Source organism: Pelodiscus sinensis, unplaced genomic scaffold (genome assembly GCF_049634645.1).
Source record: "Pelodiscus sinensis isolate JC-2024 unplaced genomic scaffold, ASM4963464v1 ctg36, whole genome shotgun sequence".
NCBI classification, from domain to species: domain Eukaryota; kingdom Metazoa; phylum Chordata; order Testudines; family Trionychidae; genus Pelodiscus; species Pelodiscus sinensis.
In genome coordinates this window covers 1,199,450-1,343,628 of record NW_027465931.1, presented here as the reverse complement: position 1 = coordinate 1,343,628, position 144,179 = coordinate 1,199,450, and positions in this window count along the sequence as shown.

Below are 144,179 nucleotides of genomic sequence, written 5' to 3'. Positions count from 1 at the left end.
GGCTGCAGCTTTTTTCGGCACGGAGCTTTGCCGGAGAAAAGCGCCAGTCTAGATGCTGATCTTGCGGAAAATTAAGCCTTTTCCGAAAGATCCCTTATCCCTCCGAAAAAGGGATGTAGTCTAGACGTAGCCCCTATGTCTGAAAGTTAACGGTAATGGCATGTGATTCATTGTGATTCATACAGGATTAAACAGGCACTGTATTCTGTGTGGAGCATCTTTCTCTGTATATCTGGTTTCAGTAACCACTCTGCTCTCAGTATTTAAATCTAATCTCATAGTCAAGCACAACTCATGTAGATTGATCTGAGGTTCTGATTTGGAGGAGAATCCCTCCGCTGAACTCTCATTGTAAAAGAGATGGGGCTGACCAAAAGCTTAGGTAGGAAACCCAGGCTCTTCGCTCACTTCTAAATCATGAACTGTCTCTTTAAGGGAAAGCTGTCCTGCTCTGTCATCTCCCTCTCCCCACCCCACTCTGCAGAGCGGGGGCATATGGGCATATGGCAGGGGAGAGAGTGTGTGTGAGACAATGTGTGTGTGTGAGAGAGAGAGAGAGAGAGAGAGAGAGAGAGAGAGAGGGACATGCTGGCTGCCAGAGAAATCTTAGAAACAGTGCCTCTTTAGATAGGCACTCCGTTACTCACCATACTTCAGACTGGAGCAGCACTATTGTATGTGTCCCTCTCCCCAAACTCTGCTCTGCAGAGATGATGACAGGGGCAAAAGGGTCACCCTGATTTCTGCATGTCTCCCTGCTCACCTCCCCTCCACACACCACTAGCAGCAGATAGGATGGAGCAAGGTCGGAGAGGGGCAGCTGAACACATGCTGCTGGCATGCTTGCTAATCAGCTGAGCGCTCCAGACAGAAATTCTGGGGAGAAGGGCAGATCTGGCCTGTGTGCTATATTTTGTCCACCCTCTAATATTTGCAGATTATTTATTATTTGTGCAGTTCTCTTCCAGCAATGTACTTACAAGGCCCCAATCGTTCTGTTATATAAGTGTCGCTAACAAGACAGAAAGAATTACAGATGGAAAAAATGGTCATTACAACAATGAAAGAAAGTGAAGAGTTACTTACACCTGCTCATGGTCTCCTCACCTTGTATATTGAGAAGACAGTTGATACAGTCAACCACCCACTGACGCGATGTCGTAAGTGAAGCACAGGTATATGGTGCTAACAGCCCAATCAGCGATCCAAACTGATCAAAAGTTTCCTGAGGCTAATTTTAAAAGAATGAAGAATGAAAGTTCTCCGGCTATACTGGACATTATTTGCCTTCCTTATTGTGAACTCCATTACTGTACCTGGGTACGGCACATTGGAAAACATAATCCTTGTTGTACATGCAAATTGATGGGGTCTAACTTAGCTGTAGCACTCAAGAAAAATCTCAGAGTCATTGTGGATAGTCCTCTAAAAACATCTGTTCAACATGCAGCTGCAGTTAAAAATGCTAATGGTATGTTAGGAACCACTAGGAAAAGGGATGAATAATAATATGATAAATATCATCATGCCACTGTTTCAAATCCATGGTACACCCACACCTTGAATATTGCAAGCAATTGTAGTCCTCCAACTTAAATAAAGTTAGGTTATAATTGGAAAAAGTTCAGAGAAAAGCAACAAAAATGATATGGGATATGGGACAAGTCATACAAGGAGAAGTTAAAAGGACTGGGACCATTCATCTTAGAAAAGAGATGCTTACAGGGGGGTTTGATAGAGCCATATAAGATGATCAGAGATGCATGATATGGGTGTCCCTATATCTCTGACTGCCTGGGGCTGGGACTGGACAACAGGGGAGAGATCACTCAACAATTGCCTTGTTCTGTTTGTTCCCTCTGATGCATATAACACCCACCACTGTCAGAAGACAGGCTACATGAACCATTTGTCTGGGGGATCCAGAATGGCCATTCATGTTTTATGTTCTTATCCGATTAAATAGAAATAGAAATTCAACTTTAACAGCGATAGAAATGTAGCTGTGTTAGTCTGGAGTAGCTGAAGCAAATGCAGGACAATGTAGCACTTTAAAGACTAACAAGATTTATTTATTTATTTATTTATTTTTTAAGATGGTTTAGTAGATGATGAGCTTTCGTGGGCCAGACCCACGTCCTCAGATCAGGAAGTGGGTCTGGCCCACGAAAGCTCATCATCTAATAAACCATCTTGTTAGTCTTTAAAGTGCTACATTGTCCTGCATTTTGCTTCAACTTTAACAGCCTGAGAGTATAGGAATGCATCTATGACACTGACACAGCCAACCTATGTGTGACCACAATAACTTAACAAGCGGCACTGCAATTGTATCAAGACAAGTCACTTCTATGTTATTTCAAAGGGTGTGTCTAGACTACTGAGTTTTGTCGACAAAAGTGGACTTTTGTCGACAAAACTATACCTGCGTCTACACTACCGCTGAGTTCTGTCAACATAACGTCGACAGAAGTCAGCAGTTTTGTCGATGCTGGTAAACCTCATTTTACGAGGCATAACACCTTCTGTCGACAGAGTTCTGTCGACAGAAGGTGTTATTGCATGTAGGGTTGTGTCTAGACTACAGGGTTTTGTCGACAAAGCAGCTTGTTTAGTCGACAGAACTGAATGTGTCTAGACGCTCTTTGTCGACAGAAGTTTTGTCGACAGATACTGTCGACAAAACTTCTGTCGACAAAACCCTGTAGTCTAGACGTACCCAAAGAAAAGTCCTAGACTAGCGATCACCAACATTATGCATTTTGGTAATAGATATGAAAGGTAGATGTTATGTATTATTGTCTGTATTTATATCTTGCTAGAAGTTTAATATAACCAAATTAGCTTGTAGATTCCAATTCCTTTTCATGTCTTAATTGCCTTAATTATATGCAACTGTCTTCAGTTAACCTTAAGATCAAAGATAGAAGATAGTACAATAAAATAGTTTGTACTTCAGCTTAACTATCTGTGTTGTAATGGAAGACTACGATCGGCTAATTACTTTATGTGAATGACTATCACCCATTTACCAGTGTATGCGTAGGAAATAGAAAATTAACTTCAAAACAAAGTACGACAGGAGATCTGCATGACCTATTCTTTCTCAGGGAGAGATCCTGCTTCGACAATTTCTGTGAGGAGGCTTGCCAACCGGCTAGAATAGCTATAAAAGACAAGTTATGGGACTGATCTTCTCTCTCCAGTCTGCTTAAACTTTGAACAGGGGACGTGTAAGCCATAGGACATAGATCTTCCAAATAATTATTTGGAATAGTCTGGGAAATGCATGGAAAAACTAACAGCCTTTGCATCTAAACTGGCTTTGGATGTTGACCGGTTAGCATGATTCCAGAGAGACTTTTACAAGCCAGCCGTTTATTCCACATGGTTGTGATCCTGAACTATGAAAAGTGAAAGTCATTTGAACAACTATCTATCACTTAACCATTTGTAACTCTCTTCTTTTTCCTTTTAACAACAAATCTGATATTCCGTTATTAAGGATTGGCTGATATTTAGGGAAGACCTGTGATTCATATTAACCTAAGGATAAGTGTCTAGTCCTTTGTGATTGGTGATTATATTAGACTTAGTTGTCTAGATGGGAACCAAGGTCTGGAATGCCTAAAGGGTACTATTGTTTGGTATTTTGTTAACCAGAGTAGAAGCTCTTTTCTTACTGGTTTGGTGAATCTAATTATAAAATCACTAGTCTGGGGAACTGCCTGCCCTGTTTCTTACAGTCTGGCCTGAGTGCTGTCACAGCACTATTATGGAAACCTTTCTCTTATGGAAGCAGAGGGATCTTACTCACTTTGAGGCCCCAGCTGCAGGCCTAGTAGAATTTCTCATGCATTCACGTTGAATGTCAGATTTGATAGAAGTGGGGAAGTCAGCTCAAGGAAGAGTAGAACTATACTCACTGTGCTATTAACTATCTCCTGATAGGCAGTTAGCAGCCAGACACTGGCCTGCAAGGCCCTTTCTCTCTCCCACTCCTGCCCTGAACTGAGCCAGGTCTCTAGTAGCTGTTGGCAAAGCAGGAGAATGGACAAAGTTAGTACCAGAAAATCCCTCCCAAACGTTTCTTTTAAATAGGTTTGATTGTCACTAAAATCCCTCTCCAAAGCATTTAACTTCCATATAGCAAAAGATTTATATGTCTCCAAAAAGAGACCCTTGTCTATACAAGTCCCAGGGACCAGATTCACCTCTGGTGTACGTAACTCCATCAAAGCCAAAGGAGTTACATGAGAGATGAGTCTGGCTCTGTGTATGTGAGGGCTTCTGTAGACTGTCTGATGGCAGCTGTCTAGCACATTGCATGCAGTTTGGGGTCCGGTGCTGTGTTCTCTTTCCTGGACAGCTTCTCCCATGCTGAGTGGCAAATGACAGAGAGGAGCATTTCTTTTTATTTAGAGCAGAGAAGTCTCCCCAGCCCAGCTCCTTTTATAACTTTATTTTCATACCAACGTTGCACCTAACTCCCCTCCCCTCAGCTCTTCAAACTATTCTGTTTATGTCTGAAGAGCAGGAAGTCTTTGGTGAATGAGTTTCCATACACAGAGCTTAACTCAATACTAATTCATTCCTTTTACGAGAGGTGATCAGTTCTCACTGGTCCTCTTGAATTTGGTTACTGCGCTGATGATTTTCTTTCCTGTCCATGTAGTGTTAACTATACTGGAAAAACTAGATCTCAGTCCACCACTGGCATAAAATGTCCCCTGCTATGAGATAGATACATAGCATTTACTAGCTAGTGGGAAAACACTGGCTGTAGAATCGGTGTCTATTTCTTACAAAGCCTTTCTGAATATTGACCTAGGAGAGCTTTTCCATTGCATTAGGAGTGCACAAATCATAAAATCATGGATTAAGGATGGAAGGGACCTCAGGAGGTCATATAGTCCAACCCCCTGCTCAAAGCAGGGCCAGCCCCAACTAAATTATTCCAGCCATGGCTTTGCCAAGCCTGGCATTAAAAACCTCGAATGATGGAGATTCTTAAGGGAAGAGAATAACAGAAACACCTAACTGGTGGGTCAGAACCCAGGCTTAGGAAAACCCCAGCACAAGGGGACACAAAGAAGATGGAGAGAGGCTGTTCTCAGTAGTGACAGATGACAGAACAAGAAGCAGTGGTCTCAAGTTGTGTGTGTGGGGGGGTGGATCTTAGGAAAAACGATTTCACGAGGAGGGTGGTGAAGCACTGGAATGGGTTACTGAGGGAGGTGGTGAGATCTCCATCCCTAGAGGTTTTTCAGTCCCAGCTTGACAAAGCCCTGGCTGAGATGATTTAGTTGGAATTGGTTCTGCTTTTAGCAGGGGGTTGGACTCGATGACTTCCTGAATTCTCTTCAAGCCCTATCATTCTATGATTCTATAAAAGAGTTCCCTGAACTCTTTTCAAAAAAATTTTCAAAAAAGAACATTTCTTCTTTTTATCTCTGAGGAGAGCCACTCAGACTCTGCCCAGTGGAAATAAATATGCAGAACCTAGAGGGAGCCATTCTGTTTGTTCTGATGCCCCAAGCAGCTTGATCATTCTGTGCATAGTGAATGTGAGTCTATCTATAGGCTAAATTCTGTTCTTCCTTACACCAAACTAAATATTGATCAGCTCTACTGATTTCAGTTTAAATAAGAGCAAATGTGGCCTGATGAGAAAGAGTTGCCTCCTACTTTCTTTGAGATGGGTAGGATGAAAAAGAGGCAGTTGGTGAGTACTGCCATAAGCTCCCACTTGGTAGCTAAAGGGCCAGGCAGAGCTAAGATCCTCAACAACTTACTGTAAAGTTAATGTATATCATGGATCCCATCATGGAACTCTGTGTCTGGAGTCCATGACTCTGCCCATAGCTGGAAATACCCATTGAAAAGATTTTGAACTAGTACACATAGAACAGAGAATGAAGTGTGCAGCAAACTTTTCCAGGTTCTAGACATCTTGATGTAGGCTGCATAACTTCAGTGTTTTGCTAATAGTTTATGTGTGCTTCAGCAGCCACAGGATTGGGCACCATTGTGTTCTTTGGAGAGTCTATTTATAAAAAAGATGTGCTTCCTTATACAAGAGCATTTCACTGAAAGATTGTGTTGTCAGAATTTTCACTGACTTGCCCGAGGTCTAAGTAATGTAGGTCGCACTGTCAGATATAAATATCCAGAATCAGATTCTGGTCTCTGTTACACTTGTGTAAATCCAAAATAATGCCACTGAAGTCAGGGGCATTACCCTGGTTTTACACGAATATCACTGATCAGATTCTAGCTCTAATCCTTCAGTCCAGCTGCATCCTTGAGCATCCAAAGCTCCCACTGAAGTCAAGGGGAACAATCAGCATGCCAGAATGGCAGAACTGAGTCCTAAGTGTTAAGAACTCTCCTTACCAGATTTCTGGTGGACACATCGAACTCTCCGAATACATAGGCGACCATATCCCCTGCTGCACAATTCTCCACACTTCCTGAACTGAGCAGCTTCAGGACAAAATGGAGAGCTGCCATCCTCACCTGCAAGGGTAGAGATTATGCACGAGTTATTATTATCTCTTCTGCATGCAATATGAGACAGGATATGAGAGTCCTTTTGCTTTTTCTTTTATCTCTTTGGAATAGTGGCTGAAGTACAAATGATTAACACATCTGTTATGTAAATTCCTTGCAACACTGGCTACAGAAGTACCATGCAAATGCCAGTTTTCACTTTCAGGTGACACTGTAATTAGGAAAAAGGCAGCATTTTCTCCTATAAATGGAAACAAACTTGTTTGTCTTAGTGTCTGGCTGAACAAGAAGTAGGTCTGAATGGACTTGTAGACTCTAAAGTTTTACATTGTTTCGTTACAGTTAACAAAAAATATCTACATTTGTAAGTTGCATTTTCACGCTAAAGAGATTGCTCTACATCACTTCTATGAGCTGAATTGAAAAATATTATTTCTTTTGTCATTTTTACAATGCAAATGTTTGTTATAAAAATAATATAAAGTGCATAGTACACACTTGTCATTGTGTTGTAATTGAAATCAATATATTTGAAAATGTAAAAAACCACAAAAATATGTAATAAATTTCAATTTTTAATCGCATTAATTTTTAGTTAACTGTGATTAATTGAAACCCTATTAATAATCTCAGCCTAAAAATGTGTCTCATTGCCAGACTCTCCACTGAGTGAAATACTTCCCAGATATTAACAGCAATACCACTATTCCACACACAATCTTACCTTAGCACTCTGATCACTGAGAGCAGATTTCACTGCCTTCACAATCAGAAACTTTCTAACTCTTGTCTCAGGCACTGAAAGATAAGGAGAAGTGTGCAATATAGTATATCTTTGTTCCAAACACTCATGCTCCACATTAGAATGTGTCCTGTGCCCTATTTAAGAGTACTACCAAGCTTCACTCATATACAGAGAATCAGCGGGGAAAATATAGGACCAGACTCTGATCTCAGTTACACCAGTCTAAGTCTGAAGTATTTCCACTTCTGTAAATAGCACCATCATACTATCCTGATGGAAATATTGTGAGAGAGTTAGACAAATGGAGGTCAGTGAAGTTAGTCTGTGTTTACCACCAGTATAGCAGAATTCGGGATCTATTCTAGAGTGTCTAATACTTATTCAGTCAGGAGTACTATTTTGTTTTTATCTCATTATTATTAACATGCATCCGCCACAAGATTACATTTGTATTTGTACCTTGAAAATATTTTAGGCTACATTCAGCACTTAATTAACCCTGTTGATTTCTGTGTGACCACATGGGAGTAACTTAGAGCAGCACTGGGTCCCTTTAGTGAATTTCCAACCCTCTGGTGAGCATGCATCTAAAAGGGTGTCGCAAGGAGAAGGGAGAAAAATTGTTCTCTTTGGCCTCTGATGATAGGACAAGAAACAATGGGCTTAAATTGCAGCAAGGGAGGTTTAGGTTGGACATTAGGAAAAACGTCCCAACTGTTAGGTTGGTTAAACACTGTGAAAAATTGCCCAGGGAAGTTGTGGAATCTCCACCACTGGAGATATTTAAGAGCAGATTGGATAGACACCTATCAGGGGTGATCTAGACAGTGCTTGGTCCTGCCATGAGGGCAGGGGACTGGACTTGATGACCTCTCAAGGTCCCTTCCAGTTCTAATAATCTATGACTATATGACTCTATGTGTTGCAGCAGGGGCAGATGACCGTTTTGCGGGGCCCCGGGCAGCATAATTCCGCGGGGCCCCCCCTTTGCCACGGCGCATGCACAGTGACGCCATGCTCATGCGCGGTGGCACCACGGCGCGTGCGCGGGGCTTTTTGAAGCGCGGGACCCGGGGCGGCCACCCCGCTCGCCCTGCCCTATATCCGCCCCTGTGTTACAGATCCTCTGTGCCCCATTTGCAGAGATGATGACTATGTTATAGCCCTACCATGCCTGCAAAGCCTTGGTTCTTTAGATCAACCTATAGCAGCTCATGCTTTTAGCTCTGGATGTCCCCAACTCAACCCCCAGCACGATGGCGATGATCGCAGCAGTCACAGTTACTCCTGTGTTACTTACAGTCAGCACCAATAATAGCTGTGAGCAGATTCAGGGTTGCCACACGAACAGTCTCATTCTCAATCTTCAGCTGCGAGTGCAGAAATGCTATGAGGTCATCAGGAGAAGAACGGGCTGCAAAGGAAGAAATCACATCCTCACTAACAACTGAAAGCTCATTCTTACCACACCTACAAAAGAAGGAAGTTACAAGGAAACTACTGTGTAATTTGGAGTCTCTTCCCCTACCTAGCAGTAGGATACAATAGCACAGCTCCATTTGATTTTCCATGATGAGCTGCTGAGTTGGAGAACAGATCTGTGGGAAGAAGAGAAGTGATCAAAGGAAAACTAATCAGAACAAGCAACTGAAAAGAAGAGGCTCAATTAATTTCTAAGCACTCACTTCCTACCTTTCCAAATAGAGCTCTGAAGCCAAAAGAAATGGTACTGACTGCACAACAAGAATCAGAAACAATGACCGATACACTGGATAACAGAAGTTCCTGCTTTCAAAGTGTTTTTAGCAGCAGAGCTAATTGAATCAAGACTTGACCCTTGGTAACTGGTTCAAATGGTTAATTATTCCACCATAAAAATGTAGGCCTTATTTGCAGTCTGAATTTGTCCAGCTTCATTTTCTAGTTATTGGCTCACGTTATGCCTTTCTCTGCTAGATTATTACATATGTTTCCCCACATAGATATTATAGACTGCAATTAAGTCACCCTGTCACAGGATAGGTCCTCCCCATTTGGATGGGATCAGTTTTTACTATCTAACTCTAACTCCCTCTAATAACTGGCTTATGCTAAAATTGCTTTACAAACTGAGCTGGATTTTAGCTAATAAAATGAGACCACTATCTGCTTATTCTTAAGCCAGCAGAAACCAATAAGGCATGAGAAGGTCTCCGGGCTCTTCACTAGCATTCAAAAGATGTTTATTCTTAATATGCTTCAGATCTGCTGTGCTTAAGCTCAAGTGATACAAGAACAAGTTCCCCTCACCCGGTCGTGCAGAGCACTGCAGATGGCTTGAAATTTCCCTTCAGGTAGAAGGATCTTATATTCACCAGCGACTTCCAAGAGCTGCCTCAGACTCTACAACAGAGGGTGAAAGTTAGAAGGTGGGCATACAAAGGAGCAATATGCAATGACTGAAGCAGGTTCATGGAATTCATAGATTCCAAGGCCAAAAGGGATGATTGTCATCAACTAGTCAGGCCTTCTGTATGACACAGGCCTTAGAAATTGCCAAAATAATTCCTAAAGCAGAACTTTCAGAAAAAAATCCAATCTTGATTTTAAAATGATCACCTTGACTCTTGGTAAATGGTTTGAATGGCTAATATCCCACCACTGAAAAGGTAGACCTTATTTCCCATCTGAATGTCTCCTGTTTCAGTTTGTAGCCACTGGATCATGTCATGCCTTTCTCTGCTAGGTCATTACCTATATTTCCCCATGCAGATATTATAGACTGTAAGTAAGTCACCTGTCACAGGGTAGGTCCACCCTGTTTGGATGGTATCAGGTTGTGGAGGAGTTAAAGAACTAAGGCAGCCCAAGTGACCTAGTCTCCCCAACCACCATAGCAGGCCTGGTTCTTAGAGCAGCATTGCCTAATAGACAGGGTCAGTGCAGCAGCCCTTTAATGAGGCTCTTCAGCTCAATGACCCAAGCCCTTCTAGGTACGACTGTGCAACCTAGTGCTCAACCACCCTTTGGGGCAAACCAGTGTTGCCTAGTGGCCAGCCCTTCTCCACCAGGCTCTACCTACTCCACAGGGTCCCAGCCCAGGGCCTTGTCTTGCAGCTCAATGGGGTTTCTTCCAAAACATGCAGAGTCAAAGACTAATACCTCAACTCAATAATGCTTAGTTCACATAGATTACTTCCCACCATTCTTCTGCAGCAGGTCATCTCAGTAACTCCGTGGTCTCTCCTCCATCTGTGGCATTGGATGGTTGTGGGGGGGTCAACTGGAACCACAGGCTGGCTGGTTTCTGCATCCTAGGGCACTGGCAGTCCCTCCACAAAAGCCTGCAAAGCACCTCTGCTCCCTTCAGCTGTCAGCCTAGACAGAACTGAGCTGCTCCCTTTTATATCCTGGTTCCAGTTGGAGCATTCCCAGCAAGTATGAAGGGGCATAGCCCACAGATCATGATTAGCCCCCGCTGAACCATGCATGGGGGGTATCCTCTGTCACAAACACTCCCCCTTAAGAGGGTGTCCATTGGTGGACCTTCCTCTTCATCGTCTCCTTCCACTTGGGAGAAGTCTGTGTTTGCATGAGCCTTCCCTGGCCCAGCGTAACGTACAGAAGTCATAGGGTTGGAGCGGGAAGTACTACCTCATGATTCAGGCACTGGTGTCCTTCATGTTATTAATCCATCTGAGGGGTGCATGGTTGGTGACCAGTTGAAAGGGCTTCCCCAGTACAGGATATCCCAGGGTATGTCTACACTACAGCGCTAATTCGAACTAACTTAGTTCGAATTAGTTAATTCGAACTAAGCTAATTCGAACTAATGCATCCAGACTAAAAAAACTAGTTCGAATTAGCGTTTTGCTAATTCGAACTAGCATGTCCACATTAAGTGGACCCTGAACCGGGGTTAAGGATAGCCGGAAGCAGTGCCGGCAGGGCATCACATGAGGACTTAGAGCGTGGAGCTGCTGCCTCAGGCTAGCCGAGGGCTGTGCTTAAAGGGACCCCACCCCCACCCCAGACAGACAGTTCTCAGGGGTGCCCCTCTTGCAAAGCAGTCCTGGCTTGGAGTGCTCTGAGTGCCCACACTGGGCACATCACAGCACTCGGCCATCAGCCTGGCTGTACTTGCCGCAGGCTGCCATCTGGGGAGAAGGAGCAATTGGGGGGCTGCAGGAGAGCTTCCACCCCCAGAAGCACGCAGAGCCAGCCCAGTCCTCCCCATCGGGGGCTCGTACCCCATTCCTCCGTCACCTCCTTCCACTTACCCTTCCCTAGCCCCCCTTCCTGATGTACAAAATAAAGAAAACGTGTGGTCAAAAATAGAATCTCTCTTTATTGAACAAAACTCGGGGAGACTGGGAAAAGGAGGTGGGAGAGGGGAAGAGAGAGGGTGGGAGAGGGGAGGGCAACTACAATGATCAGATGTTTGGAACAGGTCCCATATAAAGAGAGGCTAAAGAGACTGGGACTTCTCAGCTTAGAAAAGAGGACACTAAGGGGGGATAGGATAGAAGTCCATAAAAGCATGAGTGGGGTGGAGAGGATGCATTAAGAAAAGTTCTCCATTAGTCCCCATAATAGAAGGACTAGAGGACACCAAAGGAAAAGAATGGGTAGCAGGCTTCAAACTACTAACAGAAAGTTGCTCTTCACAAAGCAAAGATTCAACCTGTGGAACTCCTTGCTGCAGGAGGTTGTGACGGCTAGAACTTAGAACAGAGTTTAAAGAGAAGTGAGATAAAGTGATGGAGGTTGGGTCCATGGAGTGCTATTAGCCAGGGGGTAGGAGTGGTGTCCCTGCCCAAAGTTTGTGGAAGGCTGGAGAGGGATGGCACGAGACAAATGGCTTGATCACTGTCTTCGGTCCATCCCCTCCAGGGTCTCTAGGGTTGGCCACTGTCGGCAGACAGGCTACTGGGCTAGATGGACCTTTGGTATGACCCAATACGCCCATTGTAAGCTCAGGGCTCAGGGTTGGGGGTCTCAGTGGACCACCTTCATTTTCATGCACACCTGCTCCTAGGTGGCCAGGCTGGCAGCTCTCCTGCCCTAGACGGCCACTTTCCTGTGCCTAGTGCGGAGGTCGTGGACGAGGTCCATGATGTCCGCACTAAACCAGGCGGGTGCGGTCCTGGGCAGGCTCCCGAGAGCCGCCAGCCTGGTCCCGGGAAGAGGGGGATGGCTGGGTGGCAGCGGGTGGCTGGCTCGAGCCGTGCCAGGTGCAGGGTCTGCTAGCTGGGTGCTGGCCAGCCTGTGCCCCTTTAAGAGGTCCGGGGCCGGAAGGGGGGCAGACTAGTTTCCCTGGTGTTGGCCAGAGTGGCCACCAGGGAAAGCTGGGGAGGGCTAGCCTCCCACTAGTTTGAATTAAGGGGCTACACACCCCTTAATTCGAACTAGTAAGTTCGAACTAGGCTTAGTCCTCGTTCAATGAGGTTTACCTAGTTCGAACTAAGCACACCGCTAGTTCGAATTAAGTTCGAACTAGCGGAGCGCTAGTGTAGCGCCTATCAAAGTTAATTCGAACTAACATCCGTTAGTTCGAATTAACTTTGTAGTGTAGACATACCCCCAGGGTGTAGATCACCCACTTCATGGCCAGGGCCTCCCTTGCTATAGTAGGGCGGCAGGTCTCTCAGGAGAACAGCTTGCAGCTGAGATAAAGGATCTGGTGCTCCTTCCCACCTATTTCTTGAGATAGTACCACTCCTGGTCCTACCTCCGAGACCTCCATTTGAAGGATAGAAGGCTTTGTGAAGTTGGATGGGATAGGACCAGCTCTTGGTTCAGCTGTTTTCACAGGGCCTGGAAGGCTTCCTCACAGTCTTCTGATTACTGGACTTTCTGTGATTGGGTGTTCTTCATCAGGTCCAATAATAGGGTGCCCAGTGTGATGAAGTTGAGTACTAATCAGCCACTGTGTCTGAAGTATTGTGGCACCTGTTTCTTTGTCAGGGAGGTGGGGCAGTCACACAAGCCTTAGACCTTATTTATCAAGGAGCTATAGTTTTCCCCTTCCTACTGTGTTCACTAAGATGGCACTTGGCTGGATTCACAGTGAGTCCTGCATCTATTGGGGCTTACAATACCTTGCTAAGATGTCAGAGGTGTTTCCCCCAGCTGGTGCTGTGGATGACAATATTCTTAATGCACACGGCTGTATATTGCATATATGTTTGCAATATTTGGTTCATGAGCTGCTGAAAAGTGGCTGAGGCTCTGTGCAGCCCAAATGGCATCCTGCTGAATTGCTATAAGCCAAGCAGGGTGTGAAAGGCACTCTTCTCACAGGAAGCCGGTATCAGGGGTATCTACCAATATCTGTTGGTCAGTTCTAGTGTGGAAATGAACTTTGCATTTCCCACTGTATTCCTCCTTGAGATTTCCCCATGTATGCATCCCAGTATCACTTCAGCTTTTTTGGCCACAGCATCACATTTGTAGGTCATGTTCAGCTGAGTATTCACCAAGTTTCCCAAAATATTTTTCAGAGTTACTGTTTCTCAGGAAGCATCCCTCAACATGTATGTATCACCAAATTGTTTTGTTCCTAGATGCATCTATTTACATTCAGCCATATTTAAATGCACATTTATTGTTAGCACCCAGTTTACCAAATGATCTATATCACTCTGAATCAGTGAGTTGTCCTTTCCATTATTTACCACTCCCCAATGTTTATTTCATCTGCCAATTTTATCAATGATGATTTTATGTTCTCTTCCAGGCTATTGATAATGAGATGACAGTCTAACTCCTTCCTGTACCTACACACTTTTCTTCTTTGCTGCTTGAAGCTTCCAGGATATCTCTGATGAAATCTACATATTTTACTACATTTAGGCTCTTGTGTAGTCCTTTGATACTTTTAGTCAAGTCCATGAGACATTGATTCCCTCAAAGTCACGGGCATTCCAATCCCAAAAGCAACCACATATTCTGGACCAGAAAGCCAACATAGATTGGGAGTAAACCATGGAGGAAGTGGGGAGGGGGGAAGGGCAGCAGGGTTGTGGCCCTGGATTTGCTGCTTGGCTTGTACTGAGCCAGCTCACATAGACTGAGCATGCTCAATCATACTACTGAAGCCAACTGCCCTCACTCCATCCTCTCACTATCAGCAGACAAGAGTTACCTTGGTCATGTGATACTGAGGGTAGATGAAATAAGAGAGACAAGGTGGGTGAAATAATATCTTTAATTATATTATCTCACCCACCTTGTCTCTCTAATATCCTTGAACCAACACAGCTACAACAGCCCTGTACACAACAGTAGATGAAATAGACAGTGATTTTATATCTATCTAGTTATATAATCTAAAGCAATGCACTTCAGGCCTTCTTAGTATTAATTTTCAGCTACTGGCAGTTTACTTAATACTGCCCAGAGACAACACACAGCAGCCCCTGCTCTGAGGAGTTTATTTATAATCTAAAAGAGAGACACAGAGTTGATAGGATGTACCAGTAAATCACAAGGAGGGAGTATCTTATGGGGCGGGGGGGGGGGGGGGGGGAGGGAAAAGGTGTTTTGTTTCTTACCTCCTTATCATCTCCAGAAACAGAAGATACTTTTCATGAGAGGCTTTTACCTACAAAACTTGTCACCTGGGTCACCATGTCTATAAAATCAAGACTTGTGTGTTTATCTATTATCTAACAAGTCACTATGTAGACCAGGAAACGCCACTGGTAGCAGCTAGTGCAGTTCACCTATGCGCACACATTGATAGTTATTTTAATAAGTATCTTACCTTGGTGACATGAAAAACATTAACATCCTCTTTATATTGCTCAAGAAGCCATGGGATCTGTTCAAACACCTTATCTTGATGCTCTTCTTTATGCAGGAGGAGGCTCATCATAGTACCAAGGGCTTTGATAATGGCCTGCTTGAGCTACATAGAGACACAGAATTTATGTTCCTACAAATTCATTCAATATCATGCAATGGGCCCATCTTTTCTACTGCTGACGAGTGCAATTTCCCTTTTCCACTGTTGAAACAGCCCTATCTCAATATTTCCTGGTAAAGAGTTAAGACTCATGCATGGCTTCGTCTACACTGGCATGATTTTCCGAAAATGCTTTTAACGGAAAAGTTTTCCGTTAAAAGCATTTTCGGAAAAGCACGTCTAGATTGGCAGGATGCTTTTCCGCAAAAGCACTTTTTGCGGAAAAGCGTCCGTGGCCAATCTAGACACGCTTTTCCGCAAAAAAGCCCCAATTGCCATTTTCGCGATCGGGGCTTTTTTGCAGAAAACACTACGGTGCTGTCTACACTGGCCCTTTTGCGCAAAAGTCTTTCGGAAAAGGACTTTTGCCTGAACGGGAGCAGCATAGTATTTCCGGAAAAGCAGTGACGATCTTACATGAGATCATCAGTGCTTTTCCGGAAATTCAAGCAGCCAGTGTAGACAGCTGGCAAGTTTTTCCAGTCTAGACACAGCTATGGTGTTGGTTTCAGAATTATATTCTACTGCACCTCACAACTTTCCCAAGTGGGATATTTCCCCAGATTAGTATGCACACTAAACCAACTCATTCCTGCTGTAACTCTACTGGAACTGAATAGACATCTGCCAGGAATGAATTTAGCCCATTCTCCTATATTCATCTGCATGTCAGGTGACAAAACTGGAATCTATGTACACTATGTACAGACAGAATTTCCATGAGATTGTGACATTATAATCTTTTTTAAATGTTTTACATCATACTCCATTCTATCCCAAAGAACCTGCCATTGAACTCCATCATCAAAGAGTGCCATACACAGAGAATTTAACAATACAATTTCACATAAAGGTTTAGAAAGCCTACAATTCTCACCTCCAAATCTTCACATGTGGTCCATTTGCTTGTCACATGACGATAGAGAGGAAGAATTTCATCACAGAACTGAGATTTACCCATTTTGGGAAATGGCCACTTTTCCCAGTTACTAAAATATACATTTACTGCCCTTGACCATTTTTCCAGAACTGCATGGAAGGAAAAAAGACAGGCAATATGAAAAGGATGCACTAGTAATAAGGATACGTTGTTTTATCAGTGGACACACCCAGGCTTGTAGTTTATTACACTTCCATGCCCAATTCAGGAACAGCTGATGAAATCCAATAACAGTTTTGAATGATTTCTCTTCCCTCCTTTCCGTTTCTTGTTTCTCAAAAGGCTTTCTTCTCTTTTGTCTCTCTCCATCTCTTTTTAATTCCCATCATTTGAAAACATATTTTTTTCTCCCTTGTTACCTCTTAATTAGAGCTGATTGTAAAGGTAGTTGAAATTAAATTAAAAGTGTTTACTCTTGTTTTTTTCAAAATTTCAAATTACAAAGATCATTCACATGTTTCAAAAATCAACAAATTTCAGCCACCTTTTTAGCTGCACAAAAACACTGAACACATCCTGATTAAAACTGTCATTGACATTTTTTCAGTTTAATATTCCATCAACTTGGAAAAAAATATGAAAAATGTAATACAAAAACAAAATATTTTGACCAGCTGTTTTCTGAATGATTCATGTCCTCTGCAGTTATTGCTTATTTAGCCCTAAAACTGTATGATTTCCTGTTGGGTTACAGTTTGTCTGAAAGATGTTCAGTGCCCCTAACTCCTATTAGCTATACTGAGATTTGACAGCATTTTGCCCTAAAATTAGATGCACCCGCTGCCCTTGAAAGGAAAATTAAGGCTCAATCCTATGTTCTATGAAGCTGATGGCAAAATTCCCATTGATCTCAAAGGTGCAGGATTAATCCCTTAGGCCTGATCTACACTAAAGGGGAAAGTTGACTTAAGGTACGCAACTCCAGCTATGTTAATTATGTAGCTGGAGTTGACGTATCTTAAATCGTGTTTTCAGACTGTCCACACAGTGGAAGGTTGACAGGAGTGTTATTCCTCATGAGAAGCAGGACTACCGGTGCCAACGGGAGCACCCACTCAGTTCGAATTAGTGGGGCTTCACTAGACCTGCTAATTTGGACCCTGGTGATCAACTGCAGCAGCATTGATCTTCTGCATAGTGTAGACGTGGCCTTACTTGAGCATCAACTAAAAAGCAAAGGAAGAGAGAAGTGGAGAAGACCAGAGGACAGAGAAAGAGGGTGAAAGGAGATGATAATTAAGCAACTAAAGAGGAGGAATGGGTGGAGGGGTGGAAAACGGGAAATTTTTAAATGTAATTCAGTCTGTTGCCTGCACATTCTCCCCCAGGAGTTTCCTGGCACATGGGCAGCATCAGCTTTTGTTTATTTTTAAAATAGCCACAAGTCATAAAGGGCCTGAACTTACAAATGCTCAGCACCTCCAGCAAAGTAAGGAGTACTCTCAACTCCACTGAGTGCCACAGGAGCATGAGGACTCAGCCCCTGGTACAATCCAGTTCAGAGCCTGTTTGTAAACGATCAGTCACTTAACTCTGTACCAAGGCCCCTAAATATCCATTTTGGACATCTACAATAAGTGCTGGCACTTACCACCACAAAATTGTTGCATCAGCCTGCTCTCGTCGTCTAACATCCGCATGGAGCTCATGCCGTACAGGGTCATTCCCACAAAAGGAATGCACTTGAGTGCTGAAAAGAAGGACCAGAAGAAAAGGAAGACAGACAATTGACTGTTATCTGCCTTCTTACTATCGCATTTAGAAACACCGCTGGGTCGGATGCTATGGGCTCCTAGGTCATTTTGTGCTGCGTACACAAATGATAAGGCAGAAGTAAAAAATCAGTGGGGGATTTACCCTGAGGAGGAGCATTCTCCACCAATGTGCAGCTGTGCCAGATGCCCAATCCTCTCCCAGAGTAGGAGAGAGAGCACTGGGGAGGGATGAGAAATGGAATGGAGAAGAGCTCCACTAGACCTGATTTTCCTCAATCCTGTCCTTTAAGAACTTCAAATGGGGCATAAGAGCTTGCACCTTGGTGTGGATAGCTCATGGTCTAGCAACTGGAACCAGCCACAGCAGTTCATCTCATGCCCCCCAAATAGCACTCTGTGTAGCTGTACAGAGCGTGAACCTCTGTCCTTAAATGGAAGACAATAACTTTGAAACAAAAGATGGAAGTTGACATACGATAAGCTGATGATAGGTTGCCCAGCGTAATCAAAGTGAACACGTCAGACAGCTTCAGTGGATTCAGATGACATTGAAGCTCATACATCACCTCACTGAAATAGCAGCGTGCCAGAGCCACTAATGTGTTGCTCGCTGCCACTTTTAGTTCATTTGTTGCTTCCTTAAAAAATACAAAAAGAGAGAGACTGAAGTGATTAAAGCCAACTACACCAGCCAATGCTGCTCAAATGAATCAAGTTCTTATTTCTGTTTTCCACCCAACTTTCTGAGAACAGAATCATGAGTCATAAATAATCATTGAATCGTTTGGCTAAACACTTGTCAGCCTTTCAGTTGTTTGCAAGCTGCTTAGACTATTCGCTATTAGCTATTTGTGGTGGATGATTGGCTATCATAGTGACATGATATTTTTCCCTCAGAGGAGGTGGGCAGCTTCAAGATATTCAGAGAATTTTCCTGAATAAACTATACCCTAAATCCAAATACTGCTTCTTTTGGAAACAGCTCCGATTCTGTTTAAAGGTTTCATCCTGCTGCTTAACACCATAGTATCAGAGCACCTTCCACACAAAATCAGTATCAATAATGAAATCCCTAGGAGACTTCACAAAATACTTGCTTGTTAAGAAGCGGTAGGCCTCTCTGCATCTGATATATGTCACAATATCCTGACCTTACAAAGCACTTAAGCACATGTGTAACTTGAACAAGATGAAACTAGTCACATGCTGCTTAGGACCTGGGATTTCTGGAGGACGGTGTGGGGATCTGTGGGCCCCTAGCAGTCATTAATCCTGGAGTTTCAGTATATAGTTTACAAACAATGTTTTAATTAGTTTAAGCTTTCATTCCTGTCATTAGCATATAGGGAAAACTAACTTACCTGAGTATCAGAGGGGTAGCCGTGTTAGTCTGAATCTGCAAAAGCAGCGAAGTGGGTCTTTGACCACAAAAGCTTATGCTCCAACACTTCCCTTAATCTAACTTACCTGAGTCTCTCTCATGTGCTTTGAGGCAAGTGTTATTATTTTGCTCAGTAGCCTTCTCTTTAGGACCTGGGCATCCTGCTGTAATACTTTCTCCAGGATACAGTAAATGTCTACTCTGTTTTTCTGGGGACAAAACATAAAAGAACAATTGGGGAAAATGTTTCCTTGATGACAATATAGTAATGCTATAAGCTAATATAGTAACGCAATATACTAACACTTACGCTAATAAGCTTCTGCCCAAAAGAGTTTACAATCTAAACATGAAACAACTAGCCCAGGCTAAAAGAGCAGATCAATAGCCAGGAAAATAATTCAGGTCTTCTGATTCACTATCTGGAGTCCTCTCCACTAGACCACACTGATTCCACAGCCTGCATACTCACTCAAGTAACCCCTAGTCTTCATTTGTATAAAACTTGCTATGCCCTCCACAATCACCCCAGCTAGCAGCATTTCAGAAGAAGCTGAGCAATTTACACATTTTTTAATCAGAATAAGGGCCCTGCACTGCCCCCTTATCCAATTTTGTTTATTATTATTATTGTTGTTATTATTATTATTATTGTTATTGTTGTTATTGTTATTATTAGCATCATGCCTTTTTTTATCCACTCCAGACAGAATTTGTAAATACAATGATAAAATACCCAACTCCTGCAGTAAATCTTCTGCAGCTTTTAGGGAAAATTAGCTCAGGAGTTACCTCTACATTGACAGTAGCACACTTGAAGGTCTCTTTTATGGGGTCCATCAAAGTTCAAATTCACAGATGATACTAAATATGGAGGAGTTGAAGGTATGAGTTGTGACAGAGAAATAATAAAGAGGGGCACAGAGAAATTAGAAACCTGAGCAGAACAAGACTGATTTCAGAGAACTGCAAACTAGCGCACCTAGAGAGGGGGTCAATATAACTGACATAATGAGAGGGAGAAAAGTGGGAAACAACAAGTGACCTGGAGTGACAGTGAAAAAAAAAGTCAGCCATCTGGGTTGGGTTTGTTACATACAGGAATCTTGTCATAAAGCAGGAAGACAACAGTTTCTCATTGTTCATCTGAGGTGTGACTGCTTCTGGCTTATTTCACTTTTTTGGCACCACATTCCCCAGAAAAGATCAACAGCTTGGAAGTAATTCAGGAGAAAATTTTAAAAAGTGCAGGGAGGCCAGCAGAACTGACTTTTAAATAGAGACCTGCAACCTCTATGGGATCTGACCTCATGCATCAGGGTGAGGTTGGGTGGGTGTAGGGGAGCCTGCCTTGACAATAAATGGCCACGTCTCCCTTTAACACGTGCGGATCTCTAACAAGCAAAACCCAGGCCTGTCTCAAGTCTGGTGCACATAAGCATGCAGGCAAGGTCATGGGAGAAGCTGTGAGAGGAAGGAATGTTTTGCATAACAATGCAGATGAAGCATGGTACGTGAGACTATGTCAAGAACACATGGCAAGCAATCTTGTACAGGTACTTCTGTTTCTGATAACCACAAATTACAGATGCAGCCATACAACTGTCAACTATGCACATAGCAGCAACATCCTGAGTGACAGGATGTACTCCAGATAGGGTATTGGGCATGTTCCATATCCTACACAATACGTAATCAATTGGTAAATATTATTAGAACAACCAAGTCTCGCTTTGCTATAAAATGGGCTTAGTAAGAACAATCCGTGGGAGGGAATGAGCAGGATTGACCCACAGGTACTGCTCGATGTAACTAGAAGTAAATAGGCCCTTCACACCGGTGATCCAGTGCATGGTGTTCCAATGCATGGGAAGAAAAGGAACCCTGACCTCCTGCCTGCTACTGTAGGTAGCATACGGGTGAAGTGTAAGTGAACTAGTCTTTCTTATTGTATTATAGTAGCTCTTTTATTAATTGCTTTTGCATTGCTTTGCACTATATTCTTGCTTTAGAATGTATGGCATTTAAGGTTTAAATTGTGTAGTAATTGTTTTTAAGGCTTGTAAAACTTAAACAACTGTCATAACTGCTTAAAGCTTGCAATAAATAAGAAAGTGGTTAAGTATCCCTGGAGTGTCCTGGTTTCTCTTGGATCTAAAATGAATCGTATCACATCACAGTGGGAAAACAACTGGACTCCCCTGGGCTCAGATCAGGTCAGCTCTCCTCCACAGAGTCAGCACAACCGTGACTGCCTACTCCAGCCAGCCACCACCTCCTTGCTGCATAGCATGCACTGTGGAGTGAGGATGCTTAGGAGTCAGTGTTTCTTACCCTGCAGCACGTACATTGCACAGCAGGGGGCAGTATCAGAGACCTAAAATTTAGACTTTAACATCAGGAAAAATGCCCCAGCTATAAGACATCTATCAGGTTATTACATCGTCTTCATTGGAAAGTGGTGGAAACCCAGTCACTAGGAGCTTTTAAAATTGGTTTGGCCCCAAAAAATGAAAAAGGCACTGCTGGGAAATTGGATGATCCAACAAGCCTTTCACATCTGTCTCCTGTGAGTCTATAACTCTGAATTCAGGCAGCTGAAGGTGTGAACTGCCTGCTAAGGTCATAAAGCACTTTGGAATGTTCAAAGCCAATGGTTGGCTACACATTCCAGTGGTTGTGCTTTTAAAGGATGCTGCTGCAAACTGCTATTATTACTGCTCTAGTGGGGAGAGGCTCTGCCTCTTTCCATTCATTTTTAAATGTAAGGAGGATTTTTAATTGAAAATCATAATTGATAACTTATGAATACAAGCGCCCCACACTATTCAAGCGAGCCAGAAATGAACTGCTTGTCTTGGCTTCCTGCTTTGAGGTTTTTGGATGAAGATGCTAAAGGAGGACAAACTACTGCTATAAGAGATTATAGATACCCCTACAGTGCACTTTTATAATATACAGCCCATGTACTCCAGTGTGTACAAAAGGACAGTGCTCCTCTGAGTGTCTCTTTATTATATCATCCTGATCTGTAACAGAATTTTGCATGATGAGTTTTGCATGAAGACAGAAGGGTAAATACTGCTTACACTGAAGGTGGGCTGAGCCAAGTTCTGTATTGAATTACTTCCATGAAGTCAAACAGAATTTGGAGTGGAAACATGGAAAACAGATGTGATTTGATGAAACTGCCCTACCTCATCCTGCTGAAGTTTTTCTAGCAGAACAGTCACAACGACAGCCAGTTTGGTCTCAGCTATCTTGACAATCTGAAGGGCAATAGAGGCCTTATCTTGATCGTCCATATGGTCCAGGAGGAAAACAACCTCGCTGTAAACAGCTGAAATTAAAGGAAAGGATTCTGCTGGTTATCATTGATGTTGGGATTCAGTGCTTGTGTCTTTAATTCACTATCTAGTAAAGACTCTGTAGGAGACCAGACATGGTAATAAGTGGACCTGGGAATCATGCAAATCCTTTTCTTCCCTCATGGTGACCATGTCTGTTTGCAGAGCTATTGTGGGGGGACGGATTATAATAAGGAAAAGCTGCTCCTTTTAAATAAGATCCCCACATAAAATAATCTTTTCCACCTTTACTATTAATTTAGGCATTTTGATAGCACACAGAATAATTTAGAGCCAAGATTTTTAAAACTGGGTGCCTAAACTAAAACTCCTCAATCCATATTAACACGCCTACATCCTGATTCAACAAATTAATCACATGCCTAACTCAATGCCAACAAATAAATCTAAAGTTAAACACATGCTGAAGTGTTTTGCTTAGTCAGGGTGTCATTTCCAAAAGTGCTGAGCACCCAGAATTACCTATGGATGGTGCAAAGAACTTCTAGGGGTTCAGTATCTCTTGAAAATCAAGCCACTTTTTAAAGACCCCACTGTATGAATTTAGAAGTCAAACTTTATGCACTCTGTTTTGAAAAAAGGCTTCAGTTTTATTTTATGGTAATTTAAATACTTGCAGAGAAGACACATGGAATAGGTATTTGTCCAGTTGCCTCTAGAGACCCTAAAAGATTTTCCCCCAATGCACAACATAAGAATATAAGAACGGCCGTACTGGGTCAGACCAAAGGTCCATCTAGGCCAGTATCCTGTCTGCTGACAGTGGCCAGCACCAGGTGCCCCAGAGAGGGTGGACAGAAGACAATTATCAAGCAATTTATCTCCTGCCATCCCTCTCCAGCCTCTGACAAACACAGGCCAAGGACACCATTTTATCCCCTGGCTAATAGCCTTTTATGGACCTAACCTCCATGAAATTATCTAGCTAGGTGTTTTCCATGGGTAGGGTGATTGCCCCATACCTTTATGTGAAGCCTCAGAGATTAAGTCTTGGTAAGTCTTGCTCACATAGTCAGGATCAGTGTTACCCGTAAACTGAGCACTTGGGTGGCAGACATGTGTTTCTAATGGTTGTACACATCCATACAAGCCTCAATGCACATCAAATGTATTCTACACGTAGAATTGGAGAGAACATTGGTCAGGATGCAATTGATCTCCAGATTTGAGGGTGGGGAGGAATTTTCCCTGGGTCAGACTAGCAGGGATTATTGTTTGGGAGGTTGGGAATTTGTCTTCTTCGGGAGTATGGGGCACTGATCAACCACCAGGATCATCAGGGCATTTCTGACCTAATCATTTCTCTACCATTGCAAAGGCCTCAGGCATTGGCAGCATTTCAGTTTCTCCTATCCTCTGTCTGCAGCACACAGCATCTTAGTCTCCTAGGCCTTGGGCACATCTACACAGCAGGGCTAAAGCAGAAATAAGCTACACAACTTGAGCTCTCAATTGTGCAGCTTAAGTTGAAATAGTTTATTTCGGCTTTTGGCGCTGTCTACACAGCAGGAAGTCGGGGAAAGAGCACTCTTCCTCCTACTTCCCTTACTCCCCATAAAATGCGGGTTATAGGAGTCGGAGAAAGAAGTCCTCCAGCTTGACATTATTTGACATTATGTTGAAATAATGGCTTGCTGTGTAGATGCGGACCATGTTATTTTGCAATAACATCAGTTATTCCAAATTAACACTGCTGTGTTGACATACCCTTCAAGAGTGACAATTTTTAGTCCAAGACAAGTTTTGGTTTCAGCATAGGGTTGCTAGGTGAAACGTAATGGTTTGTGACATACAGAAGATTAAAGTACATGATCTAATGACCTACCAGCCTTAAACTCGATGAAACTGTGAAATAGTTGATGTATTAATAAAATCAGGATTTTATCTCCCATGTGTCTCTCAGCAGAAATTCTCCTGGAGACTTAATATTTAACAAGAAATCTGAAATGCCATATTTATCTGTCTCCATTGTAACAGCATTCCAAGGCATGGAGGAGGAATTGATCAGAATTTACCCTTCCCATGAAAGATTGCTCAAGATTAGGCGATTACCCATCCTTACCCTTCGATTCCAACACCCAGATGCAGATGGAATCAGAACTGTAACTTACATTGCCCATACAGTTGCAATAGTAATGGTGAAGGATTAAGAGCACTAGTGTTGCTAAGAAACGCTTTGTTATCCTCCATTTAATATGCTAGCTATCCACTTAATATCTTAAGTAGACAGCAGGTACATCTAGACTGCAGAGTTTTTCCAGGATACCAGAGATATCCCAGAAAAGCTCTGCCACGTCCAAGGAATGCGTCTGCTTTTCCAAAAATATATTGGAAAAGCAGACATGTTTTTTCAGCATCTCAGTAAACCTCGTTCTACGAGGAAGAAGGGATGTTCTGAAAGAGGCTTTTTTTCTGACATTTGGCCCAGTGTAGACGGGCCAACTGTCAGAAAAAAAGCCTCTTTCAAAAGAAAAGTGATAGAACTTTGTAGTCTAGACACAGTCAGCTAGAAGAGAAGTCCTTCTGTGTTTTCTCTTCTAATTTCTCCCATCTCTGATGCTTTGCACCACTAGATTTTGGCTCCAAGGATGCAGAAGTCATAAAATAAGGACCCATATTAACAACATAAAACAACTGGAGAAAGGAAAGAAGACCTTCCCCATAACATCCAATAGTGACACAGGTTGTCAGGAAAGTTTCCAGGTTCAGAGGCTGTAGGCCAGTCCTTCAACTCAAGTCAATTAAAAGGGAAGTCAGTAGAGGCTCACTGGATTTACAGCAGCTAATGATCTGGTCATATAAATGGAGAATATTACACGTTTCTATGCACCCATGCTCTTGAATGTGTATGTGTGGCTACAGGTTGGATATAAAAAATACAATAGTGACCCTTACCTCTATCAATTACCTCCTGTTCACTCACAAATGTATTCATGGTTTAGTCTTTCCTCAACACCTTCTCTCAATCCTTTCTCCAACTAGCTCCAGTACTGAGAGATAGATGGCCTCTCAGTCTGTCAACCAGAACTTCCAGTTAAACTTACACAAGCACTATTGTGACATCCTTGTGACCTAAGCAAATTCCATAAACTGTTGATGACCAGGTAGGCACACAGGGACTCTGTCACTTTGCTGGAGAGAACTATGGTTAAGATGACCTGTCACCTGTCTATGACTTTTACTAAAAATTGCCCTAAATAAATTTTAGGTGCTGGGGAAAGGCAGCACTCCAGCAGACTCCACTGCTCTGAGAGCAGGCTAGGGTGCCACTACTACTTCCACTCCAGGTGGGTGAACTGCCCAGGGTACCCTGACTGCTCTCCAACCAATGCTCCAGCACAGCATCTGGCCCCAGGGATGCCCTGAGATGTACCACGCCAACTACTGTGGAAGTCACAAAGGTCCCAGAAAGTCACAGAATCCATGATTTCTGTGATAGAAATGTAGCCGTGTTAGTCTCGTGTAGCTGAAACAAAAAACAGGACTATGTAGAACTTTAAAGACTAACAAGATGGTTTATTAGGTGATGAGCTTTCGTGGGCCAGACCCACTTCCTCAGATCAAATAGTGGAAGAAAATTGGCACAACCGTATATACCAAAGGATACAATCAAAAAAATGAACACATGAAATTTGATTTGTCCTTTTCATATGTGTTCATTTTTTTGATGGTATCCTTTGGTATATATGGTTGTGTCAATTTTCTTCCACTATTTGATCTGAGGAAGTGGGTCTGGCCCACGGAAGCTCATCACCTAATAAACCATCTTGTTAGTCTTTAAAGTGCTACATAGTCCTGTTTTTTGTTTCATGATTTCTGTGACCTCCATGAATGATTCACAGCCTTATTCATAATCACTTTCTCCCAAATAGGCCTCTACCTACAGGTTCACAACCATCTCCTCCCTGTTGGTCAGAATCAATTCTTAAATGCCTATGCCCTGGGTTACTTCCTTCAGTTTCTGAAACAAAGCATTGTCCCCATGACATTCCAAGAACTTATTGGATATTTTGTGTTTTATCATATTACTTTTCCCACTGATGTCTAGGTAGGTAAAGTCCCTCATTACTATAAGGGTCTGGATATTTGTTTTATTTGTTCTAGAAATGCCTCATCTCCCTCCTCCTCCTGGTTTGGATGTGTTTTCCCCACTTCGTCTTTACCCAGAGACTTTCAGCTGGTCTGCCTCGTGCCTCTTTCTGGAACTCAGAACAAGTGTACAATACAACACCACCTCCCTTTTATTCCTACATGCTCTTCCTGAACAAGATGTACCCCTCTATGCCAATACTGCAGTTATGAGATTTATCCCATCAAGTATCTGAGATGCCACTTAAGCTCAGTTATGACTTGTCTATTAGTACTCCCAATTCTGACTGCTTATTCCTGTTATTCCTTGAATTTGTGAGTAGACGTCTAAAGCAGTGACACTCAAAATGGTCCATGAAACCACTTTGAGAAAACTGCTAACTGGCTACACTGGTGTGTTTATTTACTGGTGCCGCAGCCACAAAGCCTCGTGGCTCCCATTGGATCCGATTTGCTGTTTGCAGCCAAAGGGAGCCATGGGAAGCAGCAGCCACAGCTCCTTTTGCTATGACTGGCTAACCAGAGCCAAAGGGACCTGCAAGGCTCCGTGACCTCAGTGCTGGTAAATTGTAGGGTAAACTGAGGCAGCCCTAAATGTGCTAGTAGGCCTCTAAACAGCATAACTCCATTCTAGGATTAAGGCCTGGGAACACCACAGTCAGGATAAGAACTGCAGACAGTAAAAGACCCTGGGCACCATAGCAACCACGTTCTAAAACACTCGAACTGGGTCTCAGTTGGTAACGTAACACATTTTGCTTGAGATAACATTCATAAAATTTGCTTAAACTGTCTTGCTTCACTCCTAGATAATAAGCCTGAGAACCAAGTGCTGCACCAACTCAAGGCCATACCCGCCTCCTATAGCAACATCATCATCTATGGAGACTAAAATGTTATTACTGTTTTGCTGACATGTTTTGGCATTTGAACAATAACCACCTGTATATTAATTAACGAGCTGTTACTTTGCAATGGGCGGAGATATTATGTAATCTTGAGTAGTTCTATTGGCTTATGTGCTCATTTCGTCTTGCTGCTAGACCTATCAAATCATTTTTCCTCCGTCCTCCTGCTGACTATATAATCTATTGTATTGTGTTAATTAAGCAGTGTTCACCAGGGTAACCCCTGCGTGTCACTCCATCAGCTGATGTATAATAAATCCTCTGCTTGTTTTCACCTGCATCCAGAGTGTCCTGGCTTATTTCCAACATAAATAAACACACCGGCGCGGCCAGTTAGCAACTTTCTCAAAGTGGTTTCACGGATCACTTTGAGAAACACTGATCTAAGGGATTGATCAAATTCCCCCCAGGGATTTCCCTCTTGTTGCTCCTGTAATTCTACTCTAATTTTCCATATCTGATTCTCCCCAAAGAACTAGTCCTCTATTAAAGATACCTTTTGAACCTAGTTGCCTTTTGTCACCTGCCCCTACTCAACTTAGTTTAAAGCCCTTCTAATAAGATTGGCGAGTCACTGCATTAAGATGTCCTTCCCTTTTGTGGTCAGATCGACCCCATCTCTTCCCAGCAAACCTCCTTCCTGCAACAGTATGCCATGACTAAGGAAGTCAAAACCTCCCATCCATCCATCTTCATCACACTATTATGTGGACATGCTTACCATTTAGTGTAAAAAGCAGAAAAAACACTCAGTGCAGGAAACAAGGGGACTGAAACTGAAGCTGTCAAGTTCACATGCTTCCATTTTCACTAACTGATACATCTGGATCTCTCAAGCTAGTGGGGATGTCCAAGGCAGAAAAATATTTCTGTAGATCAGCATGTGATTATTTGTATTGCGGTACTGCCTCATAGTCCCAGTCATAGGCCAGAATCTCATTGCCTTACGACCTGTACAAACTCAGAATAAGATGGTCCTTAACTGTCATTAAGTAATATTTATTCACAGCACAACAGAGAAGATAATTAAGCAAGAAGATAAGCCTACTTTGACCAGGTACCAACATGAAACTAGTGTAATAATACTACATATTTAGGAAACTTTCTCCCTGATTCAGGGTCTGTTGTAGCTAAGCCCCAGTTCCATACCATTGTGCAAACTGGGGTCTTATACAACTGCGCTAGATAGAAAGTGTACAGCAGTACAGTTCAAGAGTACTCCATATTTAATACATGCACAGGAGGTCACTTCCACAAGAAGCTAAGGGCATGGTCATCACAGAGAGACTTCCTGTCTCTGCTAGTTTTATGCATCCCTCACTGTCTACGCCTGCTCCATAAGTTCAGGCCTTTCAAAAACACAGCATCATGTACAGGTAACTGTAACAATGCTTGTTCGTTGTATCTGTTCACATGAGAGCAAGGCATCCAATATCAGTCCACTATGGGTGGATCAGCAATAGGAATAATGTTTGTGCATGTGACAAATAACCCCAGGACCACAGAACAGATTAAGGACACCAATGTGTGTAGCAAAGTCATCACAAACACCGTGCAGACGTCAGGGAACTCATAAGTTAGCATATAACCTTCATTCCGATCTTGGTGCAATAGTATATCCTCAAAAGGAAACTTTACTTATTACTTGGTTGTATTTTACTTATCAGTTGGTTGTATTTTACAAGATAAAAAGCTGAATCGTTGGTTGAATGTTAGTTTATTTGCCCCAGGGCCAGATTTTTACAAAAACAAGTCATGTGCACATACACAACTAAGAGTTCTGCAGCAACGCACACTGTCCTGCAGCAAGTAGTAGTGGGATCCTGCCCTTAGCAAGTCCTGGGCTTACAATTCACATGCTTATCTCACTAATAGGTATCAATTGATCAGCCTGTACTGAATATGGCTTGACAATTTGCCATCACTCAAAACACATTACAGTCAGAGAGGATGATAAATATACCATTTATTCACCATTATGTACAAAGTCCAACATGTCCAAGGAGGCAAGAAAACAAAACTGGTGAATACAGAAAAAACATTACAGCCTCTCTCCGACTTACAGACCAAACACTTGGCTGTAACTCGATCAGTTTGTAACTTGGACCCCATTGAGTTACACGTGACCACGCTGTTTGTAAGCGCGGGTCACATTCGTAACACGGGGACCGCCTTTACGACTGCTCCATGGGAGCTTTGGTCGTAAGTGCGAACGGTCGTAACTCGACCATTTGCAACTCGGGGAGCAGCTGTACTGCAAAAAATAGACTGATAGCAAGAAGCTTTTGTACAATGTGCAGTAAGATGCACACCTTAATCCCGCTCAGCGTTTGACTGACTCTAATTCAACCTAAGTTTTGTCAGAGTAGGGTATGAGGCCCAGATCTTCAAAGGTATTTAGACTAATTTCCATTGAAACCAATGGGAGCCAGGAATCTCAATACCTGGGAGGATCTGAGCAAGGATGGCAGAATTTGATGCAACAACAATATGCATTTCTAGAGAGATTTTCCTTTTTAAATAATTTTACTAACTCTCTGATTCAAATATAAGCCATTATTAGCAAATAATTATATTTTTTCTATCCCTATTAGAGCACAGACAAATAGGAGAGTGGAAATAACCTGATTTATTTAAAAGATTTTAACCAGGTTCTTTCATGGAAAAAAATTAAAGATCCAGCATTGTACAGATCACTCTGCTGAGATGTGAGCCAAATGACTTAAAGCAGAATTCCAATATTACTTCTCTTTTTTGAAAGTTTTCTCACAAACTCCTCAAAATATCTGCCTCCACCTAGTGGTGTGGGTTTGTTATTTATATTCCCTGTTGTAGAAATACATCAAATTATACTCCGCATGATTCTATGATTCTATCTGTAGGGACAGGGACAGGGATAATCCTGGGAAGAGGCTCTTTTTTCCTTCACTACTCTATAGAGGTTCTTATACTGCTTGTTGTCAGCAAGACATGAGAAGTCATTCTTCCACTCTACTCTGCGCTGGTTAGGCCTCAGTTGGAGTATTGTGTCCAGTTCTGGGCACCACATTTCAAGAAAGATGTGGAGAAACTGGAGAGGGTCCAGAGAAGAGCAACAAGAATGATTAAAGGTCTAGAGAACATGACCTATGAAGGAAAGCTGAAAGAATTGGGTTTGTTTAGTTTAGAAAAGAGAAGACTGAGGGGGAACATGATAGCTGTTTTCAGGTATCTAAAAGGGTGTCATAAGGAGGAGGGAGAAAACTTGTTCATCTTGGCCTCTGAGGATAGAACAAGAAGCAATGGGCTTAAACTGCAGCAAGGGAGATTTAGGTTGGACATTAGGAAAAAGTTCCTAACTATCAGGGTAGTCAAACACTAGGGCTGTGTCTAGAATGCATCCTTTTTCCGTAAAAGGGATGCAAATTAGACACATCGCAATTGCAAATGAGGTGGGGATTTAAATCCCCCCTGCTTCATTTGCATAAACATGGCTGCTGCTTTTTTCTAGACACAGCCTGGAAGAAATTGCCCAGAGAGGTTGTGGAATCCCCATCTCTGGAGATATTTAAGAGTAGGTTAAATGAATGTCTATCAGGGATGGTCTAGACAGTATTTGGTCTTTCCATGAGGGTAGGGGCCTGGATTCGATGACCTCTCGCGGTCCCTTCCAGTCCTAGTATTCTACGATTCTATGATTCTTTTCGTCCATAAACATTTTTACAGACAAAGGGAACGTGATGCAATTGACCTGGCCTTGGGATCCCCTCCTGGAGGCCCTATGGTCTGACCATACCCTAGAGACACAATAGAAAAGTCCTCCAGACAGACTGGAGTGGCTGTGGGAGAAGCAACCAATCAGGGCCAGGAAAGTCCTATAAAAGCAGCGGAAAGACCAGTATCAGTCAGTGTCTCTGGAGGCCACAAGGTATGCAGAACCAGGAGACAGGCTGCCTGAGAGAGTGGCAGCACTGCAGACAGCTCCTTGGCTATGTCTAGACTGCAGGCTTCTTTCGAAAGAGGCTCTTTCGAAAGAGCGCGTCTAGACTACAATACGCGGATCGAAAAATCGATCCGCTTTTTCGAAAAAGAGCATCCAGACTGCTGGACGCTCTTTCGAAATTGAAAGCCACCCGGAACTGCTTCTGCCAGGGCATGGGGGCAGCATTTCCTTCCGGGTGCTGCCTGCCTGCCCTTTGCAGAGACGCGTGGTGAGAGGGACACTCCTGAACACCCGTTGCTCTGCTCCTGCAGCTGCCTTTGCTGTCCCTCGAGGAAGTAAGCAAGGCATTGCAGTGCTGGTTTGGAGTGCTCAGCTTCCTGGGACACCCCAGCAGCTTTTTTCTTTTGAGGTTTTTCGCTTTGAGACCCTTTTTTTTGGCATGGAGCCAGAGCTGCCCCTGGGCAGGCGATGGCCCCACACCACCATACTGCAGCTGTTGCTGCATCTGCATGACACTGTCATGAGGCTACTTCCCGAGCTGGACCCAGACCAGAGGTACGAGGGGCTCCTCCGTCAAGCAGCCGCACTGCCCTTGCCTCCAAACTTTTTCGTGGACAGGCGTGTTTGGAGGTTTGACACCAGCTCTGACTGGTGGGACCGGCTCGTGATGGAGATCTGGGATGACCAAGACTGGCTACGCAACTTCCGGATGCGAAAGACCACTTTCCAGGAGCTGTGTACCTGGCTCGCCCCTGCTCTGCAACGGCAAGACACCCACCTGCGGCCCGCCATCCCCCTGGAAAAGAGGATCGCCATTGCCCTCTGGAAGCTGGCAACCCCCGACAGCTACCGCTCCGTGGGACACCAATTTGGCGTGGGCAGGTCTACCGTAGGATCCATCCTGATGGAGGTAAGTCATTGTCTGGGGACAGTCACAGTTTGGGGTGGGGGGAAGGGAGACTGTCAGGAAGGGCCAAGTGGAGTGGGAGTGGGAGGGAGCTCCTCCACTCACCCTGAATTGTTGGGGGGGGGGTTCTGAGGAGGGGATTCCCGGGGTGTTTGAGAGGGAAGGTGGGCGGTGGGTTCTCCTCCTAAGAGATAAGGCACCCCTTCTAACATTTTGTTGTCTGTCTCTTTCTGTAGGTGGTGAGGGCCATCAATTCAGAGCTGCTCAACAGGCTCATCTGTCTACCAGATCTGGACAGCGTCATGGCCGGCTTTGCTGCCCTCGGCTTCCCGAATTGCGGAGGAGCGCTCGATGGGACACACATTGCAATCCGTGCACCGCCCCATCGAGCAGCCCAATTCATCAACAGAAAGGGCTACTTTTCTATGGTCCTCCAGGCCCTGGTCGACCATCGTGGCCAGTTTTCAGACATTTCTGTTGGGTGGTCAGGGCGGGCACACGATGCCCGCATCTTCAGGAACTCGTACCTCTACCGGAGGCTTCAGGCAGGAACATTTTTCCCACATCGTGAGTTTGCGGTTGGGGATGTGCACATGCCGGTGTGCATAGTGGCTGATGCCGCCTATCCCCTGATGCCGTGGCTGATGAAGCCCTACACCGGCCACCTGGATGCGAGCAAGGAGCAGTTTAATGCTCACCTTAACCGGGTTCGCAACCAGGTGGAATGTGCGTTCGGACGTTTAAAAGGCAGATTCCGGTGCTTGCTCACACGCCTCGACATGGGGGAGAGCAACATCCCTGAGGTGGTGGCCGCGTGTTGCGTTCTCCATAACCTGGTGGAGAGGAAAGGGGATGCCTTCCTACCAGGGTGGGGTAGAGGTGCTGATGGCCAGGAGAGGCACTTTGCCCAGCCCCGGACAGCTGCCATCCGCCAGGCTCACCGGTCTGCTGTTGGCATCCGGGAGGCCCTCCGGGAGCAATTCTCCAGTGGAGGCCACTGACTCTACTTAGGGGCTTCTGCCTGGGGACTGGGCCCTGGCCCAATAGAAGCTTCCCTCCACAACCCATCTCCTGACCCTGTTTGGACACATCAGTAACACCAGGGTGTGTTGCAAAATAAAATGTTCTGTTTAATTTTTGTACATATTCTCAAACAATAGTATAAATGTAGCAAACATAACACATTTTTTTTCATTTTTGTTGTTGAAAACACTATTTACAATAAAGAAACATTTTGTTGAACCCTTTGTTTGTGCTTTAACTGGGGTGATGGGGGTGCTTGAAACCCGGAGGGGGGAAGGGGACTGGAAACCTGGAGGGGGGAAGGGGACTGGAAACCTGGAGGGGGGAAGGGGATCAGGTTGCACGGTGCTTGCCAGATTTCCCTCTCCTGCCTGGGCCTCGTGTTTGGGGTGCTCCACGGCTACGGGATCGGGTGGTGCACCTGTCGGTTGGCTGGCTGGGGTGCTCTTGGGACGTGGAAGCCTGGGGGAGAGGAGGGCCAGGGGGAGAGAGGGGCTGGGGAACTGGGGGGGCTGGGGGAGAGGGAGGTCCAAGGAGGGAAAGGGATGCTGTTGTGGAAGGGGGGTTTGGTGGGGTGGGGTCATGGGGTGCTGGAGGAGCAGGACCAGGCACAGGAGCAGGCAAGCCTCAGACCTCCCTGAGAGTGGCACACAGGGACGTGCGCTGCAGGACCAGCTCGTCCATGAGCCAGTCACACCAGCGATCCTCTGCCTCCGCCCTCTCTCTGAGGATGGAGTTCAGCTCCTGCACGGCCTCCACGTGCTGCCTGAGGATGTCCGCATAGACACGCCTGTGTCTGCGGCTCCCATGTCCCCGAGATGGAGATGGAGGTGGGGCTGGGGTGCTGCGGCCCTCTTCCATGGCTGGTCCGGCTGTGGAGGAAAAGAAGAACACACAATCAGTCCTAAAAACTGGACTCTGTAGCACTTAAAATACTAACAGGATGGTTTATTAGGGGATGAGCTTTCCTGGGCCAGACCCACTTCCTCAGATCAGAGTAACACGGCTACATTTCTATCACAATCAGTCATGTGTGCAACAGCTGTCCAAAAGGGCATGCCCTCTTCCTTGAGACAGGGGAATCAGACATTCTGAAGGTTACACTGTGTGTGTGTGACCTGGGCATCAGCCTGAGCATGACAGGTTTCCCTTGTGCATCACGCACTGTGCACCCACCTACCTCCCCCCCCCCCCCCCCGGCTGTTACACAACCTCACTGCACTCACCTGCTGCTTCCTCTCCTGCGCCAGAGGATGCCTGGGAGGCCTCTGGGGTCTGGGTGACTGGCTCCAGGGTGAGGGTCGCCGTCTCCTCACTGTCCTCCTCCTCTGGGACCATGTCCCCGTCTCCAGACTGCTCTGGGTCCTGCTCGGGAGCGTCCACCATGGGGTCTGCCAATCCAGACTGTACGAACCGCCGTGGTGTGCGTGCTTCTCCACTGCCACCCAGGATCTGGTTCAGCTCGGGGTAGTAGGGGCAGTAGTGGGGGGCTGCCCCAGAAAGGGAGCTCTCCTCCCTGGCTTTGACGTACCCCTGGCGCAGCTCTTTTACTTTGGAGCGCACCTGGTCCTGGGTACGGGGGTAGTGGCCCTTCTGGGCCAGGGCTTCAGCCATGCGGCCATAAATATCTGCGTTTCGCCGCCGGCTTTTGAGGGCCTGTAAGGCCTCCTCCTCTCCCCAGAGCTCCAGCAGGCTCTTGATCTCTGCGCCAGACCAGGATGGTGCCCGGCGTTTGGAGCCCTTGGCTGGGTCCTCAGAAGCCTCGGTGGAAGGGCCAGGACGCTCTTGGGGCTGGGACATGCTGCAGCAAAGTAGCCGTGTGCTCTGGCTCCTTCTCTGCAACAAGTGGCTGTGAGGGTCCCTGTCCCTTTAAGGAATGGCTGCAGCCAGGAACCACAGACATGCAACCCATGGCCCAGATTGTCCACCAGGGCTTCTTCCTGAAGGCCAATACTTTCGAAAAAAAGGGCTCCCCCCGTCCACACTCACTTACTTTCGACGGATCTCCCTCGAAAAAGGCGTTCTTCCTCGTAGAATTAGGTGTACCGCCGTCGAAAGAAAAGCCGCATTCTTTCGATTTACTTTCGAAAGAACGCGGCTTGAGTCTGGACGCAGGGGAAGTTCTTTCGAAAAAACCCCTGAGTCTGGACACAGCTCTTGTGAAGAGCTATTGGCGAGTGCTGGCCTGTGATGGGACTTTGAAATAAAGCCCTGAGGTAAGGGCAATAATGCTGTATTTTGGTGGGGTAGCTCTGGGGACACCACTCTCTTTGAGTGGGGAACAAACTGGAAAGGACATAAGAGAGCTAACCAAGATAGGCTCCGATTAGATGTGTACCCTGGAAGGGGTTTTGATGAGCACACACAATGAGTGAGACTCGGCCAGAGACTGTGTCACCGAAGTCAGACAAGAGAGTGCAGGCACATGTGCTTAGCCAGAAGGGGTACTCAAGAGAGGTGAATGCTGCTCTGTTACAGAGAGCAGTCCAATATTGTCATTAATTCCTGTTCATGGCTTGTTCCTTCATTAAAACCAGTTGCGTCTCTGCATATGATGTCCTTTGTGGACCCCGGGTGAGGTGAAGGGACATGGCTTCGCGCATAAGGGGTGTGGCACTTCCTCCCTCCGAGCTACCCAAAGTGTGTGGTGCTCCAGCAGCAATTGATAGGGTCTTGGGCTCTGGCTGCTGCTGCATTAGCAGCAGCCCTTACTGGAAAACTTGAGAGCCCCAAGCCCTCTCTATCCCTTCCCCCAAATCCCACTCCTGCTTCACCCCACTGGGTACTGAGACTAGGGCCAGGACACTCTGCTTCCCGGCCACCACCATAGTGAAGTAGAGCAACCCAGCTGGGAGATGGTGGAGCACAGTAGGCTGTTGGTTGTTCCAGGTCCCACCACTGTGGTGTGTGCTTGGGGGCATGACCCCCTCTGACTGCCCTGTGCTAGATTTTCCCAGATAATTACCTGGGCACCATGGGTCCCATCCATCTGATGGTTGAGGCATCCACTGTGGGGCCAGGACAGCTCGGAGAGGCCTATATAACCGTGTCTCTCATGGGCCAATACAAACTGCCTCCTGTGTTGCATCATTTAATGAAGCATCTCTTGTACACAGGCAAGACTAGGAAGAGCTGACAATTAGGCTTACCATTTTTCCCAACTGGATGGACTGGACGCCATTTACAGCAATGGTGTCCCATCCCTCTGGTCAGGAAAGATGATAACCCTAAGCTGACTCAATGCAATGGTAGCCACGGCAGGTGACAGAACAGTAGCACAAAAGAGTGGCAGGGGAAACTCAAAACAATATTTTTTTTTAAAAAAAGAGAAAATTGAAAGTTTCAGCAACAAGACAAAAAACAGGAGAAAATGACTCAAGTGGAGAATTAGGCGGGAGTGAGGGAGTGTCATGTCTTTCTTAGTATACCTGCGGGGCAGGAAACCCTATTCAGACCTAAAGGGCAGACACCAAGTCTAAGGGCCTTATGCCCAGAACCTCAGAGGTATTTCGGCTCTTAGGGTATGTCTACACTGCAGTGTTTTTCCATTATAACTGCCGTTAGTCCAGAAAAAAATACTTGCGTCCATACTGCTATTGCATTCTTTTGACAAAAAGTTGAAAGAACCAAGGGGTTCTTTCACGAGGAAGACGTCTTTGTCTGAAAGAGCAGAAGAGGGAGTTCTTTTGAAAGAAGAGGCCTCCAGGAAATAGCACAGGTGCCCTGGTGGCCACTCCGTCCAAACTAATCAGATCTCTATAGTCCCTGTCTCCGGCCAGCTCTTAAAGCTGCAGGCACCTGGGACAACACTTGTGGCAGGGGGCTGGCCCAGAGAGCTGCACCTCACTGCGTGGCTGTGACTGCCACACTAATTGGGACCCATGGCCCAGCCACAAGCCTCCTGAGACCTCTCTGGCCCTCACAGGGAGCATGACCAGGGCTCCCAGGACTCAGCCAGAGGCCCAAAGAGGTTTGTGCCATCGTGGTCCGGGGCAGAGATCCTGGCCTTCCTGTAGGTGTGGGGTGAGCAGGAGACCCTGCAGGATCTCGGCTCCCAGTGGCACAACGCCGACATATACGGTCGGATGGCCGAGGCTCGGGCCACAAGAGGCCACCACTTCCAGAACCTCATACAAGTATGGAGCAAAGTGAAGGAGCTCTGCCAGGGCTATGCGAGGGCAAGGGAGCACAGCTCTCTCTCTGGGGCAGGACCCCACTCCTAGCCCTACTACGCTGAGCTCCACCACATCCTGGGGGGTGGTTCAGCCCCTTCCTCCCCCCTGGTGGTGGACTTGGGGCTGGAGATGCTCATCTTTGCCAACCCAGGGCTCCCAGGCCAGGAGGAGGAAGAATCCGACGACGAGCTGGAGGAGGAGGAGGAGACAGCCAGCACAGTCACCCTCACCCTCAAGCCCGTACCCCAGGGCCTGGATGTCTTACACGCATTTTCTGAGGACGGGGAGGAATCATCAGGTGAGTGCTCTGTTTTTCACACACACAGGGCAGGGAAGGCGGGCGCAGAGGGGATGGGATGCAATCGTCGCTTGGTCATCTTGGCCTGGATATTGTGCTACACTCCGTGCACGTGGAACTACATGCAGTGCCAGTCTGCAACATGCAGCCCCAGGAGGCAGCCCCAAAGCACCTCCAGGCAGGGCCAGCCCGAGCCCTTTGGCACCCTGGGCCCAGGCATGCGGCGCCACCCCCAGGCCCTGCAGGGTGCATGCGTGGGCCTGCCCCCCAGGGCGCTCGGCGCATGCGCGAGCTGGTCACGGCCACTGGCGCGCAGCCCGGGGCCGCCCCCAGGGTGCACAGCACATGCGCTGCCCAGCCTGGTCCGGCCAGCGCTGCTGGCACGCACGCTGGGCCGTGCAGGGCCCCGCAGCCATGGGTGGAAGGGTGCTGTTGGCCAACGCCGCGGGGTCGGCGCTGAGGGATCCGGGCACGTGGCTCCTGATGGCAGCTGTAAGGGACGCCATGCACCCCTTACAGCTGCCATTAGGCGCCCCTCATCGGCTGGCGCCTTGGGCAGCTGCCCGGCTCACCCATGCCTCCATCCGGCCCTGTCCCCAGGGTCCTGTTCACGGGCTCTGGGGAGGCCACACACACATCTGACCCCTGTGGGAGATGCCCTCCCACCACTAACCACTGCTGGAAGCAGGCTGGGGACAAGGGCACACACATGGCTGCACACAGACTTAGGAGTGCCGCACACGACACACGGGAATGCCTGCACACTTGAGGCACCACCCACTTCCACGGACAGCGCTGGCAGGTGTGCGTGCAGCCCCCAAGGAAGAGCAGACTGCTCCAGGCCCCTCTCCTGCCCATGGCATCCCACTGTGGCCGACCACTTCCCTTGCCCTGCCTGTCTGTGGGATGAGGATGGGGGGGAGCAAGAAGCATGGTTCCCTGGGCACCTCAGGGCCTCTGTGAGGCAGGGCCGATGTCCAGGCCACACATAGCCTTGCTCCTGGAACATCCCTGCCCTCTAGCCTGAGGACTCTTGTTCTCAGCTCACAGAGGAGGGCACGGACTCAGGGACAGTGTCTGCATGGATGACTGACCGCCTCTTCCTCTTTATTCTCCACAGCCGGACTAGCATCACTAATGGGCGATCACCGCCAGCTGAGGCAGCCGCCTGACCCTGGGGGAGCTACAAGTGCAGGAGGGTCCAGGGGGACCTGATGAGACAGCACGTGGTCATCCTCCAAGGCATGCAACGGATCCTGGCCCAGAAGGACCAGGAGGACGCTCAGGGGCCGTGTCTACATTTGCGAGATTTTGCGCAAAAACTTGCCGCCTGTCTACACTGGCCGCGAGTTCTTGCGCAAGAACTATGATGCGCCCGCTCAGGAATAAGCCCTCTTGAAGAAGTGTTCTTGCGCAAGAGGCCAGTGTTCATCCCACAGGCAACATGAATTTCCTGTGCAAGAAATCTCGATGGCTAAAATGGCCATCGGAGCTTTCTTGCGCAAGAGAGCGTCTACACCGGCACGGATGCTTTTGCGCAAAAGCACATCTCTTGCACAAAAGTACATGCCAGTGTAGACGCTCTCTTGCACAAATACTTTAATGCAAAAACTCTTGCGTTAAAAGTATTTGTGCAAAATCTTGCCAATGTAGATGTAGCCAGGGTGTGTCTAGACTACAGGGTTTTTTCCAAAAAAGTGGCCTTTTTTTGAAAAAACTTCCCCTGCATCTAAACTGCTGCCATGTTCTTTTGAAAGTAAATCAAAAGACCATGGCTGGTTTTTTAACTATGGAAAACCTCGTTTTACGAGGAATAACGCCTTTTTTCAAAAGTGCTCTTTCAAAAAAAGGCACTATGTATTGCAAACTGTGCTTTTTCGAAAGCGAGCATCCAGACTGTCTCGGTGCTCTCTTTTGAAAAAGTGGCTTGCTTTTTCAAAAGTACCGGTTGTAGTCTAGATGCTCTTTCGAAAGAGGCTTGCAGTCTAGATGGGACCCAAATATGGGCTCAGATGGTGCAGCAGAGCCAAAACATGTGTGCTACCATATATGAAATGATGGCACACCCAGCTCCTGTCCCTGTCCCTGTCCCCGCTGCTCCCACTGCCCTCCCTGCTCCTGCTTCTCCTGTTGTCCCAGGCCCCACCCACCTCCCGAGGTTGCCGAGGTCCTGAGACCTGAGGTGGCACTTCCAGCTGCACCACGCACCATTCCCAGCCCTGAGTCCCCCTCCTCCTTGGCCCTATCCAGGGAAGAAAAGGAGGAGGAGTTGCACTATATGTAAGAGAGCACTATGACTGCTCTGAACTCCAGTATAAAGAGGGAGAAAAACCTGTTGAGAGTCTATGGGTTAAGTTTAGAGGAGCAAACAACAGCAGTGATGTTGTGGTTGGTGTCTGCTACAAGCCACCGAATCAGGTGGATGAGGTAGATGAGGCTTTCTTCGGACACCTGAGAGAAGCTTCCAGATCTCAGGCCCTGGTTCTTGTGGGGGACTTTAATCACCCTGACATCTGTTGGGAAACCAATATGGCAGTACACAGGCAATTCAGGAAGTTTTTGGACAATATTGAGGATAACTTCTTGACACAAGTGCTAAAGGATCCAACCAGGGGCCATGCGCAGCTTGACCGTCTGCTCACAAACAGGGAGGAACTAATAGGGGAAGTAGAGGTGGGTGACAACCTTGGAGGCAGTGATAATGAGATGGTAGATTTCAGGATCCTGACCAAAGGAAGAAAAGAGAGTAGTCAAATACACACCTTGGACTTCAAAAAAGCAGATTTTGACTCCCTCAGAGACCGGATGGGCAGAATCCCCTGGGATGCTAACATGAAGGGGAAAGGAGTCCAGGACAGCTGGCAGTATTTTAAAGAAGCCTTATTGAAGGCACAGAAAGTAACCATCCCGACATGTAGCAAGAGAGGCAAACATGGTAGGAGACCGGATTGGCTTACAGGGGAAATCCTTGGTAAACTTAAGCACAAAAAGGAAGCTTACAAAAAGTGGACACTTGGACAAATGACCAGGGAGAGCTATAAATGTATAGCTCAAGAATGCCGGGGGGTTATCAGGAAGGCGAAAGCGGAAATGGAATTGCGATTGGCTACGGATGTGAAGGATAACAAGAAAGGTTTCTACAGGCATGTTAATAATAAGAAAGTGATCAGACAGGGTGTGCGGCCCCTACTGGATGAAGGAGGTAACCTAGTGACAGATGATGTGGGGAAAGCTGAAGTACTCAATGCTTTCTTTGCCTCTGTATTCACGGACAAGGTGGGCTCCCGGACTAATGCGCTAAATGACACAAGATGGGATGAAGATGGACAGCCCTTGGTGGGTAAAGAACAGGTTAGGAACTATTTAGAAAAGCTAAACGTACACAAATCCATGGGTCCAGACTTAATGCATCCGAGGGTACCGAAGGAGTTGGCAAATGTCATTGAGGAGTCTTTGGCCATTATCTTTGAAAAGTCGTGGAGGTCGGGAGAAATCCCGGATGATTGGAAAAAGGCAAATGTAGTGCCCATCTTCAAAAAAGGGAAGAAGGACGATCCAGGGAACTATAGGCTGGTCAGTCTTACCTCGGTTCCTGGAAAAATCATGGAAGCGATCCTTAAGGAATCCATTTTGAGGTACTTGGAAGAGAGGAAACTGATTAGGAATAGTCAGCATGGATTCACAAAGGGCAAGTCATGCCTGACCAATCTGATTAGCTTCTGTGATGAGGTAACTGGCTCTGTGGACGTGGGAAAGTCAGTGGATGTGATATACTTGACTTTAGCAAGGCTTTTGATACCGTCTGCCACAATATTCTTGCCAGCAAGTTAAGGGAATGTGGATTGGATAAATGGACGGTAAGATGGATAGAAAGATGGCTAGAAGGCCTGGCCCAGCGGGTAGTGATCAATGGCTCGATGTCAGGATGGTGGTTGGTTTCTAGCGGAGTGCCCCAAGGTTTGGTTCTAGGACCGGTTTTGTTCAATATCTTTATTAATGACCTGGATGAGGGGATGGATTGCACCCTCAGCAAGTTTGCAGATGATACTAAGCTAGGGGGAGAAGTAGATACGCTTGAGGGCAGAGATAGCGTCCAGAGTGACTTAGACAAATTGGAGGATTGGGCCACAAGAAATCTGATGAGGTTCAACAAGACGGAAGAATCCAAAGCATAGTTACAAGCTGGGGACCAACCAGCTAAGTAGCAGTTCTGCAGAAAAGGACCTGGGGGTTACAGTGGATAAGAAGCTGGACATGAGTCAACAGTGTTCCCTTGTAGCCAAAAAGGCTAATGGCATATTAGGTTGCATTAAGAGGAGCATTGCCAGCAGATCCAGAGATGTCATTATTCCCCTTTATTCGGCTTTGGTGAGGCCACATCTGGAGTATTGTGTCCAATTCTGGGGCCCCCACTACAAAAAGGATGTGGACGCATTGGAGAGAGTCCAGCAGAGGGCAACCAAAATGATTAGGGGGCTGGAGCATATGACTTATGAGGAGAGGCTGAGGGAGTTGGGTCTGTTTAGTCTGCAGAAGATAGGAGTGAGGGGGGATTTGATAGCAGCCTTCAATTTCCTGAAGGGAGGTTCCAAAGAGGCTGGAGAGAGGCTGTTCTCAGTAGTGACAGATGGCAGAACAAGGAGCAATGGTCTCAAGTTGTGGTGGGAGAGGTCCAAGTTGGATATCAGGAAAAACTATTTCACTAGGAGGGCAGTGAAGCACTGGAATGGGTTATCTAGGGAAGTAGTGGAGTCTCCATCCCTAGAGGTGTTTAAGTCTTGGCTTGACAAAGCCCTGGCCGGGTTGATTTAGTTGGGATTGGTCCTGCCTAGAGCAGAGGGCTGGACTTGATGACCTCCTGAGGTCTTTTCCAGCTCTATGGTTCTATGATTCTATGATTCTAGGGTCTGAATCCTGCTCCTCCCTAGTTACTTTTATTATGGACAAAATACAAAGTTCTTGGTTTTCAACACAAAACTGGTATCTGTACTGATACCAAGGAAGGGGGGAAGGGAAAGATTGTTGTGGGAAAGGCAGAGAGGGGCAAGGCACAGGCCTCTAGTGGGGGGGGGGGGGGGTCATGGGGAGAGTTGGTGGGGTCTTTCAAAGAAACTCTCCCTCAGAGCTTCCCAGATGTGCACCCTCATTTGATGGGCCTGATGGATGGCAGCTGTGCACGGCGCATTCCACATGGATACAGGCCCTGTTTAGGTGGGTATTAAATTGGTCCCCGCTGAGGTCCAGGTGGCAGGTGTATAGCTTCATCAGCCATGGCATGAGGAGTAGGCCACATCCCCCATGATGCACAGTGGCATCTATGTTATACCAAATAAAAGCAAGCAGGATCTTATGAGGGGGATAAGGCAAAAAGCCACGTTTATTGTAAAGATAATAATAAAAAATAAAGAAAAGATAGAAGCAAACAATGTTGTTTAACTACTTAACCCTTATACATATAAACATTCATTCATCCATTTATTCAGGTTCTGTGTATTTGTTATAGTTACCAGCCTGGAAGTTGCTTGTGACAGAAAAATGGCCAGGTATTCTGTACACAAGTGATGGTAGTGGGGAGCGAAGTCCTGATCAGATGTGCATCTGAAGCTCCTGGTAGGCTGGCAGCAGAACCTTGGACTCTGATTCCATAGTTTTTTAGTCCAGTTCTTATAGGAATTTTTTCCTATGCCAGTCTATGGAAATTGCTGCATCATGCTGATGTCTCCAGGGTGGCTGCCAGGTGCTTGACAGTGATCTCATCGGGTGGACCTTCAGTATTTGACACCTTTTGGTTGCACTGGCACCTGACGCCTTTTTCAGCCCTTTGTTGCTGTATTCTCAGGCTGGCACCTCTCAGAACCATTCACTCATCATCCAAGCACTCTCTCTCTTACATACATTCCTTAATTAATGTTTCCCACACAATATTTTTGTATAATAATAACTTTACATAGCTCAGAGTTGTAGTTACAAAAAGTTTCTGGATGGTATTGCTTAAAACATTCTCTGAGTGCTGAATAAAGTTACAGTGTTTTAAAGAGAACAGGCGTTAAGTAAGTAACAATGCCCTTAGTCAATTACAGGGCTTGGCTCCCATAGCAGAGTTAGTGGATTGACAGTGCATTGTTACAATGTATCTCTGCAATGTCAATTTCAAGCAGCCCCTTGCACAAGCTTGAGCATGCCCTGGAGCACAGAGGGGGGGCTGTTTCTGGCTACATAGGATTATATTCTTAACAGTTCTAAATTACATAACCTAATACATTATATTCTAAAGGGGCAATAATAATGATAAATCTAAACATTTAACAATCTTAACAAATAAGAAGAAGAAGAAGAAGAAGAAGAAGAAGAAGAAGAAGAAGAAGAAGAAGAAGAAGAATTAATAATAAATCTAAACACTTTAAGTTGTGGGGAACAAATTATGGGGAGTCACTTTCATTTGGGGGAATCATTTTCAATATATTAATATGTTCTCCCTACATCTGCACATCCCCAACCTGACAGTCACGCTGGGGGAAGAATGTGCCAACCTCCAGCTAGTGGTAGAGGCTGGAATTCCTGAAAATGTGTGCATCGTGAGCTCTGCCCAACCACCCAACAAAAATGTCCATGAACTGTCCATGGTGGTAGACCAGGGCCTGCAGCACCATGCAGAAATAGCTCTTGCAGTTGATGTATTGGGTGGCTCGATGCTGTGGTGCATGCATGGGAATATGGGTTCCATCTATGGCCCCACCGCAGGTGGGGAAGCCCAGGGTGGCAAATCTGGCCATGATGGGGTCCAGGTCTCCCAAGCAGATGACCCTGTATAGCAGGATGGAGTTAGGCCTTCACCACCTGCAGAAGGAGACAAAGAAATACAGAAAACAGAGAATGAGAGGGGGTGCCTGAGCCCTTGGGAGGTTCCGGAGTCCCTCTTCCTCCTTTCCCCCTCAAACACCGCAGGAGCCACCCCCTATGAGTCGTCCCCCACCCCCTGCAGGGCTGTGTGAGGGCGGGATGGCACATCCCCCCCAGGGATGGGACTTTCCCTCCACTCCCAGCCCACCCCCCACAGCCTCGCACCCCTTTCCCTAGGGTCCCCTTTTCCAAGACTCCCCCCCCCCCCAGAGATTCTGAGAACACCTTACTTCCATGAGGAGGGCCCGGACAGTGGACTTTCCCATGCCAAACTACTTGCCCATAGACCACTAACTGTCTGGGGTGGCGAGCTTCCAGACAGCGATGGTGACCCACTTGTCCAGGGGGATGGCGGGTCGTATCTGGGTATCCCGTCAATGGAGGGCAGGGGCAAGCCAGGCACACAGCTCCATGAAGGTGGCCTTCCTCATACGAAAGTTATGGAGCCATTGCTGGTTGTCCCACCACTCCATGACCAGCTGGTCGCACCAGTCGGAACTGGTGTCCAGCCTCCAAAACCGTCTCTTCACTGTGGGATGCAGTTGCCAGGGCCTTGCTCCGCACACAGGGAGAGGGTCTCAATGATGAGCTCGGTGTCGAGCTCGTGCAGGGCCAGGAAGCAGCCTGCACAAACAGAAGCTGCAGCAGTGTGGGGCCATCGCATGCCCACAGGCAGCTTCGGCTCCATGGCAAAGAGTATGCTGTGGTGTCCAAAAGCCGGGCACCCAGAGCACACACTGCAAAAGCTTTGCTGTCCCTCGGAGAGGTAGGCAAGCAAGCAGCGGGGTCCCTTTAAGCACATGTCTCAGCTAGCCTTAGGCAACAGCACCCAGAAGCAACTACTGGTAAACCTCATTGCAGGAGGAATAACAGCTAATTCAACGTAGGGCTTTAATTTGGAATCCCGTTTCACTGCCGCGTGTAGACGCGGGCAGTTACTTCGGCCTAGTCAATTTCTAAAATGGCGACTGGACGGGAACATGCGAATGAAACGCGGGATATTTAAATCCTGCGCTTCATTTGCAATTTTGGTCACCCTCATTAGCCTCCCTAGATCGAACTAGGGGGCTAGTGTAGACATACCCTTCCAGAAAAGCTTATTCCAAAAGAAGCTTGCAGTCTAGACGTAGCCCTAAAGTCCATTGCTTTCAATGGATGTTAGAAGGCTAAATACCTTTATGGATCTGGGCCCTACTTCTACAAAATGATCCACACAGATAGATCTGTGTGTCTGCATTCATGTCAATGGTACTCTACACAGACACAATGAAAGATTAAGGAGTAAAGGATATTTATTTGGGATATATCTCTTCAGACACGCACATACATGCCTGCATACACAGTAGCCCAACAGTTAGTTTGTTCTTTTAAAGAAATGATGTGACACACATAAGGCTGACTCAAAGGCAGGGACTCATAAAAACGTGTAGTGATATATGCCTGTCAACTTGTACAACTATAATCATTAGGAAATACAACTTAAACCCGTTTTATTTCCTAACATGCAGAGCACATGTAGGCAGGGAATAGCAAGCACTTTGAAATGTATCCACACACTTGCTGAGCTGTATATGGAGAGCGACAGTCTACATCCATAAACTCCAAGGCTGGCATGTCGGATCCAAAGCAATGAGCAAAAGTCTTAGTGTCATCAACTTCCACAGATGTCAGTGGGAGCTACAGATACTGAGAGCTTCTCAGCACAGTATGATTAACTATGTGTGTGGCCAACTTTAGCAGGATTTTGTTTTGTTTAGTTTTGTTTTTCCTCCAAGCCCTAGCTCTTGGATTCATCATTATGTACAACTCAGTTTTTGCCTTCAAAAAGTAAGTTTCTATCCGTCATGATTACAGAGAAGTTTAAAATATGACATGAGTTCACCCAAATGACTCAGAATCCAGAAAACAGTCCAAAAATAATATTTTTTTAAAAAACCTCATGATTTTTAAGCCAAATGAATGACTTTTTTCAGGCCTGACCTGAGATATTTGTTATGCTTGGGTTTAGAAATATTAATAACATGTTAGAAGTAATTTATATGCTGGGCTCTTGCAGTGCATTAGAAAGCCTGATGAGTGCTATCCCACGAGAAGTACTGTTTTCCAACTGAACAGGGGAGAGGATCTGTGGGATCACGTGAGGATTATTTGTATTCCCTCCCTCTGGGGTATCTGGTGTTGGCCACTGTTGGCAGACAAGATACTGGGTTAGATGCACCTTTGGTCTGACCCAGTCTGGCCATTCCTTTATTCGTATCAAGCACCCATGCTGAGTGAGAATGTGAATGGAGCAGACAGGGTATGTCTACTAGGGATGTTAAAAGTTGATTAAATAGGTAACTACGTGACCACTGAAAATCTCATGGGCAACATGCTGCATGCTCTTAAATAAGCATTATATTGCTGAGCCCACAGCGATGCCTCCCTGAGAGCAGGCCTGTCAGCCCCTGCTGGCCTGGCTCCCAGGGAAGTGGTTTCCCTGCCACAGTGAAGCTACATCCCTGGGAACTGCCTACATCCCTAATGTCTTCACCAGTGGCCTCCAACCTTTTTATGCACAAGAACATTTTTTAAGTATTAGGGCAACTCCCACCCTACCCCTGAGGCTCCACAGACTTCATTCCCCGCTCTCTCCATCACTTGCTCTCCCCACACACACACTTTCATTAGGCCGGGACAGGGGGTGCAGGCTCCAGGCTGGAACCAAGAGTTCTGGGAGCAGGAGGGGGTAAGAGATGCAAGCTCTGGGAGGGAAACTGGGTGCAGGAAAGGGGCTCTAGGCTGGAGCACAGTGTTAGGGTGCAGGTGAGGTATAGAGTACTGAGCAAACACCCAGGCCAAGGAGAAAGTCTCTGAATGCTTATGGGAAGCAAGGCTTTGCATTTCCCCCCTCAGTGACCCCTAGCATGCAGGACAGCTGCCTCCCAGGCTGGAGGCCCAAGGAAAAAGCCTGTGTGGGTGGGCGCACAACAGGGCTTGGTGCAGTAATTTGCTTGACCACAAGCCCTCTCATGGGGTGGTCTCGGCTACTGCCTAACTCCATCTGCACTGCTAGCCAAGGCAGCACCTTCTCCTCAGTGCGCACAGGCTCCAGCCTCAACTCCCCTGGGCAGCTGGATAGCCAATCTGTTATAATCTCCACTCCCTCCCCATCCTATCATTCCAGACTCCCTGCTGAATGCACAGGGGCAATCCCATCCCCTGAGTCTGTGGGGGCCGTTCTCAGACAAACACCTTCCTGCTGGCCAGATCCACCATATGCCACAGCAGCTGGATCAGCTCTTATCAGATCCCAATCTAGACCCCCCCAGCATCAGCAGTCTTCCTGGACAAGATCACAGAGTAGTTAGGAAGGGAGGAGGGAGAAGCCTGTGGTAATAGCAGCAGCAGAAGGCAGCAAATTGATGGTGGAGACAGCTAAAAGTGGGAGAAAGCACCAGCAAATGGGTGAAAGGGCAGGAGCAGAGGTGGCAGCAGCAGGAAGGATGAACATTAGATGGGTCCCAAGAGAAGGGGGAGGAAAGAAATAGCAAAAGAGAGGGATAAATGGATGAGAGGCAGCAGGAGACAGAGGAGCCAATAGCATGGGCAAGGGCCAGCAGTACTTGGTAGGAGAAGGCACTTCTAGCAAATGGCAAAGTTGTTTATGAGATCAACATGTCTTCTAGTGCCCAAAGGAGCTCAGCTGAGACCTGGCCATCCAGGCTCTCGCTCTGCATGGTCATTGCAAATGGCCCTTCTCCCTGCTGGAGAAATGTGAACAGCTCTGACACCGCTGTGTGATCATTAAATACTGCCAATGCTGTTCTCTCCTGGGACTCTAGGGGTATGTCTACACTACCCTCCTAGTTCGAACTAGGAGGGTAACGTAGGCATACCGCACTTGCAAATGAAGCCCGGGCTTTGAATTTCCCGGGCTTCATTTGCATAAGCCGGGCACCGCCATTTTAAAATCCCGGCTCGTTCGAACCCCGTGCCGCGCGGCACGGACTAGGTAGTTCGGACTAGGCTTCCTAGTCCGAATTACCGTTACTCCTCGTGGCCACAACTTCCCCCACAGAGTGAGGGAAAGTGAAGGGGGAAACTGAGGTTCCAGGCTTCCCATAGACCAGACTTATTTTTCTGGAGTTCTGGAGTTAGTGGATTAGACTCTGGCGTAGGGATAAAAATGAGGCTTCAGAGGTAGGTACCTTATCCACTGTGACACTGAAGGAGCCCTCCAACCTCCCTACCTTCAGGGCCCCCTTTATCCTTCCTGTGTTCAAGGGTGCCAGGTTGGTTCTCTGTGACACTGGTGGTGGCTGTCCCCAAGGGGACAGTGTGTGAGACAAGACTCCCAGCAAGTAGAATAGGGACAGGGTGCAGGATCTGGGAGGTAGCTGGGGTGCAGAAGCAGGCTGGGAGTAGGGTTTCTGGCCAGTTGGAGGGAGCAAGAACGAGGGAGGGTGCAGTGTGTGGCCAGGAGAGAGGGTTAAAGAACAAAGGAGGGTGTCAGAGTAAGCTGGGGATGCTGGGTGTTGGTGGGGAGGTAAATGACAGGATTAGGGTGTAAGTGAGGGGGTCTGGACATGAGGGGGAACCTTACCTGGCTTCGTGCTCCCTTGCAGCAATGGCTGCAGCCACGCTGTCCTTGCTGCCCCAGAGGGAGGCCCTGCTTCTGCGGGCCACGTGGTTCCGAAGGCCGGAGACACTGCGGCTGTGGCCATGCGATCCAGGGCTGACCCCGAGGCACTGCAGCCACAGGCCACCCCAGAGGCTGGAGGTGCCACTGCCGCAGCCACGCGGCCGGACCCCAGGTACCACCTGCCACAGAGGCACCATGGCCTGGGGCTGGCCCAGGAGGTGCCACTGTCATGGCTACACAGCAGGCCCTACAGGCTGCCCCAGAGGCACTGCAGTCACATGGCCCGGGGCCAGCCCCAGAGGTGCCACTACTGCGGATACATGGCCTGGGGCTCGCCCTGGAGTCACTGCTACCACAATTATGTGACCCAGGGCTGGCCCTGAAGGTGCTGCTACTGTGTCTTAGGGCTGGCCTGGAGGCACCACTACTGCAGCCAGGCCGTCCGGGTCCAGCCCTGGAGGTGCCGTGGTATCAGCGTCTCCATCCTCCGGAGCCAACCCCAGACTGTGTGGCCGCAGAAGCAGTGTCTCCTGGGCTGGCCCCTGGCTGCCTGGCTGCGGTAGCAATGCTTCCAGGCTGGCCCTATAGAGGTGCTTGAGTCCTGGCGCTGCCTCCTCTCCAGTGGCAGTGTGGGGCATGTAGGGGCTCAGCTGAGCTCCTCCCCATCATGAGTCCTGTAATTAGGAGGAGGGGTCTGTAATTGCCTCGTGGGCCGGATCAAAGCCCAAAGCGAGCTGGATCCAGCCCGCTGAGAGACTTTTGTCCACCCCGATCTAAAGAATAGCCACATCTCCTCAATAGGAGTGAAACCCTTATGAATTTGTAGACAAAAGACATTTTCTGTGAAAAATCACTTTTTGTGAAAAATGTGATGTAATTGAGAGTCCAGCTTTCCATTAATGATTAGATTAGAGAGAAGTTTTTGACCTGCCCTAGTGAAAATGAAAAGCCATTCAACATTTGAGGGAACATGTAGGCTGTGTCTGCATTGGCACGATCTTGCGCCAAAGTGGCCGCTTTTGCGCAAAAACGTGCTGCCTGTCTACACTGGAGGGGAGTTCTTGCGCAAGAACACTGACGTTCTAATGTGTGAAATCAGTGCTTCTTGTGCAAGAACTGTGATGCTCCTGCTCAGGAATAAGCCCTCTTGCGCAACTGTTCTTGCGCAAGAGGCCAGTGTAGACAGGCAACATGAATTTCTTGCGCAAGAATGCCCGATGGCTAAAATGGCCATCGGAGCTTTCTTGCGCAAGAGAGCGTCTACACTGGCACGGATGCTCTTGTGCAAAGGCACATGCCAGTGTAGACGCTCTCTTGCGTAAATACTTTAACGCAAGAACTCTTGCGTTAAAGAGTATTTGCCCAAGATCATGCCAATGTAGACATAGCCGTACTTTTTTTGCAGTATTCCACCAACTCTGCTTATACACGGAAAACATGTAGGAGTCACTGTGCTAAATCAAACTAGTGATTCATGGAATCTAGTACATGGTCTCGTTTAAGGAATAAGTTGCACATAAATGAACTTCTTCCTAACCTCAGGCAGTTAGGGCACATCTCTACTTACCAGAAGATCAAGGCTCCGGAGGTCAATCTTCATAGAATCATGGAATCCTAGAGTTGGAAGAGAGCTCAGGAGGTCATCAAGTCCAATTCCCTGCTAAAAGCAGGACCAACCCCAACTAAATCATCCAAATCAGGGCTTTATCAGAGCAGGACTAAAAAATCTCTAGGGACGAAGTCTTCCACCACCTCCCTAGGTAACTGATTCCCATGCTTCACTGCCCTCCTAGGCCACGTGTAGACAGCGACATTATTTCGGGATACTGGAAGTATCCCAAAATAGTTATTCCGTGTCTTTAAATGTGCCTGTTATTTCAAAATGTACCCTTATTTTGAGGGTAGGGTGCAGTGTAAATGCACCTCTAGTGAAATAGTATTTTCTAATATCCAACCTAGACAGTCCCCACTGCAACTTGAGACCATTGCTCCTCATTCTGTCATCTGTCACCATTGAGAACGGACACATTCCATCCTCTTTCGAATCCTCCTGCAGGTATTTGAAGGCTGCTATCAAATTCCTCCCTACCCCCTCATTCTTCTGTAGACTAAATAAAGCCAGATTCCTCAGCCTCTCCTCCTAAGTCATAAGTCATTTTGTTGCCATTTGATGGACTTTATCAATTGCATGTAAATCCTGTCTGTAATGGTGGGCCCAGAATTGGACACAATACTCCAGATGTGGCCTCACCAGTGCTGAATAAAGGGGAAGAAACACTTCCCTAGATCTACTGGAAATGCTCCTCCTAATGCATCCCAATTATCCTGCTTGGCACCATGGGCACATTCTTGACTAGTATCAGCTTCTTATCCACTGTAATCCTAAGGTGTTTCCCTGCATAACTTCTGCTTAGCCAGTTGGTTTCCAATTTAGGGAATGTCTACATTGCATTCCTCTTTCGAGAGAGGAATGCAAATGCAGACTAATGAAATTGCAAATGAAGCACGTATTTGAATTTCCTGCACTTCATTTGCATAATCGTACCTGGCTGCTTTTTCAAAATACCCTATTTCAAAAAAAGAAATGCTGTCTAAACGTGGTTATTTTACAAGAAAACCCTTCTTTCGAAATAATCCTTACTCCTAAAAAAATGAGGTTTAACAGTTATTTTGAAAGAAGGGTTTTCTTTTGAAATAACCGTTTCTAGACAGCGTTTCTTTTTTTGAAATAGGGTATTTCGAAAAAGTGGCCAGATGCAATTATGCAAATGAAATGAGGGAAATTCAAATCCATGCTTCATTTGCAATTTTGTTCATCTGCATTTGCATTCCTCCGCCTTGCTCCAGCACCCTTCCCCTAGCCAGACACCTTCCCCCAGCTGGCTCCTGCACCCTCCCCTGCTACTGAACCCTCCTTCCTGGCCACACACTGCAACGTTCCTTGTTCTTGATCCCTCCCCCAGCCAGGCACCCTACTCTCAGCCTGCTCAGGCACCTCACCTCCCACCCAGACCTTGAACCACCATTCCTCTCACTGGAAGCCCTGTCCCACACACTGACTCCCCATTTTTGTCCTAAACCCAGGGGCTGAGGGGGGGGGGGGGATCACAAAATCCACTAACTCTGGAACCCCAAAGGAGTAAATCTGGGTTATGGGAAGCCCTGAACCTCAGTCCTCACTGTCCTCCTCCGCCCCCTCCCCGCGCATTGGGGCTGGAGCACCAAAGAAGTGAAGCCTCTCAGTTGGGGGCTGCATCAGTGGGGGTTTTTTTTGTTTATTTGGGGTTGTTTGGGGGTTTTTTGCTTTTCACTTGTATAGTTCCCAGTTGATTTTTCTGTGGGTCAGTGGACCCCAACCCAAAAAAAGGTTCCCCACCCCTGCCATAAATAAAGAAAACATGGGAATCTTTTGTGTTGGACATAAATGAATATGTTACTTTCTTTAAAATGAAGCTTGATAAACTAACTTAAGAAAATTGCAGTGCTTAATCAGTTTAATAATTGAAATGAATAGTTCCTTTTTACTCGTTAAATTACACTGTTCTCCCTTGCTGCAGCACTAGCAAAATGGCTTGGACATAATTATGTAATTAACAGCAAGTTTCCATTAGCAACTGGTGGCCCTTGGAAAGGTTTGTGTTGAGCCAGGTGGGTCACGGGCCAAGAGAATTTGGGAACCATTGTGTTAGAGAGATGGGAGAATGCAGGGTTGCAGTGGGGCAAGGCTAGTGGCAGGGCGGCAGGGCTAGGAGAACAGTGCCTCCACCTATGAGGTATGGCCCAGGCCCAGGTCCAGCCCCACTGGCTGGAAGCCCCACCCACATTTGCCAAGCAGATAGAGCAGCAACAGACAGAGGCAGCCGAGGGAGAAGGAGGGCCATGGTCTGCCATGATCCCAGAAGGTATAACAAAATCATTTTACCAATTACTGTTTCCACTCAAATTCTCCATTGCATGACTATTTTGAACTCCTTTATCATTTAAAAGAATTGTTGTCCACATGTCCAAAAAAAGTACCCCTCTAGAGAAATTCCTACATAACAGCCTGTAATGCACACAAGTGCAAGGGTACTTGGCATAACTTTGAAATAACTTTTTTAATAAAACTGCCAGGCAATAAATCTATTGTTGTTTCCTATGCAGATTTCCTCACCTAGCTTCTGTCACATTTGTTGCAGCGCAATGGTTCACGTGCAGAAAAGCACACTTATCCTTTAACACACAGACACTCAGTCCCCTCCGATCTTCTCTGAGATGACTTCCAAGTCTCTGTAATGTGGCCTCAATGTATGGGCATTCTCTAGAGCAGTGGTCTCAAACCTTTTTATGTCCAAGAATACTTTCTGCGTTTAAGGGCAACACAGAATCTACCCCTACCCCAAGACCCCATCCTTCCCCCAAAGCCCCACTGACTCCACCCCCTCCCTTGGTTGCTTTCCCACACACACTTTCATCTGTCTAGGACACAGGGTTGGGGTGCAGGAGGGAATGATGAGTGTCAGTTCTAGGAGCAAGTTTGGATGTAGGAGGGGGCTTCAGGCTGGGGCAGAGTGTTGGGTACAAGATGGGATGAAGAGTGTGGGCTGTGGGAGGGAGTTTGGATGGGCTCAGGGCTGGCACAGGGAGCAGGCGTGCAGGCTGTGGCTGGGAGGTACTTACCACAAGTGGCTCCCAATCAGCAGTACAGAAGGACTCAGGTAAGCTTAACTCTTTCTAGGCCATGGGCCACACAAGCATATGAGTTACACATATTTGCCATATCTGGACTGTATTTATGTTCTTAAAACAAAAACATCCGTAAAACATTTTTTTTCGAATAAGATTTCTCATCCCTGGGATTCACAGTCAAGAACAGTTTCTAGAGAGGAATTAGAAAGAAATGTCCTCTGATTTTAAAATTATCTTAATTAAAAAAACATTCACACACATAACAAGGAAAATTGCCAAGAAATAAGGGTATGTCTACACTACAAAGTTAGTTCGAACTAACCAACGTTAGTTCGAACTAACTTTCATAGGCGCTACACTAGCGCTCCGTTAGTTCGAATTTAAATCGAACTATCGGAGCGCTTAGTTCGAACAAGGAAACCCTCATTTTACGAGGATTAAGCTGAGTTCGAACTAGCTAGTTCGAATTAAGGGGTGTGTAGCCCCTTAATTCGAACTAATGGGAGGCTAGCCCTCCCCATGTTTCCCTGGTGGCCACTCTGGCCAACACCAGGGAAACTCGTCTGCCCCCCACCCAGCCCCGGAGCCCTTAAAGGGGCACGGGCTGGCTACGGTGCCCGTGCCAGGTGCAAGCCTGCCAGCACCCAGCCAGCAGACCCTGCACCTGGCACGGCTCGAGCCACCCACCCGATGTCCCCCAGCCCTCCGCCTCTTCCCGGGACCAGGCTGGCGGCTCCCGGGAGCTTGCCCGGGACCGCAAGAGGCGGGCACCCGCCTGCTCTAGTGCGGACATCATGAACCTTGTCCACGATCTCCGCACTAGGCACAGGAAAGTGGCCGCCTAGGGCAGGAGAGCTGCCAGCCTGGCCACCCAGGAGCAGGAGTGCATGAAAATCAAGGTGGTCCACTGAGACCCCTGACCCTGAGCCCTGAGCTTACAATGTCTGTACTGGGTCAGACCAAAGGTCCATCTAGCCCAATAGACTGTCTGCCGACAGTGGCCAACCCTAGGGACCCTGGAGGGGATGGACCGAAACAATGACCAAGCCATTTGTCCCCCACCCTATGTTACATCATGGAAAGTCCCAGGACTCTGGAGAGTAAGGCTGAGTCCTATTTGACTCCATTCAGGCCATTATTCAGTTTCTGTGGTTCACTAATTAAGTTAAATATTGTGGGGCTAATTCATGGTGGATGATCCAGTCACTTTGGTTAGGCAGAAGCGAAGTGGCCAGAGAGGAGAACTAAGATCCACCCAGGAATGGAGCATTGCCTGTTCCATTAGATTTTCACCATCTCCTCAGGCATGATGTGGTGGTGTTGGGGTCTCACATTAGGCCTTGAGGAAGGCAGATTTGTGCCCCTGAATGAGTCCCCAGGGATCGAATCTGGCTCTCTGGACCTGTTGCAGTAGATATTCCTATTGACTCCATAGGGAGGGGTCTGTAGAGAGAACTAGGCAGTTTTAGACTGCGATAGTCAGGGCAGCATGCTCAGCTGTATGCAAGCACGCTCCAAAACGCACATTCCTGAACCCCCTGGCAGGGGTCTCCCCAAAGAAACCAGTGCCCTGACTCATCTCACTCCATAAACAATGAAGAGGCCTGTGATACCTTACATCAGGGGTGGGGAACCTTTTTTGGGTCAGGGGCCACTGACCCATGGAAAAATCAGTTGGGGCTGCATACAAGTGAGAAGCAAAAAAAGAAAAACCAGCCCCGTACTGACGTGGCCCCTAACGGAGGAGAAAGACATTCCCCACAATCCCCTCACAAGCCAGAACCTAATGGGGTCCAGGCTAGTAGACTTTGTGTGCTCCAGTTCCACAGCAGGCATGAGCTTTCTAATACTCGGGATGGGGGAGCCCCCTTAGCCTTAGGGGCCAGATCCAGGCAAGCCAGGGGTCCGTATTCAGCCCAAAGGCCTGAGATTCCCCACCTCTACCTTAAAGAAATAATATAATATAATATAATATAATATAATATAATATAATATAATATAATATAATATAATATAATATAATATAATTAATATAATATAATATAATATAATATATTTTCTTACTATGTACTTTAGAAAGGTGTGTCTGTCTGTCTATTCTTCCGTCCATCAGTGAGTCTATGTGTTCAAGAACCTCTCCTAAACCGTAACAGCTAGGACCACCAAATTCGGTATGCTGCTTTCTCTTCTTAAAGCTAGGTCAGGGTTTGATTATCTCAGGACAAGGGGATAAGCCTGGAATTCGCTTGTTTCTCATAAAATGGAAAGGGAAAGGTTTAGCAGGAGGGAGTTATGCTGCGGATTGAGCCAGGGGACAAGGGTGGAGAAAGGGACAGCTATCCAATATATATTTCTCTGTCTGTGTGTCTGTTTGTCTGTGTGTCGGTCTGTCCCACACCCGGGGAACATGCACTGTTTTCCGGGTTGTGTGCTCACCGTAGCAGCAGCGACTATGGGTAGGCACTTCTTACCTCTCCCTCTCTTCCCCACCCAAGCTGCTGCAGTGAGAGGGGCTGGGGTTATTCTCTTCCCCTGGGGCAGCCTGCATACTGAACCCCCCACTTCCCAGATCCACCCCAGAACAATAATTTAAACAAAGAAAAATGCAATGCTCAGTCAAACTTCCAGTAATATATAATGTAATATAGAATATCTCCTTGCCTCTAATTTCTACTCCAACCTTTTTTACCCATGGAAGTTTATGCCCAATTACATCTGTTAGACTTTCTATCCCTGTGAGACTTGTCTCCACAAACAACAACATTCTCAACCCACTTTACAGGGGATTTGTTTGGGACCCTTTGTTCTCACTTCTTGTCCATTTTATCAAATCGGCACGAGTAGGTAAAAAGAGGAATTTTATTTATTCCTTCACATAACACATGAATTAGCGGGCACCCAATGAAATCAGCAGGTGGAAGGTTTAAAGCAAACGTAAGGAATACTTCTTCTCCACAGTCAACCTGTGGAACTCCTTGCCAGGGGATGTTGTGATGTTCAAAGTAGTAATAGGATTCAAAAAAGAAGTTAATGAAAGTCAAGCCCATCAATGGCTGTTAGCCAAGATGGTTAGGGATGCAACCTCATGCTCTGGGTGTCCTTAAACCTCCACCCATCAGAAGCTGGGACTGGATTACAGGGGATGGATTATTCCCTCTGAAGTTCCTGGCATTGGCGACTGTCGGAAGACCGTGTACAGGGTTAGAAGAACCATTGGTCATTCTGACGTAGCCCATTTGGATTTCTCTAATATTGGAGAATATTTGTATAATTAAGGCAAGTTTAGTGTCTTACCTGTCACATCTAGGTTCTGGGAGTCACTTAGAAGTGAATTCTTTTCCTGATTCTGATCATCCTTGTGCTGATACAGACAGGTAAATCTCCCTGTGTTGTTCACACTCACTCGATAGCTGTAGGCAAATTTGGTTTCCTGCATTGGCCAGCTTCCAAGATCCTTCCCATCTTTGCAGAAAATAACACGTGAAAAAGGAGAGAGGGCAGGTACTTTGCACTTCAGGACCAAGCTGACTCCTTCCTCAGAGGATGTCTTGTCTAGAAGTAGCTGAGGAGCAGAGAGGTTACCTGAGTAATAAAAACATTCAGCTAAAGACAAAGGGTCTATTTCCTTAATGATGGAACCTGCCAGTGCTCTAAGGACATTAGCAGAGATTTTGGCCCAATATATAAGGTCACCTGCCTGGTTTTGGGGCCTTTACAAAATCCCAATGGAAATGTTGCCCCAAAGAGCCCATAGAAGGAAAGGAAGTGGGGGGTCAGTCTGTTGCCTCTGTCTCTGTCTCTACACAACCAGTTATTTCAAAATAATGTTGAAATACTGTCAAGCTAGAGGAGTGTTTACTCCAAATCTTGTCACCTTCAGGCTGTGTCTAGACTGGCAAGTTTTTTCTGCAAAATCAGCTGTTTTTGCAGAAAAACTTGCCAGCTGTCTACACTGGTCACTTGAATTTCCACAAGAACACTGACGATCTCATGTAAGAAATCAGTGCTTCTTGCGGAAATACTATGCTGCTCCCGTTCGGTAAAAGTCCTTTTGCGCAAAAGGGCCAGTGTAGACAGCTCAGATTTGTTTTCCGCAAAAAAGCCTCGATCGCGAAAATGGCGATCGGGGCTTTTTTGTGCAAAAGCGCGTCTAGATTGGCACGGACGCTTTTCTGCTAAAAGTGCTTTTGCGGAAAAGCGTCCGTGCCTATCTAGACGCTCTTTTCCGCAAATGCTTTTAACGGAAAACTTTTCTGTTAAAATCATTTGCAGAAAATCATGGCAGTCTAGACGTAGCCTCATTGTATAAGGAGTCGGATGAGGAGAGCTCTATTTTGAAATAAGTGCTGTGTAGATGCTCCCAATTTTGAAATAAGCTGCGCAATTGATGTAGCTCAGTTTGCGTAGCTTATTTTGAGTTAAAAGCCCAGCTGTGTAGATGCACCCTCAGAGTTACTTATCCAACTGTAACAAATAGTCCCAATTTATCAGCGGCCACTAAAACCGGGTGCCTTGATTTTAATTGTGCACTAGTCACACCAATTCATAAAGTCAGAGACAGCCCAGAATTATAAATTCCTGGTTAGACAGACTATGGACAGTGTTCCATACTCCTTACAAGCCAGGTTCTTTCTCCCTAATTTTCCAAATGACACTGATCTATCCTTGCATCATGGGAAGTTTGGGGAGGACATTTTTTATATAGGCACCATCTAAGACAAGCAAAATAACATATCCGGGCCCTTGTGACTGCAGAAGCATGCAATAGGTTGGTTTGCTGACCCGGTGCATTATCCACTATTTCCAAATGGGGTTGAAAGGCTCTTATGAAAAAGTCTGCTATATCCCAGTTCCCTATATGGGTTGCCAGAGCCATCCAAGGGGTTCAGAGCAGGTGTGGAAAACAGGCTGGACTTGGATCCGGAAAAGAAGCCTGAGGCATTGGTTTAGGGAAAAAATTCCAGTGATTCATCTTTTTCATTATTATTATTTTTATTCCTGCATAGCCCAGGGTTTACCTTTTAGTTTTACTGCATCCTTTTTTGGTTGTTTATACTCAAGAGCATATGTTCATTAAGAGCAATTCACAAGCTAATACTGCTGATCAGCTTTCAATCACTGTGCTGTTTGGTCAATTACACCATTGCTATTAAATTAATTATCTGCCAAAGTATTTTGCACAGTGTTTTTCTAGATGTTCCTGTGGAATTTGGTAAATAAATTAATTTCCCTCAATATAGAGACCTTCATCTAATAAACAATTAATATTTTTAACCCAGTCTACATAACACCACCCAGCTCCTCACAGTTTCTGTCCCCGGAATTCATTGCTAGTCTTTCAGAAATTGCAGGCTTTTTCTGCAGTGTCAATTTATTTCTGTTCTAGGAATGTGGAGCAAATACTCACCCGGAAAGCTGCAGATTTCTTGATTTGTGAAATGAACCCCTTTAAAATAAACACACAATTTTAGTTTTGGGCACAGGCTCAAGCTTTGTTCTATGCTGCTACTGGGTAAATCCAGACTCACCTGTTGCTGGAATGGGTCAGGGCACATTCTGACCTCTGTTACCCAGAGATAAATAATACCTTTAGCTGCATATTATTTTCTCTTATGAGATATAAAGGAAATGAAATACAATGGTGGTTTATAGCCTATGATCCAGGGTCCCTTGTGGGTTTGCAGATTAAATCTAAGGCTTTGTCTATGTTGCCAATTAAACAACAAAACATTTGTCATTCACGGAGGCTTAACACCCCGTTCATTCGAAAGACAAATTTTTCAGTGGCAAATGGGTCATTTTCCGCAGGAGCGCTCTCCTGTTGACAATACAAATCCTTCTCATAGGTGGTGGAATGATTTTGTCAGGAAAAGGGCTCACAAACAGCAGCGTTTGCATTACTCGACTTTTATCGAAACAACTGTACTGACACAGCTGTGACAGTAAAAGCTGTGTAATATTATGGACAAATCCTAACATTTCCAAAGGGATCTGCAGCTGCATTTGAATTATTTTAGGGGTCCACAAATGAAAAAAAAAATGAAAATCGCTGTAATGCAGACATGATAGAGTGGTTGAGCAAAATGACACCTGGATATTTCAAATACAAAAAAAGAAAGGAAATGCATTCTGCCCCTTTAACATTTTCATCATATGACACATGATGTTGAGTAATATCACATACTAGCAGGTAAATGCAGAGATATAATAACATTATATAAAGGGGAACCAATTCTCTTCAAGCCTAGATTAAACTAAGATCTCAGTCCCAATTTAACTGACTTTACACTAGTGCAAAAATTTAACCCCCTGGGAGCTCCTTGCAATACTCTAGACAATGCATTCCCTATTAAACTCTAGAGGGGCGTCTGCACAGCAATGCTTTTTCGAAATAACTTAGTCCAATCTACATAGCCGGCAGTTATTTCAAAATAATGTCGAAATACTGTAAGCTGGAGGACATCTTACTCTGACTCCTGTAACCCTCATTGTAATCGGAATAAGGAAAGCCAGAGGAAGGGTGCTCTATTTCGGAATAAGTGCTGTGTAGATGCTCCCCATTTCGAAATAAGCTGTTTTGAAATAAGCTACGCAATTGACCTAGCTCACTTCTTCCATGTTGTCTGCTTTGAAAAAAATTGAGCCATTCTGAAATTGTTTCATATCAGACAAAGGCCAAGTTACCTGGAAAATTGCTGCTTCTAAAATTCCTTTATATATTAATTGTCCATGTGAAAATTAGTCGTATTTTGTTTTATTGCTTGGAAAGACATGCCTGTTTTTCTGCTGTCACGTAGATGATTAAAGAAATTTAAGGCAAACAATTGAAAATAAAAAAAAATTCCTTCTAGATTGTGACTAAGAAGAGATTTGAATTTGAAAAGGAGATTGTTTTAAGGAAATTCTGAGTATGTGAACAGAGGAAGATTTTTAAAATGTGAGACTGTTTTGAAATGAAGTCAGAACATATTCTCAACTACTGGAACTTTCACTACCATGAAAAATTCCCATTCTGCTCTCTCTTTAAACTCAGCAACTAAAGTCATGATGCTTGCCAACTAGACCACTGAAAGCATGTAAAAGGAAAAGAATGGTGCTTAAAATAATAAATACAGTGTAGGTACAACAATTATTTCCAATGATTTAAATAAATATTTGGCATGGTGTTTTTTCTTACTTGCCAAATAAAACTGATCATATTATTTATTATAAGAATTGGACTCCTTGTTTCTTAGATGACAAATAAATATATGTGGAATCCAGCCACCTCTAATCACTGTGGGTATTCATACACTGCAGAGCTTACCTCAAAATAAGCTACCCAAACTGAGCACTTGTACAATGAGGATTACAGGAGTTGGAGTAAGAAGTCTTCCAACTTGACAGTATTTAGATACTATTTAAAAAAAACAGACTGCTGTGTAGGTGCGGACTAAGTTATTTCAGAATAGCACTAGTTATTTTGAAATAGGGTTGCAGTGTAGACGTACCCTATGACTTCTTTTGAATTCCATTTTGGATTATTCAAGAAGATTTCACGCTCTTTATTCATGTTTGCATATTGTAGGTGTCCCAATGGAAAAGAAATTCTGGCATTTACAAAACATTAAATGATTATATCTTCAATGTATAGGTTATTAATCTTCCAAAATAAGTTCCATTCTATAGTGGTGGATCTTAAACAGAGATATCTTGATTAAACAAGTGATATTTCCTTACGGTCTCATTCTGCCCCAAATTTGCACAGTTCAAATCAAAAGTAAGTCAAGTGGAGTTACACTGAATTTGCAATGGTAGAATCTTAACCTTTATATGTGTGTCTCAGTATGTGTATAGAATTAAAGCTGAGATTTTAAGTGTGCCCTAAAAGATCTGGACTCCCAATTCCTGTTAAGGTGAATGAGAATTGTGTGTTGAAATCCCCTAGGTGACTTGGCAAACCTTACCCTTAAATTCAATTTTAGACCAGTTATTAAAATGTTGCCTTTTAATTAAGGGGACCAGGCTCAAATATTTTGTTCTCAGTCTCAACTAAAAATAAAAGGTGGAATATCCACACTACTCACAGCAAAGCCAGAGAAGCAGAAGTGGGATCATCAGGAGATTTGGTGAGGAGAGGCAACAAGGAGACCAGAATCTGTTCTGGGTTTCCTCTTGCCCACTGGGATTCACAGAAGATCAGACACAGACCCTCCCAACTGAGTTGCTTCTGGTAGCAGGTACAGGAAGCTGCTGCATTCACCTCTGCATCTCCTTTTGCTTCTCAGGGCTGTGACAATAGGCAGGTCGGTTTGTTATCTCCTGTGGACTGTGTTGCCGCTGTCTGTATGAAACGAGGGTTCACTACATTCTCCCTGCACCATCCCTCAGCCCCAGCTTCCTGTTTGAAACTGAAAAACCAAGGAGTTTCCTTTGATCTGAACCACAGACAATGACAATGGACTGTGGAGGCGTCAGTCCCATGTTCTGAATGGCCAAATAAACAGGAGAAGAGACATTTCAGCCAATTTTCACATTTAACAGCCCTTCCTTTCCGTGGGTGTGTAGGGGGTGTTTTAAAGTCACTTCTGCTATAAATTAAGAAAGCCTTTGGCTGTGCTTGAAGAAAACAACCTAAATTATTTCTCTGATACCAGTGTACCTAAAAGCAGCTCTACTGAAAAGTTTCTGAAAAACTTTTGCGCAAAAGGGCCAGTGTAGACAGCAGAGATTTGTTTTCTGCAAAAAAGCCCTGATCGCGAAAATGGTGATCGGGGCTTTTTTGTGGAAAAGCGCGTCTAGATTGGCCGTGGGCACTCTTCTGCAAAAAGTGCTTTTGTGGAAAAGCGTCCTGCCAATCTAGACGTGCTTTTCCAAAAATGCTTTTAACAGAAATCTTTTCCGTTAAAAGCATTTCCGGAAAATCATGCCAGTGTAGACGTAGTCTGAGTGTGTTGGTGTGTAAATACAGTTTGCTCCTGCTTTGCTTAGATTTGTTAGATAGTTTGCAGATTTGAGTGTTACTTTGTTTATTGTAATTAACTTAATTTGTGACTCTACCCCAGCTATTGTTTTATTAAATGCAGGGAGAGCTAAAATATGGTTACCAATGTTTGTAATTTTGTGGGAATACAGAAAAGCAGGATCTTGCTAAATTTGTTCCAAAGGGAAGGGCTCATAATTATCAAAAAGAACCTTGCTAAGCAGGGACCTGACTTTCAGAGCTCTATGGCTATGGCTACACTACAGAGTTTTTCTGGGATACCCTGAAAAAATTCTGCCACATCCAGGGAAAGCATCCGCTTTTTTTGGACCAATTTCCAAAAAAGCGGGCACATGCATTGGGCAGCCCTGTATTCCTCATTTTATGAGGAATAAGGGCTCTTCTGAAAGAGGAGGTTTTTCCCGCATTTCGCCCAATGTAAACAGGCCAAATGTTGGAAAAGTCTCTTCCGAAAAAAGAATCAGAAAAAGCCCCCCCTGCAGTGTAGACATAGCGTATGGGAAAAAAGGGGTGAGGGAAGGTTATTCTAATCTAAATCATATTTATGTTTTCTCCAGCCTGCATGGGTTAGATGTGTTCTCCCCCACTGTTCAAAGAGAAGAGCTAAATAGGCATCTTTAGGAATCTTTTTAGGTTAAATGTGTTTCTTCTGTCCTGCTTGCTAAGAGTTGAAATCACTTGAGACTGATGGGAAGAAAAGTCCCAGCCAAGAGGTAGATGGCAGCAGATGATGTCTGATACCCATCAAGGCATAGTGGACCAGTCAGAACGAGTAAGATGCCTCTTTACCTCCCTCCGAGCTCAGAGTGGGAGGTGAAGTCTGCAGATGGGTCTGCCCTGACCGAGGGAAGCAATGGAGAGAGGGGTTCAGAGAAGGGTTGAGCATATGAAGGGGACATTCTTGGTGAAGTAATGAAATAGCAGATTGATTCATAGTAACTACATATTCTGATCCAAGAAATATTGTCCAAGAAGTAAAAGTAGGCATTCAGAGAAGAGAACACATAGTGAGAATCAATAAGCTAATGTTCCCTGCATTCAGTAAAAGGGGTTCTCTTTGTTAAATCCCATTTAAATATTGGCTATAACAGGGATCCATTTGGCATATCTAGTTTATTGGACTTCTGCTCATAAAATGTATAAATCGACTCCCATTCATGCTTATGTAATTTGTGTTTTTGGTAACAATTTCATTTGGATTTAAAAAATCATTTTTTTCATTTCCTCAAGTCTGAATTTAATTTCATTTCCTCAAGTCTTTTTTTAAAACTTGTCATTGTTGAAAAATGTTGGTATTTTGACCCATTGGCTTGATTGGGGATGGAAGAAAATGTCAAAATAATGCCATTTTCCATAGGATGGAAATTCATTTTTCTAACCAGTTGCTGGGTAAAAGAGTCACTTTGGTGCTTTGACAGTTTTGTCCAATATGTAATACTGGTGACGAGATGAAAACTATGTACCCCAAATATCAACTACCCAGATGAGAATGTATATAGCTAATGAACCCTTTTAGGGTAGGAGCAGAAATGTATGTCTTCACTTCTAGGCTTCTGTATGAGAAAGCAGGACTAGCTCATCAGCTTCAGAAAAGTTGTCTGGAGCCTGTGATAATCAGAGTTTTGATGCCTCATGAACAGAATGGGAGGGGGAAATCCTGAACCTCAAAAATACATACCCAGTTTTATTGGGTATACAATAGAGCAGTGTTTCTCAAAGTGGTCCACGGACCCACTCTGCCTTTGAAGCTTAGCAATAGCCCTTCAAAGGTGAAAGTGCCGTGTGAAGCCCAGGATCAGCTGGGGACTCCTCCACTGACCCCAGGCTCCATACAGTGCTGACACTTTGAAACTCCACAGGGAGCCTGGAGTCAAGCTCCTTGCAGCATTTCAAAGTGGCACTGCTGTGTGGAGCCCAGGACTCCCCAGCTGATCCCTTCGGTGGTTCAAAGCGGGAGCGCTGCACGGTGCCCGGGGTCGGCAGGGTAGTCTCCCCCGCTGACTGCAGGTTCCATGCGGCACTTTCACCTTTCAAGTGTAGCATCAGCCCTAGGACTGTTGCTACACTTCAAAGGCAGAGGTGCCCTACCAAGTAATTGAATAGTCAATGCAAAACTCATTCACTATTCGATTAGTCAATTGGTCAATATTTAACATCCTTAATACTCACTTCATATGAAAATACAGATGTTAAAGGTGGGAGAAATTGGCTTTCTAATGCGCCAATCAGATAATGTTGTTGTTCAAGACTAAGGTACCAGTGTCAGATCTGTAGATGAATTCCAAGTTCTGCAGAGTGTCTCTGTAATTGGTTAGTGAAATTCCTTTGTCAAGGAATGGCTACTTTTAAATCCATGATTGAGTGACCAGGCAGGTTAAAAGGTTCCCCTGCAGGTGTCAGCCTGCATTTTCACAAGCATTACGAGGGTTTGTCCACTGAGTGAGGCTCAGTCAATTTAGCTACCGGGACTGGAAGCCAGGCCTTTTCTGAGGTCACCACCTGGCCACAGAGTTCATCAGGTCTTAGCTAAATGAGCAGAGCTCAGTCTGTGCAGACCAGGCAGAAAGGAACATGCTTGATTGCTTCAGCAGAGCCAGCAGGTTGGCTCCTTTCGCTCGTGCAACTAGCAGTAAACTGGTCAGAGCCCAATCTGGGCCTGGCTATGGTGTGACTCCTTTAGCAAGCATGAGTAGCTGCACCCAGAAAGGCCTGTCTTCTTGGGTGCCCATCACTGTGGAATGGCCAGCGCCGGCCTGCTGCAGCCTGTAAAGGCCCCATACAGATGTAGTGCCTATAAATAGATCTGAGCTGTACAGTGGTTTTGTAGAAGTGATGTAGAACCCTGTCTTTGACCTCACATTAACCCCGCTCAGAGACCCAGCCACAGGATATGGTGAGAGGAACACTAAAATAGACCGTGAAGAGACTTTGTCCAGCCATCTCCTGCCTCCAGCCACCCTCCCCCTCGTAGCATGTGTAGCTATAGGGCAGTATGTTCACGTACTGTACGGACTTGATGGTACATTCTGTGTTTCTTCCATTTGCTAGAGAAATCTGGTCTCTTTTTTCTTTAAAGTTGCTCCTTAACACACAAACTTTTCCAGGAGGCCTATGGAATGTCCACCCCATCTCAGGAGTTTTTAAACAAGAGTCAGTGGGAAATGTACATTTGAATTTACAATATCATGGATCAAGCTGAACTTCACAGTTGCATCACTCTGATCCTGTGAAAACCTTCATTGGGAAACAAAAGACAGGTCTATGCAGCGCTTTAAAGACTAACAAGATGGTTTATTAGGTGATTAAATGGGCAAAAATGGTTTACTGGGCAGCTTGAACCCACCCCTCCACCTTACCGTGGGTAGGCCCTTTATCCCTCCTGCCCCGGTGCCTCCCGACCCAACCCCGGTGGACCCAGGACTGTATGGGCTACATGGCCAATATGAGCACGACACACACAGAGAGAACACATACGCAGACAACAACTGACAGCAGTTTTATATTCTGGAATGCAACATTAAAACATTAGACAGAAAGCCACTTTAGGAGGGAAAATAGAGAGGTTCCCTTTCAATCTGATGGCAACAACACATTTACCTTTTTTTTTCATTACCCAGATGTTTGTCAAAATTGACAAGTTTCTTTGAGGTGTTTCAATTTTGATGAAACTGCATTTTCCAGTGGAAACACATTCCACTGGGAAAATTCCAGCCCTCTCTAGGAAATAGGTAATACACCAATAAATGGATCTCAGGAATATGTAGCATAGCTCAAGAGTGTACTAGAACGAATAAAACGGCCTTGTCATGCACTGCAAGAGGCTTTTTGTGTTCAGTTATTTCCTTTTTTTAAAAGCCCTTCACCCCAGACAGTTGCAGCTTCCATCCGTGCAGGACTCTGCTGGAGAACACACAGCACGCTGGCTGCCCAAGTTTATCGTCCACATGATGCCCCCTCTGGGAAAGGTGAGAAGGTTGCTCTGTGGTTGTTTGGTCCTCTGGTCTCAGCTCCTCACTGGTTCCCCTGCACAGACATCCCTCTCTGAAGAGCTACACAGCACTTGAGTTGCAACCTTTCCTGTCACTTCACATAGCACCATGATCTGATCTATGTTGATTTTCGTCTGGCTTTTGGCATTGTCCCTCATGGCATTCACACCGGAAGACTGGGGAAATGTGGTCTAGATGAAATTAGTATAAAGTGAGTGAACAACGGCTTCTACATTTTGTAGATTACTCCAAAGTGGGATGGGTTGCAAACACATTGTAGAATGGGATTACAATTCAAACAGATCTTGAGAAACTGGAGAATTGGGCTGGTATCCCGGATTCTGACTGCACCTTTATACAGCCACAGCCTCCTACCCCGGCACCAACATTGACAGCGGATGGTGATGGCTTCCCCCATGGCAACCACCCCGTCGGGGCTGATGGAGATGGAGGGTCCGGGCGCAGGGAGCTCTGCATTTACACACAGACAGGAGTGAGCTGGGGAGGCACAAACTCCTCCCCGTGTGTTAGCACCCACCCCCAGGGACAGCGCCGGGGCTCACAGACACCTCTCTGCACCCACAGGGGCCCTGCGGGCTGGGGACTGATCTCTGCCCCCCTTAGAACAATCTGGAGTCACCCCCGACTGCCCTGGGAGTAGGGCCTGGTTCAGATCTAAGGCCCCCAGTGTCGATCCGCAGTCACCCCCCAACTGCCCTGAGGACCCGTCCGGATTCTGATCTAAGCCCCCCAGTGTCAAAACAAGGAGGTGGAACTCAGCTTTGGGGTGAACATTCAGGTATCAACAGCTCTTCTCTGTCCCCACCTGTCCCAAAGAGAGATACTCATGTCCCAACACCCTGAATTGCTCCGCCAGCCAGCATCCTGGAGAGGAGACAGCTCATTAGGGACCAGAACTCAGAGCGATTGGATCCCACACCCTGGTCTCGGATCTCCCACACACACACCTGCCATAGGCACGTGCACCAGCTGTCTCTGATACTCACCGAGGAAGAGGACGGTGATAGCAGATGCCATGATGGGGCTGTGAGGGGCCCCTTAGCACCACCACCAACGCCCCGGTGCCCAGTTCTACCCAGTCCCATATAAGGAGCTCAGATGCTAGCTGCAGCTACAGGAAGATGTCGATGTCTTGTCACTTCCTGCGTCCGTCACACCTTGTCTCTGATCTTCAGGTGAAATCTAGTGCCGTCACAGTTAGCAGCAAAGGTCCCTGCACAAATCAGGAAACCCTGCAGCCAAGTGTCACGTAGCTCGCAGCTGGCCTGTTTGTTTTGGGGAGGGGGAAACTGGTCACCATCAAAGTACTCTGTGTCCTGGGCTAATGTGCATCTGAGCGAGATCTAGGAAGCCGCAGTCTCATCTTCCATCTTTAATCGACGACTATTTCCTGCAGATTACACACACCCCTTTTTTTACAAATGATCCAAAGGATGGCATCACAAGCCACGTGACTGAGGGGGCAGAGTTAAGGGCATTTGGGGGACAGTCACTGTGTCATTTCCAGTTGCTGGAAAGTTTGATTCTGCAGCCTCCCCTCCTAGCCTGCCCTGGTGCCATGCATGGAGAGGACGCAATGGGGGGCACCTGGGTTTGCTGCCTCTTATGCCATAGTTCAGCGGTGATGATGGCTTAATGCCTGGAGCTAAGCGTGTTTTCTCTGTGTGTGAATTAAATCAACCAAGTTCAAAAGGAAACGGAAACAAGATAAATTCGATCCTGTGCCCCCAGTAGGTTACCAATGAGGAGAGACCCAGGGACTTACTCATGCCCCACAGATACCCTGCCCCCAAGTGGCCAGTGGGTGAGTGGCCAGGTCCCTAGCAAGGGATGGGACACGGGCTGTGTTTGTGCTACCGCTGGCTAGAGAGCAGGAGAAAGCTGGGGGCCGGGAAGGTTTGATTCTGATCCTGGCTCTGGGAGGCGAGTGGGGACTAGTGGTTAGAGTCGAGGGCCTGGCAGGCAGGACTCCTGAGTGTTGCCAGCAGAGGTCGCTGTAGGGCAGAAGAGGGGGTTGAGAGAAATGGGACGGGAGCTGCAGGGCAATAAGGGTTGGGAGGGAGATGAGCCGAGGACAGTGCTGAGAGATGGGGGAAGGGGTTTGAGAGCAGACAGGATGGGGCAGAAAGGACGGAGATTTGAGGGGACATGGGAAGGGGCAGCAGGGCGGAGGTTTGGGGGGAGATGGAGGAAGGTCCAGCGGGGGCCCCAGACATTGTTGGAAGGGGGTGGCGAGAGGGGGGATGGGAACGGTTCCCCCCTCACCAAGTCAGGGTCAGCGGATGGGGTGTGGGGATTTGTTTTCCCTCCAAAACTCCAGCTGAGCTGGGGCAACTCTGTCCGGTGGGGAGGGGGGGAACAAGGGGCAGGCGACACCCCCCATGGCCATGGGGCAGATACACACTGACACACTCATGAATGGGGAACGCTGGTGGCTCCGGTGCTTTTCACTCTCTGTGTGGACAGCAAGGGCTGTGGCTGACCCTGCTCCCAGTGTAAGCGGGGGAAAGGCCCTCGTAACCCCAGCAAGGCGGGGCCAGGATCCCTGGAGGCGCGACCCCCCAGTCTTGTCCTGGGCACTTAGCACAGGGGCAGGGAGTCCCCAGCTTGGGGTGGTCTCTGTGCTCCGGATGCTTCCCGACCACAGCTCGTTACATAGAGCTCAGGGCAAACACAATTTATTAAACAGCAATTAATTAAAAAATAGAGGAAAGAGGGGGAGGTGAAAGGAAACAAGTGACCGTCCTGTGGGTACAGGGACACCACAAAGAGCCATCTCGGCAAGGGAAAGGAAGTTCACAATCTGTTTCTCACACGTGCCAGGCCCTGGCCGTGCTGCGCTGACACCCCACGGTGACCATCGTACCTCAGAGCAGCCCCCGGCAGCCCGTGTTCCCCACAGCGACAGAGCCGGGCTGGGCTGGGTACAAAGTGTTGTGCTAGCAGGGCCAGCTCGACCATACAGGCGAATTAGACGTTGCCTTGGGAGCCAGGCTTCCTGGGGCACCAAATTAAACAGAAGAGATTTTGTCTGTATTTAAAATATCTACACGTGTGTGATCTCCTCTGAACAAAGTGTCAAACATTGTACCTGTCAAACAGCGCCACGTGGCCATGTCAGAAGCTGAGTTGCTTATAGCACCTAGAGGAGCACAGTGGGGTACGTCAATCCAGTTAAAACGTGGCCGGGCACAGTTTGAAAAGAGCCACGCCGAGGTCTGCTGACTGGCAGCTCAGTTGGTTTCAGTAGCCCAGTGCTGGCCAGTCACACAGCTCGGTCCGTGTTGCTCGCTCCTTAGCGAAGGCCGGTCAGCCACCCGCAGCAGCTGTTTGCCGTGTGACGAGCCGTGATCCCGAAGGCGCTGTGCCCATGAGAATCGTGTCTTGTGCTGGACTTGAAACGTCTGGGAAGAGGTTTTATCCTGATTGTAAAAGGAGCATCACAAGTACTTGGAACATTTCTTGTCGACTACTGCAGTTAAAGTAGCAGTAAGGCCGGTTTCCTTGCTCTCTACGGCAATGAAATTCTGCCGTAGAAATTCTGCCCTTTTGTTTAATTGTTAAATAGTTTAAAAACAGTTCTCAATGAATGCTGATATGATAAAAGAAACGAGAACTTACCAGCTGTATGGCACTGAGGTGGCATCGCATGCACGGTAACATGCCCAGAAAGATGTCAGTAAAATAGAGAGCTACTCACTCAATTGTAAAGTCGTCACTTTTCTCTTGCCTTGTGTTATTTATTTCCTCCATATTCCATCATTCTTACTAATCCTTTTGTTGATAGCCCTGCCCAGAAACACTGGGTGCAACTCAAAATGGTTAGAACGCAAAGGTTTATGTTGAGCCAGGTGGTTTGGGGCCAAAAAGCTTGAGAGCCGCTGCTCTGGGATGTGCCCTGCAGCCTCAGGGGGAGGGGAGGTCAACTCCTCTGAAGCTGGGTGGGGGGAGAGGGAAGAGGTTTCTGCTGTAGGGCTCCCTAAATCTGCCGTGGCCTCTGTCACGTGGTGGTGGGGGGGGTTTCTCTGTGTTTCTGATGTGACTTGAGGTATTGCCCCTTCCTGACAGCACGTCCCTGCCCCCAAAAGTGGGAGCTGGAAAAAAAACTGTAAAGAGTCTCTGAGGAGCAGGGTTATGTGCGTGTGGGGGAGACCCCCAGACACCTGGGCACAGAAAGGGCAGCTCCCCTGGGCCCTGACTGGGCTCTCATCGCCCAGCCATCCTCACCACTGCCCTACTTCTGTCCTGCTCCTCATCCCCACCCTCCGCTGTTCCCATCCCCTGTTCTCCATCTCCTCCCCCTTCCCTTCTCCTTCCCCTCCCCATTTCTACCTGCCCAGCTCTCTGCCCATCCCCATCCTCTCCCTCCTACCCATCTGTCCCCCTCTTATGTGAGGGGCTTTGCTGGAAATGTCCCTTCCCCCCCCAGCCAGGGAGATCTCCCCTCCGGGAACAATTCACCCCCCCATCTCGCTCCCTCCCCTCCACATTGTTTCCTTCATTCCCCACAGTTGAAAATTGAGTTCCCCCGTCCCCTCAGGTGACAGTCGGGCTCCTCCTTCCCCTCAGGTGACAGTTGGGCTCCCCCATATGCAGCTGCCTAGGTAAGCGCCCCCCAGCCAGAGCCTGCCCCGGCACCCACATCCCCTCCCCCACTGCCTGTCCCAGGCGACCACCTGAACCTGCATCCCCCTTTCCCCAGGTCACAGCTCCCTCCCTGACCCTGCACCCCCCCGACACCCCTCCCCCAGGCCAGACTCCTCTCTGGCACCCTGTGACGGCACGTTGGGGTCCCCCGCCTCCTGCACCCCCGTAATGGCACGAACAGACTCCACCAGCCGGTAGAATAGAGGTGGTTTATTGCTTCTTCAGGATACAGCACAGCACAAGATGTCATCAGGCTGCAGGGCAGGTCTAGGATGCCTCAGCCCCCCTTGATATAGGGAAGGGGGTCTCGGCTTCTAAACCCCCCAGCCTGTAGCTGAGGCTGCTTCCTCCATGCTCCCAGACAGAAACTAACTAACTCTCCTCCAGCCCTGCCCCCCAGCCAGGGCAGACTTCCACCCCCTCCCTGCACCCAGGCTCCTACCCTAAACTCCCTTCTGCACCCAACCACCCCGTCCCAGACCCCAAACCCCTCGGTAGAAATGTGGCCCTTGATCAGTTACCAAAATGCCCCCCCCCCCCTTAAAAATTATTGACCAAGCCTGATACAAATGTTTTTTCAAATGTTGTTTAATCAGAGTTTAAATCCAGTTCTATACAATTAGGAGGGTTGGGGAGAGGGGGACGCAGCTGCTGGCTCCTCAGCTCCCTCACTGGCTGTCTTCCTGCTGCAAGGGAAGCAGAATCCGTCAGCGGTTCATCCCCCAAGGACTCAGGGGTACTGGGCCCCCCGGGATTTCCATCCCCCTCCCCTCTGCGCTGAGACTTGTTCTGCTCTCTGCTCACGCCTGTCAGGCCTGCAGCCCGTAGGGGGAGCTCCTGACCCCCCCAGGGCTCCTGACACCTCTGCCCCCTCCCGCCTCCTAGGACACGGTTTCTCCCCCAACCATGCGGGTAGGACATGGGGTGGGGGCAGCCTGAGGAAAGGGGTGGGGGGGACTCACTGAGGGGAAGAGAAGGAGACCCTGCCCCTGCCCCATTCTCCTGCATTTGCTCCGGCTGCTCACCATGTATTCCAGGAGCTGATGGGCCTGCCCCTGCAGGGCGTGGGCCAGGACCAGCCCGGCCTTGCTGTGGCGCCGCAGGGGGGAGCGGGCAGCGTGCAGAGCCGTCTCCAGAAAGGCATTCTCCTGCTCTGGTGTGAAGAGCTGCCCAAAGACCTGAAATCAAGAGCACAGGAGGTTTCAGCTGACGGCCCAGAGCCCGGCCCCAACTCCTGGGGCTAAAACAGCTTCCTCCTTCCCCAAACTCCCTTCCAGACCCTGCACCCAGACGCTCTCCTCACCCTGCACCCCAACCCCTGCCTCGGGTCACACCTTCCTCCTGCCCCCAAGACCTTCCCAGACCTCACCCCCCTCCGCAGAACAGAGCAGCCCTAGGCCACTGGCCAACATCTTGGAGCAGCCTCCATCAAAAAGTGTTGCCCTCCCCCCCCCGCTCTGGTTCCCTTCCTACGGGAGATCCGGGCTCCGTGCGTCACTGCCCCTAGGAAGCGCCGCCCCTTTGAAACACCGGGACAGCGTCACAAAGGGGCAGCGCCGCCCTGTCCACGGCTCGAATAGTCGAGGGAAAATGCATCGACCATTCGATCAGCGACTCACTCCCCGCTCCCCCCCCGCGTCCTACCCGCACGAGGGCCCCAGCCAGCCCCACCCCCGAGCCCTGCCCTGCCCTGGCAGCGCGTCCTTACCTCTCCCACCCTGACGGTGTTGCTGTGAGCCAGGACCCACCTCTCCTTGTACCAGTGCCTGCACCACAGGTCCTCTGCCTGGTGGATGTTGAGGCCTGGAAGAGACACAACAGGGTCATTCTGCTGGCAGGTCTGAGCCCTTCCCTCCCACGGGCCCCTGCAGGCATCCCTGGGCAAATGGAGGGGCACAGGGGGCAGAAGGGGAACACAGAGGGACGCATCCCCCCTTGGACCAGTCTGGGGAAAAGGGCTGGGTCCCCTCCCCCGCCACCGGCACCCTCAGGGTGATCCTGGGGCCCACTTCCCAGCTGGGTTACTTACCCCTGTGGTGCAGGACTAGTTGGAAGAGGCGGTGCACCCCCTCCCGGGCCAGCCGGCTGACGTCCTCGGAAGGGTCCGAAATGAAAAGGCCCAGCTGGGCCATGTGGTGACCCATCCTCGGCCAGTCAGCTGAGTTCTGAGGGGAGAGAGAAGAGGGGGGGTCCCTCAGCATCCTGGGGCTGCACGTCCCATGCAAACGGCCGCCGAGGACTCTGTGCGGGAGGGAAGGGACCAGGGTGACTCCAGTGGCCAGCAGGGGTCACGCGCCCCCCATGTCAGGGACCCAGGGCAGGTTGGGCCCCACACGCCCCTCGCAGGGACCCATCCCCCTTCCACCCTCACATCTGCCAACGCCCTCAGCAGAGCCCCCACCAGGAACAAGAGAGCCAAGCAGCAGCCCCCGCCCCCATCCATTGCCCTGGCTGCAGGGCAGACACTGGGGCTGCCCCTCCCCGCCCCCCCCGGGTACTGGGTGAGCCCCTGGGCCCAGCGTGTTCACGGCCCCTCACCTGGGTCTGAGCGGCTGCGGGAGGTAGCCCGGCTGCAGCTGGAGGCCCAGGCGCTGCTGCTGACGGACCTGGACCCACAGCTACAGGGGCTGGTGCGGGGAGCGACGGGCTGGGGGCTCCCGGAGACTGGCAGGTCCCCGGGGGCCGGGCAGGGCGATTCCCCCTGGTGGTAATGGGGGCTGGGCTCCCGGGGCAGATGTTTCTCTCCACAGAGGAGGAGGCCCCAGAGCCACTCTACCCGGCTGCCCCGCTGGGCTGGGTCCCGCCTTCCCAGCCGCCCCTGGAGCCAGGTCCGGGTGGGCCTGGCCGGTGGGCGAGTCGCCCCGAGCTGGTGGGATTCAGCTTCCCCGCCCGCGGGGACGGAGGAGCTGCTTCCCACCGGCCCTGGGGCCATCTTCAGGGTGTTCTTAAAGAATTGTCTGAAGCGTTTGGCCATTCTGCAAATGAGAGGAGCAAAGGGGAGCTTGGGGCGCAGCCTGAAGAGCGAAATCCAGGGGTTCCAACTCCCCAGAGCGACTGCCCCCAGCCCCCAAATGGCCCCTTGATTATCGCCTCGGTCTTGCACAGGCACTGCAAGGACCTGAGGGTATGTCTACACTACAATGTTAGTTCGAACTCACGGACGTCCCCCAGCCCACCCCCTCTTCCCGGGACCAGACTGGCGGCTCCCGGGAGCTTGCCCGGGACCGCAAGAGGCGGGCACCCAGCTGGGCTAGTGCGGATATCGTGGACCTCGTCCACGACCTCCGCACTAGGTCACAGGAAAGTGGCCGGCTAGGGCAGGAGAGCTGCCAGCCTGGCCACCCAGGAGCAGGTGTGCATGAAAATCAAGGGGGTCCACTGAGACCCCCGACCCTGAGACCTGAGCTTACAATGGCCGTCCTGGGTCAGACCAAAGGTCCATCTAGCCCAGTAGCCTGTCTGCCAACAGCGGCCAACCCTAGGGACCCTGGAGGGGATGGACCGAAGACAGTGACCAAGCCATTTGTCTCGTGCCATCCCTCTCCAGCCTTCCACAAACCTTGGGCAGGGACACCACTCCTACCCCCTGGCTAATAGCACTCCATGGACAAAACCTCCATGACTTGATCTCATTTCCCTTTAAACTGTGTTCCAGTTGTAGCCTTCACAGCCTCCTGCAGCAAGGAGTTCCACAGGTTAACTATTTGCCTTGGGAGATAGGCCGGCCCTTGCCCACACACAACCCGCCAACCTGAAGCAGATTCTCACCAGCAACTACACAACGCACCATAATCACTCCAACTCACGAACCAATCCTTGCAACAAACCTCGCTGCCAACTCTGCCCACATATATACACCAGCAACACCATCACAGGACCTAACCAGATCAGTCATACTGTCATTGGTACATTCTCCTGCACATCCACCAACGTAATATATGCCATCATGTGCCAACAATGACCCACTGCTATATACATCGGCCAAACAGGACAGTCCCTACGGAAAAGAATCAATGGACACAAATCTGATATTAGGAACGGCAACATACAAAAACCTGTAGGGGAACACTTCAATCTTCCTGGACACACAATTGCAGATCTAAAAGTAGCCATCCTGCAGCAAAAAAACTTCAGGACCAGACTTCAAAGAGAAACTGTGGAGCTACAGTTCATCTTTAAGTTTGACACAATCAACTCTGGATTAAACAAAGACTGTCAATGGCTTGCTAACTACAAAAACAGCTTCTGCTCTCTTGGAATTCACACCTCCAGATCAGCTGCTAGAAGTGGGCCTCATCCTCCTTGATTGGATCCACCTCCTCATCTCCAGCCTGATCCTGGCCTGCCTATTTATTCCTGCCTCTGGAAATTTACACTACATGCATCTGACGAAGTGGGTCTTTGCCCACGAAAGCTTATGCTCCTACACTTCAGTTAGTCTATAAGATGCCACAGGACTCCTCGTTGCTTTTGCAGATTCAGACTAACACGGCTACCCCTCTGATACTTAACTTTCTCTTACTAGTTTCAAGCCTGCTACCCATTCCTTTCCTCTGGTGTCCTCTAGTCCTTCTTTATGGGAACTCATGAAGAACTTTTCTGAATGCACCCTCTCCATCCAACCCCTGCTTTTAGAGACCTCTATCCTGTCCCTGCTCCATCTCCTCTTTTCTAAGCTGAACAGTCCCAGTCTCTGTAGCCTCTCTTCATCTGGGACCTGTTCCCAACCCCTGATCATGTTAGTTGCCCTCCCCTCTCCTAGCCTTTCTCTTCCCCTCTCCCACCTCCTTTTCCCAGTCTCCCCCAGTTTTGTTCAATAAAGACAGAGTCAATGTTGGAAGAAACGTTATCTTTATTTTGTACATCAGGAAGGGGGGCTAGGGAAGGGTAAGTGGAAGGAGGTGAGGGAGGAATGGGGTACGAGGCCCCGATGGGGAGGACTGGGCTGGCTCTGCGGGCTTCTAGGGGTGGAAGCTCTCCTGCAGCCCCCCAATTGCCCCCTCTTCCCAGATGGCAGCCTGCGGCAAGTGCAGCCGGGCTGATGGCCGAGTGCTGTGATGTCCCCAGTGTGGGCACTCCGGGCACTCCAAGCCAGGACTGCTTTGCAAGCGGGGCACCCCTGAGAACTGTCTGTCCGGGGTGGAGCTCGGGACCCTTTAAGCGCAGCCCTCGGCTAGCCTGAGATAGCATCTCCACGCTCTAAGTCCTCCTCTCATGCCCTGCCGGCACTGCTTCCGGCCATCCTTAAGCGCGGTTCAGGATCCACTCAATGTGGACATGCTAGTTCGAATTAGCAAAACGCTCATTCGAACTAGTTTTTAGTTCTAGACGCGTTAGTTCGAATTCGCTTAGTTCGAATTAACTAATTCGAACTAAGTTAGTTCGAACTAACTCTGTAGTGTAGACATACCCTGAGTCTCCTACCCATCAACAGCCCCTGCTCAGCCAATCAGGGGCGAGTCTAAGCTGTGGGGGGTGGAGCTTTCTTCTGAAAGACACCGGCATAGACCTGTTCCAGCCCCACCTCACCAGTCCCCACAACGGGGGCTGCATCCCCCGCCCCACGGGCTCCTGCAAATCTCACCCCATCCCTCAGCTTGTCTGTTGTGTCCCAAGCTGGGGGGGGGGGGGGAGCAGCAGGGGAAGGGCACAGAAGAGGTAAGAACAGAGCAGAAATGCGGGCGGGATGGAGGAACCCAGCCGGCCCCGGGCGGGATCCAAACCCCTGGGGGCTCTTACCTTCTGCACAAAGGTGTCGGGATGTGGAACTCACAGAGCACAAAGGAACCGTGAGGAGGAGACGCACCAGAGCTAAAGCAACCGGGGGTCTCCAAAGTCCCCTGGGCCCGCCCCCCCCTTTATCAGCCTGAGATGTGGGTCCCTCTGTGAGGTCACCTCCTCCCCACCTGCCCTTTGCCTCATATGCTGAGGGCTGCCCAAAGCCACTGTGAGGTCACTGCCCCCCCCTCACCCTGCCAGGCAAATGTCCTTCCTCTAGCCATCCCTCTGGGAAGTTTGAGCCATTCCTAGGGGTCCCCCCCACTCCCTGACTGGGCATCCTGCGGCCAGCAGCTCCAGTAGCCCCACAGGCTGCTCCCTGCCCTACACTGCAGGCTTCTTGCACGAGAACTGTTTCACGCAGGAGTTCTTGAGCAAAAGGTCTCGTGCAAGACCGCCTCCACCCTGCCATGTGCTTTTGTACAAGAGTGTCCATGGCAGTTGAATGCTCTCCTGCACAAGAAAGCTCTGATGGCCATATTAGCCATAAAAGTGTCTTGCTCAAGAAGCCCCTGGAGCCTGTCCACGCTGCCTTCTTGCACAACAGCTCTTGCACAAAAGGGGCTGATTCCTCGTGGGGAGAGGAATAACTCTTGTGCAAGAAGCCCTCTTTTCTGATGCTTCACTGCAAATTTACTTGCGCAAAAATTCATGTGCAGTGTAGACGTGCCACAAGTTTTTGCACAAGAACAGTTGTTCTTGAGCAAAATGCCCGCACTGCAGCCGCAATGTGTACGTTAGGCATGTCCACTGGGAGCAGAGGAGAGGGTAGAGGAGCGGGGTCCTGGGATGGGCATGTTAATGTGGGGTGCACCCTTGGCTCACTCTGCACCTTTTGGGTGACCCTGCCTTGTTCTGTGCCTCAGTTTCCCCCCACTGCACCATGGGACCAGGGACTCTGCCCCACCTCGGTGTGCTTGGATGCAGTCAGGCCAGTCTGTGACAATTATAAAATTGTCAGACATATGGATGAACATAATTTGTTGGGGAAAGTCAACATGGTGTCTGTAAAGGGAAATCATGCTTTACTAATAGCCAGAGTTCTTTGAGGGAGTCAACTATCATGTGGTCAAGGGGGATCCAGTGGAGATAGTGCATTCAGATTTCCAGAAAGCCTCTGACAAGGTCCCTCACCCAAGGTTCTTAAGTAAAGCAAGTTGTCATGGGAGAATAGGCTCGGCTTATGGTCTCCCCATAACCCTCCTGCAGCTGGTTCTGCCACATCCAGCCGCTCAGACCCATACCCTCCCCATTGGACACATGCCTCAGTTTCCCTCCAATGGGCACATGCCCTGGTCTCAGATCTCCCCACAGGCGCATGCCTCTGGCTCTCTGCAATACTCACCGAGGAAAAGGATGGTGAGAGCAGATCCCATAATGGGGCAGTGAAGGGTACCACCGATCCCCTAATGCGCAGCTCCACCCCTCCTCAAATAAGGTGCTCAGCTGGTGGTTGCAGCTACAGGAAGTCAATAATATTTCATCTCTTCTGGTATCCCTTGCCTCTTATCGGCAGGCGACATGTCATGCAATCACAGTTAATTAGAGGTCTTTGCAAAACCGAGGAAATGATCAGCCTGGCTCAGTGTCCTGCAGCTCCAGCTTGTCCGTATCTCTGTGGGGAGAAAGGGAAGTCTCCTCTGTCTGTGGGGAGCCAGGAGACCACAGGTTCTGAAATTCAATCATTGACTGACCATTATTTCCATGACGATTCCCCTCCCCCTTTCTTTGTTTCTAGATCCAAGTGGTTGGTGACTCATGTAAATAAAATCAGGACGTGATCATGCAATTAAAGGAAGCTGTTGTGAGGCCTGTTAGTGAAGGGACAGAGTTAAGGGTGTTTAGGGAACAGTAAGTGGCATTTCCTGGCTTTGGAGGCTTTGATTCTTTAAAGCCTCCTGCTCAGCTTGCAAACCTGCCCACGTGCAACACAAGCCCTGGCACCATGCGAGGAATGGGCATGAAGGGGAACACCTGGGTTCACTGCCCCTTGCACCATAGCTGAGCGGTGTTGGCGGCTTTACGCTGTAACGCTTGGTTCTAAGGGTCTTTAGTCAGCCTGTGAATTAAATCAGCCAGGTTCAAAAGAAAATGGGAGCAAGAGAAATTCCATTCAACCCAATGGGTCACCAACCAGGAGAGACTCAGGGACTTTCCCATGTGCCACATAAACCTTGCCCACTGAGCTGCCAGTGGGTGTGTGGCTAGGCCCCTAGAGAGGGACATAAGCTGTGTTTGTGCAGCTGCTGGCTACCTGGCAGGAGTAAGCTAGTAGTCAGGCACATTTGGCCCTGGTCCCAGCTCTGGGAGGGGAGTGGGGACTAAGGGTTAGAGGAGGAGGTTGGGAACTAGGACTCCCATGTAACAGCTGAGAACCAAGCCCTTTCTGTTTGCAGATCCTGGTTGGGCCTGGGCAGCCCTTAGACCTGCTGTGGGGAGCCAGGCTCATAAGCCTCCCCCAGCAACACACAGACAGCCCCTTCCCTCCCACTCTCCCCCCCCCCTGCCAGCTGCAGAACGATACAGATGCTGAGAGCATCTCTGGGCAGGCTCAGCTGAAGGGACTTGCCCCAGGCCAGGTGTTCCCCTCCCTTGGAGACCAACATCATTCCCCTTCTCATGGGCCCACAGGTCACATCCACACTTGGCCCGTTGGCCCTGGGGGAACCCGCTTCAGGGCGACAGCCCCTTCTCGTATGGTCCTTGGGGCCACACACTCCTGGGGGGGCACTAGAGCCCTTTATTTCCAACCTTCTACTGTGCTGCTTTCCATGGGAACCTCCCAACCAGCACACACAGGGACAAGGGCCGGCAATTCCTCCTGTGGCCGCTAGGTGGCGCTGCAGCCTTACACTGCCCCGTTCCCCAGAGAATCTGGATTTGTGCTGATCTGATCTGGCCCCTCTGCATTTGATGGGATAAATGAGGCCCTGTTGCACTCGCGGCTGGCTGAGTCAGGCTATGTCTGCACTCGCGGCTTCTTGCCTGAGAAATATGCAAATGAGGCTAAGCGTGGAATATCGCCTAATGAGCCACCATTTTTGCAGAAGAGTCTCTTGCGCCAGAAGGAGCTGTCTGCACTGCCCCTTTCTGTGCAAGAAAAACCCTCTTGCGCGATGCTGTTACGCCGATTATTTACAGGAATAACGGCATTGCGCAAGAGTGTAAAGCTGCAAAGTTGCCATCCCCACTCAGCTATGCAGCAAAGAGCATCAAACCCATCACACCTGCTTTTCTCCCCATCACACCTGTTCTTCTCATGGTGCCAGGGCTCATGTTGCACATGGGCAGGATTGCAGGCTAAGCAGTAGGCTTTGAATAGTCAAACTCTCCGGAACCAAGAAATGCCACTTACTGTTTCCCAAACACCCTTAACTCTGCCCCCTCACGCACATGCCTTATGACACCTTCCTTTAAATGGTCAGTCAAAGACTGAATTTCAGATCCTGTACACATCTGTGTCAAGGCTGTCCCCAACTCTGGCATGATGAATGCAGAAGTGGGTCCCTCAAAAGCACTCCAAAATCTTGCCTCTGCAGGCTCTGGTACAACTCCTCCCCCTAAAAAAATCCTAATACCCAGATTTTGGGGAATCTGCTGCCACCACCTAAGTAAATCCAAGAAAACCAGGGAAGAGATCACTTGGGAAACCTCCTACCTAAGGTAATACTCTCCCCGTGCCCCAAGCTCTGTTTTACTTGGAGTTGGGAAAACAGGAGATTCACAGACAACAATGAACTCTGCCCTTGTAAGTAGGCACTGAGTCCTAAGGACACAACAATCAACCAATCCCGGTTAATTACAAGATACAACAATTCTTTATTATCAAAATAAAACTACAGTAGCAAGCACAGTAAAGTGGTTAGATGGAAAGAGCCACCAAATTGATAAAGATACTCAGGGAAACCCCATGGGCTAAAACTTGGTTACAAAGAAAAAAGAAAAACACAATTAACAGCTTAGACATTATTTCCAAATCCCCAAACAAGGAAAACAACAAATCCTGACGGACTAGCTAAACTTTTCCCTACTTACACATTCTAAGAAATCCGTTCTTGGAGAGAGAATCATAGAATCATAGAATACTAGGACTGGAAGGGACCCCGAGAGGTCATCGAGTCCTGTCCCCTGCCCCCTTGGCAGGACCAAATACTGTCTAGACCATCCCTGATAGACATTTATCTAACCTACTCTTAAATATCTCCAGAGATGGGGATTGCACAACCTCCCTGGGCAATTTATTCCAGTGTTTGACAACCCTGACAGTTAGGAACTTTTTCCTAATGTCCAACCTAAACCTCCCTTGCTGCAGTTTAAGCCCATTGCTTCTTGTACTATCCCCAGAGGCCAAGATGAACAAGTTTTCTCCCTCCCCCTTATGACACACTTTTAGATACCTGAAAACGACTATCATGTCTCCTCTCAATCTTCTCTTTTCTAAACTAAACAAACCCAATTCTTTCAGCCTTCCTTCATAGGTCCTGTTCTCTAGACCTTGAATGAGTCTTGTTGCTCTTCTCTGGACCCTCTCCAATTTCTTCACATCTTTCTTGAAATGCGGTGCCCAGAACAGGACACAATACTCAAACTGAGGCCTACCCAGTGCAGAGTAGAGCAGAAGAATGATTTGTCATGTCTTGCTCACAACACACCTGTTAATGCATCTCAGAATCATGTTTGTTTTTTTTGCAACAGCATCACGCTACTGACTCATATTCAGCTTGTGGTCCACTATAACCCCTAGATCCCTTTCTGCCGTACTCCTTCCTAGACAGTCGCTTCCCATTCTCCCATTTCCCTCAGTCTTGGAAGAGACTACTCTACCTCTCAAACACAGAAGAGAGAGAGAAAACCCCTGTTTTTCAGTTTGAATTTTCTACCTGCATTGTTATTGACTTACCACCTGATACTTGGCTAGCTACAGGGTTAACCCCTTAGTCACCAGACACTGGTCAGCACTCCTGATTATGACAACCCGGCTCCCAGCCTAGTGTACCCTCCCCAAAGAAGACGACCTCCCTCCCTCCCTCCCTCCCCACAGAGACATGGACGAGCTGGTGCTGCTGGACATTTGGCTAGGCTGATGATTTCAGGGTTTCCTCGGTTTTGCAGAGACCTCTGGTAACTGTGACCACATGAGATTTTGCCTGCAGATGAGAAACAAGGGGTGGTGGATGCAGTGGAACTCCTTATTTGAGGCTGGGTGGAGCTGGGAAAAGGGGTGTGGCTGGTGCCCCTCACTGGCCCATTATGGCATCTGCTCTCACCATCGTCTTCCTCAGTGAGTATTGCAGATAGACAGGAGGGGACAGGGGGGATCTGAGACCAGGGCGTGGGCCCATTGGGGTGGGTCTGAGACCAGGGTGTGGGCCCATTGGGGTGGGTCTGAGACCAGGGGGTGGGCCCATGGGGGTGGGTCTGAGACCAGGGTGTGTGCCCACAGTGAGAGGGGAGGGAATCTGAGACCAGCGCATGTACCCATGGGACTGAGGGTGAGGCATGTGACTGAGTGGGGCAGTACCAGATGCGGGCGGGGGAAGGGATTCAGGAGAGACCATAAGCTGAGCCTGTTCTCTGGGGGTTGTCACTGCATCACTCTCTGGGGACCATCCTCCCTGCCCCATTGATCTAGTGACTTCCTCTATGGGGGCAGAGGACAGGTGCTGACTGCGGCATACAGGATGGGTTTGGGGACAGGGCCCCCCGCTTAGTCTGCAGCGCTGGGGGGTCCAGTTCGGCATAGGTGAGTCCCTCAGTGCTGGGGTTGGGCTCCTGGGGTAGGGAGGGAAGAGAGTCACTATGTGTATGAGTCAAAACCAGCACACAAACACACACAGCCACACACCAGACAGTCCTGATCCCAGACAGTAGGGGGTATTCATATGCAGTGAGGGGATGCATGGTGCATTGGTGTGGGGTGAGGCAAGGCACAGAGCTGGGGAGTTTTGGGGGGCACTTACAAAGACATCTTGCAGTTTCCCTTGGCCCACGAGGGCATCTGTGGAACAAAGACACTCAGGGGCAGGGAGGGTGTGAGAAAGCCGGAATCTGTGGCTAGTTATACAGGGTGTCTATACACCATGGGCTGAGCCAATTCCCTGGAGTGAGGATGGGACACAGGGACTGGGGCTGGATCAGTGTCCCTGGGATCGCAGGATGGGTCCCAGTGAGACCCTCAGCAAGATACGGCCCCTGCCTGGCTCCATGGAAACCACAATCCCTAATGACTGGTGCTAATCACCAGGAGCCCTGTCCTGGGTGTGAAAGTAGAAAGAATTATACTGTAAGAAAAAGATGAATTGTGCTGTAATAACTGAATAAGTTGAAGGAATTCTGTTTGTCTTTTTAAGAGGAAGAAGAAAAGTATGTTAATGTTGATTGTAGGTATGCAGATCAAGGTGCTAGCCAATTTGGGCCTGAGTTTAACAGGAAAAGAAACATTAGGTGTTAGACAGGAAACAATTCCAGATAATCAGGGAGATATAGCCAGGAGATTGCTGTGTGCTTAATATTGAAATGAAGAGTACTTGAGTAGCCTCACACTAATTATGTGAAGTTTTGCCCCCCTTTTAATCCTGTTAATTTTGGCTTTCTTTTGACTGTATAAATCAAGAGGTTTGAACCTTGTATGGCACTCACATTTTCTGAATGCATTTTAGCAAAGCTTTGCTGAAATAAACAGAGCAGTCTGCCAAATCTGTGAGTCCTGTCTGACTTTGACAATTTGGAGGTTCCACCGAGATGGCAACCGTCTTCGCTGAGGCTGTGTGATCCCTGACTGTCTGGCAGGATGACCGTGGTAGCCGGCACCTGGGCATTTGGCCTGAGCGGTCCTCCGCCAGAACGGAAAGGTGCACAACCACAGCGAAGTCTACGCCATCGAACCTGTTGGTTCCTGCTCTGTTCTGGTAGGGATCCCGGGATCTAACATCAGGACTCTGGTCAGGTAATTATTTTGTCCGGACTGAGGACTGTCTTGTCTCTGTGTCTATCCGTCTTCCCTGTGGTGTGAGTGAGTCTGGGAGCCATCCCTGTCCAGGGACTGGCCGACCAAGGGGCTCCTGTCCCCGCGGTCTGTGTGACTGGAATCTGCACAATCGCAGCCGCACCGCACCTTGGATAAAATCCTTGGAGTGAACGCAAGGGCGATTGAGGCAGTAACCTGTGGGCTTCTTTTGTGTGTTGCACTGGGCACCGCTCTGACGAACCCGAATTTCCTCCTTGTGTAATTGGTGTATGAAGTCCTCCTGTATGGGTAACTAGACGTCTAAGCAGGGATAGTTCCCTAAAGGGACCCTGGCTCAGTTTATATATTTTAGAAAGGGTCCGGACTCCTGTAAATTTCTGGAAAAATGATCTAGATTGACTCTGGGGGGATCCCAAAACTCAGTGGCCACTGTTAGGATCTTGGAACAAAGACCAAGTGGACGTCTTAAAAGACAAACTTGGCCTTCCCAAAACTAAATTGGCTAGAGGAGAGGTAGATTGCTTCATGCAGTGGTGGGACGAGGCAAATCTTAAATGAACTGAATCGAAGCTCGCCTCCCTTAAAAATTCTAATTATAAGAAAAAGCTTTATTGGAAACCTCCTCTCCCACCACCAGACCGAGCGCTTCCCTTTACCCCGTCCTCCAAGAAGACTCAGACCGGTCCCACTTGAAGCTATAAACCCTGGACCCACACGGAGCTCCACTCGATTTTAAAAGGTTTTCCAAAGCCCCAGGAAAACCCTACCAAATTTGCAGAGGAATTTTGCTAGTGTGCAATGCCTATGAACCCTCTGAAGCAGAGCTCCTGCAACTGTGTAAACTACTTATAACCCCGTAAACAGCAACAAAGAAAAAAAACCCGGGCAACTATCACACAGACTGACTGATGGTTTTTTTGTTTGTTTGGTTGGGTTTTTTGGGGTTTTTTGGGATACAGCAACCAGGTAAAAATGGACAGGGTGCCCTGGCGCATGCGTTTGTTAATAGCCTCTTATCTGCTATTAGCAGTATGTTAAAGCAAATAAGTGTTGGATGGGAGGCCAAGACCATGGACAAATTGCAAGCAGTGGCAGAGCATTGCCACTGCACTCTAAAAAGAAAGAGAAGCAGTCCTCACAAAAGTTGATAGCTCTGCAAATACAGCATTATTCAGGGCAGGGCAGACAGTACTGGGAATGGGGAGGGTACCAAGAATGGGGATAAGGTCAGAGAAGGGGTCGTGGCACCGGGTTTTTGGGATTTAAAGGTTTCAGCTCCGGTCATATCCACCCTGTGGGAACAAGGCATTATTGTCCCCTGTTCTAGCCCCTGTAACACCCCTATCCTCCTCCCAGTTCGAAAAGCTGATGGTAAATCATGGTGGTTTGTTCAGGATCTTCAAGCTATTAACTGCATTGTTGTACCCACCTTTCCTGTAATCCCTAACCCAGCAACTAATCTGGCTTCTATCCTGCCAGATGCAACTCATTTTACTGATGTTGATCTGTGTTCTGCTTTCTTTTCTGTCCCGGTTCACCCTAAGTCCCAGTATCTTTTTGCCTTTTCTTACAAGGAGCAGCAGTATGCTTCCCAAGGGGTACACAGAAAGCCCGTCTTACTTTTCCCAAGCATTAGCCAAAGACCTTGTTGACCTGGTCTTCCCCTCTGGGTCCACATTGGTCCAATGTGTAAATGATCTACTCCTCTGTTCCCCTTCATTATCTGCCTCAGAAACTGACTCTTTAGTGCTTCTCACTGCTCCCCCCCCCCCCCCGCCACCTTAGGGTTACCTGACTACTGTAAGCCTTTACCCTTTTCTGCCACGAGCAATCTGGTTGTGCACTTGGGGTTCTTACTCAGGAGCATGGTGGCAAAAATCGTCCAGTAGCTTATTTCTCTGCCACCTTGGATCCTGTTGCCCAAGGTCTACCCCCCTGTCTGCGTGCTGTGGCTGCCGCGGCACGCCTAATTGAAATGTCTGAGTCCCTTGTCCTCCGCTCTCCTGTTTCTCTCATGGTCCCTCACTCTATAGATACTCTCCTGCTACAATGTAATACAGCTCACCTTTCCTCCGCCCGCCTCACTTTTACTGCTTTCGGCTTCGCATATCACCATAAAGTGCTGTTCTCAGTTGAACCCTGCCACTCTCCTTCCTCTGTCTAATGACGGTGAACCCCACGACTGCCTTGCAAGTGTCTCTGCTGTCACCGTCTCATGCCCCGACCTTTCTGATGTCCCTCTCTCTAACTCCGACCTTGTGTTATTCACTGAAGGTTCCTGCTTTAGAGATAGCCAAGGTCGTCTCCTCGCAGGATACGCTGTGGTATCACTCTCTGAAACCCTAGGAGCTGCGCCTTTACCTTCTGTCACCTCAGCACAAGTCGCTGAACTAGTTGCCCTAACCCGCGCTTGCTTTCTGGCTGAGGGACGCTCCGCCACCATTTATACTGATTCTCCATATGCTTTTGGGGTTGTACATGACTTTGGCACCCTCTGGCAAGCTCGGGGTTTCCTTACCTCTGCTGGTACCCCTATCAAGAATGGCCCCTACATTGCTGCTCTCCTGTATGCACTCCCATCTGCATTAGCTATTGTTAAGTGCCCTGGTCACTCCACAGCAGATACTGATGTTGCTAAGGGTAATGCTGCCATAGAACCTTCCCCAGGTGCGTTTCTCGGTTCCCTTTCTGTTTCTGTACCACCGCAATCCCTTTCTAAAGTCACCCTGCTCCAAGACTCTGCCTCAGAAACAGAAAAAGACTCCTGGGTCACCCAGGGTTGCTCTCTACACCCTGATTCCCTTTGGCGCCCCCTTATTGGTGCCTTTGTGGCCCCCTTTTCGCTCTACCCAGCTCTGGCCGCCCTGCTACACGGCATTTCGCATGTCGGAAAGGAGGGTATGATCTCTGCTGTAACTAAGGCAGAATGGTGGGCCCCCCATTTCAGCTCTTTTGCAGCTCACCACTGTGCCGCCTGTACCACTTGCCAAAGCTACAATGTTGGCAAACCTGTAAAGGTAGCTCAAGGGTTCTGGGGACTGCCCCAAGCACTGTTCTTGCATTGGCAGCTTGATTTTGTACAAATGCTTGTGTGTCAACTATATGAATTTATTTGGGTTATGGTATGCTTATTTTCGGGTTGGATTGAAGTCTTTCCTTGTCGCAAAGCTGATTCGCTGTCTGTTGCCAAATGTTTGTTAAATCATATTATGCCTGCCAAAGAAACTCCTGCCACTCTGTCCAGTGACCGGGGTACACGTTTTACTGAACAACTTGTTCAGCACCTGGATCGTGTGTTACATGTCACACACCTGCTGCACTGTCCCTACCATCCCAAAGACATAAATTAAGTCCTTTTGAAAATGTTTATGTGAACAATGGCTACCATTACTCCAGTCTCAGACTTGAACTTGACTCACAGTACACTCCTTCAGTACTGCAAGGGACTAATGCAAGCTGTAAGTCACTTCCATTCACAGGTTCGAGCCGCCTGGCCGACGGAACCCACCTCGGATGCCTGCCACACTCTCGAGACAGGTGATTGGGTCTACGTACGACACCACCAACGAAAACACGCCATGGAACCCCGGTGGAAGGGCCTGCATCAGGTGCTGCTCACTGCCCAGACGGCTCTTAAGTTATCCGGCATCGCAGCATGGATACAGGCTTCGCAGTGTAAGAAGGCACCATCCCCAGCGGACCAATCATCACCTCAGGACCATGCAGAGTCAATTTTGACTCCAGAAGAAGACGTAGAGGAACAGCCTGCAATACCTTACAACCTACGTTCGCGTAAGGATTGCCTGAAGCAGATGAGGACCAAAAGCAAGGCCCAAGAAGAAGCAGTAGTGAGCCTAGCGCCTGCTGCCTGGTGGACATAAAACCGTAACTGCGGGTCCCTCAGTGGAGGTTGTCAGAACCAAAAGGGTCTTGCCTCCAACATGTGCCTCTGGTGGGGCCTGTTCCTCGGCCACTGGTGTCTTAAGATCTGGGGAATCCACAATGACAATGACAATTCTTTTATCCACCAGCAAGTATGGATCGCTCAGACCCTTAATATCTCTAATTGCTGGGTCTGCAGCCACATTCCATCCCACTCACAAGCTGGTTCCTGTCTTGGCAATCCCACTTAATTCCCCAGGCCTCACCCGTTTAACAAGACATGGAACAGTAATGACACTTGGGAAGCAGTGGGAATAATTGTGGGAATAAATGTATCTAAACGGATAAGTGTGGAGGAGAAAAAAGGTCACTGGTGTTTGGTGTGTAATGGGACGGGGCTGAATCTGGGGAGGAGCAGTTGTCTCCAGCATATTGTAACATCAGTACAATCTTTAATGCCATGCAAATAACACCACTCCCCGTAAGGAGAATCACCGTGTGCCCTTCGGGGGATATTACTCCTCCTTTGTAGACACCTATATGGCAAAGGGGTGCAACCGACCCTTCCCGGCTTTGATAGGGCATCATTGGGTCTGTGGAACAAAGGCCTAGACCACATTACCAGTTAACTGGTCAGGTATCTGTTATCCCGCCCAACTCTTCCCACAATTCCGAGTGTTAGAGTCCTTCCCATGAGAACGCCTCCGTAATTTTAGGCGAAAAAGAAGGGACTTGTCGGATGCCCAATGGTATGTGAATCACATAAGCCCTTTAACTTGGGAAGAGGCTATTGGTGGTTCCTTTGACCCACTTGGGGGAGTAATACATCATGCAAAAAGGCTTCTGAGGTTACAAACAGTAGTTAAAATCATGGAAAATGAAACTGGAAAAAGTTTAAGGGCCCTGGCCAAAGAAACAGGAGCGATCAGACAAGTGGTCCTCCAAAACCGTCAGGCATTGGATATAGTGCTGGCAGCAAAAGGAGGGACCTGTGCTCTCATTGGCAAAGAATGTTGTGTATATATACCAGACAACACCAATGATAGAATAGATCGCGCTAGCTACTTAAAAAAGATTGCATACCTTTCCAACGAAGAGCCAAGTTCCCTGTGAAAATGGCTAAGTAACTTGTCCAATTTCTCTGGCATAGGAAACTGGTTGTTTCAGGAAGCCCTGACTATCCTATTTGGAATCTTAATAATTTTTGTATGTTTTCAGTTAATCTCCTGTTGTATCCAAAACTGTGCAAGACATGTCACAGACATGTCCCCTCACCAGAGTGCTAATCTGATGCTTTTAAATATCACTAATGAACAAAAAGACAAAGAACGGTTAATGCAAGGAACCCAGTAATTGTTGGTCATAGGCGAGGCTTGACCAAAAGGAGGGATTGTGAAAGTAGAAAGAATTATACTGTAGGAGAAAGATGAATTGTACTGTAATAATTGAATAAGTTGAAGGAATTCTGTTTGTCTTTTAAGAGGAAGAAGAAAAGTATGTTAATGTTGATTGTAGGTATGCAGATCAAGGTGCTAGCCAATTTGGGCCTGAGTTTAACAGGAAGAGAAACATTAGGTGTTAGACAGAAAGCAATTCTAGATAATCAGGGAGATATAGCCAGGAGATTGCTGTGTGCTTGATATTGAAATGAAGATACTTAACCACACTAATAATGTGAAGTTTTGCCACACCCTTTGATCTTGTTAACTTGGCCTTTTGACTGTCTAAAATCAAGGGGTTTGAACCTTGTATGGTACTCACATTTTCTGAATGCATTTTAGCAAAGCTTTGCTGAAATAAACAGAGCAGTCTGCCAAATCTGTGAGTCCTGTCTGACTTTGACACTTCCCAGGGTGCCCTGGTGGCCACTCCAGCCTCAACCAAGATCACTCCTCTCCTTCCTCCCTCCCCGGAGCCTTTAGGGGTTGACTCTGGCCACAGTGTCTGTGCCAGTTCCAAGCCTGCCAGGCCAGAGCCAGCAGTCACTACCCCTGATCCAGTGGCCCCCAAACATGAGCCAGCAAAGACTGGCAGCCAGCCCTCCACCACTCGCCAGGAGCAGTCTGCCAGCTCCCAGGAGCCTGACAGGGGCTGGAGAAGGCGGGCACCTTCCTGGTCCAGGGTGGAGATCATGGACCTTATTCAGGTTTGGGGGGATTGCCCCCAATGTCCATGATCTCTGCACTAGAGAGAGGAATGCGGCCGTCAATGGCAGGATAGCTGCCAGCGTGGCACTAAAGGCCACATGTGAACCCAGGAGCAAGTTTGCATGAAAATCAAGTTGGTCTGGAGAGCCCCCCAACCCTGAGCCTTGACCTTCCCCTCCCCTTTCTTCCCCTTGCTTCCTCCCCCCAAGTTTTCCCCCTTCCCTCTCCCCCCCCCCTCTCTTCTCCTCTCTCCCGCCTCCTTTCCCCAGTCTCACCAGAGTTTCATTCTCCCCCCTCTCCCCCGGGGTTTTGTTAAATAAAGATAGTTTGTGTTCATGAAAATACGTGTATTTTATTTGACATCAGGAAGGGGGCTTAGGGAGAGGTAAGTGGAAGGACGTGAGGGAGGAATGAGGCACAAGCCCCCAGTGGGGCAGACCAGAGAGGCTCTGAGGGCTCCTCAGGATGGAAGCTCTCCCGCAGAGCCTCCTGGATACTGACAGCCCCCTGATGGACCTCTCAGATGGCAGCCTGCAGAAAGTTCAGACAGGTCCGCAGCAACGCGTCCACGAAAAGCACCAGAGTGCCCAGGGGCAGCTCTGGCTTCACGTTGCAGAGTGCTGTGATGTCCCGAGTGAAGGCAACCAGAGCACACAGAGACAAAATGCTTTCCTGTCCCTCATGGAGGTAGGCAAGCAAGCAGGGAAACCTGAGAACTGGCTGTCCAGGGGGGTGCCTTTAAGCACAGGCCTCAGACAGCCTCAGGCAGCAGCCACACAAAGTAACTCCTGACCTGATGCCCTGCCGGACCTGATTCTGTCCGGCCTTAAATGCGATTCACCGTCCACTCAGTGTGGACGCGCTATTTCGAAATAGCAAAACGCTATTTCAAAATGCATTTTGTGTGTAGACGCGCTATTTCGAAATAAGATATTTTGAAATAATGCTGTAGTGTAGACATACTCTGAAAGAAGAAATCAGGCCCCTGAGTAATTGAAACAGATACTTCAAAGAGTTTAATTGGAAACATGTGCACAGTAAATACAAACACTATATTATTTACAGGGGAGGGTTATTTACAGGTGACTGTTTGTGAGACACAGCATGGCCAGCACCTGAGAAATAAACTTAAAGAGTCATCAGCATTTGTACAATGCCCCTTAATAAATATAATAATATGGGTTGGGATTAAGCTGCTGGATATGGAATGGAAAACAATCTCCAAAACAGGAAACACCACAAGATTAGGGGAACTCCTATTACCTAATATAGTGAATTATCAGAAAGTGTCAATTCAACAGGGGAAAACACTGATCCCCTTCCCATATTCAGCCATCACAGGAAGATTCTCTCCCCATTGAGAACCACAGACAATGATATCCCAGACCCCCTCAGCCTTTTACCCTCCTTTGCTAACTGTTGTCTGGTGACTCCTCATAGGCCCAGAACCCAGGAGGGCAAGAGTAAAGTGCTGAGAGAGACTAGAAACCTAACTATTCAGGAAACTTTTTCTATGAGGTGGAGGATCATAGCCTCTAAATTTGGAGGACGAATGATATCTGCTGAGTACCTTCTTTGAAGGGCAGAGTGTTCTGAACTCCCAATATCATCAGAGGGAGTTTGAGGACACTCAGCAACTTATGAGACTGGACAATACAAGCACAGTTAAAGGCCCTGGATATCTAAAGGAAATCACCAAAATCCACAGTTAGATGCTTAAATGCCAATTAAAGCCACCCTTAGTGAATTCCCCCGGCATGTGTAATCCCCTAAGTAGTATAAGGGCCCTACCATCAATCAAACGTTAGCCCTGCCCCCTGATCCCGGAAGTCCCGCCCCCTGACCGCCAGAATTCCCTTCTCCCCTGTCACCAGAAGTCCGGCCACTGGATGGTAGTACATCCGGGTCAAGAGGGACAGCTGACCGGGTGTCATGTGACCCCCGTTAGGCCCGTCCCCTGTCACCGGAAGTCCTGCCTTTGGGGGTAATACATCCGGGGTCAAGAGGGGCAGGTGACCGGAAGTAAGGAGTGTCATGTGACCCCTCTAAGGACTCGCCCCGCCTCCCTCAACCAATCAGGAAGGGTTTTTCCCCTGTAGGACCGCCCCGCGAACCGCTTTAACCAAGCGGGGGGGCAGTTCTGGGACCGGATGACCCGCCCCGCAGTGGGTTGTGTGACCCCTCTAAGAACTTGCCCCGCCTCCCTCCACCAATCAGGAGGGGGTTTTTCCCTGTAGGACCGCCCCGCGAACCCCTTTGACCAATCGGGGGGCAGTTTTGGGACCGGATGACCCACCCAGCAGTGGGTTGTGTGACCCCTCTAAGAACTCGCCCTGCCTCCCTCTACCAATCAGGAGGGGTTTTTTCCCTGTAGGACCACCCCACAAATCGCTTTGACCAATCCGGGGAGTGCAGTTCCGGGACCCGTTGACCAGACCGAAGACGGGTCGTGTGACCCCTCTAAGAGCTTCCCGTGACACCCTTTGCCAATCAGAGCATAGCACTTCCCCGTAAGTTCTAGCGCCACACAAAAGAGGCCATCTTGTTCCAAGAGCGCGTGTTTCAGAGAGCGTGCAAACGCTGAGCGGAAACATGGCTTCTTTCACCAACTTTGTTTTGGTGCCGAGAAGAAAGCGCTACATCAGCGACAGTTCCGAGGAGGAAGGAGAAGTTGAAGGGAGCCCTTTGACCCACCCGCTGATGGATACACCAATATCTGACACCGAAACCCAACCGCTCACGATGCAGCCAGACAAGCTAGATAGCCTGGAGGAAGAAGGTGCCCATGGCTCCCAGGAGTCGGACAAGACGCATGGAAAAGAAGCCAAATAGGTAAATGAAAGATCGAAGTTGGGGCATCATGGGGTTAGGAATCCGGGATTTTGTAAACTTTAAAAAAAAAATGACCAGAGCGTCTTACATTATTTCTTTCTGGCAATCTTTTGACAGCTTGACGATGCCTTTCTAGCTGACCGTCAGACCCAGGACAGCATTGCATCGGACGAGGAAGACGAACCGGGCCCACCTTGTTTTTGCTCAACACCGATACAAAGCATTGAAGAGAACGCCTAGGATGACGGCCATGAAGAATTCAGGAGGTGGCTGTGCATTGACCTAGTTGAGCCAGTGCCACATCATAAGCGTAAAAAAGTTATGCGCTCTATTGTACGCATTAGTGTTTATACCGTCCTTAGTCACTGTCTTAGGGAAAAGCTTTTTGAGGACTGTGAGGGTTGTGTCATAAATGCGCCAGCCCAGTGGTACCATGACTGTTTGACTTGGACTCCAGAGGGTATAAACTGCAAGCTCCAGGGCCTATGTGCTGAACTGTGTTTGGAAATCTTATTAAATACTGTTATTGCCGTAGGTCCGTGGTCCCCAACACGTTGCCCACGGGCGCTATGGCGCCCGCAGGGGCATTTGCATGCACCCGCCAGGTGCTCGGGGCTGACCTGGCCCTGGGCACATAGCGCGTGGCGCTTGCACGGGGGGGCGCGCCGGCCCCGGGCGCGCGGCGCTTGGCAGGGGGAGTGCCGGCCTCGGGCGCGCGGCGCTTGGCGGGGGGAGCGCCGGCTCCGGCTCCGGCCCCGGGCGCGTGGCGCTTGCGGGGGGAGCGCCGGCCCCGGGCGCGCGGCGCTTGGCGGAGATGAGCATTACTATGGGGTTCTGGATGTGAAAAAGTTGTTCGGAGCGAAAAATTATTGTGAGTTTTGCCACACAGTATACAGTCATGACCACTCTTGCAGGTATTGTTGCCGCCTCTGCTTGAGCGGAACGTGCTCAGACAGCGTGGGCGTGCCGCTGCGGTGTCCTAGCTGTATCTTGGAACAAGATGGCCTCTTTTGTGTGGCGCTAGAACTTATGGGGAAATGCTATGCTCTGATTGACAGAGGGTGTCACGGGAAGCTCTTAGAGGGGTCACACGACCAGCTTCCGGTCTGGTCAACGGGTCCCAGAACTGCACCCCCCGAATGGTCAAAGCGATTTGTGGGGCGGTCCTACAGGGAAAAAAACCCTCCTGATTGGTAGAGGGAGGCAGGGTGAGTTCTTAGAGGGGTCACACGACCCACTTCTGGGCGGGTCATCCGTTCCCGGAACTGCCCCCCGATTGGTCAAAGCAGTTCACGAGGCGGTCCTACAGGGAAAAAACTCCTCCTGATTGGTGGAGGGAGGCGGGTTGAGTTCTTAGAGGGGTCACACGACCCACTTCTGGGCGGGTCATCCGTTCCCGGAACTGCCCTCCGATTGGTCAAAGCGGTTCGCGGGGCGTTCCTACGGGGAAAGCCCTTCCTGATTGGTAGAGGGAGGAGGGGCAAGTCCTTAGAGGGGTCACATGACACCCCTTACTTCCGGTCACCTGCCCCTCTTTACCCCGGATGTATTACCCCCAAGGGCGGGACTTCCGGTGACAGGGGACGGGCCTAACCGGGGTCACATGACATCCTTTTTTACTTCCGGTCACCTGTCCCTCTCGACCCGGATGTACTACCCTCCAGGGGCGGGACTGCCAGTGACAAGGGAGAAGGGACTTCCGGGGAGTCGGGGGGGGGGGGACTTCCAGGGTCAGGGGGCGGGGCTAATGTTTGATTGATGGTAGGGCCCTTATACTACTCCCCTACCCCATAGACAGCTAGCAGATATAGCGTTCAGTCTAGCTTCCCACCCAAGTATATGATGTGCAAGCTGGAAACAGAAGCAGGAGCTCTTTCTTCTATTTGTCTGTGCTTCATTCCCCGAGCACTCATCCAGGTCAGATGTCTCTTAGGACCTGAGTTGCCACCAGCTGGACAATGGGACTTGGGTCATTCTGTAGGACCTGGAGAGCTGGAATTACAGAGAATATGACTCACTTTTCATATAGTCACCTATGCCTGCAGTAGCTGGAGATTTAGTACCAGTGAGTACCAAGCTACAGAAGCTCTCTGTACAAACAAAGCTTTAGGTTCCTCCATTGGGATCCTTCCAAGCTCCAAACTGAGATGGAGGAGGGGGGAGAGGGGAGACCCTGACCCTACCAGAAACTCATCCAATTGGAAGGTGCTCCATTGACTCAATAGCTTCTGCTTTTAAGTTATTTTACATCTCCTGACAGAAATAAATCTGATGGTGTGGAGTTTGGGGTAGCAAAAAGTGGCTCCCAGGGAGCCGATGGAGCCCAAAGAGTGGATCACACAGGTTGGGAAGAGGCATTGCCAGGGTAGCCAGGAGATGCACTGACTTATATCACACTGGCTGCAGTTTCCTCCAGGTACGTCTACACCGCAAAGTTAATTCAAAATAACAGCTGTTCTTTTGAATTAACTTTAATAGCATCTATACATGCAAACCGCTATTTCGAAATTAATTCGAAATAGCAGAGCGCTTAATTCAAATTTGGTAAACCTCATTCTACAAGGAGTAACACCAAATTTGAAATAGCTATTTCAAATTAAGTGCTGTGTAGACAATTAATTCAAAATAGGGGGCCTCCAGCCCTTCCCAGGGAGCCCTGGTGGCCACTCTGGGCACAACCAGGAAAACTTCCTCTCCTCTCCCCTGGCCCCAGAGCCATTAAAGGGATAGACCCTGGCCCGTGCCAGATCCAAGCCTACCAGCCAAGAGCCAGCAGTGGCCACCGGGGCCCCTGAGCCAGTAGCCACAAAACGTGAGCCAGCAAGGCACTGGCAGCCAACCCTCCACTGCTCCTCAGGAGCAGTCTGCCAGCACCCAGGAGCCTGACAGGGGCTGGAGAAGGCGGGTGCCTTCCTGGTCCAGGGTGGAGATCATGGACCTTATTCAGGTTTGGGAGGGATGCCCCAGCATCCATGATCTCCGCACTAGACAGAGGAACACGGCCGTCAATGGCAGGATAGCTGCCAGCCTGGCCACCAAAGGCCACATGCGAACCCAGGAGCAGGTTTGCATGACAATCAAGTTGGTGCGGTGAGACCCCCAACCTTGGGCCCTGATCTTCCCTTCCCCCTTCTTCCCTTTGCTTCTCCCTTCCAACTTCTTCCTCCCAGGTTTCACCCTCCCCTCTCCCACCCACTCTATTCCTCTCTCCCACCTCCTTTTCCCAGTCTCCCCAGAGGTTCACCCTGTTGTTCAATAAACCCAGTTTCTATTTTTGAACATACATGTCTTTTATTTGACATCAGGAAGGGAGGCTAGGGAGGAGTAAGTAGATGGACGTGAGGGAGGAATGGGGCACGAGCCCCCGGTGGGGAGGACCGGGGTGGCTCTGAGGGCTCCTCGGGGTGGACACTCTCCTGCAGGGCCTCCTGGATCCTGACAGCCCCCCGATGGACTCCCCGGATGGTAGCCTGCAGCAAGTGCAGCTGGGCTGATGGCAACAACCCTACGAGACGCACCGGTGTGCCCAGGGGCAGCTCTGGCTCCATGTGGCCGAGTGCTGTGGTGTCCCGAGTGCAGGCACTCAGGGCACTCCAAGACAGGACTGCTTTGCTCTCCCTCATCGGGGTAGACAAGCGAGCGGGGAACCCTGAGAACTGTCTGTTCGGGGTGGGGGTAGGGTCCCGTGAAGCACGGAGCTCAGTTAGCCTGAGGCAGCAGCCCCACACACTATGTCCTAACCTGATGCCCTGCCAGCACTGGTTCCGGCCAGCCTGAACTTCGGTTCAGGGTCCACTCAGTGTGGACGCGCTATTTCAAAAGAACAAAATGCTATTTTGAAATAGGTTTTGTGTATAGATGCATAATTCGAATTAGCTTAATTCAAATTAACTATTTCGAATTAAGTTAACTTGAATTAACGCTGTAGTGTAGACGTACCTCTTTCAGAGCAGACTAAAGCTGAATCTGTCCTTTGATGTGTGGCTGATGCACTTCACACCTGTGGTATCAGTTACTGCTTGCTTGTCAGCTAAATTTCTTTATAACTCACTAATGAATAGGATTTCACCTGTATTTGTTACTTACAGGTCAACAGATGTTCCATGTCCAGCCATTTCATATTCTTGGTGTCCGTATGTTCCAGGATGATGCCTAAATAAGCAGTGTAAAATAAACATCAATAAAAAACCTTCTCTTGTTAAGTGCAAGGTGATAACATTGGCCCTTTGGCTTCTATTGTGGGTCTAAGGTGAGCTGTAGGCAAGAAAATACTAGAAAAGTTTAGCGTCCACACTGAAGAGAAAAAAATTAAGAATGTTTACATAAAACCTCATTTGCTTTAAACAATCTATGTTCCTCTTGCCACTGCTGTCAGTTAGTGGAGATATACTAGGATAGTGTATTAATCTAGTGGTGTGAACAAAGGGCTGGGGCCAGGAATAAGTGCGTACTAAGCAAGGATCTCACATGGATAAATTAATTAGGCCACAATGCTTGCCTGGCTTGCATGGGTGTGCTAAGGAAAGGATGGCACAGGGCCAAAGGGGAGGAATCTAGTGCTTCCTGGGCAAGGCAATCAGGAACCTGCAACAGCAGGCACTGTGTGGCGGTGGCCTGCCTACCTCCCAGTGATGAAGCACCAGTAAGGAACAGTCAACAACACTGAGCTTAGGTCTATAGTTTGAGTCCACACTAACTCGGACTACTAAAAATAGAGTGCAGGTCAGATGACAGAAGCAGTCGGAGGAGCTAGCCACCTTGAGAACAGACTTTTGGGTTTGGATGGGATCATCCTTGGAATAGTTAACCCCTCCTGCTACTCCTGCCACAGCTACTCTATTTTTAGCACACTAGTTTGATCGGAGAATAAACATACCCTACGTGACAGTGTGCCAGCCTCTGCTACTAAATGACTGCGCCATCTCAAAGCATTCTATTGCAAATTACAAATTCCTCCTAACACCACACTGGAGAAGTAGGAGAACATTAACATCTCCATTTATGCATGAGAAGTCACAGCACGGAGAGATTAATAGTAGCTCAGTGCTGCACACAGGGACTTTTTCTGTCTACCTCAAAGGGAATACCAAAAGGGACACGGCACACTTTCTCTCACCAGCTAACTTGGCTGCAACTGCCCGGATCTCTTCCCAGCTGCTGCAGAAGTATGTGATGGTGCTTTTGTAAAAGTTCTCCAGTAGCTCAGCCTTCTCTTTGGCCTAGAGAAAATCAGGGACACATGAGCTCTCTCTGGCTAGAAATGCCCTTCGACTGCCAACACATGCCTTTACAAACCACAAGTAAACAGTCTGTGTTCCTCTTGCCACTGCTGTCAGTTATTGGACTCACTCAGACTTTTTTTTTAATTTAAACAAGTAAATAAAAGAAAGGACAGGAGGCTGTGTAGAAGTGGGGAAAGTGGGAATCTATGGCAGATTTACATTCCTCTCACCCTCAGTCCTGTATCCCACTCTAATAGGGTACGTCTACACTACAATGTTAATTCGAACTAATTTAGTTCGAATTACTTAATTCGAACTAAGCTAATTAAAACTAACGGATCTAGACTAAAAAACTAGTTCGAATTAGCGTTTTACTAATTCGAACTAGCATGTCCACATTAAGTGGACCCTGAACCGGGCTTAAGGATGGCCGGAAGCAGTGCCGGCAGGACATCAGAGGAGGACTAAGAGCGTGGAGATGCTGTCTCAGGCTAGCCGAGGGCTGTGCTTAAAGGGTCCCAACCCCCACGCCGGACAGACAGTTCTCAGGGGTGCCCCGCTTGCAAAGCAGTCTTGGCTTGGAGTGCCCGGAGTGCCCACACTGGGCACATCACAGCACTTGGCCATCAGACCGGCTGCACTTGCCGCAGCCTGCCATCTGGGGAGATGGGGCAATTGGGGGGCTGCAGGAGAGCTTCCACCACAAAAGCCCGCAGAGCCAGCCCAGTCCTCCCCATCGGGGGCGCGTACCCCATTCCGCCCTCAACTCCTTCCACTTACCCTTCCCTAGCCCCTCTTCTTGATGTACAAAATAAAGGACAATTGTGTTCAAAAATGGAATCTGTCTTTATTGAACAAAACTGGGGGAGACTGGGAAAAGGGGGTGGGAGAGGGGAAGAGAGAGGGTGGCAGAGAGGAGGGCAACTAAAATGATCAGGGGTTGGGAACAGGTCTCATATGAAGAGAGGCTAAAGAGACTGGGACTTTTCAGCTTAGAAAAGAGGAGACGGAGGGGGGACAGGATAGAGGTCTCTAAAACCAGGAGTTGGGTGGAGAGGGTGCATACAGAAAAGTTCTTCATTAGTTCCCATAAAGAAGGACTAGAGGACACCAAAGGAAAGGAATGGGTAACAGGCTTCAAACTAGTAACAGAAAGTTGTTCTTCACAAAGCACAGAGTCAACCTGTGGAACTCCTTGCTGCAGGAGGCTGTGAAGGCTACAACTAAAACAGAGTTTAAAGGGAAGTGAGATCAAGCCATGGAGGTTGGGTCCATGGAGAGGTATTAGCCAGGGGGTAGGAGTGGTGTCCCTGCCCAAAGTTTGTGGAAGGCTGGAGAGGGATGGCACGAGACAAATGGCTTGGTCACTGTCTTCGGTCCATCCCCTCCAGGGTCCCTAGGGTTGGCCGCTGTCGGCAGACAGGCTACTGGGATAGATGAACCTTTGTTCTGACCCAGGATGGCCATTGTAAGCTCAGGGCTCAGGGTCGGGGGTCTCAGTGGACCACCTTGATTTTCATGCACTCCTGCTCCTGGGTGGCCAGGCTGGCAGCTCTCCTGCCCTAGCCGGCCACCTTCCTGTGCCTAGTGCGGAGATTGTGGACGAGGTCCACGATGTCCGCACTAGCCCAGGAGGGAGCCCGCCTTTTGCGGTCCCGGGCAAGCTCCCAGGACCCGCCAGCCTGGTCCCGGGAAGAGGGGGAGGGCTGGGAGGCATCGGGTGGGTGGCTCGATCCGCACCAGGTGCAGGGTCTGCCTGCTGGGTGCTGGCAGGCTTGCACCTGGCATGGGCACCGTAGCCATCCCGTGCCCCTTTAAGGGGTCCGGGGCCGGGAGGGGGGCATATGAGTTTCCCTGGTGTTGGCCGGAGTGGCCACCAGGGAAACCTGGGGGGGGCTAGCCTCCCACTAGTTCGCATTAAGGGGCTACACAGCCCTTAATTCGAACTAGTAAGTTTGAACTAGGCTTAATCCTCGTGGAATGAGGATTACCTAGTTCGAACTAAGCGCTCCGTTAGTTCGAATTAAATTCAAACTAACGGAGCGCTAGTGTAGCGCCTATGAAAGTTAGTTCGAACTAACGTCCGTTAGTTCAAACTAACTTTGTAGCGTAGACATACCCATAGATACTTCCATTGCCCATCACACATTCCCCCTGCTTCTACACCACAAGCCTATGCTGTCAATAATCTCATATAATTCTATAGGTCACTCACAAGGTGTCTGCAGATATCCATCTGGAGCTCCTCAGGGTTCAGCTCGGTTCTCCAACTAAGATGCTCATTAAGTATAGTTTGGAGCCTCTTCAGTCCCAAAAATGGGGCACAGAGATGAAATGTAGCTCTGCACTCCTGAAAAAGAGGGTTGCACCATTGAATTATTCCATAACACGTATTGTGCTCATTCAAATGGAACTCATGTCCTTTACTGCTCATCTACCCGAAGAATAAAAGGGATTCCCCTGAAGTAATAGACAGAAAATATTCCAGCATGACTTTAATAGGGGGAAAGGGATTCTACTTCTGGAGTATTGCATCCAATTCTGGGCACCCCATTACTTAAAAAATGTTGATACATTGGAGAAAGTCCAACGGAGGGCAACAAAAATGATTAGGAGGCTGGAACACATGATTTACAAGGAGAGGCTGAGGGATTTGGGATTATTTAGTCTTCAGAAGAGAAGAGTGAGGGGAGCTTTGATAGAAGGCTTTAACTACCTGAAGGGGGATTTCAAAGAGGATGGAGAGAGGCTGTTCTCAGTGGTACTAGATGACTGAATGAGGAGCAATGGTCTCAAGTTACAGTGGGGGAGGTCTAGGTTGGATATTCAGAAAAACTATTTTACTAGGAAGGTGGTGAAGCACTGGAATGGGTTACCTAGGGAGGCAACGGAACCTCTAAATCTAGAGTTTTCAAGTCCTAGCTTGACAAAGCCCTGGCTGGGATTGTTTAGTTGAGGCTGGTCCTGTTTTGGGCAGGAGGTTGGACTCAGTGACCTCCTGAGGTCTCCTCCAAACCTATGGTTCTATGATTTTATAATACTGAAAACTGGAGATAGCAGCAATGTTTTTTCAGAACGGATGTAGCTATGAAAGCTGCTTCACTAGGCATAGCTGTGGCCTTTCCTCTGTTGTGGGGAGGCAGGAACGTGGGGTGCAGAGATAGGTAGGAATGAACTCTTGGGATCAGACCCATGACCTATCCTGAACTCCAGTGAGACAACCCTGGCTGCTAAGGACCAGCCTGTCTGGGATTGACTCAAAAGGAGGGCAATGAACTGAGGGAAGAATTTAGGTCTCCACTGCAGGAAGGAATAGCAGAGCTCCCCTGGCATCAGGAGGAAGATTCTTTTTGCTTAGTAATTAAGTCACTGTCATTCTTACCATTGAAACCTCAGGGCTTGGATCTTGCAGGTGCAGCAGAAGCGTGACCCAGCTCTGTCTAACCTGCTTGGCAAAATAGTCCTTCCATTTTCTCTTTGCAGAGCCGGCCAGGATACCAAAAAGGACAAAGGCCAATGCACGAAGAGTGTTGTCCTCCTATAGCCAAGAAAGCCACAGAGGTTGGTAACGAAGAGATAACCACATCATGTATCTAGCACAGCTGTCTCTTCTACATTAGAGTAGAGTGATTCCAACGACAGAAGTTTAGAAGAACTGGAATTAATCAAGTTTGGGCCAAATGTGTTGATTCATCAAAATACTTTGAAGACAGTTCAATTTTGACAAAATTCTTCCAGAAGCCAAGTAGGGGTACTTGGTCAGCTTCTTGGTGACCCATCTAGTAGGCTGACTGGGATCTTGGGCTTCCTGGCCCTCACCTTCAGAACAGCCCGTCTGGCAGGCTGACAAGGAGCCAGGAAATGTGCACCCTGGCACCTCTAATTCCCAGTGTTTCCAGGTTCCCTGTCTCCAGCATAGTCTGCCAGTAGACTGCCCTCAGGCAAGGCTCCCAGTAGAGCTGGGTTGAGAATAGTATTACTGTTTCACAAAGAGTTTTGAAATTTGGGCTGGGGGGTGTGTCCCCCAAATAGGAATAAAACCAAAATTTGAAATCTCAAACTTCTCTGCAAAATGGAATAATTTCAACCATCTGACGTAAAAATCGTATGGAGCAGGCCCAAAACAGTCTATTACACCCTGTATGCTCATTTTCCTTGTTATGCAGCTACCTAATCTAGTATTCATACTTCCTTTGCCATTCTCATTGGAAATAAAGATGAACAGAAGGGTGAGACTGAAGGAGCAGGGATGGCATCCTCATTTTCTTAATTCTCTGCTCCTCCATAAAACACATCTCTTCCCTAAGGCCTAAAATCACTTCATTCTGACATGAACAATGCCCAGTGAGGACACATCATGCATTGTAAATGGAGCCTCATCAATGTCAGCTGAACTGGGGTTGAAGGCTTCTGTTCACGTACATTATCGAAGTACTTCCGGATCTGTGTGGTGAGGTCTCTGAAGGAAGAACCTATGTCCTTCCCTTTCAGCTCCTTTAGGACTTTGGCCAGTGCCTTCATGCTTTCGACGACTTCAGAACTGAAAGTGTCTTCTAAAGTCCTGATCAGTGCCTCCAGAAGAAACTTCTTGTACTTTTTCACCTGTTCAGACGTATGACATTAAAAAACACTTTCCACTAACCACATTTCTAATATGTTTTTTTAGCAATTATGAAGCAGTGGGAATTTCATCTGCCCCCTAGTGACCTATAGCTATATTTTACATCAGGTACTAGCTACAATAAGCCAAACTCTGTGCCATATTACACCTATGTAACCCTATTAGATTTCTAATTACTTAGATTTGAAGGCCAAAAGGGACCATTGTGATCATTCAGTCTGACCTCCTTCACAACACAGAACCTCCCCAAAATAATGTCTGTTTGACTAGAGCACCTCTTTTAGAAAAACAGCCCATCTTGTTTTTAAAGTTGCTACTGATAGAGACCCCACCACAACCCTTGGTAAATGGTTCCAATGATTAAAATTACCATTAAAATGTATGCCTTACTAGCAGTCTGAATTAGTTTAGCTTCATTCCCCGCCCCCCCCCCCCCCCCATTGAATCTAAAGGCACATTTTCTAGCCCTTTGAAAATTCTTGTGACTCTTCTCCAATTTATCAGCATCCTTCTTGAATTGCAGGCATGATCCTGACATAGTATTCTAGCAGTTCTCACACCAGTGCCATAAGCAGAGGTAAAATAACTTCTTTATTCTTATTCAGAATCCCTCTGTCTATGCCTCCGAGGATCACCTCAGCTCTTTTGGTCACAGCTTTGTACTGGGCGCTTACGTTCAGCTGATTATCTATCATGATTTGAGTTTTTTAGTGTCTCTGTTTCCTGGAATAGAATCTCTCATCTTGGAAATAAAGCCTACACTCTTCATTCCTGGGAGTATACATTTACATATGATCATATTAAGTCCATATTGTTTCCTTATGCCCAGCTTACCAAGGGAACAAACCTGCTGTGTATTGACTGCAAAGAGGTTACAGGGGTATGAGAGAGCAGAAGTTGGCCTAGTGCATTGTGCATGGCCTCTGTAAATCCTGAGCAATTGTTTCCTTTAGTTTCTCTAGTTATGCTGCATTGTATTCAGTATTCTATCTTACCTTCTCAGGTGCCCCATAGACTAAATTGCCTAGGCCTCTTACAGCCATTTGACGGACAATGCTGTTATTGTCCCGTGACCTTTCTTCTAATATATGTAAGGCAGACTTAAGGGTCTTCTTCTCCCTGAGTATGGGATCAGTCATTAGCTGAAATAAAATCAACATGTCCATTAGCTCTAATCTGTTCATTAAGATAGCGAATATAATTTGAGGAGACACGTAATACACTGTAATTTATTATTCTATATGAATGAGTACTGTGTTAAAAACATGGATTTTTTCCTTTTAGGCACTATAATGGGGGATTGCTCATCCCTTGAAAGCCTCTCAGTGACTGCATTTGATACCACAGTCCTTTTCTCGCCCAGGTGCATCCTGCCAGTCGATCTTAGTGAGTCTTCCATGGCTCAGCCCTCTGGCCAAGTCCCAAAGTCCAAACAAATGCCTTTTAGGTCCTGTTGCCCTCACTAGGGTCTTCAGCCCCAACTCTGGACCCTTTATATTCTGTTCTTTGTTCAACCTCTCCATAAGCCTTGTCCCCTTCATCGGGTTTATGCCACTGGGGAACCTGGGCCTGCCCACTACTCTTGGTTCCAACCTAGAAATAGCAGCGAGTCATTGCTTCATTTCAGTTTATTGCTACTTTTTCCTTGGGTTCTTCCTATGGGGCCACTTTCAGTTTCTCCCTCTAATTAGATGTTGAAGGCTCGTAAGGACTCTCTCTCTGCAAATTCAGCTTCAGAAAATGCTGCCTGAAATAAACCCCTGTGAATTGGTTTGGCCAGAGAATAGCATCCTTTCTTGGCCCTCCACTTCCTGAAAGGAACTGACCTAATAAAGCCCTGTAGCTCCATATATCTGAGCCAGCTGGGCTCTGATTGGCAGCTTTCATGAGGCCTCTCTAGGCAGACCTTGAAAACCCACGTTTGTGACTCCTTTCCTAGGTGGGGTGTAGAAAGATTTGGGGGCACAAACAGATTCCTAGAACCACCAGATGAGCCTCTAAAATAGCGACTTAGCGTAAATGTGAAATATGACACAGACGTTATAGCAAGTCTGTGGAGAGGGAGGATGCTCCAGTGGTCAGCAGCCTAGGACTTAGGAGGTTCCAGTTCAATTTCCTGCACCCTCAAAGACTTCCTAGATGATGTTGGGCAAGTCACTTAGGCCTTCTGTGCATCAGTTTCCTGTTTGCAAAATGGGACTAATAGTGTTTCCCTGCCTCACAGGGGTGTTGTAGGGATACATACTTTTAAAGAGTTTTGAGGCACTCAGATACTACATTCTCATTTTGAAGTACTCAGATAATACAAGTTTCTAAAAGGATGTTTTAAGGAAGATGGAGAAAAATTGTTCTCCTTGGCCTCTAAGGATAGGATAAGAAGACATGAGCTTAAATTACATCAGGGGAAGTTTAGGTTGGACAGCAGGAAAAACGTCCTGCCTGTCAGGGTGGTTAAACCCTGCAATAAATTGCCTCAGGAGGTTGTGGAATTTGCATCACTAGAAATATTTAAGAGCAGGTTAGACAAACACCTGTCAGGGATGATCTAGACTGTGCTTGGTCCTGCCGTGATGGCTGGGGATTGGACTCGAAGACCTCTCAAGATCCCTTCCAGTTCTAATGATCTATGAATCTATTATTCTACATTCATGAGAATCTAAGATAGATGTTAATGTATTTGTATGTTGCTTATTTTATAGTATTAGGACACTAGATTCATTTAGAAGATTTGCTGAGCTAGACCAAAATCAGGAGCTGTTGGTCAGTATTAGCCCTAGGAATTGTCAGAAAAGGTCTAGTAATTCAAATTCTATGGCTACATCTACATTGGCATGATTTTGCGCAAAAGCAGCTGCCTGTCTACACTGGTGGGGAGTTCTTGCACAAGAACACTGACATTCTAATGTCTAAAATCAGTGCTTCTTGCGCAAAACCTATGATGCTCCCGCTCAGGAAAAAGCCCTCCTGTGCAACTGTTCTTGCGCAAGAGGCCAGTGTAGACAGGCCACATTAATTTCTTGTGCAAGAAAGCCCAATGGCTAAAATGGCCATCGGAGCTTTCTTTCGCAAGAGAGCGTCTATTCTGGCACGGATGAGTTTGCAGAAAAGCGCCTCTTAGCGCAACAGCACATGCCAGTGTAGACGCTCTCTTGCGCAAATATTCTAACGCAAAAACTCTTGCGTTAAAAGTATGGGTATGTCTACAGTACAAAGTTAATTCAAACTAACAGCCGTTAGTTCGAATGAACTTTAATAGCGGCTATACATACAAACTGCTAGTTCGAATTTAAATCGAACTAGCGGAGCGCTTAATTTGAACTAGGTAAACCTCATTCTACGAGGAGTAACGCCTCGTTCGAATTGTGTAGTTCAAATTAAGGGCTGTGTAGCCACTTAATTCGAACTAGTTGGAGGCTAACCCTAATCAGGTTGCCCTGATGGCCACTCTGGGCCAAACCAGGGAAACTTTTCTGCCCCTCTCCGAGCCCCAGAGCCCTTAAAGGGGCATGGTCTGGCTACAGTGCCTGTGCCAGTGGCAAGCCTGCCAGCACCCAGCCAGCAGACCCTGCACCTGGCATGGCATGAGCCAGCCACCTGCTGCCACCCAGCCCTCCGCCTCTTCCCAGGACCAGGCTGGCGGCTCCTAGGAGCCTGCCCAGGGCCACAAGAGGCAGGCGCCTGCCTGGTCTAGTGCAGAGATCGTGGACATTATCGAGGTTTGGGGGGAGGCCTCCAGCGTCCACGACCTCCACACTAGGCACAGGAATGCAGCCGTCTAGGGCAGGATAGCTGCCAGCCTGGCCACCAAAGGCCACATCCAAACCCAGGAGCAGGTTTGCATGAAAATCAAGTTGTTCCAGTGAGACCCCCGACCCTGAGCCCTTCGCTTAGTACATAAGAACATAAGAATGGCCGTACTGGGTCAGACCAAAGGTCCATCTAGTCCAGTAGCCTGTCTGCCGACAGCGGCCAACACCAGGTACCCCAGAGGGGATGGACCGAAGACAATGACCAAGCCATTTGTCTCGTGCCATCCATCTTCAGCCTTCCACAAACAGAGGCCAGGGACACCATTCCTACCCCCTGGCTAATAGCACTCCACGGACCCAACCTCCATGAATTTATCTAACTTCTCTTTAAACTCTGTTATAGTTCTAGGCTTCAAAGCCTCCTGTGGCAAGGAGTTCCACAGGTTGACTATAAGAAGAACTTTGTGTGAAGAAGAACTTTCTTTTATTAGTTTTAAACCTGATGTCCATTCATTTCATTTGGTGTCCTCTAGTCCTTCTATTATGGGAACTAATGAAGAACTTTTCTTTATGCACCCTCTCCACACCACTCATGATTTTATAGACCTCTATCATATCCCCCCTCAGTCTCCTCTTTTCTAAGCTGAAAAGTCGCAATCTCTTTAGCCTCTCTTCATATGGGACCTGTTCCAAACCCCTAATCATTGTACTTGCCCTTTTCTGAACCCTTTCCAAGGCCATATCGTTTTTGAGGTGAGAAGACCACATCTGTACACAGTTCTGAAGATATGGCGTACCATAGTTTTATACTTCCCCTCCTCCTTCTTCCCCTGGCTTCCCCCTTCCAGCTCCCTCCTCCCAGGTTTCCACCTCCCCTCTCCCACCCTCTTTCTTCCCCTCTCCCACCTCCTTTTCCCAGTCCCCCAGAGGTTAATCCCCTCCGCCCCCAGTTTTGTTAAATAAAGAGAGTTTCTATTTTTGAACACATGTCCTTTATTTTTTACATCAGGAAGAGGGGGCTCGGGAAGGGTAAGTGGAAGGAGGTGAGGGAGGAATGGGGCACGAGCCCCCGATGGGGAGGACTGGGGTGGCTCTGCGGGCTCCTCGGGGTGGAAGCTTTCCTGTAGGGCCTCCTGGATCCTGATAGCCCCCTGATTGACCTCCCCCAGATGGCAGCCTGCAGCAAGTGCAGCCGGGCTGATGGTCGAGTGCTGAAATGTGCCGAGTGTGGGCATTCAGGGCACTCCAAGACAGGACTGCTTTGATGTCCCCATCGAGTTAGACATGCAAGCGGGGAATCCTGAGAACTGTCTGTCCGGGGTGGGGGTCAGGTCTTTTTAAGCACAGCCCTCGGCTAGCCTGAGGAAGCAGCTCCACACCTTAAGTCCTAACCTGATGCCCTGACGGCACTGGTTCTGGCCAGCCTTAACTTCGGTTCAGGGTCCACTCAATGTGGACATGCTATTTCGAATTAGCAAAATGCTCATTCGAATTAGTTTTTAGGTCTAAATGCACTCATTCGAATTAGCTTATTTCAAATTAACTAATTTGAATTAAGTTAATTCGAATTAGTGCTGTAGTGTAGACATACCCTATTTGCGCAAAATCTTGCCAATGTAGACGTAGCCTATCTATATCTTGCTCACTCTCTCTTAACCAGCAACTAGAATAGGCAGCTAGGCTAGGCTAGTATAGGCCCCAAAAATAACAAAGAGAAAATGATTAAGAAAGGTGTCATGAAGTTCCTTATGAGATTTCCTTATAAAGGACACATTCTACTATCTAAAATGAATTCCTATGAACTGAACTGTACAATTCCTCAGAGAAAGGTAAACAACAGATAACAGCCTAATGGTGGAACTGCTCATACCTGAGCAAAGAAAGCTGTGCTGGTGACTCGCTGCTTTTCTGATGGGGAATTTACCCAGGGAAGGAGGCTCTGTATGATCTCCACTGTTATTAGTCCAGATCTTTGCAGAACCCTGGAAGACAAAAGGAACCACTTATGGGGCAGACTGTGCACTTCAAAAGCTTAGCTGCTATGACCATACAACTCTAAAACCTACGCATGGAAGCTCTGTGTTTCTCACCCAGGGCACCCCGCACAAAGCTATACCTGAAAGTTCCCTGTCAGTCACTCTATTTGTTGCCGATCCCTGAGGATGAAGTGCTTGCTGTCTCCTAGATCTCTTACCTCACCAGCAAACACACCCCCTCGTGGTGAGTCTGCGGATTTTCAAGAAGCATCCAAGTTTTCTGCTTCCAGAGAGTTCGTATCAGCTTCTCATTCATAGCCTTGAGAAGCACAGCCTCTAATGCTTCAATAGAAAGCCTGGGGGAAAAGAGGCACAGAACTGTAGTAACCAATAGAAAGGCACAGCCTAAGCAGTCAGGAAACCCCAGTTACTTGTCAGGTCTGTTGTTCATTGACAGTTCATCCATTGACAGTATCCTGGGGACCACTGTTTTTGGAAGGACTTAATTCCCAGGAGGTATTTCAGTCTCATACATCTCATATTACTAGTGTTGCTATGGACAACATTTTGCAGTCACTTTCTCCTATCTGCAAGGTGTATGGGCACTAGCACAGTACAGTAATATGGAAAAAATTCACAATCAGACCCCAAAAGCTGGGACACAGAGAGATTAGTGATCACTAATGGATATTTTGGGGCCCTATGTCCAGCGAGATGTGACAGGGTGCTGAGAGCTTGTACTTGGGGTCAGCACTCTGGTAACTACTAGTACTAATTAGCTTCCCCAGAGAAAGCCTAATTGGATAGAAATGTACCTGATTGCCTGGCTAGAGTGGGGCTATAGAATCAACAAACCTATTCTCCCATGAATAAGGAATCTGCCTAAAGGGACATCCACAGGAGTGTTTGAGGGAAACAGAGAGCAAAAGAGACAAAAGGCTAGAGGCATCTAGATAGACTTATGTGTAGTGCTGGGGAGGAGCCGGTGGTCGTGGTACATGTAGGTCTCAATGACATAGGGAAGGGTAGGAGAGATGTCCTGGAGGCCAAATTTAGGTTGCTAGGAAAGAGACTGAAATCCAGGACCTCTATGGTGGCATTCTTGGAAATGCTTCCAGTTCCATGCGCAGGACCAGGTAGGCAGGCAAAGCTTCAGAGTCTCAATGCGTGGATGAGACGATGGTGTAGGGAAGAGGGGTTTGGATTTATCAAGAACTGGGGACACTTTTGGGAGAGGGGGAGCCTATACAGGAAGGATGGGCTCCACCTAAACCAGGGTGGAACCAGACTACTGGCACTAAACATTTAAAAGGCTGTAGAGCAGTTTTTAAACTAAGAGATGGGGGAAAGCCGATTGGTGGGGAGATGCACGTAAATCGCAGGGAGACTTCTCTTAGAGGAGAATCTGTTGATAGAGATTCTCTAAGCTGTAGTCAGAAAGAGAGGACAAAGAGACTGAGGCCTGAGGAGGCCTAGATAGTAGTGTTTGTGTTGCCAGAGCTTGGTGGTTTCAGGGAACTGACCTATAGCAAGCACAAACAAGACTTTCTCATATTAAAAGCAGGTGATGGTAAGGTGCCTCATAACCCTGAGAACTCCTGGGGGAGTGTCACACAAATGGACTGGGATTCTCTTTGTTTTGCTCCCTTTCTTCTAATTACCTGCAAGGGTTGCCCTCACATAGTTGTTGTCCTTTTCTAAATAACCTCCTTCGGCGTCTCATCCTGGGCAAAGGCATCTTTTGTCCTAGGGTTTGGCTGATCTGCTGCAGAAGAACAGTGAACAACTCCGGGAACAGCTCCTGCACAGTTTTGCTCAACTGCAATGCTGACACCACTTCAAAGATGGCACATGTTGCCTGAAAGGAGAGCATGGTAAAAGAAGAGGTCTCTTCCTAACACTATCACACGCTCTCCCCTTCTGATACCTGCTGGACTAAATTCTCACTCCTGTCACTAACTTGATGAATGACCGAGAGCAATTCACTCCATGTGTGCCTTAGCGTCCCATAGCTGTAAAAATGTGTAGGACCTATCAAGGCATGTTATGAGTTGCACAAAACATTTGCAAAGCACTGTAAGAAATCTGATTCAAAGACTTTCTAATTGCCAGATATTATTAAGTGAATCAGCCACATACTCTAAATCTGCCACAGAAAGCACAGCTGGAATCCAGGAAACAGTACTTCAGAAAAGAAGTGCCCAGATGACAATATTATACCACTCATCTAGCTTTCCATCAGCATGTTTGTCACAAAGCAGAGAAATACATGTCTGTTGTCTAACTTACTGTGAGAGGTGCAGCAGCTGCTAAATGCAGGTCAGTTTCTGTCTCTGAGGTCATGCTTCCTTCTTGGCTTGTTGGAGTCTTTATTCTTTCTATTAGGACCTTCAGGACTTGAGGGGCGAGCAAGGGATCTGTCCCCAGAGATCTCCACAGCTCAGTGGTGTTACTGCAATTTAACATAGGTTATATGTGACCCCTGGAGACTTTTGTGGCTCTGACTATATGCATCATATTCAAGTAAAGAACACATTTTCTCCTTGACTATGATCAGGGCTCACCAGCCGCGCTGTCCGGCGATCTGCGCATGCACAGATCGCCCGAACCCGGCTCTTCCAGGTTACAATCTACACGCCATGGATGAGTAGATTGTATTATTTGTCAAGCCCTGCCTATGATGAGCAAGTTCAGAGTGCTGTCCTCCTTATATGGTCCTCATGTTTTACATATTGAGTTTCTAGTTACAGAACTAAGTTAAGTTACATTTCAGGTTACATTTCTACAGTGCATGACTATTTTGGGATCCTGGAGGTATCCCGAAATACCTACCCCACATTTACAGAAGCAGCCCGTTATTTTGAAATATTTTTCAAAATAATGGGCACACTATTTTGCCATCCCAATAAACTTTGTTGCATGAGGGATAAGGGATGGCTTGAAATAGCACATTATTTCGACATTTGGTGCTGTGTAGAAGCGCCACATTTCAAAATAGGCTATGCAAAATATGATAGGCAATTTGCGGAGTGCAAATTGTGCATCTTATTTCAAGTTTAGGGTGCTGTATAGACACAACCCTAGCCTTACTGCACCATAACCATTAATGCTAGACTTCAGAAGGAAAGGACACAGAGCTCTAATCACAGTTCCTGTTTTCCTACTTCTCAGTAGATATGGAATCATGAGCATATGATGCCCAAAGATCTAGGGCCTGGGAGACAAGTTGAAGAAAGAAAAATGATCTTCCTACTAACTGGATGTACAACTATGAGAACAAATATTTGTGGCTAGCCCATGACCTCTTCACAAATGGCATTCCCTGGCCTCTATTTGCCAGAATGGGCATGTTCTGTTCACTCCCTATGGGGCACCTGGCATTGGCCACTGTCTGAAGACAGGATCCTGGGCTAGATGGACATTTGGTCTGACCCACTACAGCCGTTCTTATGTTCTTAGATTCCAGCACAGATGACTGATAATTCAGCTAGGGATGTTGGAATGAAATGATAGATATGCTTACCGCCCTGTCTTTAAGTACCAAGAATGACAACTCCATTCCAGCAGCCATACCCTTCCTGATACCAAAAGCCTGGTGCCCTATCCTTGCTAATCAGCCAGGAATTTGGATTTGAAGCTTTCATGCTACCAGAAAACGAACAGTCACTGGCAATTTCCAGGGTGATGTTAGTTCAGGGGTCTGGAGAGGCAAAAGTCCACTCCAGTGATGCCAGTAAAGGGAAGTCTTTAGGATGCCAAAGCAACTATTAATTAATGGAAACAGAATGAAACTTAATTTCTCCCTGCACCCACCTTGACATGGTCTTGGACCTTTCTGCAGAAAGACCCAAGCTATTAACCTTTAGGAATTATCTCAACCTGTCTGTGGCTTAAATGAAGCCTTACATCTTCCAGTGAAGCTGTGGGATCCATGGTTACCAAAATGAACACTGTAAGGAGCAGTATATACCTGTCCATCGGCAGACGTTTGGTGAGGAGGCTGAAGATCACTGCCTCTAGGTGATGGTGGGCTAGAATGGACACTGCCTCCACCAGGAACTGCCTCAAGCTACCCTGCTTGATGGTAGGCATATGAATGTATATTCTCCTCAGGATAGCTGGCACCTGGACAGAATAAAACCAGAAAAAATGTCCCTTTTCCATTCTCTGCATTCATTCTGCAGAGCCAAAACCTTTATTTAGTCGTTTAGCAATTTGCTGTTCTTGTAGAAATTCCTCCCTTCAAAAAACAAGTATTTAGACATGGCTGCATAGATTTAATCCACAAAAATTATGCATATCTCTGCCCATACCTGGCTGCAACACCGGGTTAAGACATGCTGAGGCCCTAAGCTATGTCAAGTTAAAGAGGCCTCATTGCATTTCCAAAAAAACATGTATTATTCTAACAGAAAGGACAATGAAAAGAGAAATAATAAAGTTATCTATCTATCTATCTATCTATCTATCTATCTATCTATCTATCTATCTATCTATCTATCTATACATAGGCAAAGAGGCAAGTAAAAACTAGTAATTTGGGGGTATTTTTAGAGACCCCTCATTATCTGAGGCCCGAAGATGTAGTTCACTTAGCTTGTCTCTTGGGGCCGGATATTCTCTTTTTGCATTTTACTCGGAGTCTAATTTTTCCAAGCCTTTCATGGCTGGAAACTGTGACAACAAGATAGACAACTAATCAAGCATCTTCCTTTTCCCTTGGGGTACGGCTACACTAGCTCGTTAGTTCGAGCTAGGTAGGGTAATGAGGGCAAGCAGAGTTGCAAATGAAGCCCAGGATTTAAATATCCCAGGCTTCATTTGCATGTTCCCGGGTGCTGCCATTTTAAAATCCTCCTTAATCTGAACTCCGTGCCCGCGGCTACACGCGGCACCGAGTAGGTAGTTCTAATTAAAGATCCTAATTCCATGAGGAGTAACGGTAGTTCGAATTAGGATCTTTAATTTGAACTACCTAGTCCATGCCGCATGTAGCCGCGGGCACGGGGTTTGGAGTAAGGGGGATTTAAAAATGGTGGCGCCAGGGAACATGCAAATGAAGCCCGGGATATTTAAATCTCGGGCTTCATTTGCAACTCCGCTTGCCCTCATTACCCTACCGAGCTCGAACTAACGAGCTAGTGCAGATGTACCGTTAGATTATCTCTGTCTTCTGCTGTTGATTCCCCCATTGCCTGACTCAGGATAGGAACACAGATGGAATTAACTTCCAATCCCAGGGGGAGAAACAGCAAGACTTGTGTTCACTGCAAATGATGGCAAAGACCTGAAAGCCTGCAGGTTAGCCAGAAAAACCTCTCCAGCTTCTATTTTACCTCATCCAGCATGGCACCTCCACACTCCTTCAGGATGATCTTCATCCACAGACCGGCTGCTGTGGCACAGGAGGGGCTAGCAGACCGCATACCATCCAGTATGGCCTCAATAAAATCTGTGGCTTGTTCAGAGGGAAAGTACTTACTAACCACCTGTGGACAGATCAAAAACAGGAAAGATTGCAATGATAGTCGGCTCCAGTACTTTTAAGAAAGGAGGCCTAAGAGCTGTATTGGAAAATAATGTATTCATCAGCAAATTGCTAATTGGGCTCCTATCTGGCAAGGCAGTTGCAATTAAAATTTTCTCTGTAATCTTTCTAGCTACCACATCTCTATTCTACACTAATAATATCAGGTTAGATCTTAGGTTGTACAGTTAGCACAACATTGTATGGGACAAACAGGATGTAAATTTCCAGTTTATATTCTATTATGTACATGACATCTTTTCACAAAATATAAAAATATGCAAAGAGATGCATGCACACAAATATAGGTTCAGGTAAACACACAAGGTGCCAAGACTGGTTTCTCAGCTTGATGTCCCGCTCACATATTTTCCCCCTGGATGGATGGATGGATGGATGGATGGATGTGCGCGCGCACATGCATGGGCATGTTCATGCAACTGTCTGGAATCTGTTTGTTTTTTACATGGCATTCATAGCATATACCTATGAAAAGCATGTTACTGATTACCCATGAATGCCTCACTCCCATAGCTCGCTCCAAGTGTGGAAAGACATCACAAAAGCATAAAACAATCATAGAATCATAGAATACTAGGACTGGAAGGGACCTTGAGAGTTCATCGAGTCCAATCCCCTGCCCTCATGGCAGGATCAAATACTGTCTAGACCATCCCTGATAGACATTTATCTAACCTACTCTTAAATATCTCCAGAAATGGAGATTCCACAACCTCCCTGGGCAATTTATTCCAGTGTTTGACTACCCTGACAATTAGGAACTTTTTCCTAATGTCCAACCTAAATCTCCCTTGCTGCAGTTTAAGCCCATTGCTTCTTGTTCTATCCCCATAGGCCAAGATGAACAAGTTTTCTCCCTCCTCCTTATGGCACCCTTTTAGATATCTGAAAACTGCTATCATGTTCCCCCTCGATCTTCTTTTTTCTAAACTAAACAAACCTAATTCCTTCAGCCTTCCCTCATAGGTCATGTTCTCTAGACCTTTCATCATTCTCGTTGCTCTTCTCTGGACCCTCTCCAATTTCTCCACATCTTTCTTGAAATGCGGTGCTCAGAACTGAACACAATACTCCAATTGAGGCCTAACCAGCGCAGAGTAGAGCGGAAGAATGACTTCTCGTGTCTTGCTCACAACACCCGTTAATGCATCTCAGAATTATGTTTGCTTTCTTTGCAACGGCATCACACTGCTGACTCATATTCAACTTGTGGTCCACTATAACCCCTAAATCCCTTTCTGCCGTACTCCTTCCCAGACAGTCGCTTCCCATTCTGTATGTATGAAACTGATTGTTCCTTCCTAAGTGGAGAACTTGGCATTTGTCTTAAACTTCATCCTATTTACCTCAGACCGTTTCTCCAATTTGTCCAAGTCATTTTGAATTAGTGACCCTATCCTGCAGATTAGTCGCAACCCCTCCCAGCTTGGTATCATCTGCAAACTTAATAAGCGTACTTTCTATATCAATATCTAAATCGTTGATGAAGATATTGAACAAAGCCGGTTCCAAAACAGACCCCTGTGGAACCCCACTTGTTATGCCTTTCCAGCAGGATTGTGAACCATTAATAACTACTCTCTGAGTATCAGAGGGGTAGCCGTGTTAGTCTGAATCTGCAAAAGCGACGAGGAGTCCTGTGGCACCTTATAGACTAACTGAAGTGTAGGAGCATAAGCTTTCGTGGGCAAAGACCCACTTCGTCAGATGCATGTAGTGGAAATTTCCAGAGGCAGGAATAAATATGCAGGCCAGGATCAGGCTGGAGATGACCAGGTGGATCCAATCAAGGAGGATGAGGCCCACTTCTAGCAGCTGATCTGGAGGTGTGAATTCCAAGAGAATAGAAGCTGCTTTTGTAGTTAGCAAGCCATTCACAGTCTTTGTTTAATCCAGAGTTGATTGTGTCAAACTTAAAGATGAACTGTAGCTCAGCAGTTTCTCTTTGAAGTCTGGTCCTGAAGTTTTTTTGCTGCAGGATGGCTACTTTTAGATCTGCAATTGTGTGTCCAGGAAGATTGAAGTGTTCCCCTACAGGTTTTTGTATGTTGCCATTCCTAATATCAGATTTGTGTCCATTGATTCTTTTACGTAGGGACTGTCCTGTTTGGCCGATGTATATAGCAGTGGGGCATTGTTGGCACATGATGGCATATATTACGTTGGTGGATGTGCAGGAGAATGTACCAGTGACAGTATGGCTGATCTGGTTAGGTCCTGTGATGGTGTTGCTGGTGTATATACCATAATATACACCATAATAATATAACATACCATAATAACTCGAACTCAGGAACCAATCCTTGCAACAAACCTCGGTGCCAACTCTGCCCACATATATACACCAGCAACACCATCACAGGACCTAACCAGATCAGCCATACTGTCACTGGTACATTCTCCTGCACATCCACCAACGTAATATATGCCATCATGTGCCAACAATGCCCCACTGCTATATACATCGGCCAAACAGGACAGTCCCTACGTAAAAGAATCAATGGACACAAATCTGATATTAGGAATGGCAACATACAAAAACCTGTAGGGGAACACTTCAATCTTCCTGGACACACAATTGCAGATCTAAAAGTAGCCATCCTGCAGCAAAAAAACTTCAGGACCAGACTTCAAAGAGAAACTGCTGAGCTACAGTTCATCTTTAAGTTTGACACAATCAACTCTGGATTAAACAAAGACTGTGAATGGCTTGCTAACTACAAAAGCAGCTTCTATTCTCTTGGAATTCACACCTCCAGATCAGCTGCTAGAAGTGGGCCTCATCCTCCTTGATTGGATCCACCTGGTCATCTCCAGCCTGATCCTGGCCTGCATATTTATTCCTGCCTCTGGAAATTTCCACTACATGCATCTGACGAAGTGGGTCTTTGCCCACGAAAGCTTATGCTCCTACACTTCAGTTAGTCTATAAGGTGCCACAGGACTCCTCGTCTCTGAGTATGGTTATCCAGCCAGTTATGCACCCACCTTATAGTAGCCCCATCTAAGTTGTATTTACCTGGTTTATTGATAAGAATATCATGCGAGACTGTATCAAATGCCTTACTAAAGTCTAGGTATACCACATCCACCCCTTCTCCCTTATCCACAAGACTCGTTAGCCTATCAAAGAAAACTATCAGATTGGTTTGACATGATTTGTTCTTTACAAATCCAGGCTGGCTGTTCCCTATCACCTTGCCACTTTCCAAGTGTTTACAGACGATTTCCTTAATTACTTGCTCCATTATCTTCCCAGGCACAGAAGTTAAACTAACTGGTCTGTAGTTTCCTGGGTTGTTCTTATTTCCCTTTTTATAGATGGGCACTAGATTTGCCCTTTTCCAGTCCTCTGGACAAGGGAAAATGAATGGTGCACAGCCACTAGGACAGTCACCTAGTGTTTGTTACCTTAGCCATTTTGGAAGATGCTTGAAACAGAGCCTCAGGGTCTGGAGTTGTTAGTGCCTCACGGAGACAACTCAGCTCCTCCTCTGCTGACCCCAGGTTAGTGCACTGACCTAGGATAGAGAAAAGGAGAAAAAGTATGGCAACATTTAATAAAACTGAACCTCTGATCCAGAGATAATCATACAGGAGGATCTATGGGGTATGTTATTACCAGCTGTGTGTGAAATTTTGGCCCCACTAAAGCCAATGACGAAATTCTTGTTGACTTTAACGGAGTCAGAATTTTACCGTCAGGCTATGTCTAGACTACATCCCTTTTTCGGAAAAGGGATGTAAATTAGACGTATCGCAATTGCTAATGAAGCGGGGATTTAAATCTCCCCTGCTTCATTAGCATAAAAATGGCTGCAGCTTTTTTCGGCACGGAGCTTTGCCGGAGAAAAGCGCCAGTCTAGATGCTGATCTTGCGGAAAATTAAGCCTTTTCCGAAAGATCCCTTATCCCTCCGAAAAAGGGATGTAGTCTAGACGTAGCCCCTATGTCTGAAAGTTAACGGTAATGGCATGTGATTCATTGTGATTCATACAGGATTAAACAGGCACTGTATTCTGTGTGGAGCATCTTTCTCTGTATATCTGGTTTCAGTAGCCACTCTGCTCTCAGTATTTAAATCTAATCTCATAGTCAAGCACAACTCATGTAGATTGATCTGAGGTTCTGCTTTGGAGGAGAATCCCTCCACTGAACTCTCATTGTAAAAGAGATGGGGCTGACCAAAAGCTTAGGTAGGAAACCCAGGCTCTTCGCTCACTTCTAAATCATGAACTGTCTCTTTAAGGGAAAGCTGTCCTGCTCTGTCATCTCCCTCTCCCCACCCCACTCTGCAGAGCGGGGGCATATGGGCATATGGCGGGGGAGAGAGTGTGTGTGAGACAATGTGTGTGTGTGTGTGTGTGTGTGAGAGAGAGAGAGAGAGAGAGAGAGAGAGAGAGAGAGGGACATGCTGGCTGCCAGAGAAATCTTAGAAACAGTGCCTCTTTAGATAGGCACTCCGTTACTCACCATACTTCAGACTGGAGCAGCACTATTGTATGTGTCCCTCTCCCCAAACTCTGCTCTGCAGAGATGATGACAGGGGCAAAAGGGTCACCCTGATTTCTGCATGTCTCCCTGCTCACCTCCCCTCCACACACCACTAGCAGCAGATAGGATGGAGCAAGGTCGGAGAGGGGCAGCTGAACACATGCTGCTGGCATGCTTGCTAATCAGCTGAGCGCTCCAGACAGAAATTCTGGGGAGAAGGGCAGATCTGGCCTGTGTGCTATATTTTGTCCACCCTCTAATATTTGCAGATTATTTATTATTTGTGCAGTTCTCTTCCAGCAATGTACTTACAAGGCCCCAATCGTTCTGTTATATAAGTGTCGCTAACAAGACAGAAAGAATTACAGATGGAAAAAATGGTCATTACAACAATGAAAGAAAGTGAAGAGTTACTTACACCTGCTCATGGTCTCCTCACCTTGTATATTGAGAAGACAGTTGATACAGTCAACCACCCACTGACGCGATGTCGTAAGTGAAGCACAGGTATATGGTGCTAACAGCCCAATCAGCGATCCAAACTGATCAAAAGTTTCCTGAGGCTAATTTTAAAAGAATGAAGAATGAAAGTTCTCCGGCTATACTGGACATTATTTGCCTTCCTTATTGTGAACTCCATTACTGTACCTGGGTACGGCACATTGGAAAACATAATCCTTGTTGTACATGCAAATTGATGGGGTCTAAATTAGCTGTAGCACTCAAGAAAAATCTCAGAGTCATTGTGGATAGTCCTCTAAAAACATCTGTTCAACATGCAGCTGCAGTTAAAAATGCTAATGGTATGTTAGGAACCACTAGGAAAAGGGATGAATAATAATATGATAAATATCATCATGCCACTGTTTCAAATCCATGGTACACCCACACCTTGAATATTGCAAGCAATTGTAGTCCTCCAACTTAAATAAAGTTAGGTTATAATTGGAAAAAGTTCAGAGAAAAGCAACAAAAATGATATGGGATATGGGACAAGTCATACAAGGAGAAGTTAAAAGGACTGGGACCATTCATCTTAGAAAAGAGATGCTTACAGGGGGGTTTGATAGAGCCATATAAGATGATCAGAGATGCATGATATGGGTGTCCCTATATCTCTGACTGCCTGGGGCTGGGACTGGACAACAGGGGAGAGATCACTCAACAATTGCCTTGTTCTGTTTGTTCCCTCTGATGCATATAACACCCACCACTGTCAGAAGACAGGCTACATGAACCATTTGTCTGGGGGATCCAGAATGGCCATTCATGTTTTATGTTCTTATCCGATTAAATAGAAATAGAAATTCAACTTTAACAGCGATAGAAATGTAGCTGTGTTAGTCTGGAGTAGCTGAAGCAAATGCAGGACAATGTAGCACTTTAAAGACTAACAAGATTTATTTATTTATTGATTTATTTATTAAGATGGTTTAGTAGATGATGAGCTTTCGTGGGCCAGACCCACGTCCTCAGATCAGGAAGTGGGTCTGGCCCACGAAAGCTCATCATCTAATAAACCATCTTGTTAGTCTTTAAAGTGCTACATTGTCCTGCATTTTGCTTCAACTTTAACAGCCTGAGAGTATAGGAATGCATCTATGACACTGACACAGCCAACCTATGTGTGACCACAATAACTTAACAAGCGGCACTGCAATTGTATCAAGACAAGTCACTTCTATGTTATTTCAAAGGGTGTGTCTAGACTACTGAGTTTTGTCGACAAAAGTGGACTTTTGTCGACAAAACTATACCTGCGTCTACACTACCGCTGAGTTCTGTCGACATAACGTCGACAGAAGTCAGCAGTTTTGTTGATGCTGGTAAACCTCATTTTACGAGGCATAACACCTTCTGTCGACAGAGTTCTGTCGACAGAAGGTGTTATTGCATGTAGGGTTGTGTCTAGACTACAGGGTTTTGTCGACAAAGCAGCTTGTTTAGTCGACAGAACTGAATGTGTCTAGACGCTCTTTGTCGACAGAAGTTTTGTCGACAGATACTGTCGACAAAACTTCTGTCGACAAAACCCTGTAGTCTAGACGTACCCAAAGAAAAGTCCTAGACTAGCGATCACCAACATTATGCATTTTGGTAATAGATATGAAAGGTAGATGTTATGTATTATTGTCTGTATTTATATCTTGCTAGAAGTTTAACATAACCAAATTAGCTTGTAGATTCCAATTCCTTTTCATGTCTTAATTGCCTTAATTATATGCAACTGTCTTCAGTTAACCTTAAGATCAAAGATAGAAGATAGTACAAGAAAATAGTTTGTACATTGCCTTCAGCTTAACTATCTGTGTTGTAATGGAAGACTACGATCGGCTAATTACTTTATGTGAATGACTATCACCCATTTACCAGTGTATGCGTAGGAAATAGAAAATTAACTTCAAAACAAAGTACGACAGGAGATCTGCATGACCTATTCTTTCTCAGGGAGAGATCCTGCTTCGACAATTTCTGTGAGGAGGCTTGCCAACCGGCTAGAATAGCTATAAAAGACAAGTTATGGGACTGATCTTCTCTCTCCAGTCTGCTTAAACTTTGAACAGGGGACGTGTAAGCCATAGGACATAGATCTTCCAAATAATTATTTGGAATAGTCTGGGAAATGCATGGAAAAACTAACAGCCTTTGCATCTAAACTGGCTTTGGATGTTGACCGGTTAGCATGATTCCAGAGAGACTTTTACAAGCCAGCCGTTTATTCCACCATGGTTGTGATCCTGAACTATGAAAAGTGAAAGTCATTTTAACAACTATCTATCACTTAACCATTTGTAACTCTCTTCTTTTTCCTTTTAACAACAAATCTGATATTCCGTTATTAAGGATTGGCTGATATTTAGGGAAGACCTGTGATTCATATTAACCTAAGGATAAGTGTCTAGTCCTTTGTGATTGGTGATTATATTAGACTTAGTTGTCTAGATGGGAACCAAGGTCTGGAATGCCTAAAGGGTACTATTGTTTGGTATTTTGTTAACCAGAGTAGAAGCTCTTTTCTTACTGGTTTGGTGAATCTAATTATAAAATCACTAGTCTGGGGAACTGCCTGCCCTGTTTCTTACAGTCTGGCCTGAGTGCTGTCACAGCACTATTATGGAAACCTTTCTCTTATGGAAGCAGAGGGATCTTACTCACTTTGAGGCCCCAGCTGCAGGCCTAGTAGAATTTCTCATGCATTCACGTTGAATGTCAGATTTGATAGAAGTTGGGAAGTCAGCTCAAGGAAGAGTAGAACTATACTCACTGTGCTATTAACTATCTCCTGATAGGCAGTTAGCAGCCAGACACTGGCCTGCAAGGCCCTTTCTCTCTCCCACTCCTGCCCTGAACTGAGCCAGGTCTCTAGTAGCTGTTGGCAAAGCAGGAGAATGGACAAAGTTAGTACCAGAAAATCCCTCCCAAACGTTTCTTTTAAATAGGTTTGATTGTCACTAAAATCCCTCTCCAAAGCATTTAACTTCCATATAGCAAAAGATTTATATGTCTCCCAAAAGAGACCCTTGTCTATACAAGTCCCAGGGACCAGATTCACCTCTGGTGTACGTAACTCCATCAAAGCCAAAGGAGTTACATGAGAGATGAGTCTGGCTCTGTGTATGTGAGGGCTTCTGTAGACTGTCTGATGGCAGCTGTCTAGCACATTGCATGCAGTTTGGGGTCCGGTGCTGTGTTCTCTTTCCTGGACAGCTTCTCCCATGCTGAGTGGCAAATGACAGAGAGGAGCATTTCTTTTTATTTAGAGCAGAGAAGTCTCCCCAGCCCAGCTCCTTTTATAACTTTATTTTCATACCAACGTTGCACCTAACTCCCCTCCCCTCAGCTCTTCAAACTATTCTGTTTATGTCTGAAGAGCAGGAAGTCTTTGGTGAATGAGTTTCCATACACAGAGCTTAACTCAATACTAATTCATTCCTTTTACGAGAGGTGATCAGTTCTCACTGGTCCTCTTGAATTTGGTTACTGCGCTGATGATTTTCTTTCCTGTCCATGTAGTGTTAACTATACTGGAAAAACTAGATCTCAGTCCACCACTGGCATAAAATGTCCCCTGCTATGAGATAGATACATAGCATTTACTAGCTAGTGGGAAAACACTGGCTGTAGAATCGGTGTCTATTTCTTACAAAGCCTTTCTGAATATTGACCTAGGAGAGCTTTTCCATTTCATTAGGAGTGCACAAATCATAAAATCATGGATTAAGGATGGAAGGGAGCTCAGGAGGTCATATAGTCCAACCCCCTGCTCAAAGCAGGGCCAGCCCCAACTAAATTATTCCAGCCATGGCTTTGCCAAGCCTGGCATTAAAAACCTCGAATGATGGAGATTCTTAAGGGAAGAGAATAACAGAAACACCTAACTGGTGGGTCAGAACCCAGGCTTAGGAAAACCCCAGCACAAGGGGACACAAAGAAGATGGAGAGAGGCTGTTCTCAGTAGTGACAGATGACAGAACAAGAAGCAGTGGTCTCAAGTTGTGTGTGGGGGGGTGGATCTTAGGAAAAACGATTTCACGAGGAGGGTGGTGAAGCACTGGAATGGGTTACTGAGGGAGGTGGTGAGATCTCCATCCCTAGAGGTTTTTCAGTCCCAGCTTGACAAAGCCCTGGCTGAGATGATTTAGTTGGAATTGGTTCTGCTTTTAGCAGGGGGTTGGACTCGATGACTTCCTGAATTCTCTTCAAGCCCTATCGTTCTATGATTCTATAAAAGAGTTCCCTGAACTCTTTTCAAAAAAATTTTCAAAAAAGAACATTTCTTCTTTTTATCTCTGAGGAGAGCCACTCAGACTCTGCCCAGTGGAAATAAATATGCAGAACCGAGAGGGAGCCATTCTGTTTGTTCTGATGCCCCAAGCAGCTTGATCATTCTGTGCATAGTGAATGTGAGTCTATCTATAGGCTAAATTCTGTTCTTCCTTACACCAAACTAAATATTGATCAGCTCTACTGATTTCAGTTTAAATAAGAGCAAATGTGGCCTGATGAGAAAGAGTTGCCTCCTACTTTCTTTGAGATGGGTAGGATGAAAAAGAGGCAGTTGGTGAGTACTGCCATAAGCTCCCACTTGGTAGCTAAAGGGCCAGGCAGAGCTAAGATCCTCAACAACTTACTGTAAAGTTAATGTATATCATGGATCCCATCATGGAACTCTGTGTCTGGAGTCCATGACTCTGCCCATAGCTGGAAATACCCATTGAAAAGATTTTGAACTAGTACACATAGAACAGAGAATGACGTGTGCAGCAAACTTTTCCAGGTTCTAGACATCTTGATGTAGGCTGCATAACTTCAGTGTTTTGCTAATAGTTTCTGTATGCTTCAGCAGCCACAGGATTGGGCACCATTGTGTTCTTTGGAGAGTCTATTTATAAAAAAGATGTGCTTCCTTATACAAGAGCATTTCACTGAAAGATTGTGTTGTCAGAATTTTCACTGACTTGCCCGAGGTCTAAGTAATGTAGGTCGCACTGTCAGATATAAATATCCAGAATCAGATTCTGGTCTCTGTTACACTTGTGTAAATCCAAAATAATGCCACTGAAGTCAGGGGCATTACCCTGGTTTTACACGAATATCACTGATCAGATTCTAGCTCTAATCCTTCAGTCCAGCTGCATCCTTGAGCATCCAAAGCTCCCACTGAAGTCAAGGGGAACAATCAGCATGCCAGAATGGCAGAACTGAGTCCTAAGTGTTAAGAACTCTCCTTACCAGATTTCTGGTGGACACATCGAACTCTCCGAATACATAGGCGACCATATCCCCTGCTGCACAATTCTCCACACTTCCTGAACTGAGCAGCTTCAGGACAAAATGGAGAGCTGCCATCCTCACCTGCAAGGGTAGAGATTATGCACGAGTTATTATTATCTCTTCTGCATGCAATATGAGACAGGATATGAGAGTCCTTTTGCTTTTTCTTTTATCTCTTTGGAATAGTGGCTGAAGTACAAATGATTAACACATCTGTTATGTAAATTCCTTGCAACACTGGCTACAGAAGTACCATGCAAATGCCAGTTTTCACTTTCAGGTGACACTGTAATTAGGAAAAAGGCAGCATTTTCTCCTATAAATGGAAACAAACTTGTTTGTCTTAGTGTCTGGCTGAACAAGAAGTAGGTCTGAATGGACTTGTAGACTCTAAAGTTTTACATTCTTTCATTACAGTTAACAAAAAATATCTACATTTGTAAGTTGCATTTTCACGCTAAAGAGATTGCTCTACATCACTTCTATGAGATGAATTGAAAAATATTATTTCTTTTGTCATTTTTACAATGCAAATGTTTGTTATAAAAATAATATAAAGTGCATAGTACACACTTGTCATTGTGTTGTAATTGAAATCAATATATTTGAAAATGTAAAAAACCACAAAAATATGTAATAAATTTCAATTTTTAATCGCATTAATTTTTAGTTAACTGTGATTAATTGAAACCCTATTAATAATCTCAGCCTAAAAATGTGTCTCGTTGCCAGACTCTCCACTGAGTGAAATACTTCCCAGATATTAACAGCAATACCACTATTCCACACACAATCTTACCTTAGCACTCTGATCACTGAGAGCAGATTTCACTGCCTTCACAATCAGAAACTTTCTAACTCTTGTCTCAGGCACTGAAAGATAAGGAGAAGTGTGCAATATAGTATATCTTTGTTCCAAACACTCATGCTCCACATTAGAATGTGTCCTGTGCCCTATTTAAGAGTACTACCAAGCTTCACTCATATACAGAATCAGCGGGGAAAATATAGGACCAGACTCTGATCTCAGTTACACCAGTCTAAGTCTGAAGTATTTCCACTTCTGTAAATAGCACCATCATACTATCCTGATGGAAATATTGTGAGAGAGTTAGACAAATGGAGGTCAGTGAAGTTAGTCTGTGTTTACCACCAGTATAGCAGAATTTGGAATCTATTCTAGAGTGTCTAATACTTATTCAGTCAGGAGTACTATTTTGTTTTTATCTCATTATTATTAACATGCATCCGCCACAAGATTACATTTGTATTTGTACCTTGAAAATATTTTAGGCTACATTCAGCACTTAATTAACCCTGTTGATTTCTGTGTGACCACATGGGAGTAACTTAGAGCAGCACTGGGTCCCTTTAGTGAATTTCCAACCCTCTGGTGAGCATGCATCTAAAAGGGTGTCGCAAGGAGAAGGGAGAAAAATTGTTCTCTTTGGCCTCTGATGATAGGACAAGAAACAATGGGCTTAAATTGCAGCAAGGGAGGTTTAGGTTGGACATTAGGAAAAACGTCCCAACTGTTAGGTTGGTTAAACACTGTGAAAAATTGCCCAGGGAAGTTGTGGAATCTCCACCACTGGAGATATTTAAGAGCAGATTGGATAGACACCTATCAGGGGTGATCTAGACAGTGCTTGGTCCTGCCATGAGGGCAGGGGACTGGACTTGATGACCTCTCAAGGTCCCTTCCAGTTCTAATAATCTATGACTATATGACTCTATGTGTTGCAGCAGGGGCAGATGACCGTTTTGCGGGGCCCCGGGCAGCATAATTCCGCGGGGCCCCCCTTTGCCACGGCGCATGCACAGTGACGCCATGCTCATGCGCGGTGGCACCACGGCGCGTGCGCGGGGCTTTTTGAAGCGCGGGACCCGGGGCGGCCACCCCACTCGCCCTGCCCTATATCCGCCCCTGTGTTACAGATCCTCTGTGCCCCATTTGCAGAGATGATGAGTATGTTATAGCCCTACCATGCCTGCAAAGCCTTGGTTCTTTAGATCAACCTATAGCAGCTCATGCTTTTAGCTCTGGATGTCCCCAACTCAACCCCCAGCACGATGGCGATGATCGCAGCAGTCACAGTTACTCCTGTGTTACTTACAGTCAGCACCAATAATAGCTGTGAGCAGATTCAGGGTTGCCACACGAACAGTCTCATTCTCAATCTTCAGCTGCGAGTGCAGAAATGCTATGAGGTCATCAGGAGAAGAACGGGCTGCAAAGGAAGAAATCACATCCTCACTAACAACTGAAAGCTCATTCTTACCACACCTACAAAAGAAGGAAGTTACAAGGACACTACTGTGTAATTTGGAGTCTCTTCCCCTACCTAGCAGTAGGATACAATAGCACAGCTCCATTTGATTTTCCATGATGAGCTGCTGAGTTGGAGAACAGATCTGTGGGAAGAAGAGAAGTGATCAAAGGAAAACTAATCAGAACAAGCAACTGAAAAGAAGAGGCTCAATTAATTTCTAAGCACTCACTTCCTACCTTTCCAAATAGAGCTCTGAAGCCAAAAGAAATGGTACTGACTGCACAACAAGAATCAGAAACAATGACCGAGACACTGGATAACAGAAGTTCATGCTTTCAAAATGTTTTTAGCAGCAGAGCTAATTGAATCAAGACTTGACCCTTGGTAACTGGTTCAAATGGTTAATTATTCCACCATAAAAATGTAGGCCTTATTTGCAGTCTGAATTTGTCCAGCTTCATTTTCTAGTTATTGGCTCACGTTATGCCTTTCTCTGCTAGATTATTACATATGTTTCCCCACATAGATATTATAGACTGCAATTAAGTCACCCTGTCACAGGATAGGTCCTCCCCATTTGGATGGGATCAGTTTTTACTATCTAACTCTAACTCCCTCTAATAACTGGCTTATGCTAAAATTGCTTTACAAACTGAGCTGGATTTTAGCTAATAAAATGAGACCACTATCTGCTTATTCTTAAGCCAGCAGAAACCAATAAGGCATGAGAAGGTCTCCGGGCTCTTCACTAGCATTCAAAAGATGTTTATTCTTAATATGCTTCAGATCTGCTGTGCTTAAGCTCAAGTGATACAAGAACAAGTTCCCCTCACCCGGTCGTGCAGAGCACTGCAGATGGCTTGAAATTTCCCTTCAGGTAGAAGGATCTTATATTCACCAGAGACTTCCAAGAGCTGCCTCAGACTCTACAACAGAGGGTGAAAGTTAGAAGGTGGGCATACAAAGGAGCAATATGCAATGACTGAAGCAGGTTCATGGAATTCATAGATTCCAAGGCCAAAAGGGATGATTGTCATCAACTAGTCAGGCCTTCTGTATGACACAGGCCTTAGAAATTGCCAAAATAATTCCTAAAGCAGAACTTTCAGAAAAAAATCCAATCTTGATTTTAAAATGATCCCCTTGACTCTTGGTAAATGGTTTGAATGGCTAATATCCCACCACTGAAAAGGTAGACCTTATTTCCCATCTGAATGTCTCCTGTTTCAGTTTGGAGCCACTGGATCATGTCATGCCTTTCTCTGCTAGGTCATTACCTATATTTCCCCATGCAGATATTATAGACTGTAAGTAAGTCACCTGTCACAGGGTAGGTCCACCCTGTTTGGATGGTATCAGGTTGTGGAGGAGTTAAAGAACTAAGGCAGCCCAAGTGACCTAGTCTCCCCAACCACCATAGCAGGCCTGGTTCTTAGAGCAGCATTGCCTAATAGTCAGGGTCAGTGCAGCAGCCCTTTAATGAGGCTCTTCAGCTCAATGACCCAAGCCCTTCCAGGTACGACCGTGCAACCTAGTGCTCAACCACCCTTTGGGGCAAACCAGTGTTGCCTAGTGGCCAGCCCTTCTCCACCAGGCTCTACCTACTCCACAGGGTCCCAGCCCAGGGCCTTGTCTTGCAGCTCAATGGGGTTTCTTCCAAAACATGCAGAGTCAAAGACTAATACCTCAACTCAATAATGCTTAGTTCACATAGATTACTTCCCACCATTCTTCTGCAGCAGGTCATCTCAGTAACTCCGTGGTCTCTCCTCCATCTGTGGCATTGGATGGTTGTGGGGGGGGGGGGGGGGTCAACTGGAACCACAGGCTGGCTGGTTTCTGCATCCTAGGGCACTGGCAGTCCCTCCACAAAAGCCTGCAAAGCACCTCTGCTCCCTTCAGCTGTCAGCCTAGACAGAACTGAGCTGCTCCCTTTTATATCCTGGTTCCAGTTGGAGCATTCCCAGCAAGTATGAAGGGGCATAGCCCACAGATCATGATTAGCCCCCGCTGAACCATGCATGGGGGGTATCCTCTGTCACAAACACTCCCCCTTAAGAGGGTGTCCATTGGTGGACCTTCCTCTTCATCGTCTCCTTCCACTTGGGAGAAGTCTGTGTTTGCATGAGCCTTCCCTGGCCCAGCGTAACATACAGAAGTCATAGGGTTGGAGCGGGAAGTACTACCTCATGATTCAGGCACTGGTGTCCTTCATGTTATTAATCCATCTGAGGGGTGCATGGTTGGTGACCAGTTGAAAGGGCTTCCCCAGTACAGGATATCCCAGGGTATGTCTACACTACAGCGCTAATTCGAACTAACTTAGTTCGAATTAGTTAATTCGAACTAAGCTAATTCGAACTAATGCATCCAGACTAAAAAAACTAGTTCGAATTAGCGTTTTGCTAATTCGAACTAGCATGTCCACATTAAGTGGACCCTGAACCGGGCTTAAGGATAGCCGGAAGCAGTGCCGGCAGGGCATCAGAGGAGGACTTAGAGCGTGGAGCTGCTGCCTCAGGCTAGCCGAGGGCTGTGCTTAAAGGGACCCGACCCCCACCCCGGACAGACAGTTCTCAGGGGTGCCCCTCTTGCAAAGCAGTCCTGGCTTGGAGTGCTCTGAGTGCCCACACTGGGCACATCACAGCACTCGGCCATCAGCCTGGCTGTACTTGCCGCAGGCTGCCATCTGGGGAGAAGGAGCAATTGGGGGGCTGCAGGAGAGCTTCCACCCCCAGAAGCATGCAGAGCCAGCCCAGTCCTCCCCATCGGGGGCTCGTACCCCATTCCTCCGTCACCTCCTTCCACTTACCCTTCCCTAGCCCCCCTTCCTGATGTACAAAATAAAGAAAACGTGTGGTCAAAAATAGAATCTCTCTTTATTGAACAAAACTCGGGGAGACTGGGAAAAGGAGGTGGGAGAGGGGAAGAGAGAGGGTGGGAGAGGGGAGGGCAACTACAATGATCAGAGGTTTGGAACAGGTCCCATATAAAGAGAGGCTAAAGAGACTGGGACTTCTCAGCTTAGAAAAGAGGAGACTGAGGGGGGATAGGATAGAAGTCCATAAAAGCATGAGTGGGGTGGAGAGGGTGCATTAAGAAAAGTTCTCCATTAGTCCCCATAATAGAAGGACTAGAGGACACCAAAGGAAAAGGATGGGTAGCAGGCTTCAAACTACTAACAGAAAGGTGCTCTTCACAAAGCAAAGATTCAACCTGTGGAACTCCTTGCTGCAGGAGGTTGTGACGGCTAGAACTAGAACAGAGTTTAAAGAGAAGTGAGATAAAGTGATGGAAGTTGGGTCCATGGAGTGGTATTAGCCAGGGGGTAGGAGTGGTGTCCTTGCCCAAAGTTTGTGGAAGGCTGGAGAGGGATGGCACGAGACAAATGGCTTGATCACTGTCTTCGGTCCACCCCCTCCAGGGTCCCTAGGGTTGGCCACTGTCGGCAGACAGGCTACTGGGCTAGATGGACCTTTGGTATGACCCAATACGCCCATTGTAAGCTCAGGGCTCAGGGTTGGGGGTCTCAGTGGACCACCTTCATTTTCATGCACACCTGCTCCTAGGTGGCCAGGCTGGCAGCTCTCCTGCCCTAGACGGCCACTTTCCTGTGCCTAGTGCGGAGGTCGTGGACGAGGTCCATGATGTCCGCAGTAAACCAGGCGGGTGCAGTCCTGGGCAGGCTCCCGAGAGCCGCCAGCCTGGTCCCGGGAAGAGGGGGATGGCTGGGTGGCAGCGGGTGCCTGGCTCGAGCCGTGCCAGGTGCAGGGTCTGCTATCTGGGTGCTGGCCAGCCTGTGCCCCTTTAAGAGGTCCGGGGCCGGAAGGGGGGCAGACTAGTTTCCCTGGTGTTGGCCAGAGTGGCCACCAGGGAAAGCTGGGGAGGGCTAGCCTCCCACTAGTTTGAATTAAGGGGCTACACACCCCTTAATTCGAACTAGTAAGTTCGAACTAGGCTTAGTCCTCGTTCAATGAGGTTTACCTAGTTCGAACTAAGCACACCGCTAGTTCGAATTAAGTTCGAACTAGCGGAGCGCTAGTGTAGCGCCTATCAAAGTTAATTCGAACTAACATCCGTTAGTTCGAATTAACTTTGTAGTGTAGACATACCCCCAGGGTGTAGATCACCCACTTGATGGCCAGGGCCTCCCTTGCTATAGTAGGGCGGCAGGTCTCTCAGGAGAACAGCTTGCAGCTGAGATAAAGGATCTGGTGCTCCTTCCCACCTATTTCTTGAGATAGTACCACTCCTGGTCCTACCTCCGAGACCTCCATTTGAAGGATAGAAGGCTTTGTGAAGTTGGATGGGATAGGACCAGCTCTTGGTTCAGCTGTTTTCACAGGGTCTGGAAGGCTTCCTCACAGTCTTCTGATTACTGGACTTTCTGTGATTGGGTGTTCTTCATCAGGTCCAATAATAGGGTGCCCAGTGTGATGAAGTTGAGTACTAAGCAGCCACTGTGTCTGAAGTATTGTGGCACCTATTTCTTTGTCATGGAGGTGGGGCAGTCACACAAGCCTTAGACCTTATTTATCAAGGAGCTATAGTTTTCCCCTTCCTACTGTGTTCACTAAGATGGCACTTGCCTGGATTCACAGTGAGTCGTGCATCTATTGGGGCTTACAATACCTTGCTAAGATGTCAGAGGTGTTTCCCCCAGCTGGTGCTGTGGATGACAATATTCTTAATGCACACGGCTGTATATCGCATATATGTTTGCAATATTTGGTTCATGAGCTGCTGAAAAGTGGCTGAGGCTCTGTGCAGCCCAAATGGCATCCTGCTGAATTGCTATAAGCCAAGCAGGGTGTGGAAGGCACTCTTCTCACAGGAAGCCGGTATCAGGGGTATCTACCAATATCTGTTGGTCAGTTCTAGTGTGGAAATGAACTTTGCATTTCCCACTATATTCCTCCTTGAGATTTCCCCATGTATGCATCCCAGTATCACTTCAGCTTTTTTGGCCACAGCATCGCATTTGTAGGTCATGTTCAGCTGAGTATTCACCAAGTTTCCCAAAATATTTTTCAGAGTTACTGTTTCTCAGGAAGCATCCCTCAACATGTATGTATCACCTACATTGTTTTGTTCCTAGATGCATCTATTTACATTCAGCCATATTTAAATGCACATTTATTGTTAGCACCCAGTTTACCAAATGATCTATATCACTCTGAATCAGTGAGTTGTCCTTTCCATTATTTACCACTCCCCAATGTTTATTTCATCTGCCAATTTTATCAATGATGATTTTATGTTCTCTTCCAGGCTATTGATAATGAGATGACAGTCTAACTCCTTCCTGTACCTACACACTTTTCTTCTTTGCTGCTTGAAGCTTCCAGGATAGCTCTGATGAAATCTACATATTTTACTACATTTAGGCTCTTGTGTAGTCCTCTGATACTTTTAGTCAAGTCCATGAGACATTGATTCCCTCAAAGTCATGGGCATTCCAATCCCAAAAGCAACCACATATTCTGGACCAGAAAGCCAACATAGATTGGGAGTAAACCATGGAGGAAATGGGGAGGGGGGAAGGGCAGCAGGGTTGTGGCCCTGGATTTGCTGCTTGGCTTGTACTGAGCCAGCTCACAGAGACTGAGCATGCTCAATCATACTACTGAAGCCAACTGCCCTCACTCCATCCTCTCACTATCAGCAGACAAGAGTTACCTTGGTCATGTGATACTGAGGGTAGATGAAATAAGAGAGACAAGGTGGGTGAAATAATATCTTTAATTATATTATCTCACCCACCTTGTCTCTCTAATGTCCTTGAACCAACACAGCTACAACAGCCCTGTACACAACGGTAGATGAAATAGACAGTGATTTTATATCTATCTAGTTATAGAATCTAAAGCAATGCACTTCAGGCCTTCTTAGTATTAATTTTCAGCTACTGGCAGTTTACTTAATACTGCCCAGAGACAACACACAGCAGCCCCTGCTCTGAGGAGTTTATTTATAATCTAAAAGAGAGACACAGAGTTGATAGGATGTACCAGTAAATCACAAGGAGGGAGTATCTTATGGGGCGGGGGGGGGGGGGGGGAGGGAAAAGGTGTTTTGTTTCTTACCTCCTTATCATCTCCAGAAACAGAAGATACTTTTCATGAGAGGCTTTTACCTACAAAACTTGTCACCTGGGTCACCATGTCTATAAAATCAAGACTTGTGTGTTTATCTATTATCTAACAAGTCACTATGTAGACCAGGAAACGCCACTGGTAGCAGCTAGTGCAGTTCACCTATGCGCACACATTGATAGTTATTTTAATAAGTATCTCACCTTGGTGACATGAAAAACATTAACATCCTCTTTATATTGCTCAAGAAGCCATGGGATCTGTTCGAACACCTTATCTTGATGCTCTTCTTTATGCAGGAGGAGGCTCATCATAGTACCAAGGGCTTTGATAATGGCCTGCTTGAGCTACATAGAGACACAGAATTTATGTTCCTACAAATTCATTCAATATCATGCAATGGGCCCATCTTTTCTACTGCTGACGAGTGCAATTTCCCTTTTCCACTGTTGAAACAGCCCTATCTCAATATTTCCTGGTAAAGAGTTAAGACTCATGCATGGCTTCGTCTACACTGGCATGATTTTCTGAAAATGCTTTTAACGGAAAAGTTTTCCGTTAAAAGCATTTTCGGAAAAGCACGTCTAGATTGGCAGGATGCTTTTCCGCAAAAGCACTTTTTGCGGAAAAGCGTCCGTGGCCAATCTAGACACGCTTTTCCGCAAAAAAGCCCCAATTGCCATTTTCGCGATCGGGGCTTTTTTGCAGAAAACACTACTGTGCTGTCTACACTGGCCCTTTTGCGCAAAAGTCTTTCGGAAAAGGACTTCTGCCTGAACGGGAGCAGCATAGTATTTCCGGAAAAGCAGTGACGATCTTACATGAGATCGTCAGTGCTTTTCCGGAAATTCAAGCAGCCAGTGTAGACAGCTGGCAAGTTTTTCCAGTCTAGACACAGCTATGATGTTGGTTTCAGAATTATATTCTACTGCACCTCACAACTTTCCCAAGTGGGATATTTCCCTAGATTAGTATGCACACTAAACCAACTCATTCCTGCTGTAACTCTACTGGAACTGAATAGACATCTGCCAGGAATGAATTTAGCCCATTCTCCTATATTCATCTGCATGTCAGGTGACAAAACTGGAATCTATGTACACTATGTACAGACAGAATTTCCATGAGATTGTGACATTATAATCTTTTTTAAATGTTTTACATCATACTCCGTTCTATCCCAAAGAACCTGCCATTGAACTCCATCATCACAAAGAGTGCCATACACAGAGAATTTAACAATACAATTTCTCATAAAGGTTTAGAAAGCCTACAATTCTCACCTCCAAATCTTCACATGTGGTCCATTTGCTTGTCACATGATGATAGAGGGGAAGAATTTCATCACAGAACTGAGATTTACCCATTTTGGGAAATGGCCACTTTTCCCAGTTACTAAAATATACATTTACTGCCCTTGACCATTTTTCCAGAACTGCATGGAAGGAAAAAAGACAGGCAATATGAAAAGGATGCACTAGTAATAAGGATACGTTGTTTTATCAGTGGACACACCCAGGCTTGTAGTTTATTACAATTCCATGCCCAATTCAGGAACAGCTGATGAAATCCAATAACAGTTTTGAATGATTTCTCTTCCCTCCTTTCCGTTTCTTGTTTCTCAAAAGGCTTTCTTCTCTTTTGTCTCTCTCCATCTCTTTTTAATTCCCATCATTTGAAAACATATTTTTTTCTCCCTTGTTACCTCTTAATTAGAGCTGATTGTAAAGGTAGTTGAAATTAAATTAAAAGTGTTTACTCTTGTTTTTTTCAAAATTTCAAATTACAAAGATCATTCACATGTTTCAAAAATCAACAAATTTCAGCCACCTTTTTAGCTGCACAAAAACACTGAACACATCCTGATTAAAACTGTCATTGACATTTTTTCAGTTTAATATTCCATCAACTTGGAAAAAAATATGAAAAATGTAATACAAAAACAAAATATTTTGACCAGCTGTTTTCTGAATGATTCATGTCCTCTGCAGTTATTGCTTATTTAGCCCTAAAACTGTATGATTTCCTGTTGGGTTACAGTTTGTCTGAAAGATGTTCAGTGCCCCTAACTCCTATTAGCTATACTGAGATTTGACAGCATTTTGCCCTAAAATTAGATGCACCCGCTGCCCTTGAAAGGAAAATTAAGGCTCAATCCTATGTTCTATGAAGCTAATGGCAAAATTCCCATTTATCTCAAAGGTGCAGGATTAATCCCTTAGGCCTGATCTACACTAAAGGGGAAAGTTGACTTAAGGTACGCAACTCCAGCTATGTTAATTATGTAGCTGGAGTTGACGTATCTTAAATCGTGTTTTCAGACTGTCCACACAGTGGAAGGTTGACAGGAGTGTTATTCCTCATGAGAAGCAGGACTACCGGTGCCAACGGGAGCACCCACTCAGTTCGAATTAGTGGGGCTTCACTAGACCTGCTAATTTGGACCCTGGTGATCAACTGCAGCAGCATTGATCTTCTGCATAGTGTAGACGTGGCCTTACTTGAGCATCAACTAAAAAGCAAAGGAAGAGAGAAGTGGAGAAGACCAGAGGACAGAGAAAGAGGGTGAAAGGAGATGATAATTAAGCAACTAAAGAGGAGGAATGGGTGGAGGGGTGGAAAACGGGAAATTTTTAAATGTAATTCAGTCTGTTGCCTGCACATTCTCCCCCAGGAGTTTCCCGGCACATGGGCAGCATCAGCTTTTGTTTATTTTTAAAATATCCACAAGTCATAAAGGGCCTGAACTTACAAATGCTCAGCACCTCCAGCAAAGTAAGGAGTACTCTCAACTCCACTGAGTGCCACAGGAGCATGAGGACTCAGCCCCTGGTACAATCCAGTTCAGAGCCTGTTTGTAAACGATCAGTCACTTAACTCTGTACCAAGGCCCCTAAATATCCATTTTGGACATCTACAATAAGTGCTGGCACTTACCACCACAAAATGCTTGCCTCAGCCTGCTCTCGTCGTCTAACATCCGCATGGAGCTCATGCCGTACAGGGTCATTCCCACAAAAGGAATGCACTTGAGTGCTGAAAAGAAGGACCAGAAGAAAAGGAAGAGAGACAATTGACTGTTATCTGCCTTCTTACTATCGCATTTAGAAACACCGCTGGGTCGGATGCTATGGGCTCCTAGGTCATTTTGTGCTGCGTACACAAATGATAAGGCAGAAGTAAAAAATCAGTGGGGGATTTACCCTGAGGAGGAGCATTCTCCACCAATGTGCAGCTGTGCCAGATGCCCAATCCTCTCCCAGAGTAGGAGAGAGAGCACTGGGGAGGGATGAGAAATGGAATGGAGAAGAGCTCCACTAGACCTGATTTTCCTCAATCCTGTCCTTTAAGAACTTCAAATGGGGCATAAGAGCTTGCACCTTGGTGTGGATAGCTCATGGTCTAGCAACTGGAACCAGCCACATCAGTTCATCTCATGCCCCCCAAATAGCACTCTGTGTAGCTGTACAGAGCGTGAACCTCTGTCCTTAAATGGAAGACAATAACTTTGAAACAAAAGATGGAAGTTGACCTACGATAGGCTGATGATAGGTTGCCCAGCGTAATCAAAGTGAACACGTCAGACAGCTTCAGTGGATTCAGATGACATTGAAGCTCATACATCACCTCACTGAAATAGCAGCGTGCCAGAGCCACTAATGTGTTGCTCGCTGCCACTTTTAGTTCATTTGTTGCTTCCTTAAAAAATACAAAAAGAGAGAGACTGAAGTGATTAAAGCCAACTACACCAGCCAATGCTGCTCAAATGAATCAAGTTCTTATTTCTGTTTTCCACCCAACTTTCTGAGAACAGAATCATGAGTCATAAATAATCATTGAATCGTTTGGCTAAACACTTGTCAGCCTTTCAGTTGTTTGCAAGCTGCTTAGACTATTCGCTATTAGCTATTTGTGGTGGATGATTGGCTATCATAGTGACATGATATTTTTCCCTCAGAGGAGGTGGGCAGCTTCAAGATATTCAGAGAATTTTCCTGAATAAACTATACCCTAAATCCAAATACTGCTTCTTTTGGAAACAGCTCCGATTCTGTTTAAAGGTTTCATCCTGCTGCTTAACACCATAGTATCAGAGCACCTTCCACACAAAATCAGTATCAATAATGAAATCCCTAGGAGACTTCACAAAATACTTGCTTGTTAAGAAACGGTAGGCCTCTCTGCATCTGATATATGTCACAATATCCTGACCTTACAAAGCACTTAAGCACATGTGTAACTTGAACAAGATGAAACTAGTCACATGCTGCTTAGGACCTGGGATTTCTGGAGGACGGTGTGGGGATCTGTGGGCCCCTAGCAGTCATTAATCCTGGAGTTTCAGTATATAGTTTACAAACAATGTTTTAATTAGTTTAAGCTTTCATTCCTGTCATTAGCATATAGGGAAAACTAACTTACCTGAGTATCAGAGGGGTAGCCGTGTTAGTCTGAATCTGCAAAAGCAGTGAAGTGGGTCTTTGACCACAAAAGCTTATGCTCCAACACTTCCGTTAATCTAACTTACCTGAGTCTCTCTCATGTGCTTTGAGGCAAGTGTTATTATTTTGCTCAGTAGCCTTCTCTTTAGGACCTGGGCATCCTGCTGTAATACTTTCTCCAGGATACAGTAAATGTCTACTCTGTTTTTCTGGGGACAAAACATAAAAGAACAATTGGGGGAAATGTTTCCTTGATGACAATATAGTAATGCTATAAGCTAATATAGTAACGCAATATAGTAACACTTACGCTAATAAGCTTCTGCCCAAAAGAGTTTACAATCTAAACATGAAACAACTAGCCCAGGCTAAAAGAGCAGATCAATAGCCAGGAAAATAATTCAGGTCTTCTGATTCACTATCTGGAGTCCTCTCCACTAGACCACACTGATTCCACAGCCTGCATACTCACTCAAGTAACCCCTAGTCTTCATTTGTATAAAACTTGCTATGCCCTCCACAATCACCCCAGCTAGCAGCATTTCAGAAGAAGCTGAGCAATTTACACATTTTTTAATCAGAATAAGGGCCCTGCACTGCCCCCTTATCCAATTTCGTTTATTATTATTATTGTTGTTATTATTATTATTATTGTTATTGTTATTGTTGTTATTGTTATTATTAGCATCATGCCTTTTTTTATCCACTCCAGACAGAATTTGTAAATACAATGATAAAATACCCAACTCCTGCAGTAAATCTTCTGCAGCTTTTAGGGAAAATTAGCTCAGGAGTTACCTCTACATTGACAGTAGCACACTTGAAGGTCTCTTTTATGGGGTCCATCAAAGTTCAAATTCACAGATGATACTAAATATGGAGGAGTTGAAGGTATGAGTTGTGACAGAGAAATAATAAAGAGGGGCACAGAGAAATTAGAAACCTGAGCAGAACAAGACTGATTTCAGAGAACTGCAAACTAGCGCACCTAGAGAGGGGGTCAATATAACTGACCTAATGAGAGGGAGAAAAGTGGGAAACAACAAGTGACCTGGAGTGACAGTGAAAAAAAAAGTCAGCCATCTGGGTTGGGTTTGTTACATACAGGAATCTTGTCATAAAGCAGGAAGACAACAGTTTCTCATTGTTCATCTGAGGTGCGACTGCTTCTGGCTTATTTCACTTTTTTGGCACCACATTCCCCAGAAAAGATCAACAGCTTGGAAGTAATTCAGGAGAAAATTTTAAAAAGTGCAGGGAGGCCAGCAGAACTGACTTTTAAATAGAGACCTGCAACCTCTATGGGATCTGACCTCATGCATCAGGGTGAGGTTGGGTGGGTGTAGGGGAGCCTGCCTTGACAATAAATGGCCACGTCTCCCTTTAACACGTGCGGATCTCTAACAAGCAAAACCCAGGCCTGTCTCAAGTCTGGTGCACATAAGCATGCAGGCAAGGTCATGGGAGAAGCTGTGAGAGGAAGGAATGTTTTGCATAACAATGCAGATGAAGCATGGTACGTGAGACTATGTCAAGAACACATGGCAAGCAATCTTGTACAGGTACTTCTGTTTCTGATAACCACAAATTACAGATGCAGCCATACAACTGTCAACTATGCACATAGCAGCAACATCCTGAGTGACAGGATGTACTCCAGATAGGGTATTGGGCATGTTCCATATCCTACACAATACGTAATCAATTGGTAAATATTATTAGAACAACCAAGTCTCGCTTTGCTATCAAATGGGCTTAGTAAGAACAATCAGTGGGAGGGAATGAGCAGGATTGACCCACAGGTACTGCTCGATGTAACTAGAAGTAAATAGGCCCTTCACACCGGTGATCCAGTGCATGGTGTTCCAATGCATGGGAAGAAAAGGAACCCTGACCTCTTGCCTGCTACTGTAGGTAGCATACGGGTGAAGTGTAAGTGAACTAGTCTTTATTATTGTATTATAGTAGCTCTTTTATTAATTGCTTTTGCATTGCTTTGCACTATATTCTTGCTTTAGAATGTATGGCATTTAAGGTTTAAATTGTGTAGTAATTGTTTTTAAGGCTTGTAAAACTTAAACAACTGTCATAACTGCTTAAAGCTTGCAATAAATAAGAAAGTGGTTAAGTATCCCTGGAGTGTCCTGGTTTCTCTTGGATCTAAAATAAATCGTATCACATCACAGTGGGAAAACAACTGGACTCCCCTGGGCTCAGATCAGGTCAGCTCTCCTCCACAGAGTCAGCACAACCGTGACTGCCTACTCCAGCCAGCCACCACCTCCTTGCTGCATAGCATGCACTGTGGAGTGAGGATGCTTAGGAGTCAGTGTTTCTTACCCTGCAGCACGTACATTGCACAGCAGGGGGCAGTATCAGAGACCTAAAATTTAGACTTTAACATCAGGAAAAATGCCCCAGCTATAAGACATCTATCAGGTTATTACATCGTCTTCATTGGAAAGTGGTGGAAACCCAGTCACTAGGAGCTTTTAAAATTGGTTTGGCCCAAAAAAATGAAAAAGGCACTGCTGGGAAATTGGATGATCCAACAAGCCTTTCACATCTGTCTCCTGTGAGTCTATAACTCTGAATTCAGGCAGCTGAAGGTGTGAACTGCCTGCTAAGGTCATAAAGCACTTTGGAATGTTCAAAGCCAATGTTTGGCTACACATTCCAGTGGTTGTGCTTTTAAAGGATGCTGCTGCAAACTGCTATTATTACTGCTCTAGTGGGGAGAGGCTCTGCCTCTTTCCATTCATTTTTAAATGTAAGGAGGATTTTTAATTGAAAATCATAATTGATAACTTATGAATACAAGCGCCCCACACTATTCAAGCGAGCCAGAAATGAACTGCTTGTCTTGGCTTCCTGGTACTTGAAACTAAAATGCCTTCTGTGTTGACCCTTAATAGAGAAATGGACTTTGCTGGATGCGAGTATTAATAAAAGAAAAAGGGGTTTGGATTATTTAAGAACCCTTCAGAGCTATATCCCAATCATATGTCATTATAATTAAGAAGTGTTGTCTTGGGTTTAGAGCAGAGAGTCAGTTCACATGGGTTTTATTCACCATTCTTCTACTAACTCACTATGTGGTGTTGAGCAAGTTATTTAATTCCCCATGACACAGCCCATCAGTAAATGGGGATGTTTATCACTCTCCCAAAGGTGCTGTAAAACCTAATTCATGAGTAAGTAGGTAAGTGCTTTGAGGTTTTTGGATGAAGATGCTAAAGGAGGACAAACTACTGCTATAAGAGATTATAGATACCCCTACAGTGCACTTTTATAATCTACAGCCCATGTACTCCAGTGTGTACAAAAGGACAGTGCTCCTCTGAGTGTCTCTTTATTATATCATCCTGATCTGTAACAGAATTTTGCATGATGAGTTTTGCATGAAGACAGAAGGGTAAATACTGCTTACACTGAAGGTGGGCTGAGCCAAGTTCTGTATTGAATTACTTCCATGAAGTCAAACAGAATTTGGAGTGGAAACATGGAAAACAGATGTGATTTGATGAAACTGCCCTACCTCATCCTGCTGAAGTTTTTCTAGCAGAACAGTCACAACGACAGCCAGTTTGGTCTCAGCTATCTTGACAATCTGAAGGGCAATAGAGGCCTTATCTTGATCGTCCATATGGTCCAGGAGGAAAACAACCTCGCTGTAAACAGCTGAAATTAAAGGAAAGGATTCTGCTGGTTATCATTGATGTTGGGATTCAGGGCTTGTGTCTTTAATTCACTATCTAGTAAAGACTCTGTAGGAGACCAGACATGGTGATAAGTGGACCTGGGAATCATGCAAATCCTTTTCTTCCCTCATGGTGACCATGTCTGTTTGCAGAGCTATTGTGGGAGGACGGATTATAATAAGGAAAAGCTGCTCCTTTTAAATAAGATCCCCACATAAAATAATCTTTTCCACCTTTACTATTAATTTAGGCATTTTGATAGCACACAGAATAATTTATAGCCAAGATTTTTAAAACTGGGTGCCTAAACTAAAACTCCTAAATCCATATTAACACGCCTACATCCTGATTCAACAAATTAATCACATGCCTAACTCAATGCCAACAAATAAATCTAAAGTTAAACACATGCTGAAGTGTTTTGCTTAGTCAGGGTGTCATTTCCAAAAGTGCTGAGCACCCAGAATTACCTATGGATGGTGCAAAGAACTTCTAGGGGTTCAGTATCTCTTGAAAATCAAGCCACTTTTTAAAGACCCCACTGTATGAATTTAGAAGTCAAACTTTATGCACTCTGTTTTGAAAAAAGGCTTCAGTTTTATTTTATGGTAATTTAAATACTTGCAGAGAAGACACATGGAATAGGTATTTGTCCAGTTGCCTCTAGAGACCCTAAAAGATTTTCCCCCAATGCACAACTTAAGAACATAAGAACGGCCGTACTGGGTCAGACCAAAGGTCCATCTAGCCCAGTATCCTGTCTGCCGACAGTGGCCAGCACCAGGTGCCCCAGAGAGGGTGGACAGAAGACAATTATCAAGCGATTTATCTCCTGCCATCCTTCTCCAGCCTCTGACAAACACAGGCCAAGGACACCATTTTATCCCCTGGCTAATAGCCTTTTATGGACCTAACCTCCATGAAATTATCTAGCTAGGTGTTTTCCATGGGTAGGGTGATTGCCCCATACCTTTATGTGAAGCCTCAGAGATTAAGTCTTGGTAAGTCTTGCTCACATAGTCAGGATCAGTGTTACCCGTAAACTGAGCACTTGGGTGGCAGACATGTGTTTCTAATGGTTGTACACATCCGTACATGCCTCAATGCACATCAAATGTATTCTACACGTAGAATTGGAGAGAACATTGGTCAGGATGCAATTGATCTCCAGATTTGAGGGTGGGGAGGAATTTTCCCTGGATCAGACTAGCAGGGATTATTGTTTGGGAGGTTGGGAATTTGTCTTCTTCGGGAGTATGGGGCACTGATCAACCACCAGGATCATCAGGGCATTTCTGACCTAATCATTTCTCTACCATTGCAAAGGCCTCAGGCATTGGTAGCATTTCAGTTTCTCCTATCCTCTGTCTGCAGCACACAGCATCTTGGTCTCCTAGGCCTTGGGCACATCTACACAGCAGGGCTAAAGCAGAAATAAGCTACACAACTTGAGCTATCAATTGTGCAGCTTAAGTTGAAATAGTTTATTTCGGCTTTTGGCGCTGTCTACACAGCAGGAAGTCGGGGAAAGAGCACTCTTCCTCCTACTTCCCTTACTCCCCATAAAATGTGGGTTATAGGAGTCGGAGAAAGAAGTCCTCCAGCTTGACATTATTTGACATTATGTTGAAAAAATGGCTTGCTGTGTAGATGCGGACTATGTTATTTTGCAATAACATCAGTTATTCCAAATTAACACTGCTGTGTTGACATACCCTTCAAGAGTGACAATTTTTAGTCCAAGACAAGTTTTGGTTTCAGCATAGGGTTGCTAGGTGAAACGTAATGGTTTGTGACATACAGAAGATTAAAGTACATGATCTAATGACCTACCAGCCTTAAACTCTATGAAACTGTGAAATAGTTGATGTATTAATAAAATCAGGATTTTATCTCCCATGTGTCTCTCAGCAGAAATTCTCCTAGAGACTTAATATTTAACAAGAAATCTGAAATGCCATATTTATCTGTCTCCATTGTAACAGCATTCCAAGGCATGGAGGAGGAATTGATCAGAATTTACCCTTCCCATGAAAGATTGCTCAAGATTAGGCGATTACCCATCCTTACCCTTCGATTCCAACACCCAGATGCAGATGGAATCAGAACTGTAACTTACATTGCCCATACAGTTGCAATAGTAATGGTGAAGGATTAAGAGCACTAGTGTTGCTAAGAAACGCTTTGTTATCCTCCATTTAATATGCTAGCTATCCACTTAATATCTTAAGTAGACAGCAGGTACATCTAGACTGCAGAGTTTTTCCAGGATACCAGAGATATCCCAGAAAAGCTCTGCCACGTCCAAGGAATGCGTCTGCTTTTCCAAAAAAATATTGGAAAAGCAGACATGTTTTTTCAGCATCTCAGTAAACCTCGTTCTACGAGGAAGAAGGGATGTTCTGAAAGAGGCTTTTTTTTCTGACATTTGGCCCAGTGTAGACGGGCCAACTGTCAGAAAAGCCTCTTTCAAAAGAAAAGTGATAGAACTTTGTAGTCTAGACACAGTCAGCTAGAAGAGAAGTCCTTCTGTGTTTTCTCTTCTAATTTCTCCCATCTCTGATGCTTTGCACCACTGGATTTTGGCTCCAAGGATGCAGAAGTCATAAAATAAGGACCCATATTAACAACATAAAACAACTGGAGAAAGGAAAGAAGACCTTCCCCATAAGATCCAATAGTGACACAGGTTGTCAGGAAAGTTTCCAGGTTCAGAGGCTGTAGGCCAGTCCTTCAACTCAAGTCAATTAAAAGGGAAGTCAGTAGAGGCTCACTGGATTTACAGCAGCTAATGATCTGGTCATAGAAATGGAGAATATTACACGTTTCTATGCACCCATGCTCTTGAATGTGTATGTGTGGCTACAGGTTGGATATAAAAAATACAATAGTGACCCTTACCTCTATCAATTA